The following is a 127,017-nucleotide window of genomic DNA, read 5'->3' as shown; positions in this document are numbered from 1 at the left end:
ATAGGCTCTCTTAAAGGGGATGTTTCCGGTTTGACACTGATGTATCAAGGCAACAAGCGAGGGAAAGGACTGATCTTTAGCTTTAGTAATTTATATAAAATGGGATAATATAACAAATCAGATGGATGATGGGTTGCACAGCTGATGAAAGTTTTTGCAAATGCAATACTATTCTATACATTCATAAGCCTTAGAAGCGCTGGATTTAGCTGTATTTTTCATATGGGGTTTTTCGTTATTTAAAACTACAAACTACAAGTTAAAGTTCCTAATTAGTGCCAGAGTCCATTTTGGACTTCCCTGTCGTTTGCATCTCGTTTGCATTCTGCTGTCTTAATTGCTTTAAGAGGGCAGTTCGCCAATCACACATTTTTTAAATATAGGCCTATTTGTATATCAGAGATGTCTTTTCTTGACAGCAGTGGCGACGATAATATAAATGACTAACCTGGTTTAATTTTCACAGCAGTTTAAAGTTTCCCCCCCTATTGAACAGCACTTTCACCATTATGTTAGGGTAAGAAAACGTAGAAATATTCCGCTTACATGGTAAACAGTCTAGGCTGACTAAATTTGGTACAAAGCAGTAAAATATTATGGAAAGCGTTCATTTGTTTCTGTTTATTGCTGTTGGCTCATTATTTGTCTATTTCGTGTTTGCGTCTTCGATGACAGTTCCATCTCTTTATGGCGAGACTTTTATTTTGAAGTATTTTGACGAACAAGAAGCTTCTACATGTTTTAAACATGTGCCACTGCACAGTGGACACGAGGAGTTCATACAGTAGCCCTCCTCAGAGGCAGACATCCTAAATGCGATTCAATTTTGATCCCGTTTTCGCCGCAGTAACAGAGAGAAATATTACAACGTTGAAAGCTGAAGTACGTGTGAAAATTAAACGCCCTGTCGAAGATGGAGTAGGCATGCGCTTCATAAAGAAGTAAACAGAAATATTAGAGAGAAAACGAAGGCTAATCTGCTTGACAAGCCGACCTGGAGCCATGTTTGGACTTTGGACAAAGCTCGGAGTCAAAGGTCACAGAGATATCTGCAGCAGCGTGTGTGGCCGCGCGCGAGACTGCAGCACCCCTCGTGTCTACGTAATGAACGTCAGCGTGATGATCTCATCGAAGGGAAATGATGGAGTCTAAAATTAAGTTCGTCATTTATTAAAGCGGCGCATGCTGCAGCGACATGCAACATTAGAAATACCTTCCTCCGACAATTTAACTGCTGCAGGTCATTTAAAGGTTTAAATACTGCGCCTGTGTTTAAAGACATATTAAGGAGAGGAAGATATTAATAAAAGAGGTAGGTGTGTGTTGAAACGTGCCTTTCAGGGCTGCCCTCTGCTTCACTTAAATAAAGTTAAGTAATAGAGAAACAATATAACCATGCACGAATTTAAGGCATTTCTCTGACAAGTTGGGAGCATTTTTGCCGAAATTAAAGAGCATTTACATCCAATAAGCACCTTTAACTGTGCGCCTATTTTTTGAACGCACTTCTTTCTCGATTCAAATCGGTGTTTTATCTGCTTTATCTCTAGTTTTTCTTGCCTACTGAGGTCTAAGTCTATCCTGCAGTATGCATTGATTACACATCAGCTGACATAATGGAAATGTAAATGTGACCTACTTGGCTTACCAGCAGGTTACCTGACGACTGCCTCGAGACCCTTTAAAGGGGAAGTTCCCCTCATGGAACAACAACAACATATGCAGATGAATTAAGCGGAGAATGACAACAACGAAACGACTGTGTTTAGATAAAGCAGGGTCACCGCGGTGGCTATAAAGAAAACAAAAGTGAAGTTGCACAGAATGCGGTTTCACCTGTTTAGGAGATATTAAAAACATTAAATGGTCTAAAAATGAAATAACATAATAACTGCAGCTGCTTTAACTGCAGTACAGAGGAGCCAGTTGGGTACTTTCTAAGTTGAAGAGTAAACTGCATAGCCTCTCCTGATTTTTATCCTCTGCGGTTCCGGTGGTGGATTACTAAACTCTATTCAATCTGCGGAGTCCAAAGATAATGGCCCTGCTCCTTAAAGAACATGTACCCTACAGTCTTGATTATATTTACGCGATGATGACGATGTCGATGATGATCAAGAGAATTTTGTTGATATTGATATAAGATTTCATTTATGATAACTTTAGGAGACACATGTTGATGATTTAAAAAATCCACCTGTATCCACCATCTCTTTGCACTGCCTCTCAGCCCCCGTGTCCAACCGGACTTGAGACACTTACTGATGTTGTTCGCTCCTCTATCCTTGCTTCTGTTGTACTTTCTCCTAGACATACGTCATTTTGGACAAAAGCGTCTATAGATGAAATTTGAACATTGAAAGTAAAAGTTACACCCTGTTTTTACACAATTCTGGCTCTCACTCTGAAGAGAATAATTATACTTTCCTCTCTTGGCGTTCTTAACTGAGAAAAAGAAGTTCTGTTCTTTGATGTCAAAGATCCATAAACATTAATGCATTAAAGAAGTATGGGAGCCCCAAGAGGACATGCAACCATACCTTTATTTTTCTCAGTTAACCCATGACATTGAGTATGTGCTGCTGTTTTCTAGACTGTATTGAATTATCAGCTCACTATAAAATTGCTGGGTTTTCTGACTACATTCCTTTAGATCTTAAAAGAAAAGGAAAATAAATTATTTATTTTATATTTAATTTTTATAGATCTCTACAAAATGACTAGAAATTAACTTTTTAATCTACTCAGATGTTAACAAAGGGATCTGAAAAAGAAGAACACATATATGGAAGTCCAAAGAGGAAATGCATCAATACTTTTACATTTTCTCTGTTATTCCACGATAACAGAATGTCCTCACTTAACATACTTTACTTTAACAAAGGGGTTCTATTCTTTGATGTCATGGGTACATAACTGATAAACTGTAAATGACACTATATCAGTTTATTTAATCCAACAGAAGAACTCAGCCTACTTGTAAAAGTTGCTTTGTTTTATGAAGATCCATAAACATTTATATGTTAAAGAAGTACAAGTGCCCTAAGAGGACATGCATCCATCCATACATCAGCTATCCCATGACAGTGAGTATGTGCCACTGTTTTCTATAGCTCTCTAGACTGTATTGAATTATGAGCTCAATATGAAATTGCTGGGTTTTCTGACTACATTCCTCCTGATTAAAAAAATGACTAAATAAATTATTTAGATCTCTACAAAATGACTAGAAATTAACAGTAATTTATTCAGATCTTGACAAAGGGATCTAAAAAAGAAGAACATATATGGAAGCCCAAAGAGGACATGCATCCATACCTTTTATTTATTTTTTTCTGTCTTACCGTTATAATGAGTATTTGTTTATGTTTTTTTATAGATCTCCAACCCAGTGGTCTTCAACTGGTCTAGCCTTGGGGCCCCCCTCAGGTTCTATGGTGACACATCATAACCCACATTTTTTATATATATATTTGTGAATAAATCTGATTTATTTAACAAAAGATGATGCTGTTTAGACCTAAGACTGAAGAAAATGAGACATATAATCAATAAAGTATAACATTTAGGGGGAGTATCATAGAAGATTTGTGGGAAAGAAAATGCCAGGCAAAGTCCAAAAAACTGTGAGAAAATTCCCTGATGTTTCATTGAAAATTCCTGAAATATTACCAGAGAAGATTGCTAAAAGTTTCTGGGAAAAGTCCTGAAAATCCCTTGTTCCTTGTGAAATTTTGTTAGATTTAGAGGGAAAAAATCCCAGAAGAGTAGAACCAGAACTTCCAAGGGAAATGCCCGAAGAAAACTTCTGAACTCTAAGAAAACTCCTAAACCTTTCTGGGAAAATTACCTTAAGTTTCCTTTAGAAGTCATAGAAAAAATATGCTATGAGTTTGGGTAGATTAACAATGAAAATTCTTGAATATTTCAGAGGGAAAAAATCTGCAAAGCAATTTTTATTTTGTCTCTGTCTTCAGAAACTCAAATGGGGAGCACTTAAAAGACTCTTAGAAAAATTCACAGCCAACTGGAAACATTCTGCGACCCACTTTTGGGTCCCGACTCACCAGTTGAAAAATACTGCTCTGGACTGTGTCAAATTATGACCTCAAGATAAGATCGCTGGTTTTCCTGACTTAATTTCTCCAGATCTTCAAAGAAAGGTACAGTAAATTAATGATTAATGTCTCTGCAAAATGACTAAAAAATAACATCAATTTATTCAGATCCTGACAAAGGTGTCTATAAAAAGAAGTACATGGAAACCCAAAGAGGTAATGCATCCATGCTTTTAAAATTATTTCTCAGTTATCCCATGATTAGAGAGAAAAATATAGAGGAAAAGAAAAACTTTTCTTAAGTCATGTTTAAAGATAACATGGATTGTTTCCTATCTTAATTTCTCCAGATCTGAAAAAAAGTAGTAAAACTGACTCCTTGATTTCTTAAGATCTTGGCAGAATGACCAAAAATGAACTCATGAATTGATTCAGATCTTGACAGAGTTTTGAAAGAAAAAGTACACAAATATGGAAGCCCAAAGATGACATGTCTCCATACTTTTTCATTTTTCTCTCTTATCCCATGATAGCAGAGAAAAATAGAGAGAAAGATCTTTACAAAATAGCTAAAAACTATCTAGTTTTTGTTTGCTGTTATTGTTATCTAGTTTATTTCTCGTTTCCATCAAAATGGCTGAACTCAATTTCTCCAAATCTCAAAAATATTCAAATAACTACATTTTTCCACAGCTTGACAATATGACGAACTTAAACCGTATTTTTTTAAGATCTAGATAAAAAACACTAAATTTGTGCATTTGTGTTATTGCAACAAAATAGCTAAATTGTTCAATTGACCAGATCTATAAAAAATACTAAAATAAATGTGTTAATTTTCCAGATTCTACAAAGTAGTGAAAACAAACTGATTAATTACTCAACAGAACTTATGATCCCTGCAAAACAACAACAAAAATAAGCTAAATGAATTATTCTAAGACAAAATAACTTTATTTTAGGGATGCATGATGTTAGATTATTGGCCAATGTCCAATATACTGATTTTTACATATTATTTCAGTTGATATGGCTATCAATATACATATATATATATAGATAGATAGATAGATAGATAGATAGATAGATAGATAGATAGATAGATAGACAGATAGATAGATAGATAGATGTAGTTCAGTCCGTTAACTTTAGTCCTTTAAACACACTTTTAAGTTTAAGAAATGAAGATAAACAACAGGGGCGTCACTAGGATTGAAAGACAGGGGGCTTAGCTCCAAGGGTTGCAGATAATGCTTGTACATAGTGCATAGCGGTTGAATTTTTTTAAAATCACACCTTAAAAGTTGTCATTAATTTAAGCATTATTAGCTGGAGAGCATTCATCTTGACCTATGACTCACTCTCTTTCATATGTTGGAAAACATATCTGTTAATGCATTAAGTAAAATATGAATTCTTTTATATATCTAGAAATATATACAGTGCTTAACAAATTTATTAGACCACCCTAACTCTAACCAAAGTAAGGTTTATGCCACAGCTGCCCTAAATTAACAGCATTGGTAATTACCAAAATCATTTTTGATGTTTCTGCAATGGTTAATACACCAATATGTAGAAGCTCTTTAACCCAAATGATATTTTTAATGCTAAAATATAATTATTATTGTTACTGATTTACAAAAAAACTGAAAAAATAGTAAAGTACATTATTATTTATTGAATAATATGTCAAATTATAGTTATTTACTTGCATTCCTGAAGAGAAAAATTAGTTTTAGTGGTTGAATGTTATGCTTGATTAATTTTTGACTTCACAGAGAAGCCCAGTGAGCCGGCTCAAATTTGGGTGAATTCAGGTTGAAATCCCTCATTCCTGCTCAAAATGATAAAACGTAGAGAGCTCACTGAAAATGAAGGAGTCCGCATTAAAGCACTTCATGATGCTGGATGGTCTCTGAGACAAATATGACAGATGGTCTAATAAATTTGTTAAGCACTGTAGTTTTGTAATTCCTCTCTTTCTTCTCTCAGGCTGTCCATTCCTTCCAAATAAAACTAGTTCATTTCTGCCTGCCACTGATATTTTTCTCTCTGTTTGAAGACATTGAACAAGAAGTAACATAATGATGTGGAGCATTCATCAATCACTGTTTTTACTGTTATTATTGCTGGGAGGGGGGCATAGGAACATTTAAGTCCCCCCTCCTTGTCCTGCCTAAACACAATGTACATAGTACTGATATTTGCAGCTGATAGGTTAAAATTATGGATGAGATATTGTTTGTAAATAGAAGAAGTGTTTAAATCTGCCAATACAATAATTAACCTTTGAACCGGTATTCCTGTCGATACCCATATGCTGCGAATCCCTACTTCCTTTGTTATCGCTAGAAAACCAGTGTTGTTATGACGAGAGGATGAGTTTATAAAACCTTCACTTGAGAAAACAATTAAATATGTTATCGTGGAAAGAAACTAATTTAAACAAAATCTTGAATGCACGCCAAAGTAGGGCTTCCATACTTCAGATATCCAAACTAAGCAGATATCATGTGTTCTATTCTGGCCGGTTAAATAAGAATGCATCCTAAGTGTTCACTAAAGTATACAGATGTGCTTTATATGTTTTTGATTTATTTTGATATTCTGCATGTTGACATTAACGTGTCCTTGGTGACACTGACGCACGAGCAATCCCTCTCAAGCATCTTGATGTCCAACCCCCCCCAGACTCGTCCACATTTTCAGCTCAGCCTCGCCTCGGCTTCCCTGCTGCTCCACGCGCTGCATCAGCTGATCCGTCACGTGGCCTGGCGTCGTGGCTTTGCAAAATGGAGTTGTCTGAGTCCGTGCAGAGGGGCTTACAATCTCTCGCCGACCCTTCCTCCTTCGACCAGAGCAGCTTCCAGGCTTTGGTGGAGGTGTCTTTCCGGAGTCTGCTCTCCTCTCACGCGGACCCGGGAGTCCTCGGTGAGCTGCTGCCTCTCCTCCTCCTCCTTAGCGCTGCTGCTGCTTTTGTCTCCGCTAATGCTTCCGGGTTCTCTCCGTGTGGATGTGTAGAAGACCTGCGTCGTTGTTTATGGATTTGTACGGAGCAGATGCGTGCTACGGTTCGCCTTAAACCGGTTCCCCCGTGTTTATAATAAGATCTTTAATGAGGCGAGGAGGCTGAGCCGGGCTGAGGCGAGCATAGCTTCCTGTGCTGCAGCCTGATTTGCATGCAGCGGCAGTCACACAATCTCACGGACTCCTTTTGTCATTTAAACTGCCATCAAGTCTGTTTTGCCCATTAGAAAGACTTTGTTAGACCGTTTCAGTCACTATTCGTCCGATCTAAATATGGATAGTCCTACACATCAGATTACTCGCTTGTCTTTGAATGCAGTGCAGTCTCTTGCATTAGTAGCTTACTGTGACTAACCTCCAGCTTTAAGGAGTTAGAATAAATGATGCAGAATGACAGCAGAGCTCATGCACTAACGTCTTACTCTCTGATGTGGTCGTTCAGCGTGTTTCACACTTACTCACACCATGTGTTGACTAACTTCTGCACCAGTCCAGCTCTCCTCCCTTTTTAAATTGTCGAATTATTTCCAAAGTGAAATGTTCACAATGCAAACAAACAAAGGACCCCCGGCTGATGCAGCTGAGGGCTCCATTCACATGCAAATCATGATTGATTTCCATTCTGCACGTCAATCTGGAGAGCAACAGTATGGATCGCCAGGTCTGCAGCAGTCTGTTCCCTCCATGCATGCTCATCCTCACCGTTCTACATGTTTCTGTGCTTCTAGATCTCCCCGAGCTGAAGCAGATCGACCAGATCCTGCTCAAACAGACTCATGCTGCGGGGACCACCTTCATACTTGAGGCGGTCAAACAAAACGCAGACAAGTCCACGATGAGGTAGGAGACGTCAGGCCTGAGGAGAGTTTAGTGTTTGCAGCGGATTTCTAACAAAAGACACATGAACAGGGTTTGTGGTGCAAACTGCCTTCATATCACACTGTGTGACAGGAAATAGGTTAAGCTGAAACGTGAGAAAACTCATGTGCCCCTTTGAATTCACATCCCAGGAAGCTTTCCAATAAAAGAATAGCTCAGAAAAGATGTAAAATGCGTTTTTTATTATTATTTATCATAAAATTGTTCACAGGCTTAACTTGAATATAGTGCATGGTGATGTTTTTATCCGTATAGTTGAATTGATTGTTTCATAGACCATGGGAGTGATCTAAGTTGATCAAATAGGCTGTTTTGTCTTGAATGTGTACAAATTTAAATAACCTAGATGGATCTTTGGCATCTGAACTAGTTCACATTAATATTCGATTTCATTATAATTTGTTTTAAAATAATTTTGTTCATTTTTTAAATATTTTTTTGCTTTTGAACACAAATTAAACAGCACCAATAAAATAAGGCATCTAATATAATCAAGTGAATTATTGTAAGTAATCAATATTAGTGTGAGGAAGAGACTCTTATATCATCTATGCATGCACAAGGAACACTTAATATGATTACAGCTGACAGTGATGAAGCTCTTAAACTTGTAAAAAATCAGACATGAAGTTCAAAAAGAAAGCCTTAAAACAAAATTCTCCTTAAAAAAGGAAATAAATTTAGCCAGTTATTTGGACTGTTTTTGTACCTGTGTATCTAAAGAAGGGTGGCAAAAAATAAAATAAATTAAAAAAAATCACCTTTGTCACATTTGAATTTCAATGTTAGATAATCCACTGATATGAGGCCAAAGATCACTTCCTTATGATTATAATTGCTGTATTATTTGTACAGGGACCATGTACAATAATAAACATAAATGTTGCCATGTGGTGCATTGAACCAGAGTTAGCTTAAATCTAATTTACCTCTGCAGTCCCTTGGCAGGTCACAATTAAAACATCAGTTATAAAACATTACAAAGAAAGCAATGAAACAGTACCTCAGAGCTGCAAAGCTGCACATCACCCACACCGGCACACTCGCATTAGATGGATTTATAAATCTATCTATGTGATAAAGTCTATTTTTCTTCACATCAAATGTGTGGTTACTAAATGGCCTCCTTTTAATGATAGCTCTTTAACTGGTGAGTGGATTAAACAGGGACAGAGCCTGACGGTTTCATGGGTTTTAAGTAGTTTTTGATTCCTGCAAAGTGTTGCACATCATTTTAAATGGGGATGCATGATATGGATATGTTTTTTCATCCAGTCTGCCTGTACCGATATATGAATGTAGTTCATAGCCTAAAACACTCTAAAGTTTAAGGTTGAACAAAGAAACAAACTTCATTAAAGAAAATATGAACAAATAAAAAGATGACAGCTGATGTAAGTGTAAGATAAGATAATACTTTATTGATCCCCAGAGGGGAAATTCTTGCATTGCAGCAACACAACAAAGGAGAAAGGTGGTAAAATGCAATAGACCTGAACAACATAACTAATTAAAGCTAAACAAAGAATTAAGTAAGTGGCAGTAGGTATATACAATTATATAATGTGTATTATATAATCCTGCCTAAAACTCCACAAACATACTTGTACATTAGGCAGATATTAACAGCCCATATATTGATTGTAAATATCAGCAGATATTTTTCTGTCTGCTGATGCTGGTATCCTGCAGATAATACTGTGTAAAAGTGATTTTGAATATGTTGCATCTAACATGTTCGTATAATTCTGTTTTTATAAACTTATGCTTTCTAACAGTTGTCCTTCTCTTTTACCTTCAATGGTTTTGATGTGCCGTTGTCTTTTGGTTTTTATAATTGAGCAGTTTCAATTAACCAGAAGAGGAACACACTGTCTGTTATTTCTATAAAGTCTAAAGCCATCATTATATTTGTTGCTTTAGTAACCTTTTTGTAATTCATCATAACTTTATTTCTGGAATGAACCTGGTCTTGTTTTCAAGTATGCAACCATGATCCTTGGCAGAATTCTACTGTAATGTTATTTTGTTAACTAAAACTATGACTAAAAATGTTAGTTAACATCCTTTTTTTCCCACGAGTAAGACAAGGCTAAAAAATGATTTTTGATGACTTAAACTCTGTCAGAAAGTAAGTTAAGTGTTTGTGAAGAAGACTAAAACAAGACTAAAATGTAATGTGGTTTTCTTCTGACATTCTAACCCCGTGATATTTCTCTGCTGTGGATAAATCCCTCAAAACAAGATCTCTGCAGCTCTTCTGCCTCTCAGGGATGCATGTTTATGCAGAGTGCATAGAGAACACTAGTATGATCTGGTAACAGATTCAGAATAAATGTTCTGACTAAAAGTAAAGACTAAAATGTGGTGTCTTATTTTACTAAACTTTAAAGCAATATATGGGGGCAATCCCCCAAAAGCTTTCCATCTGGCCCCAAAAGGATGATCAAGTTCAGAAAATGTAAAGAGGATAAAAGATGTTCTAGTTTTCAGGCTTTGTCTTTGAATCTCTATCAAGAACAATCTAACAGTTTGTGTTTTTACAGAAATCCATCTGTCAGCCAGTATTGCTTAATATGATGCAGGATAAACACATATTTACCAGTCCAGTCCTGATCAATCCTGTAATTTTTTGCATCAACTTTCTTGTTCATTTTTCTTTTTTTTTCCTGCCTAGAATTTAAACAAAAGACCGTTTTACTGCACGTGTTTTTTAACCAATCATGACATGATGGAAAACATGTCAGCCCCAAAAATTAGTAAAGTAATGCCAAAAAATGACATAAAATTTGAGAGAAAATAGAAGTATTAATACTAAAATATGTTAACAGGCAGACCAAAATGTTTTTTTTTTCATTGTGGTTTATTTTAATGCCTGGCCCCCACAGTGTCTGTCAAGACAAAAGTTGACCCTTGTTAAATGATGACCACTGCTATAAAAGTCTGAAATGACTTAAATGTGACTAAAACCTATGAACATTGATCTTAACTCCAAGACTGAAAATTAAAAAGCTGCCAAAACTAACACTGTGCCAGTGCAGTGGAATGATTTCTGATGATTTAATCTGATTATAAAAACTCAGGCTGAGAGTGATCTCCACTGAAGTCACTCAGGAATATTAGAAAGTTCAGGATCAGATTCATGGGAAAGAAATAAAAGATTGCTGAAATTTGAATTTGAACTCTGGGAAGTCCTGATATGATAAAAGAAACTGTTCAACTTTAACTTTATTGTCCTCCAAGGGAAAAAAATGCTGAGAAACATGAGAAACACAATCACACAAATTCAGACCCAACACTGAAATACATTAATACAAAAATACGTTAAAGGACAACTAATGGCAGAGCCATGAGTTAAAGAAATATTCAGATATCTGCAGTGAAAAAAAAGCATAATATTTATTCATTTTTTAAATGTAGTTGTGTAATGGCTCAAGTTATGAACGAATTTTTCATCCTGTTGGACTTAGCCTTTAGCTATCTGATTTCCTGACAGAGGGTAGGAGCTCAAACTCAGCATGAAGAGGAAGATCAGAACTCTGTATGAAGTCCTGAGCCTTAGATTTGACCCTATTGTGAAAAGTCTGAGGTAATTTAATACCAATAATTTTACTGGCAACCTTAACAACATGCTCTAACCTCTTTTTATCTCCTAATGAGAGGCTCTGAGACCGGGAGGTAAACGCAAAAGTAAGGACAGATTTAACCATGGAGTGACAAAATGCTGCATGCCCCGTACCGGTTGAGCTTCCAAAGGAAGTGCAGTCCCTGCTGTAATTTTTTTTTTTAACACACAAAAAGAGAAATCTTGGGACATTGTCTCTGAAAGAGCTTGAGATGTGCTAAGTTAAAAGGGAAGTCACTCAGTGCTGACTTTAGCTGACTTTTTTCCCAACACTTTACACTTGTGTAGATTTGTATATAATGAAAAAGTCATTGAATAATTAAACTCTGCTAAGGCTAGTGATGACCTAAGACTTACACAGTAGTGGATGTGTCCAAAATAGAGACAGAAATGTCAGCATTGCAGATGTACATCATCCAAAAAACAAGTAGAAGTTCACGTTTCCATTAAATCCATACTGGCTCCCTGAGAGATAAGCCTTTCCTTGAGGGTTTTTTTTCATCATTTTAGGAGATAGAATTTAAACTCTAATGGACAGTGTGGACTTCAAATTAAGCCCTAGTAGTGCCGAAATATAGGGGTGACACTGTTCTTGGAAGATCTGCCCATGTGAGAAAAGCCCACCATGTTAAATAAATACAGGTGCTGATTAAAGATGTTTCTGTTTGCAGCTCGTGCCTGGAAGAACTGACATTCAGTGCAGAAAGAATAGAAATATTCTACAGCACATATCAGGTGACTGATGACACACAATGTTAAATTAATGTTCATTACATTAAACCGTCTGTATAAATGAAGTAATGGCTGATTGCTGTGTTTTACAGAAACACAAAAAAGAGCTGGAGCATCTGTTAACAAGGCAAGTCTGAGATATTTAGAGGATATTTGAAGTCTAAATGCCAATTTTTGTATTTAGCCTAACGGGTTCAGTTTGTGACCATAATATAGAAAGTATTCTTTGCTGTCTAATGACATTTAAGTGAGTAGTGGGATGTTTACGCACGGGATATGAGTGTTTTTCCCATTATCTCTGTATGTCACTGTTAAAAGCATCAGATGAGGGGGAAAAGCACGGATCAGCAGAAGTGAATATCCAACGGGTCGGATAGATTTAACAGTTTTAATCAAAAAGGGATGGGTAAAAAGATCAAAGCAAACATGTTACTTTTCTTAACAGCGAGGAGGTCAGAGTGACTTTGGGTGCTAAAAGGGTCGCGGCACATAAGACAGCAAAAATCTCTGCAAACAAGTTTACGTTTGATATTACACTCAAACAGAAAGATCAAACTGTTTCATGAGCCTCCAGGTGCATATTGATATTTCTGCACGCAGCAGCCTCCTTAAATAAACACCGTCTTTTCTTCCATCTTCCTTCAGCATTGGAAGGTGTCCACCTCACATTACCGATGTCTCGTGGCGTCTGCAATACCACATGAAGGTAAAAACTTTAGCGCATATTTGTCTTTTTTTGTGGCACTATTCCTTTCAAGCTAAAGCGTGTTTCCCTCCGCGACAGAACGCACAGGTCGATAAGGTCAACGAGCCTTTCTACTCGATTTCACTCAACACTGAGGTAAGACAAGAGCACATCCTGATACCTCCACTTTCATGCCTTTTCCTGCATGTTTATCTTTCTGTCTTTGTGTTCTTTTTTGGGTCAGAATAACGGATCCTCGGAAGATATCAACTTCACCTGCACTATGGAGCAGCTCCAGGTAGCCTTAAAGGAGGGCTAAGCTCTTCTGCCTCTTTTCCACCGTCATGCATCATCTAATCAACAAATTTTAGTCTCCACGTCAGTGAATTATGAAAATGAAGGAAGGAATTTGCTGCGGGGAGGTTTTACTGTTAAACAAGGAAGATTCTGTTTCCTAAAGTGGCTCATAAATGTGTATCTCGTAACTACCTACATTTGTAGAATAAAATAAAGAAAAGAAAAGCTTGCAAGAAGGATGATGCATTTATGCATTATCCATGAAGGCTTTGCAGAGGTGACTATGACCTTTTTATGCTTTCTAACCTGTATTTTAACCATATAGGATTCAATATTCACGAGGCAAACAACATGCGTAATTTATTCCATGCGTAAAGTTTTGTTTAACTCGTCAACCTGTAAGGCTCAATCAAAAACTGAACTGATCATTGAAGGTGAAACGTTTATTATTATGAGAGTCGTTTTTGTTTTAAATTGAAATTTTAGTTTAATTTGACGTCACTTTAACGTATGCTGTTGCGTTTTATCCCTTTTGACAATGATCAATTGTTTGCAGGATCTGGTGGGGAAGCTCAAAGACGCTGCCAAGAGTGTGGAGAAAGCCAGTCAGATGTGATGCCGGTGTTCTGTTGTGTCGCCTTTTTTCTGCACTTCGCCTTGCAGCTTCCAGCCTCATTGTGCATCTCTTTAGAGCCACTTTTGTACCTCACATTGACGTGCCATGTTTGCATATGACGGATCATTCCAAGTTGTGTTTTAATAAAAGAGAGAACCAAAATCCACCTTGTCCTTTTATTAAAGTGAATGTTTGCTCTCACTGATGCACATTTATTTTTAAGGAATATTTTTGGATGAATCAAACTCAGTTTGTGACATTGTTAACCTACTTGTATAGATTTTTTAGGGGGGCAATTATGAAGACATGCGTCTGGAAACAATAGCCAGAGTAAGATTTAGCCATAGTTGCATGACAAGTGTGCATTTTGTTTCCTGCATTGCAAGAAGAGGCGCAGCTCGGCTATTTGATGAGAACTATTAATAGACTTTTTCTATCTGCAAGAGTTGTTCCCCCCTTTAGATTGTTCTCCATCTCATCTGAGAGTTCAAAGCTGCTGAGCTGAAGCACCACAGCGGCTCAGATTCCACAAACATCCGAGGTTGCCTGCGTTTTTTTTTCTGCCGCGCTGGCTGCACACGAGGATAAAGGCTCCAATTCATCAAGTGGAAGTTGCGGCGCATTTTCTCGCAGATGTCAGGACAGCCTGTGACAAAGGTTTGACACCAGAGCCATTTGTCACATGGACGGATTTTAACCAAGTGCGTGGGTCTTTTTGAAACCAGAGATTAATAAGGTAGACCCGCCTGCATGGTGTTAATGCGTGTTCTGCTGAGTGGATTGAAGCTTTTTGACGGCATGGACGTGTTTGAGTGCGTGTGCTGCAGTTATTTTTATCAGCACAGAGACGAGGGCACACCATCAGTAGCCTACTTTCAAGACGACACTAATCATCTTGTGCCATTTACGCGAGAGAATATTACATTAGTGTGCGTTTTTGCGGTAAAAAGTGTCTCAAACGGTATGATTATTGTGTTATGTTATTTAATTAATGCGTCATGCATTACAGAGACCGGAATGTACCGACAGTAATTTTTGTGCGCCCTTAAGAAGCCACCTGGTGTCATTTCAGCTCCATGCAAGCTCAAACTGCTTAAACGTGAGGGAAATTTGGCGCATAAAAGTCAATTCACGCGTACATGTGTGGGTTTCGTATGTTATTTTCACATCATGCGTTTAGCCCACTAGACGAGAACTAACAGCGTACACCGACAGTAATTCCAAAGCACCCTTAAGCAACGAGACCACGTGACCAAAGCGGGGCGGTCGAACTACAAGCCATTTTGGGGACGGTGTCAGTTTCCACGGAGCACACACACACTGCTGCATTTTACTGCTGCTGAAGCGGATATTTTGGAGGCAAAGTTATCGGTGCCGAAGCGGGAGATTCCCGGAGCTCAAGCCGGAGGGTTCGGCAGCGTTCAAGCCGCGGATCGGTTACGCAAGGAGCGCATACGCGGCAAGGAAAACGCGGAGTTTTATTCTCCACATCTGAAATGCGCTCCGGTCCGCCGTGCGCTCTCCGCCACTGACAGCGTCTGCAGCCTGCTTCAAGATGGCGGCTCGGCTTCTATTCATTTTCTGCTGATCAGCCTCCCAACTTTCATTGTCTAATCGCCGCAAGAGCCTCCGATTCCCCGTCGAGCCTCCAGGTAAGCCTTCATCGATATCGCCTCTAACTAACGCGGGCAGAAGGAGAGGTTTGGGCTCGGTGCTTTTGTGTTTTTCTCGCCACCGATCCAGCGGTGGATGAGGAGCTTTCAACGGTGGCTGCAGCGATCACCGACGTGGAGCTCCGTCTGTCTCTGCGCACCACTTTTTTGTAAAAGATGTTCCCAGCTCTCACGCAAACGCGAATTCCAATCCAGATCAACCGACTATTGCTTTGTCTAATGTTTGGGGATCTGTGTGTATAAGTATATCCCGGTTTGATTTCGCCTTGAATGCTTTGGATTTATGTAAAGTGGGAGATCTCGGCTGAACCAGGCTGTGTTGGCTGAGATGTTTAGAGCAGCAAGTGCTCCAAACGCCCCTTCTGTGCCCAGATTTCATTTGAGCCCCTTTATTTTATAAAGATAGGTTCTTTGGGGTGTTGGTTATCGGGTGTTATATTGATTTTGCGTGTTTGTAACCAAATGTTGGATTTATTAACTTAACTTGGATGGCTCCCATGAACGTCACAAGGAGGCAAACCACTTGAAGTGTGCATAAATGTTTGATGACGGCTGCTTGGTAAACACTGGCTCATCGGTAATCACGCGCTCTGGGTGTTTATCTCTTGGTGTGTGATTATATGAAATAAGGAGGATGATTGAGATTGGGGAATTTAAAAATAAATGCTGGCCAGGGTAGAAGTGGTTGGTTGTGCCCCACAGTCAGCCAAAGCATTGACGACTGCGCTTAATTTTGCCAACAGACGGACTATTTGTTTGTTCTCGTTTAAGTGTAGTATGGATTTCTATATTTTCGCCTTCATTTGGCTGAATTTCGGTCACTTCAGCTCTGAAGCTCTCGATTAGGGAGAGTCTAACAATATGATCCAGGCTTTCAGCCTCCTGGGGGAGAAAAATTATCATTTCACTCATGAATGCTGTTGGGGACCCTGTGTGCGCCTAATGGGCTCAAATGGATGTATTTTCCCAGACTGACAGCTCTCAGGATTGTGGACTGGATGCAAATCTAGGCTTCCAACTTTGCGCACAGTGATGCACACTTTTAACACCCAAGGTGCCGTCTGCTCTGCTCTGATTTGATACATAAGTTGATGTCTTACTGCATTATATCAATATTTAGTGAATATGAGTTTTCCCATAGCCTGGCTTAATTGGCTCACTCTCAGCTGCTGTTCATTTAAAGGAACCTTTACAAGAGGAGCTGCTCTGGTTTGGGAATAAATGGGGTTAGGACGTCTTGGGTCAGTGAGAGAATGACGAGAACCCCTCTGTATGTGTGCTGCTTTGGTGCCAGAATCAAAGATTAGTTCGTTTATGACTAAAAAATAAATCGGACCATGTAAAGAATATATGATAAAGCATATATGCTCAGCGTTAGCTGATAATGGGAGCAGACTTTGGTTTCACTGTGGGTTGGTAAAGCTCGTCAGCACCAGATACAAATACCCATTTGGACTTCTGTAGTGACCAAGTAGAATTTTTGTAGAGATAAAGCTCTGATAGGGCGGAGGGAGACAAGTGGTCCAAACTCCACTCGTCCATGACGCAGAGGTCTCCATGTGTGTAGCATATGTCATTAAAATCCATGTGAGTTGTCATTTATGCTAGGTTGCTTCAAATTGAAGCATTTAATCGGTCTGTGAGTGGGTTATGGCTCCACGAGGTAATAGTCTGTGCCCAGCATTCTTAAATCCATCCTGTTGACGTATTGTAGACTTTTTATGACACTTTTATTCGTTTAAAAGTCGACAAACGTCACATTACGCCATGGCGTTATCAAAATTACGCACGGTCACAAATGAGTGCTCCGTTTTAGATATAAACTAGCACACATTATGGCGGGGTATTATGGGAAATAAAAACACTTTGGCACTAGCTGTGTTTCTTCTTCCAGGCTTTAGTTTTATAGCTAAGGATGTCCAGCATCCTTTTATCCACCCTAATGACTTAATTTAGACTTTGAATGCGGCTTTCATCTGTTTTTGTCGCCAAAGGGCGCGTTTCGTCAAAGCTTTATCAAAACTATGCACGCTCACAAAATAGTGCTCCGTTTTACATTTAAGCTAGCACATTTTATGGCGGGATATAGAGGGAAATAATCAAACTTTGGCACTTGAGGAATGAGTTAGCTGAGTGTTTCTTCTTTCAGGCTCTAGTTTGGACCAGGTTCGTTGCCCCAAAGCTCTAAGTGCTTTGTTTCACAAAGAACCGTCGTGTCTCTTCAGCTGATAATGACGCAGAATAAATAAGACTGTTGGAGTGTGCTGTAACTTCAGCGCAGTCGCTGCTGTCTGGCCATGTTGCTGCTGCACACAGCTCATTACCGCGCACACGCCATGAAAAACACGGCGCAAAGCGAGGAGGATAAAGCGGATAATAATCTTCGAAAAGGACCCAAATTCCGCCCCTCTCCGTGGTCTGTGACTGCGGGAGCTCCTGTAAACGCGTTTCACATGGGTTTTTATTCGCACCCTGGTCGAAGGAACCCCGGCAGCCCGTTGAACCGACAGGGGCTTTTTTTCCTCCACAAAATGGCAGCCGTGCTGTCGGCAGCCTGGCAGTCCAGCGGCTCCCTCGCTCTCTGTGAGGCTCCGGTCCCTCCTCGTTCCCGCTCTCACACCGGCAGCTCGCCGTGTTGTTGTTTTGGTTGGAGAGACCCTGCCTTGTTCTGGTGACTGGCGACCAGCCATGTGGGCTAAAAACGCAAAGGGAGTTGCCATAGAAACGCTCAGGTTTCCCCCATTGCCTGTGTGGCACACCTGACGCAGTGAATAGGTGTCTCCATTCGCCCCCCGTTCACTGACACTGACCCTAGGGCGCCACAGACCCCGCGTGCATTCTTAGTTATCAGAAATAATACCTAAGTGTGCCATAACATCTATGAATAAGGTGTGGCGGCCATAAATGTAACCTTTCCTCTTACAAGTCAGATAAACACATAAAATTAAGACTAAGATGATGCGCGCAGTCGCTTATTCCGCCAGTGGGACCGAATTTCATGATTCTGTTTTGCAGAAAATTTCCAAACCCGGATACATGATCCCCCATGCCCTCTTTTTTGACATTTTAAACCCGTGCTTTTAAATAAGGAGGAAGCATGCTCTGTTTTCTTTCTGGTGTCGCCATGTGTTAAACCATGTTGAAAGCGCAGCAGAAGAGCGCGTGAGTCCATCGATCTCTCAGTGGAAGTGATTGATTTATGATCATTTACTTCACTGCTGCTGCATATCAATCTGCCACCGCGCTCCTTTCTCCCGTTGCTTATGATGTGATTAGCATAAACGATGATGTTGCTTTAACACAGTCAAACAAACAGTAGCATCTTTACCAAATGGTCTCTGATGCATCCTCTCGCGTTCTTTATTCTCCGCAGGATTGTTGTTCCTCTCTCTCCCAACATGCATCGGACAACCAGGATAAAGATCACGGAGCTCAACCCTCACCTCATGTGCGTCCTGTGCGGAGGATACTTCATAGACGCAACCACCATCATCGAATGTCTACACTCATGTGAGCAAAGCGGCGAAAATAAGAGCTAATCTGGTTATAGATGAGGGAATTTGGGCTGTATTTTAGCACAGGCTGGCAGCAGACAAAGCTCCTATCAGTTCACATGCAGGATATCCTTTTAGATCACATCTAATGATTTTTCTCTTATGGTTTGCAGTTTGCAAAATGTGCATTGTTCGCTACCTGGAAACCAGCAAATACTGTCCCATCTGTGATGTACAAGTGCATAAAACCAAGCCTCTGCTCAACATTAGGTGAGAACCGTTCCCTGCCTCCCTGTTCCCTGTTTCTGCCTCATTTAGCATTTACTGTTTATATATCTTAGTTAAAGGCATGATCTGTAAAGAAAGCAGAAAGTCTTGTTTGCTTTTATATATTTAAGATTTATTTTTAATGCAAATGTAAGTAAAGCAGCTTCAGCAGTCATTTAAACTCTTTGTTTCCTGTTTCTTCTTCTGTGGTTTCACCCTTTGTTTCTGCTCTGAGCAGCTGGATCAGTCTGTGTTTGTTTCAAACACTCCACACATAAGGGATAATAATACTATGGGATGGTTATGTGTGACATTTAGAAATATAACTTCAGTCTCTGTAAATGTAGTCAAACAGGAGTAGATAGCCATCTGTATCAATAGTTTGAATGCTTGTGTCTGAAGTTGGTTTCCCTTCCTCTCTCTTTCAGGTCTGACAAAACTCTGCAGGACATCGTGTACAAGCTGGTCCCTGGCCTCTTTAAAAGTAAGAGCAAAACCAACATGTTTGCTTTTACTTTGACTCTGCAGTTTTATTTTGTAGTTTTCTTTTGATGGTGTTGTTTCTCCTAAAGTGAACCACAGGACTGGGACAGCAACTGTCTCGACACTTAAAGGCGCAAGTAAATGTTCAGGTCAAATTACATCCCTCCAAAAAAGGAGAAATGTTGAAAGCCAGACACTTACATTTTTGTTTTTATTTTAATTGTTCATTATATGAAAATGGTACAAACTTGCTGCTTTAGCTGCTGAGCTAGGCTCATACTGTTGTCACACATGGTTGATTTTAGTCATTTTGTAGAGAGTTATCATACTATAAGGCAAGAATTCCATAGTTTTTAACCAATTCTCATCTTGCACTATTATTGGGTGAATAATCTAATAAAATGAAGCAGAATGTGGGCACATTTTGATGACTTGGTATTTCTGCTGTGATAAAACAAACCGTTATGCCATGTTCTACAATTAATTAAAAGAAAATGCTGTGTTATAATCATGTGGTGATTATCATAGGAATCCTGACAAGCAGAACACTCCTTAAAGTCAGTATTTTTGCTCTAGATTCAAACTTTTTATTTTGTCCTCAGATGAAATGAAGAGGAGAAGAGACTTCTATGCAGAGCATCCTGTAGATGGTTGGTATAAAACACTAAATTTTTGTTGTTGAGAAAGGCTTTTGCTCCGTGTCTTTAGTGTAAACTGTGAATTTCCCTTTGGGGATTAATAAAGTATGACTTGACTATAGTTTACTTTACTTTAATAATGACTTGTGTTTTTCTAGCTTCTAATGGATCTAATGAGGATCGTGGAGAGGTGGCAGATGAGGACAAGAGAATAATCACAGATGATGAGATCATCAGCCTCTCTATTGAGTTCTTCGATCAGAGCAGGTAGGCAGACTGGTTTGCTCTTGTTCCTCTTCTATTGTTGAGACATTATCAGTCATGCTTTATTAGATACTTCTGGTTACTGTGGTTGTAATTTGAGAGATGACCACACACTGTTAAATACAGATACAGCAGAAAGGAACACTTGTGATTTAAATCTGCAAACACTCCTTGGAAAACATTGAAGCTGGTTAAAGATGAGTGCTTAACTGTCTCAGTGACTAAACATTTCTCTGATCCTTGTGTTTGTGAACCGGTCAATAACTCCACTGATCTCTATCTAAAAAATGGACAAGGTCTCATCTCACTGTCCTGAGTTCCACCATAAACAAAGTGGTAAAATCCTGCCTTAGTTTTTTATTTCTAGAATAATTTTAAGATGAGGTCATTAGCTGTGCTTTCACATTTTTGGACATCTGTTATGAGTGATTGCTGTTAAAATAAACCACATAGAAATCAGAGATAACTTGCATTTCATTATTCCAGCCTTAATCCCATTAAGGCAGGAAACTGATTTATTATTTTACTTCACTGATGCTTTTTCTTTCAACACAATTTAGAAAGCTTTTTTTAAGATTCTCTGTAATATTGATCACATTTCAAATTGTAAATTACAATACAATGCCAAACAACATCTCTGTGTTAAAGAAGTGTCAATAAAGGTAAAAAGTTAAAAAGATAGATATCGTCTATGGGGGGGTGGACAATCATCCAATAAAAAATGTGCTTATCATTTAAAATGCCAATATTATTGTTCGCTGGATGCTAAATATATATTTTGATATACATTTTTTTAATAGCTCTAAAATCAGATTATCACCCAATTAAAATAATATAAATCACAGTCACTGATGTTTTTCTTTTTTATTCTGTGCAGACTTGGAGGTGGGGTGGAGGACAAGCAGTCCAAAGATCAGGTATGACAAATGGAATTCAAGCGTTTATATACAGTGCTTAACAAACTTATTAGACCACCTGTCATATTTGTCTCAGAGACCATCCAGCATCATGAAGTGCTTTAATGCGGACCCTTTCATTTTCAGTGAGCTCTTGCATTTTACCATTTTGAACAGGAATGAGGAATTTCAAACTGAATTCACCTTTTTATACCCAAATTTGAGCCGGCTCACTGGGCTTCTCTGAGCTTCTCTGAGAAGTCAGAAATGAATAAAGCATAACATTCAACCACTAAAACTAATATTTCTCTTCAGGAATGCAAGTAAATAACTATAATTTGACATATTAATCAAGAAATAATAATGTGCTTTACTAGTTTTTCAGATTTTTTTGTAAATCAGTAAATTTGAAAATTCATGAATAACAATAATAATTATATTTTAGCATTAAAAATATCATTTGGGTTAAAGAGCTTCTACATATTGGTGTATTAACCATTGTAGAAACATCAAAAATGATTTTGGTAATTACCAATGCTGTTAATTTAGGGCAGCTGTGGCATAAACCTTCCTTTGGGTGGTGGTCTAATAAATTTGTTAAGCACTGTATATATTAATAAAGGAAGCAGTTGTGAAATATTTAGTGTTACAGACATGTCCTCATTTTAAGATTTGTGATAATTAGCTCATATTAACAAGTGAATGTAAAGAAGAAAAAATAAAATGAAGGAAAAGGAGTACCATCAGAAATGCCATAACTACCCCTGTATCCCTCCCTGCTCCCTGGGACTTTCTAGTTATGTTATTTCAAATGGGGTGTCTAATGCCATTAGTTATCAGTCTAACTTTTGTTTCCAGCAGTTGAAAATATTTAGAACAAAATAAAGGCTAACTACCTCTAAGAGATGATTTATACTGGAATGTACGTCCCTTTGGACAAATGGGTCTCCTAATTGACGTTCTGTAATTCTAACTCTCTGTAGAAAAAGAGACATTGTTTGGTTGAAAATAATCCTTTGTCTGGTTTTAAGGTGGACTGCTATGTAATCTTTAAATGCTAGCATGTATACTAAAATTTTAAAAAATGAATATATATATTTAATTGGTAAATTCTTGTTTAATTTGCAGGTGGCTAATAAAAGGTACCTGCAGTGTCCAGCTGCCATGACAGTCATGCATCTGAGGAAGTTTCTGCGCAGCAAAATGGACATCCCAAGCGCTTACCAGGTTTAGTTTATCCAGCCTTTACAAATAGAAAAAGGACATTAAAACTCATTGAATGTGATTGCCAATATCTATATTTTTTATCAAAGTGTTCCATGAAAGCAGGTATTTATATTTAATTTCCTCCTGTATTATTTTTCACCCCCCAGGTTGAAGTCATGTATGAAGATGAACCTCTGAAAGATTACTACACATTAATGGATATTGCATATATCTACACATGGAGAAGAGTATGTTGATTTTTTAAATTTTTATTTTGCACAAGTATGACTTGGTGGTCGTTGGTTTCTATTTATTTCGTGGTTCACAAATGAATATCTTTTCCATTTTCCAATATATTTTGCTATTATCATGTTCTTTCCATCTACAGGAGTAAATATTTTCAAAAAGGGATATATAACAACTAAATAATGATCCATACCCAATAATGTTTAGCTCTCGTGATTAGCTAAGGGGTGTATTGTAGGCTACTAATGGATATATTAAAGATAAATGTATTTAGATTTTATTTCAGCTGATTTGGCTAGAATTTACATTACACATAACAAAAGATGTTTGTAAGGCCGCTGTTTTAACTCTTCGTCATAGTCGTCAAGCTGCTAATTAAGTTATTTTCTTTAAAAAAAAAAAAGTTCTTATTGTTATACTAAAACTACGGGATTCGGGTTGACAGAAAATATTCTACGGGGTAAATTAATGAAATAGGCATACTTTGGTTGGTTTGTTTTGTAAAGACGGTATATGCCTCTCTTGGTTTTAATTTATTTTGACATAATGATCTACACGCTCGTGCTGGTACAAAGTAATAAGCACTTCCTCTATACTGAAAAAAATATTTAATTAGCTTATACTCTTTTTATGTTAGAGGTCAAGCAGCATGAGGGTCATGTTAAGGCTATATCTGTTATTGGACGTTTTTAATTTGGTTTTAATTCATCTGCATACTAATAATAGCCCATTTTATTACCTTTTTTTTGATCAACCCTTCAAACAGAACGGCCCGTTGCCGCTGAAGTACAGAGTCCGACCCAACTGCAAGAAGATGAAAGTTAGCCACGCGCAACAGGAGGGCCAGAACAGCACGAGCAGATCCGGCCCGGAGAGCGACTCTGCCAGTGAAAAAGCCGGGAGTCCTGCTGGGGCTCCATCCACGTCCTCGTCGCTGCCGAGCCCCGGCACGCCTGCGCAGTCCCCGCACCCACAGCTGCCTCACGGCCCCAATAACGTCAACGGAACCCCGGTTCCCGCTCCTCCAACCCCCAGCAGGTCTTTCACTCAGTTCAGCAGCGGGAGCAGCGGCGTCAACAAGCCGCGGAAGGTCTCTCTGAACGGCTCGTCGACGTCCTCCGGATGACGCGGGGTTCCGTACCGAACCGGACCAGCCAACGCCAGACCCCCCGCTCAGCTAATACTGTTTCAATGCCAACGTAGTTCCACTGTGTAGACAATGTTCTCTCTCTTTCTCTCTCCATTTGTTGTTCTGAATATCATGACGTCATATGTAAGTCTAAACGTAGTGGAATCAGAGACATTTCAAAATAAAAGGAACGTGGAAGTTGGACGTGGGAATTTTCTATAACATGAAAGCAGATTTTGATGTTGAAAAAAGAAAGTTGGTAAGAAGGACAAGCATTTATCGCCTTTAAAAGAAGCTACGTCTTTATTTTACAGAAGTGACTGAAGATAGAATTTTATTTTTTCTTTGACTTTTTTGCAAATGAAACGTGTTTATCATGATTCTTTCATATGTGTTGGGATATTTTAAAACTGTCAGTTAAAGCATGCATGCTCATGATGATACTTTTTTTCCTTTAATGAAAGATGATTCTACGTGTTTGCCCCACAGGGTTTTATAATCGTTTCAGGCATTTTTTTCCCAACGAAAGGAAAACAAGAGTGTAGCGCTGCTGGCTCCATGAAAACGTAACTTTAAAATTGCCTTTTAATGGAAGAAAAAAAAAAACACTTTCCTGTAGCTGCAGTGGAGTCAGATCGCTTATGTTCCACGTCTTTAACACGTTATAAGCAGTTTTAGAAAATCCACATGTAAATAGAAACAAAATGCATATTTAATCAGCAATGATGATGATGTTATTCTCGTATTCTCCTTTGCTGTAAGGGAATGACTCGGGCTCCTGTTCGGCTCCATTTCATGCTAAATGACAGATGTTTTGATGTCTCCCGTGTTTTCCGTATTTGTATCGCTCGATTGTATGGACAACTTATTGTATTGTTACTGTTGCACAGTATAAAACATCTAAATAAAACATTTTACACTTATGGACGAGCGCGTTAATGGCCTTTCTTTTGGAGGAGTAGTCAGCTGGTGTTTTGCATTCAAAAACATCGTTGTGGAAGAATAGATCTGAGCAGACGGTGAATAATGTCACGTGCCCGTTTGAATGAGCAATGACGGAGATAATTCAGTTATGTAGCCAGGAGAGCTGGCCCGGGATCAAATCATGTCTCCCAATGGTCTAGATGAAGGCTAACTGAGATGAAGCCTTGATTGATTTATTTTTAAAAATGATTTATCACAAGACATTTTAAGCAATCTATGATTTTCTTAGACGCTAAAGGGGCGGGAGGGTCTTTATTTTTAAAGTTTTACGGTTTGTTTACAGTTTTTACTATCCTCCTGTTATTTCGTTTTTATTTTTAAAAACGTATTTTTTCTAAATGAAATTAGACCCACAAGATCGTCCAAAATGCTTGGAGTAGCCTCAAAATGTTTGATAAAAATCATTTCTGTGGCTCAAAAATCGCTTATTTGTAAAATATATCTCTGTTCTATAAACGATCAAAAAGAAGGCTCTACAGGCTATTAAAAATAAAATAAAGTTAGTAAAAAGTAAAAAAATATATCAGACAGTGTGAAGTTGAATAATGAACTATGAAACGCTACAAAATAAATATTTACATCTACAGGCTGACATTTGAACATGTCAGTAAATTAAATCGCAATTAATCGGAAAAATATTGAGATATAAATGTAACTTGTAGGCTACAACTCTGCTGTTTTTGGCATTGATTATGACTTACTTAGCTATGACAATTTTCGTCGTTATACAATTAAAAATAAATAAATAAATAAATCAAAAGGTCTATAACAGCTTATCGTTCTGGTGGACCGCGTCCTCTTTTTTCGAATGATTCACAATATGTATGGTCCTCCCTAAATCATAATAAAAAATAATGATAAATTAGATACCCGGTTTACAAGTAAAGCAAAACAAAACGTGGCTTAAAAATAGGCCAGAAATTCTAATATATAATGAGAGGAAAAAATCTTTTGCTGCTCTTAGCAGATGACTATGAGCATAGATTTAAAAAAAATCCCTCTGCTGCTCAAATCAGCAATGTCTTTCTGTCTGCAACAGAAATTTAGGAAAATTTAAGCAACCGCGAAAGCTTATGTATATAACCCTGTTTTACAACTGCTTTTTGGCAGCAATGCCGGCCCATTTACATGTTTTTTTTTTTTTTTTTGTTAGCTGTAAGATGTAGATTTATTTTTTGTTTGCAAGTTTAAGCGTGCAATAGGCCTACAACACCGACCAAGAAAATATCAGCCCCAAATAAATGTTATTAGACTATATAAACCCTACTAGCGTAGTTCATTTTGTCAATATCAATTTTCTTTGATGTGATTAAAGGAGTCTTTGAATGGGGTTTTCATTCCAGAGCGGGTAAAGAAAAATAAAAAATATAGCCACAATAAAAAAAAAAAATAGATAAAATAAAAAATAAAAATAAATAAATAAAACACTGAAGTAGCCTATTCAGTTTCTGGTGTCACACTTGCAGATTTTAATAGTATTAGCCACTGAGCTCTGGTCTGCGCCCCCCTCTTATCTTCCTCTCTCGTCTTTTCAACGGCGGGGAATAATGATGAAAAAAATGGGTGACATATTCGCGGTTTTATTTTAGCGGGAACTTTACACAGAGCGACCAGAGCTGAAGAAACCACACAGAGCTCTCACCCTGACTATATTTCTCGACAAAAGAAACGTGACACGTACCAGAGTGAGCCATCTTTATCGTAGACGATCTTCGGAGCTAGGCGCATTCTGCTTCCTGTCTGTTGCCACGGCAACACTTAACAACAACACTACCTTACCCAAACCTGGAGACGGACAGGAGCAACGCTCCTTTGAATCCCACGATAAATCATTTTTTAGGGAAAAATATAAACTTTTTTGTGAAGATAAACCTTAAAGAGGACATTCTTCTTCAGGGTAACAATGAGCCAAAGGCAGATCATTCAAGGTAAAACTCGTTAGCCAAGGCGAGCTAGAAAAAGGAAATTCAACGAAAAAGTCAAGTTTGTGTCTCTCTCTGTCTGTGTTTGTAGTGTTTGAGCAGTATCAGAAATCAAGGATGCAGTTTGTGCAAACTGTCGCTGAACTGGCATCCAGACCTCAGAACATAGAAATCCTCCAAACTGCTGGTAAGAAAAAAAAAAACGGAAAACATGAAATGTTAGCATTAGCTGCTACAGTATTTTCCAGTGTCCGCCCTTGTGCCGCAGGTGTGATGTCCCTGCTGCGCCCCCTGATGCTGGATGTGGTCCCCAGCGTGCAGCAGACAGCAGCTCTGGCTCTGGGCCGCCTGGCTGACCACAGTGATAACCTGGCTGAGGCCGTGGTGAAGGAAGACATCCTCCCTCAGCTGGTGCACTCTCTGGCCTCACAGAATGTCAGTAACCCACCCTCTAAATGCTACATTTCTGCAGACGGGATTTCCTTCCCTAGTCTTTAGAGACTGCTGTAGCCTTTATATGTCTGTGAGAGAGAGAGTCAGAAAAAGACAGAAGCCGTAACCCTGCAGAACCCCCCACCCCAAATGTGAGAGTGTGTTTTGGGCTAACTTGGCAGTTCGCCTGGGGGCTACTTGAAAACCTAAGAGCCCTTTACCATGAGAGCAGCAGGCCTTTGTCTTCTTTGCTTTTCTTTCTCTCAGCCCACTCACAGGCTGAGAACGGAAGGAGAGCAGGTTTACTTTTTGTTACTAATGAGAGGTCTCAGAATAAACTTCTAATTTGACCAGATTAAGTTTTAGACATTCATGTCAAATTTAAAAAATGAGGCAATGCTTGAAATTGGCATAGATTTAAGTATATTTTTAAAGTATATTATTTGGCACAGTGCTGATCTCAAGGCTTGTGAGATGATGTTTAAAGTTGATTGCTCCATCTAGAAATATATATATGAAATGCCCAGATTATCATTGTAACTACCATTGTTCTATTTTATAAGATAAAATAATTTTCTCTTTTATCATTGTTTGTTACCTTATGCACAAAATCCCTAAGCTAAATTTGCATTAATACATTTTATTTTACGCTGTTTTTTGTTGTAAGTTAATTTTAGTTGTTTTCTTGCAATCTCTGATTTTTTATCCCGTTACCTCTGGATTATTTGCCCTGATTTTGTTTTGAGAAATTATACCGAGATAACAGCATAACTTAGTTAAGATCTCAAGAAAACATCCAGGAATAATTTGTCTTCATGTTAAAAAAAAGTAAATTAAAACATATGGATGCATGTCCCCTTAGAGCTTCTGTACTAATATTTATTTTTTCATTAATAAAACCTTCTCATAACCATGTTAGCCTGTAACACACATAATTCTAACAGTGAATTTTGCTCTTAGCAACTGAAATATTTGTTTACATTGAAAGTTCTTTTTACTAGAAAAAAAGTCTGTTGTTCTCCTTTCAACAACACTTCACTGTCATTTTTATGTTTTGCCACTGTTTAAAAATGTAGAAACTTAAATATGTCTCTGTTAACTGGGTATGCTGGCCCTAAAGAAAAAACATGTAATAGGAACTGTTTAAAGTTTATCATTTACACAGATTACATTGGGCTGTAGCGCTAATATACAAAAAAAAAAAAAACTACATTTAAAAAGAGGCTTACAAAGTTCAGGGGTACTCTTGGATGCATGAGATGTTGAAATCATTCACTTGTTAAAAACAGTAAAAAAAAAAACAACAAAAAAAGCTTTTGCTACCAAATCACTGCATTTTCCCCTTTTCTACTTTCACAGTATAATTCCAAAGCCTGAGCGTTTATCCTCACTTTGGCATCGATATTATTTTATGTATCTGTGTGTTTTTGTCTGCAGAGGTTCTATAAAAAGTCAGCAGCGTTTGTGCTGCGTGCAGTTGCCAAACATTCCCCTGAGCTGGCCCAGGCTGTGGCAACCTGCGGGGGTGTGGACGCTCTAGTTCTCTGCCTGGAGGAGTTTGATCCTGGGGTGAAAGAGGCTGCTGCTTGGGCTTTGGGCTACATCGCACGACACAACGAATGTAAGGACCGCACTGACATATCTGTCTTTGCTTTGCCTTTTTTAGTAGCTTTATTATTTTTGTGGTTACATTTTTAAACATCCTTCTTTGTCTCCCACCTCCTCATCACTGTGCAGCTCTGTCTCAGTCAGTTGTGGATGCGGGTGCTGTCCCTCTGCTGGTGATGTGTCTGCTGGAGCCACAGTTGGCCCTCAAGCGCATCGCAGCCTCCACCCTCAGTGACATCTGCAAACATACGCCAGAGCTGGCTCAGACTGTGGTGGAGAGCGGGGCCATTGCACACCTTGCACAGATGATCCTCAACCCAGACTCCAAACTGAAGGTAGGGCTGGCCTCACTCACAAAAGCAGCTGATTGAACAGCATGACTGGAAAAAAGGAAGATGCAAAATCACAATGTTTTCCCATGTTCCCCCAGATTTTAATGATATATTTAGAAGCATACTAAAATCCCTAACCCATGTGCTCTTTATAGTTCATATTATTGAAGTTGATCCAATTTAAATAAAACCATAAATGCTTTTATTTGGCATTTAATCTTTCTGTCATTATGTTATATTTATAACATTTATAATATGATAATAATATGCAATAGTTAAAACCACCCATTTATTAATAAAGGAGATTTATGAAGTGATCCCAGTTTTTAAAAAAATCACAATCTGAGTTCTATTTTTCACTGGATTCATCTCATTTTTTTACCTCTCTATCTTATATTATTTTACCCTTTTAACTATTTTAATTTGATAATAATTTAAATAAGTTAGGCTCTGTATTTAACAAATTCTTCTGGAAAAAAAAGTGTTAATTTAAAGAAATGTTTGTTGTTGTAGATTTTCATGTTTAATATTTAGATTTTTTTTTTTGCTCTGAGTACAAATCATGATTGCAGATATCAACATTTTGGATCTTTATTTCAGTGTAATTTATAGGGCTGTCAAAAGAGAAACATTTTTAATTGTGATTCATCTCAGGAGTTCTGTAGTTAATCACAATTAATCGCACCCTTTTTATCCCCTTATAAAATTCCACTATTTTGCATTTAAACGTGTTGTTGTGTCATTTTAGATTTTTCTACTGTGTTAACCTTAAGGTAACTGTCTCCCAGTCACCCCACAGACCTGCTTTTACAGGTGAATAAAGATCTGAACCTGAACCTAACCACAGAAACAGGATTAGTTATGTAGTGACATGAAAATGTTTGACGAGGTTCAGGTGACTTTTGACTGTTCCACTGAGCTGTGCGAGTTTTCAAAACTGAAATAAGACATGAGTGTTGCTGGACTTATTTTACACCACTGTGGCTGCAAGGAGATGCTGCAGTCGAAGTTTGATGAAGGCAAAAATAAAGCGAGTGATTAATCATGATTAAAAAGTATTAGTGCACTAATTGTGGATTATAGTTAAATGTGATTAATGCGATTAATCTTGACAGCTCTTGTAGTTAATGAAAATGGTCAAGCTGGTTGAGTAAAGAACAGAGACCCCAGCTTTCATCTGTCATGCATATTGATATCTCTTACTTATTTAAGATTAGTAGGACCTGATACGTAACTAAACATTTTATCTAAACAAGTAGTTAAAAACAGGTGACTCATATGACAGTGGGTCTATTTTACTTTTTGACACCGTAAACACACCGTTGTGTGACACAGCAGGAACAATACTACCAAACTGGTGCAAACACAGAGTTGGAAAGTTGCTGAAAGAGAAAAAAAACCATTTATTCCCATTTTTAAACCTGCATACCGCTGACACTTAAGGATCACTTAAACTTTGCTTTGTATTCTCTCTGTTTCCTAATATTTTTCTCCTCGAAATTTGTCACGACTGGAACAAACAGTTTCATGAGAAAATAAATATGATCTTTAAAAGCTTTTAAGATTTTGGTGAAATCTACGTACGTAATGTATTCATGAAAAAAAACAAAAAAACAAAAAACAAACAGATGATGCCATATTTTCATTAAACATGTTTTTGAAGGTTGAAGTTTCTCTATTTGTTATCTTTTTTTTTTTTTTTGCTGTAAAAGGCATACATTTATTTGAAATAGTTTCAAAGTTAAGGATCCATCAGTTTGAATCCACATTTAACTTAACATAATAACACCACAATTTATGTCTGAATATTTGAGATTTTATGAGAAACTCTGCCATGTTAAGTTGATGGTAGCACTCATTTGGTGGTAATAACAGGGTTATGGAAAAAATGGTATTAGAAGAAGTATTTTATTTTGAAATGCAACAGAAAATTTAGCAAAAACTGTGACAGTATTAATCTCATGAAATGAAATTCAGAGGTTTAGGTTCAGGACTCCCACCTTGTAGTACAAAGTACCCTATAAATCGGTATTTCAGGTGAATGCAGCCTAAAAGTATCTGAAATATATTTTTGTGTTTCGTGAGATAATATTGCTAAATATTTAAGATTAATTTTTATACTTTTTGGTAGAATGGCCCATAGAATTTTATTTGAAGACCTGAATACGGCTGTGCCTCCTAATAAAAAGCATATAATACATCACTTCTCCTGAATTTCTTTTTTGCCATATAGGAACATGTTTTTGAACATGGCTGTGCAAAAATAAAATGTCAGCAACTAAACATAAAGAATCTCCTAAATGAGAGCCCCTTCCTGTTTGGCGTTGTTGTAGCTTGTTAATAATTATTTGTCAAATATCAAACTACAAATATTAGCAAGTGTAAATAAACAAGCTTCAGTCATTAAATCAGAAAATCCTTGAACAGTTTTGTGCTTAGACTGGCTGTAGAGCATTTTGGTTCGACTGGTGGCCATCTTGAATGGACACTGATAAATTTAATGAGCTTTTGTGACAACATAATCGCAGACAGAGAGCGTCCAGGAACGAGGCTAACAGGTTTGAGTTCAGCAAAAGCAAGATGCTGTGAAGGATGCTGTGACGTAGGAGGTTAAACCTCACAGCCAGTAGAAATATAGAGAAAGTTTCTATCTGTCTTGGAAATCCAATCAAGAGCAAAATGTGGGTATTTACTTTGTGATAAAACTTTAAAATGAAAGGCAGCTTTTTAATTATAGACGTCAGTTATAGTTAACTAAGAAATACAAAGTATGTAGTTCAGTCATTAAGTATGCCAGATACCATTAGTTTAACTGAAGAATGATAACATTTGATATCTTCTGGCTGTAAACATAATATCTGAATGATCCTCTGAGGTATCTTTATGTCTCTGTGCAGAGGCAGGTGTTTTCAGCTCTCAGTCAGATCAGTAAGCACTCGGTCAGTCTGGCAGAGATGGTGATTGAGGCTGAGATCTTCCCCGCCGCCATGGTCTGTCTCAGAGATCAGGACGAGTATGTGAGGAAGAATGTCAGCACGCTGATGAGGGAGGTGGTCAAACACACGCCGGAGGTACTGCTGCTGAAGCTCAGTAAAGAACACAGAAATGCACAGCTGGACACATAGTAACATGTGTGCTTCTTCAGCTTGCCCAGGTGATTGTGAACTATGGGGGCATGGCATCAGTGGTAGACCACCTGGGCAGTTGCCATGGAAACCTGCGCCTTCCAGGGATCATGATGCTGGGATATGTGGCAGCTCACAATGAGAACCTCGCGATGGCTGTCATTCTCTCCAAGGTGTGTATGTAGGTTCATCTAACCGCAGACGTCTTTCTGATCTAGCATGTAGGTCACAAACTGTTGTGCCATGTGTCCTCCTGTCCTGCAGGGTGTCCCACAGTTGTCCCTGTGTCTGTCTGAGGAGAATGAAGATCACATTAAGGCGGCCACAGTCTGGTCCATCGGTCAAATCGGTCATCACACCCCAGAGCATGCCAAAGCCGTGGCTACTGCTAACCTGCTGCCCAAACTGCTGCAGCTTTATATGAACACCAGCAGCACAGAGAACCTGCAGGCCAAAGTATGAACAACAAGTCCATACACCGAGTCAGTGCAGCACTAAGACTGTGATATAAGAGCAGCTTTATGTAACAACTCAACCTAGCTTCCTTAGAGACAGAGAGCTTCCAGTTTTGTTTCAGCTCATACCATTTTTGGTCAAATCATGATTATGATGTGTTTTTAAAATCAGACTCTTTTAGACCACTCTGAATCAAAAATAAACTCAGCTTTATTTACAAAGCACCTTTCAGACAAGAATTCAGGCTAAAATGCTACACAGAGAAGAGAGCTGACTGACAGAAGAACAAAAAACGACAAAAATCAAATATCATTTTACAGGAAAAAACTATAACCAAAAAGTGAAATGTCTGAAGTTATTAAAAGTTGAATAGAGTTTAATAAACCTACCATTATGTGCTAAGTTTAGATGTAAATAAATGTAGAAAATATTTGAGAAACTGTCTACAAAAGTGGTCAGGGTAATTTAGATTAATTTAATGAAACACAGTGCTGTTTGGACCTCAGACAGTACAGAACATGAAGAAAACAAAGATGTAAGAACATATCCCAAAGTTTCTGGAAGAGCATCATAGAAAATTCCTGAAAGTTTCAGAGACACCTTCCAGATAAAATTCCAAAAGTTTCCAGGAAGGTTGCCAAAATTCCGTTTGATTCCAGTAAAAGTTTGAAATACGCCTGGAAACCTCCAGGAAAAGAGTGGTGAAACGTTTTATGAAAAGTTTAAATATTTGCTATAAAAAAATTCCTCTCTGCAGTCAAAAGTGTAAAACATAGGAAAAAAATAAAGCACTTCATAGACTCTTTGGCAACTTTTCTTTTCCGGCTCAGTTGTGACCCGCTGGGAGCAGCTCCGTGACCCTTTTATGGGTTCCAACCCACCAGCTGAGAACCACTTATTTAGACTAAAGCCCATTTCAGACTAAGAATTTGGGATCATACAAGTTGAAACTCACAGCTGCTCTGCAACATGCTGAACACCTGTCAGTTCACATCGCTGCAGCTAGAGAGGACGATGCATCATTTGCATAGCAATTACCCACACAGCCACTCAGTTTAAAGGGATTTATTTCTTATTTACAATACAATAAAGCTGTGTCTACAAGAAGGACAGTTTGCCAGAGTAACTGTTTTTTCCCGTCTCTGCATCAGCCTGTAACATGAGGCTGTTTGATTCCTGCTTATCAGTAATTTGTCAGCGTGGCAGGAAAATTTCACAGCACACATAAATGCTGTTCTAACTCAGTTTATTTATAACTAAAATGTCTGCTAAAAAAAAAAAAACTTTTTCCACGGACTAACTTAGTTACTACAGCTGGAATTTCTGATGCATAAGCAAGAAGGCCATAGCATTGCATGTTATGCTTACATGAGGAGACAGGCGAGTGTATCAGGCTGAAGCTTCCATGTCAATAATAATAGTGTTTAAAAGTATTCACCCCCCTTGGATATTTAACCTTTTTTGATTTTATAAACAATCATGTCAATATAATTTGCCTTTTTTGAAAAAATGACAAAAAACGTATTTATTTACTTACTTACTTAATTATTATTATTATTATTATTATTATTATTATTATTATTATTATTATTTAATGTCAAATGAAAACAGATTTCTACAAAGTAATATCAGCTAAATAAAAACATGTAAGAAAAAGTAAGTGACATGAATATTCACCCCCTTCAAGTCAGTATTTAGTAGAGTCATCTAATCACAGCTCTGAGTCTGTGTGGATAGTTTTCTATCAGGCTTGCATGTCTGGATGCTGCAATTTTTCTCCATTCTTCTCTGCTAAACTGCTCAAGCTCTGTCAGGTTGCACAGAAATAAGGCATGAAAAGCCCTTTTCAAGTCCAGACACTAATCCCCTCTTGGATTGAGGTTTGGGCTTTGACTCGGCCACTCCAGAATATTCCCCCTGTTGTCTTTAAACCATTTTTGTGTAGCTTTCTCTGTAGGGGAGAGTGGGGTGCTTTGTGCCAGGGGGGAAGTAGTGCCACCCCTTATTTATAGAAAACCATAGAAGAAATTGGTCATGTGACCACATGTTCTTGAAGAGCCATCCTTTTTACTCATCCTGCACACATGGCATGAGAAGTAAGCACATTTTAGCTCAAAAAACTGTTTTTTTTTGCCTTTCAAAGTAAACTTTCTATGATCATGGTTTTTTGACTGTTGTGTCTGTACAATTATAGACAAGTTTGGAAACATTTCACACATGTTTTAGTGCTTTAGTAGGCTATACAATGAGTCTATACAGTTAGCATGATGTTAGCTCTAAACTGTTAGATCATGCTAGTTTTTCAAAATTCTGGGGCTGGGGTGATTTGTGCCAAAGGGCCTGGGTTAAGTTGTGCCAGTGGCACACTCACAAACCCAGACCCACAGACACACCCAAACCCTGACACCTACACAGCCAGACCCAAATACCCACATATCCAGACCCACACACCCAGAGACACAAATCACAAACCAACAGACCTAGACCCTAACCCACACACCTTCTCACCCAGACCCACACACCCAGACACACAACCACAACAAATCCACACCAGACACCGAGACCTACACACCTAGAACCCAGCAAAGAAGGGCCAAGAACAGCTGGAGAAGTGAGGAGATGGACATGCCTCATCAGTGTTTGATTAACCTGCCTTTGTTATTTGTTATTAAAGTGCAGTGTTATTCAGTTTTTAAGTGGCCTAAGTCACAATGGGATGTTCAGAAATTGGCCTAAATCACTTTCTTTGTATATGTACATAATTGACAGACAGCGTTCTATGTATGTCAACAGGCATCTATAGCCAAAGCCTTTTTGCCTGAAATGATGCACAAATAGGCTATCATATAATGTGTATTTAGTTTTTTTGTGTTTTCCCAAAAACTAGAAGATATGATTTATGCCATTAGTTTAATAGGGTGATGATATCTAAATACACCTTAAATGAGTAATTTTGTATTGAATTTGTCTTGCTTTTATATAGCACTACAATTTATGAGATTAAAATGTTCCGTTTTACTTCAATAATCTTCAATAATCACTGGCACAGTTTACCCCAACGTATTCTCCCCAAAGGCACAACTTACCCCGCATCAGGGGCAAGCTGCACCACGAGACCACTTTTTTTCTAAAAGCTATATTTCTTCAACAGTTTATTTCAGATCAAAAGCTATTGTTCCCAGGGATGCACCACATCCTTAAATAGATGTACATGCTTAAGTTGGAGGCATTACTGTCATGGCCTCACTTTAAAGTCACTTTGAGTAAAAACTGGCACAACTCACCCCACTCTCCCCTATGTTTCGGCTCATTGTCTTACTGGAAAACAAATTATCTCCCAAGCCATAGTTCTCTGTCCGACTGAATAAGATTGTCCTCCAAGATTTTCCTATATTTGCTGCATTCATTTTACCCCTCTACCTTTACAACAGTTGTTGCCAACAGCCAACAGTTGTTGTCTGCAGAGTCTCTCCCATCTCAGCTGCTGAAGCTTGAGACTGAACCAAAGTAATAGGTGTGTTGTCACATAGTTTGTGAGGGTTGCCTGATAGGCAAATTTACACTCCTTCACTGGAGCTTCAAAGGGCATTGTTGGTAGGTACTAGCAGAGGATAGAAGCTTATTTAAATCATCTATCAAGCAACTTTAGTAAAATTGTGAGGGATAAAGATTGCTTAGCAAAAGTTGAGGGAAAAGGACATTTTGTTAGCTGTGTTATTTGCAGTAAACTTAATTTTGTATTTGTTCTCCTCAGAGTAAGAAGGCTCTAAAGAACATCCTGCAGAAGTGCACCTACTTGCCAGGACTGGAACCTCTCCTCTACGATGCTCCGAGCAACATCCTCAAACATGTCGTCTGCCAGTTCAGCAAGGTGAAGGAGTGAGTCCTCAGCCTGAAACCCTGATCTGCATTTCATAATCCAAACTTAATTTATACCTACACCTTTCCCTCTTAGGTGCTGCCTCATGACAGTAAAGCTCGGCGTCTGTTTGTCACTAGCGGCGGGCTGAAGAAGGTGCAGGAGATTGAGGCTGAGCCCGGCTCTGATCTGCAGGAGCACATCAACGCCATCAACAGCTGTTTCCCTGAGGAGATCGTGAGGTGTGTTCATCACTCTCATACACACACATGCCTGCACACTAAAACCCATAATCCCATGTTTTGAAGAACAGCTGAGATGTAAACAGTAATCCAGGAGTGACAGCTCTGATCACATGACTATCCAGACAGTGGTCATTACAGAACTGTGTGCTGAGTAAAAGGAGGATCTTTGTACGGCTTTGCCTTCTTCGTTTTTCAAATCTGTCCAAATAATCAACTCAAATCTGTCCAAAATAAACTATGACGTCATAATCTTTAAAAATCTGACGCATTTTTCTAAGTGGCAAAATATTGTAGCTCTTTAAGACCTGCAGGAGAGTGGGTGCTCCAAATGCATTTCTATTTTTAACTGCGGGTCGAATTGTCACCAACTAATAGGTTATTTATTATTATTATAAACATGCTTTCTTTTTGCAAATTGAGCACACTTTCATTTTATCTTCATTTTTGCCTTCTATGGTAGGTCAGAAAGGGTTGAAGCTCCCATGAGGAACTTAATGCACTGTGTGGAAATTCTGTTCACAGAGCTCTCAGTCAAAACATTGTCAAAAGAGAGTACAGTGCAAGCTACCTGCAAAGCATTCTGGGATTGCTTGTGCAGTGCAAACCCTGAAAGCCACTTTTAATGTGCATTATATGAAATTCATCCATGAAACCAAAATAATGGTTACTGGACTAAAGGTTGAGGGGGGCAGAAAATAATCTCGGGCGATCACAATTAAGCAGCACAAATAATAAAATGAGATACAGCAGCAGAAGGCCATTTTACAGAACAAGTTCCCACCTCATTATGTAGCACTAGTCACAAAGGGTTAGTATTTCCTGTGGACCTCTGATCATTTCTAAATATCCCTGTGATGTCAGTGTTTGAGGCAGTGTATTCTCACAAGCTAGACAAAGTCTGTAAGAGACATTTCTGAATGACAACATGAAGGTGTGGCATGGCTGCAGCTATAAAAAAGTTTTTATTACCAAACATAAATTGTGCTTTGCATGAACTGTATGGCTAAATGATTCTAACATAAAATCAGGCACAGTAAAAGAGAAGCTGAGACAGAGCAGAAGTGCTGAATAAATAAGCTGAGTTAAACTAATGTATTTTTTGAAAATAAGGTAAAATAAACTGACAGAAAAGCACTATCAATTGCCTGTACTGTATGTGTCAAAACTTTAAAATCTCCCACACAGTCTCTTTTTTCTTTTTTTTATTTTATTAGAAAAGCCACACAGACCATAAATAATACATAATTACCACGATAATCTACAGAGATGCTGATTCACATGGGATTAGTTTTACCTGTGGACCTCTGTGTGTGCTGAAATATAGTTGGTAATCTGCCCTGGATTTTACTCTGTAGATTACAGACATGGTCCATTCACACAGGTTTAAAAACACAGACGATTATAAAAACGACCAGAGGTCCTTAGGTAATTCTAATCCCATGCGAATAGGGCATCTGACATAAAATCCAGCATTTCATTGTCACTGATAAACATTTGGTGTCTGTCTTTGTGGCTCTGTCACAAGTCAGGGACTGTTACAACTTAAAATGTGGGAATTTCTCCAGCTTTGAAAGTGGTTGGACATATTTAAGGTGATGTAAGTGCTTGACTAAGAATATATATTAACCATTTTTTAAATTAATGTAGACATTTCAGTGTGAAAATTCTCTATTGTTTAGCTTTAAAGTTTGTGTTGATTCTGGCGCCCCTCAGTGGACAGATAGCTACATCTCATCTCCTAGCTACCTTTGTCCTTTAATTTTGTAGGTAGTGATTAAAAAGTGTTTTTTTCCCTTATTTAAATGCTTCACTTCAGATTCAGATCTAGTGGAACTCATGTTTAGTTTGTCATGTTTTCTATTTCCTATTTGTACTGGTTTATAGAATTGTCTTATTTGTGGTTATGTATTTATTGTGGATTTATTCTGTAAACCACTGTGCTGGAAGTTATACATTTATGAACTATGATGCCCACATAAAGACATGTGTTGGAAAGTAGGAATTGCTTTAAACCCCTCATGCAGCACATCAGCTTCATGCTCTAATGAAAATATGTTAAACTGCATCTTCCCTTTAAAATAGAATTCAACAAATTCAATGCTTAACTTGGAAAACACTTTATAAAAAACATCAGTTTTGGTAGCATGCTGTTTACCGTTTCACCTCTGGCTGCAGTTTCAGGTGTTAGAATTAACAATTTAAAATGATAAATGTTATTTCCCATAGTGTTTAAATTTGTGGATCATATAAAAGGGTCAGTTTTAGTTTCAGACATTTTTATAAACATTTAAAACCTCTAACAGGAGCTTAACAATAAAAAAATAACCTTTTTACATAAAGATAAACAAAGAAAAAATCAGAAACTCAGATACACTGCATGGATGAAATTGAGTTGAAAGAGTAAAATTAAGAATTTGTCTCTGTTTTCAATGTTCAAGTGGAACAGAAATCTTTAAAAGAAGACTAAATGCCTCTTTTTTTGTGGTATTTCAGGTATTACTCTCCTGGATACTCAGAGACGTTGCTGCAGCGATTAGATAGCTACCAACCAGCCTGACATCTGCTCACACTACACTTCCTGTTTGAATGTTCACATTTACATGTACTGTGCATATGCCTTATATAATAAATATGCTGCTTCACATAAAGCGTTATGAAGTGTTCCTGTCAAGCTTTTTTAATATTTGAAATCCAGCTGGTGGTGACTCTGCTTGCAGCTTTAGAAAAAACACACATGAATGAAATACAGTCTAGAGGCCTTGAGCAGAGAAACAACCGTATTTTATTTTAGGCCATTTTACAGTGATAACATGTAAAAGTTGTTTCGTCAAGATCTAGACCAGTTTGTTTAAGTATCTGGAGACAAATTCAATCCAATTTAACAGGATTTACTAATCTGGAAAAAAACATTGGTTTCATTACTTAAGCAATGTACAAATATATTATAATATTAACAGAAATAACAATTATAGTTGGTTTAAAAAAATCTGGGTTTAACTTTAAGATTACAGTTAAAATGGTAGAAATTCTATATTTTTATAATGTGCTGACAGTCCAGTTCATAGTGCTGGGGAGGTGTTTGAAGCTCTGTTTTGGTCAGCAGCTCACATAATGTGCTGCAGCATTTGCAGATTTTAGCCAGCAGGCATGGAAACTTCTGTTCATTGTTCATACTGGTGATTTATTTTTGTTTGCTGCTGAAAAGTGGAAAAAAAACTGTCTCTGATGTATAGGTTGTTAGAAAGTCCACCTTCGGTTGGCTGCAGTGGGTGCAGTCGTGAGTATCTTGAGTGTCTGGTTTCCCCAATGATAAGTTCATTTTTTATGATCTAAAGAAACCTGGGACTAAGCTGTGATCGTGGGGAAACCAGCAAGCACTGTTATTCTAAGAAAAGATCTTGAGAAAACATTCAAAACTAACTTTTCATTACCAATAAAATCTTTGGTTGCATGCCCACTTGGGTTTCTAAATGCTGTGCTTAAGATCTTAAACACAAAATAAAGGTGGAGGTAAAGGTGATTTGCTGCTTGGAAACACTTCAGCATACTGGATGTTCAATGATATGAATAATATTAATCTTTACTTGCTTATCAAAGAGCATCTTTGATGGGTATTTTATTATTAAAACATGAGTAATAGATGTGTGCCATGCATTCCCTCCTTGCCTTCTGTGCTGAGGTTGAATGGTTTAGACTGCCGCCTGGCGGCCGCCAGTGTTCACTGCAGCTGGTTTGTGTTTGCATGTGCAGCAGCTGCGGCGCACATGGCGAGCCGCTCTTTGTTTATTGTCTGGTGTGTCTCTGCTTGTTCTCCACATTGTACTGACGCTGCAAACGAGCCTGAGCTCAACATGTTGTTCTACCCGCAGCTGCCATCACCGCCCCCTCCTCAATGTCCACATTCGATCTTCCATCCATACTGAGACTCATGCTGCAGCCTTTCTGCAGGGTTCACGTGTGCGCTCTTAAACCATTTTTAGGCTAAACAGAGTGGACTGTATTTCCTCTGCAGCTTCCAAGACTAATCCAAAAACCTACAGTCCTTTGCTTTACAGAAACGAAGAAACCGAAATAACCCCGCTTATTTACGCATTAATAAAACGAACGTTTGAATTATTTAAGACTGCGTAGACAGTCTCTCCTAATGGCCGCGTTTGACGTAAAATCCACTGGCAGAGCAGGAACACGCGAATTTATTAAATCTAGGGCAGGGTTCAGTAACCAAAAATATCGCCGTTATTTTCTTCTAGAATAATCGTGTAACAACAGACTGACTTTAACATGAAATATTCTTATTTTTATATGCTGAGACAAACGGGTAAACACGCCAGTCATCGCAAAACGTAAGATTTATGATTTTTTTTAGATATTAATTTAAAAACTGAGCCTGATTAACGATGGGATTGGATTGTTACTCACTGTACTCTGCCGTTAAGCGAAAAGGCTTGTGGGTAATATTGAAAAAAGGGGGTTTGTGTGTAGGCATATTTACCATAATCAAAATTAGTATGTGTGATAATAAAAGCCACTAATAAAAACTAAAAGAAGGGGGAGGAAAAATTCACGGATAAAATGAGACTAGATTTACCTTACCTAAATTAAATCGGGTCATGAATTTTTAGAAACAAAAATTGAGAAACCGTTTTCCCACCTTGTGGACTTTCTTCTAAATTAGCAAAAAAATATAGTGTAAATGCTAGATTCATACATGAACTAATAAAATATTCTTATTTTAAAACATTTAAATTCCCTCTATTTCATATTGTGCTATTCAAGTTTTACTGTGAAAGATGGGACGTATAAATCCACAGATCAGCGCACGCGCAAAGGCAGATTGCAATTAGTAACGCGCAAGACCATGGGAAGCGTTAGTTTATTTTTTCGATTGAAGCAGAACACGTGCGCTGATTCCAGTCTTTGAATAATGAAACTTTATATAAAACTATGAGGAAACACTTTTGCAGAATTATTTCTGGAGCTGGACTCCCTCTGCAAACAAAACATGTAGTTTATCAATATTATATCTGACACCGAAATATTATTTTAGGAAGCTACAGTCACAAAGGAAAAGGAGAATTTTTTTTTCTTGATTTGGAAAAAAGAAAAAATTTAAAACTCAAATGTTAGTCACTATTTATTTTAAGTATTATTAAGGTGTATGTGTGATGCTAAACTTCTGGTGGCGACCCAGACAGTTTTGTTTTTTTTCAATATAAGAAATAGAAGAAAACATATTTAGAAGAAATCTGTCAGAATACTGAGCTCTCATCCTGTTAATTTTGGCTTGTTGTGGTTTTTCCCTCCATTCTTGAAACCAGATTATATATGATGTACATTATTTCAAATTTAGAGCACATATGTTTAACATAGAAATAAGGGGAATAATGTGAATAAGAAATAGACAACAAAGACAGGATCATCACAAGCAGACTTGGAGTTAAGCAGAACAAGTGCTTTAATTGTTTCGAGTGACGCTTATGGAATGGAGTGTATTATTTTTATCATCATCATTAAATGTGAAGACCAATACACGTACATCAACATTTTGGCCTCTCTGCCACTGAAAGGAAATTCATCAACCATTGTCAGACAGCAATGCACAAACACACACACCCACTCTCTCTCTCACACACACACACACACTCTCACTGCTTCAACCAATGCATTAGTCTTTCAGATGTGATCTAAAAGTACTCTAGACTGATGTGAGGCCAAAGCTAAGTTGAAGGGGTCTATTGACTTTTGCAGAGGACAGAATTATTTTCCTATTTCTTTCTTTTTTTGCAACAAAAATTTCAGGGTTTTTTTTTGCCTGACCTCTGGTTATTTGCATTTATCACCAAACTTTCCCTTGAAAAAAAAAACCTTTTGACATGTTGCATACCTCACTCCATGTCCCATTACATGTTAAAAAAATCATTTCAAACAAAGTGACACATTTATACAATACATAATGTTCTTCAAGCTCATGTGGGGTAGTTCTGACTGCTGAAAGATGCTTTTGGCAAGATAATGGTGGCCACATGTTTAAGGAGCTCATTCATTTTGAAGGTACAGCTGCAGGGCATGTTATTATTATTGTTCATTTGCATCTGTTTCAGTCTGGCATTATCATTGCCCTCCTAACATGAAACCCAGAGTTAATATTCCCAAAACAAAAGAAGAAGAAGAAGAAAAACTAATCTCCCAGCATGCACTGCTTTGTTTTCTACTTGTGAGCCTTCAGGGCTGAACAGAGCAAAGAACACTGGGAGATGTTTTCTTTATGACACAATCTATGTACAGTTTTGAGCTACTTGACGACAGAAAGAAAACATCCGATTAATAGTGAAGAACACAGAAATATCAACCACTGACTCAGGATGATCTATCAGCTGGAAACCTCCCTGATAACACGCACAAAAAAAAGATGGAAGCAAGAGAACTAAACCCTGCTCCAGAAATGAAAAGGAGCTGTACATTGAAATTTTGGAAATGCGCCTTTGGGAGGTGGGATCAAAGATGCTGACAGAATCCTGAGGTGGGGGGAAGCACATCGAAACACAATCACGACACGCATACACACTTTCCACGATCCACTTCACGCACGCACGAACGGTTTGTTCTTTGTAAAGGCAGGACCAGCGTGACCAAACACAGGGTTAATATCAGCAGACAAAAACCGCACTCGGAGGAAAATACGAGGGGGAAAAGGACGCCTGCACACTGAATATTCAGATTTATGGATTAGAATTTACAAAATCAAAGCTGGTCCACTGTATTTAAATTTAGGAGAGCTGTTAAAACAATCACTTGAATGGCTTAGTTTAAATTTAAATAGAGTGGAAGCAGCAGGGCTGAACAAAGAATGCATGTCAAAGTAAACACCCTATTATTAAAATAACCTTTGTTTAAAAAAAGATTACAAAATATAAAATTAAATAATTTTGGAGTATAAAGGCACACATCTTGCACAGTGTATACAATGAAAAACAGTTATTTAAAGCATGGTAGCGACTAGTTTACGCCAAACAGCTAACAAATCTGGTTAAAGTGTGGGGACAGCTAACAACACAGACTAGAAAGGGAAAAGGAAACTTAGTCCTGTGACATGCAGTTTTTTTTATGCCTTTTTAAAGTTTTAGGTACATCTATAGTAAGCGTTGTATAAATTCAAGCAGTATCATTCTTCATTTACCACATCAGTCGTTCCAAAGGGTGGCTCCTTATTTTTAAATACAATTATTGTCATGACCGATGTAAAAATAGAAATGTGAATATAATCTATGATTTTTAAACAAATACATGGTGATGGAAGCTTTTTGCATGGGTTAGAATAGTCAACAAGGACAACTTTTTACTTGTTTTAGTTGGTTATCCAGAAGTGATACACAACATCACACGCACAACAACGTTTTCTCACTTACATACAAGTATATTGCATTTCCCTTGTTAAGACCACATCGACTAATTGGGATCGTATTCATAACATTTGGTTCCTTTCCTCTTGTGCAAAATATACAAAAAAAATGAAACAGAAAGAAAAAAAAAATCACATCAATGCATAAAACCGCCAAATTCAAACACAGATAAACCACCTTTAAAAAAATGTGAACAATAACAAACAGGAATAACAGACTCACAGCAGAGGTTAGAGAAGATGCTGATGGTGTTACTGGTTTAACACGTCACTTTACCTCCCAACCTCCCTCCCTCTCCCCTTTTTCTCTCTCCCCTTTATATGAACACTGACACACACGCTGCTCGCCGTTGCCGGGTGTGCGCTGGTACGATGCTGGAGGTAAACAGTCTCTGTCTAAAAGCGCACCATTGCCTGCTCTCAACTGGAGCACTTCTCAAAAAGGATTGTTCAGGATAGTTTACAAAAGCCCTGTGAACAGAACTCAACCACTCTCCGCTTAAATATTGCAGTAAATTATTCCTTTACAATCCATGCATTAAGAAGCATAGGTGACACAGCGGAGGAGACAGGCCTCTGAAGATGCACTTCTTTCCTCATGTAACTAAACAAGAGCTCCTAACCTCTAAGAACAAATAAAAGTGCAACTTTTTTGATTCACTCATAAGGTGCTGATGGCAACAGAAAGGTACGGGCTGCTGATGCTTCAATGTGACGCTCATTACAAAGATATAATCACTACAGCCACACATGAATTCTGGGTAATTCTCTCCCACGAGGAACAAAAACAAACGTACAATGCCCAGAGTCACCACAAGTACACTGACGACCACTGAGGTGCAACTAGTGCTGGAAACGAGCACAGTTGTGGCGAGAGGACAACCCAGAACTGTACAATTAGGACCAGGAAGGGAAGGGGTGGCGTCTAAAGAGGGAGTGATGGGAAGTTTTGTTTGGCTAGGTTCTTGTGGGTGAGGGGTCTGGCAGTTGGCCTGTTGGAAGACAGCTTCCCACTTCCTGAAATGAAGTGATTGCATCAGGCGAGGCTCAGCACCCACTTCCCTATGAGCCTTCTTTTTGCAAGAGGAACCTCAATCTCTGCCTTGACCTACACACGTCACACCCTCCCTCTTCCTCCCCCAAACATCAAACCTACAGACAAATACAACATAAAATAAAAAAGCAGGGTGCTGGATACTGTTTTAGAGGCAATTAAAAAAGCCGTATTCCCACATAAACAACGACACAGACAAAACAAATGATGTAGAAAAAAAAAAAAAAAAAACATAATGAGTTGGACACTTGCTTTAAACACCCTTATCATCCAAAGTAACACATGAACTCAACGAGGAGAGGTTAAATGTAAACGAATGATGGGTTTTTGTTTAGCTGCAGAGCGTGGCACCCCGCTGGAAGAGGGAGTGACAAACAGAGAGAGAGAGAGGAGGGAGGGTGACACAAAGCCATCACAGCATGTTATTCATCACACTCTGGATGGTTTCTCTCCTCCCCGCCCTCCTCCCTGCTTGCTTGATCCTTCCCTTTCCCACGTGCCCCTGTGCCCTCCTGTCGCTCCTTGAGGCTATGACAGGATAGTGGTGATGAAATCGTAAAACCTCTTGGAGTACTGCTCGGGGTTCACCGTGGAGATCTCCGCTCCGGCCTATGGAGGGACACAAAGACAGGTGTAATTCAAAGATGTGATAGAAGTCTTTTAATAAATGTTAAACTCATCAGGTAAAGATGTTGATATGCAGCTATGTACCCCATGTTTGACAGTCTTGGCGGCGTGGGCAGCTTTCTTCTTGGCATCGTAATGCTGCAGGATGTCTATGACAGCCATGAAGTACACCTCCTTCCTGGGAGCACCTGTGATCAAAACAAATGCACCCCAAATGAGACTCTACATATGAACTGAAAGAAGTAATCCTAGATAAATAATCAGTTGACCTTTAGAGAAAGGTTCTATGGGGAACTTTCAATGTGTATCAGTTTTGGTAGCCCCTGTAGACAAGGCGATACTTCCCAAGTCTGACATGTTTTTGGATGAAAAATCCCACTGCACTTTTTTTAAACAATAAAAAATTTGTTTTTGATCTTTGTTGTTGCAAAACATTAAAAAAAAGTGTGAGCTATGGCTATTGAATAAGGACACTGCGCTTAAGAGGATAAAACCATGTGGTTCATCACGAGCTATACATAAAAGAATGATAGCAGAAATGGTCTCCATTGATAAAGAGACAGCTCAGCAAATGCAAGAAAATTTGAACATGACCAAAGTATGCCAAAGTTCTGACTCCTGATCAAAAGGAAAAATGCAAGCAAATCTGTGGAGACATTTTGAATCAAATGAAGGAAACCCAAATCTTTTAGGAGTCATTACATGCAATGAAACTTGGATGAAATAACACTATTACAAACAGGTTCTAGAAAAATGTGAGAAAAAGTCTGAATAAAGAGACCACAGTTGGGGAAAAATGGTTTCATTCTTCATCAAGACAACACTCCAGTTCACTGCACTCTCTGTGAATCAGTTTCTGTCCCAAAAACAAATCATAGTGCTTGATCATCCTCCCTATTTACCTGATCTAGCACCGTGTGACTTTTTCCTAAGATCAAATCTGAGCTCAAAGAAACACGTTTAAAGTCTGAGACAACTGTCTGAAGAAGACCTACTACTACTACTACTACTACTACTACTACTACTACTACTACTACTACTACTACTACTTTGATAAGTGGAAGACATGAATGCAGTGGTGTGTTGATGCAGAAAGAAACTGAAAAATGTTTTTGTTCAATAAAATTGTATTACAGTAATCAATGTAATTTTTTTCATAGCCATTTCTTGTATTCCAGATTGTACAGCACTTGTACTTGGTCTAAGAAAAGTGGTATCATTGCATCTCTAGTATTTTCAAAATTTGCAAGACTGTTCCCACCTTATATGCACCACAGAAAAACACAGGAAATCACACCTGGCTGTGGTCATGAGACTATACAACTCCTCCCTTAGAGGGCTGACCTGGTAGATCTTAACGGTAAGCTCCTCCATCATTAGTACCCAGTGCTGAGACATCTTCACAGCAATACTGTGCTTCTACACATAATTATTTACATCTCTTCTTTTATCCATATTTATATTCATATTCCTAAATAAATATTCAAGACACTGATTGTAACCAAGAACTGGCCAAAAACAATGTTACTGTATTTTTACAGTTATCTTTTGTGCTTGTTATGGGTTTTACTTATTATGATTTTATTCCTAATTAAATTCACAACCCAGAACTTTGATAATTTTGCTGTTTTTAACATATTTAAAATAAAGAAAAAGGATGAGATTTAATAAAGAATGACCAGAAGAGCTGCATGGAGTAAATGCATTAGTAAATGGGGAAATCTGCTCCAGTGAAACAGTGCAACTCCAATAAAAGCATATATAAATAAATAAAACAGGGATGATGAAATCAGCTCTCAGGTGTAATAACATACAATAGATATTTTAAAACAAACTTTTACTATAATACCCAGTAGGGGGAGCTCTAACTATTTTAGTAATTATCAAGCTGATAATGCAACCCTCACATTGCAATGGTTGCAGTTCTGACAGTATTTAAAGCTAGAATAATGTGCTACTGACTTTCATTGCTTTTGATGGCATAGACGTCAATGCTGGGGTCGAACTCTCCAGGTGACAGAGGCTTGGTGCTGTCCAGGGTGTTACTGGGACTGTCAGGGGGCGTCCCAATGCCCCCTCCGTCACTTTCTCCCTCCTCCTCGACCTCGTTGTCTTCGCTCTCCACCTCTTCCTGCTCAGCGCGCTCTACGTCATGGATCCCCACCAGCAGGCTGTAGTCCATGAGTTTCAGTTGGGCCAGGAACTGAAGGGGGTGGAAGATGGAAGGACATTAGAGGAAATTAAAAACAAAAAACAACAACAAAAAAAAAAACATCAGACGTGTGTTTACTGAGGGACAGGTTACTTAAAACACATACCTCCACATCTTTCCTGAGCTTCTCAAGGAACATTTTCTTGTTCTCATCATCGATGTAGATCTTCTGCCCATCATTGATGAAGTCATTGTCCTTGTAGGTGGGCAGCTCCTTGGCCTGACCATTAGCATCAGAGATTAGCGACCATAAAAACATCAACAGAAACCACAACACTAGTCCGTTCAACCCTGAGAGGCTGAACACCTGGGCAAAAATCTGACACAATTCTGGTGCTAAAATCAAATATTAATTTAATTTTGACAGCAAATAAAGACAAATGCTTTTGAGAAATTGAAAACTGATTAAGAAATTTAGGAGACAAGGAGGAATGTTACTGGAAAGTTAGAATTGTGCCACCAACATTATTGTTTTTTGTACTTTTTCCCCAGAACACAGAAATAATCAAATACTTTGTAAATGTCATTACAAAGGACTAAAAGGTAGCATACAGCTAGCTGTCTTTCTCTAAGAATTGAAGGTATTTCAAAATGCATGACAAATCTGATCGTTCCAAGTGTGTTTGAATTTAACTGCCTGTTAAGACAATCCTGCATGTTGAAATACCAAAATGAGGCTCTGAGCCTGTGGTTTGTGAGATAAGCCTGTGTGATTCAGCCAAATTCAGCATATATGAGTAGGAAAATGACTTGGCTAACAAAGTACAGGCAGTCTGTCCAAACCAAGGCTGGCCTCTTTCCAAACTGAATGCTTTGACCGGTACAACAGGACATGCAGCATGCTCACAGCAGAGTACAGATCCATCTGATGCACTTTTCTACATATTTTCCACAACATTTACAGTCAAATATGTCTACTTCCAAGTACCATCAAACACATGAAAAATTTAATTTGAGTGACATATTGCACAGAGGTTTGGACAGCTATGACTGCATCTGATAGATCCATACGCTCTGTGTCAAGAAGAAAATATACTGTCAAACTCAAAGCCATGTTGGCGCTGAGTCGGTGTCCGAAAAGCATAATTTCCTCATCAGTTTGGTGACAAAGTGCAACCATGTGTGAGATAAACCATTAAATCTGTTCAAAGATGCTTCTCGGAAACCAGACAGCTTTTTGCATGTAATATAATCTGCTTTTCTTTAACTCTGTGAGGCCTTCAAACTCCATCTTTATGACCGATTCCCATTATTCACCCTAAAAACATAACCAAGGAGCTCCCTATGAAAGCGTCTCTCTACTGGGACTATTTTCCTTCTCAGCCTGTAGGGGGAAGACGTGTGTGTGAGGAGGAACTAGTTTTTGAGTCACTGAGGAAGAAGAGAGCAGGAAATGTGGTAACAGGGCAGCAGCAGCAGTTTAGCCACTACAGAGTTTCTATGGCAGCAGGAGAAGAGCGGCAACACAACAGCACTTTACAGCATTACAATGAGCTCAGACAACACCCACACATACATACATACATACATACGTACATCTCTACACGGATAAAGACAGGATACAGATCACAAAATCGGACTTTTATATCACACATATAAACAGACATAGACCTCAGATTTGAATAATTATGGGATGTACTTCGACTGGGTTCAGATGCAATAGAAAAATTAAACAAGGACAACATAAAACTGACTACAAGGAGTGAACAAAACCTGAAAACATTTAACAGGCCTGTCATCATAAATGACACCTCAACTCTTCCACTCATTCATCTTATAACACTTTCATTTTCAGCTGTCTCTGACTGCCATGCCACACACTGTCAGTCTTCTTACAGGTTCAATACGTGCCATGCTTTCCTCCATGTCATGCATTGTGTGCTATCAGTCGGCCAATTGTTGGGTTTCTCTATTAAAATGACTGAAATGAAATGTGTTTGACTCTTCAGTGGTGCAGCAGAAAAACAGAGAGATAATACTGACAGGGAGATAAGGTAGTTGGTTATAAAGCAGTGTGACGCTAAGATTTCTCCCCACGCTGATAAGACTCAACTCTCCTACCAAACAGCAGGAAAATGTGTCTTCTAAGATGAAGATGCCTGAGGATGTTGTCGGTCATGGATTATCTTCCACCAGGGGGTTTCACATCAGTGGTGCAAAATTTTTTAATTCTTAGCTCTGGGAGTTATTTGTGTTGGAAGTTTATCTTGACGTGTTTATTTAGTTTTGTTAGAAATTACCACAGTATAAGCTGTAAATACCCTCTAAGGTTATTGCCTATTTTGTAGTATGAAGTGCCTGCTTTTGAAAAAGCACTGGAGTATGTGCATAAGGCTTAAAGGTATAATATGCAACTTTCAGAGTAGATGTACAGCAGTTAAGCAACCAAAAGTCAATGCAACTCTGATTTTTTTAAAGTCTTTTGACCAAACAAGTTTCTTCTTCGGTTTGAAGAGTCCATTGATCCTTCTTGAATTTTACTCTTGTGAAATCTCTGCCTCTACTTACATTTTTCCACCAAGCCAGTTCCAGTGGCAGTTTGGAGCTAGATCCTGACCTTGATCCTTAGCTAAAGCACTGGCTCTGGGCCAGAAAACTGGCTGCAGTGTAGCACCAACTTCAATCTGGACCAGAGGAAAGCCTCAGTTTACATCGGGGCCTGTGTCCTTATGTAATGCACAACTACATGATACTTCCATCCGGGGGCCTGCGTACTTACATCTGCCACTGGGGGTGAAAGTGAAAGGTATATTAACGAGGAAGTGTGCCAGTTTTGAAAAGTTGAGATTTCTACAATTTTGCCTAAGAAGGAGACAGAGAGGATCATTGTTGACAAGAACTGTTACGTTCGGTTATTTACCTCTCTCCGTGATCGCCATCCAAAACAGTGAATATGAGCAGTACAGATGTGTCTGACCACTGTATTTTGGGCTCAAAGTAAAATCCCTAAAGCCAACGGCAACAGATGAAGCACAACACAATCTGCCATCTCTATGACTGTGCCGGAGTGGCGTGAGTGTTGCTGGGAAAAAGGGAGACGCACAGTGACATCTGCGAGGTTGTAATGATGTAGCTGTTGGGGTCAGCTCAAGCTTGTGGAGAAGCAAACGGTTCTTTGCCGGTTCTTAAATTGAACCAACTCAGACTCTAGCCAAGCACCAGCAATGAGGCTGGCTTGGTGGAAAAGGGGTAACAGAGTCCCTGAATGGGCTAGCTGTGTCTTTTCAACCATGTGGTGACATGGATAAGCGCTAGAAAAACCTCTGACCTCTGAGGTGACACATAAGCTGAAGAAAGTGCTGACCTCTAGGTGTGAAGACAGAGCTGAGAACAACAAACACAAAGAAAGCTTGATTTCCTTTGTGTCGTTCCTCTCTTTTTGGAACGACTTTACTCTATATCAGGGGTGTCAAACTCAAGGCCTGGGGGCCAAATCCAGCCCGTGGAATGATTGAATCCGTCCTGCAAGATTATCTTATACTTCTGTTATAACTGGCCCATCAGTATGAGGTCTGCAGATTTCCTCAAGTATAAAAATGTGAACTTATCCTTGATGATTTTGACTTTTTCCTTACATTTCAACTCATAATTTTGACTTTTTCTAATATTTTGAGCTTTATAATAATAACAATAATAACAATAATATATATATATATATATATATATATATAATTTTATAATTCTAAGTCATATTTTTACCTTTTTAACCAATTATTTTGTATTTTATCTCATATTTTTGCTCCAAACATTGACTCCATAATCCCATCGTTTGACCTTTTGGACTCACAATGTAAAATTTTGACTTTTAATTTCATGATTATAAATTTATTTTCATATTTTGACCTTTTAAACTCATGATTTTCACTTTCTTTCTGATATATTTGCCTTTAAAAACCATTATTTTTCCATTTCAATTTCATGTTCTGACGAGTTTGAACTAATAAATTTACTTTCTCAGATTGTGAGCCTTTCAACTTATCTTTTTAACTTTTTAAATGTCAAAATCATTTATCATCAGTGCAAAGCTTTTTTTCCATATTTTATTACTGGTGGAATGAGATTGACAGTTTCTGGTTAAAAAGGTGAGCCTGATCCTGAAATGACAGTCAGGTATCACGCTTCAGTACACGTAGTTATGTTTGAAATATGTCTGAATGGTGAAGAAACCCACAATCTCATATGGAGTATTGGGTGTAACTGTTCTCTAACCATTAATAAACAAAAGGAGGAAGAAGCAGGCAAAAGAAAACCCACGAAAAATGAATGCTAGCTTCAGTAGCAAGAGTGGCAGTGCCACGAGACCTGGCGGTTTCTTATCCCTCTCAACTTCTCAGGATTGTTTTTAAAAAGCCTCTGGATGTAAAATTTCTCCACTATCATTTTAACAGACCACAGGCTGCATCAACTATCACAGGTAGTTCTAAAAAACACTGGATGGTACAAACTATAAGCTTCACTACAGTCAGTTAAAAATAATAAATGACAGAAACCTAGAGATGTAAATCTGGGAATTTATGTTGCTTTATCCTGATGAACCAAACCCATAACAAACTGTGACGTCTGTGAACCATTACCCTCCTAAAATCTACCATGTTGATTAGTTTAAAAAGTCGAATATTATACCTTTAAACACTGAAGAAGTCTACTAATAGTGTGCATTGAAACAGTTCTGTCAAGTTTTCCCTGTAATGATCAAACTATTAGTGCATCACTACTAAAATTAGCACATCTGAAAACACTGTTGCTGTCATGTGAATGGCTTTGTGTGGGAAGAAACTAAAAACTAAGCATGATTAATTACCATAGTTCTACTAAGATGTCACAGATTCAGATTGTCCTTAAATGCCTCTCATCTCAGATGTTAAAAATAACTGTCGCTCTACCTTTGACAAAAGTACTGGCACATAACACAGCCTGTTTGAAAGGGATAACACATGAGAGAATCCCTCACAGCGTTGACTCATCTCTTTTCTAATAGTCTCTTCTTATCATCCTCAGCCAAATGCTTTTATTTCAGAAAACAAAGGCTGCAACCAAGTGCAGGACATAAAGCCAAGAAATCGAAACCTTTAAGGGACTTTACCATGGAATATTTTCTTTAATTTTTCTGAAACTTTCTTCTCTGATCTAAAAGATTTTTTGCCCCTTACATTGTTTCCTGATTTTTATCCACTAAGTGCAGAATTAAAATAGTTTCTAACTTGGAATAGAAACTAAAATTTAACACTGTGACAGATTGAGTTGAAGGTGACTGTAATGGATGAAAAGTGTGTAAAATATGGCCTTTAAATGTGGATCAGCTTGGAGAAGACGAGGGAACGAAAGAGGCTTGGCCAAACAAAAGAAATAAAAAAAGAAAAGAAAATAATTGTTTAATAGATCATGCCTGGTATATGAGCCCTGGTTCTCTTACATCTCTTACGTGTTTCATGGCGCAGTAAAAGCGCGTGGCAATCCGCAGTGTTTGCAGCCTTTGCTGAACGTTACCAGATTTGGGCCGCGGGGGCACATCCTCTGGCGGGGGCGGCTGCTAGAAAAGGGGGGAGCGAGGGGGGGAACGGTAGGGGGTTGAGGAGAGGAGAGAAGAAAGGAGAAAAGGAAGGGAGGAAGGAAGTTGAAAGTAAAGGCAAAGTGTTTAAAATGTTACAGAACACAATTGTTATTTTGAGTTGGAAGAGGGCTGGAAAGGGCATCAACGCGAAAGCTCTGTATGACCAGAGTAGATAAGTTTAACACTGCTGAGTCAAACATGTTATCAGTGGCCAACAGGTTCAGTCAGCATCTAGTGTTTTTAATATTCATGAGTTTTCAGATCCTATACTTTCAGGGATAGCAATGTCACAAATAAATAGGACTTTAATGTCTGTCCTGAATATTACTCATAACTGTTTCTAAGAGTTGTATTTGATGTATACTTGAAGCTAGTCTGTTTCACCTGATATAACCGTTTCCTGGAAGGAAATGCAAGCAGTTCAGCTAATCTAGATTTCATTTGGCCTAGAGGGAGCTAAGGAGAGCGAGGGGGCAAATGTGAACTAATTTGCTTTCTATGATTCTTTGGTTTGCCAAACATCCGTATAAGTTTGGTACCATCTACAAGGATGTACAGCTACTGCATGGGGATTAATACACAGTCATACCGACTCATCGCAGCCATGTGCCCCCACTGAAGAAATCAGCCAGTGCTGGCAAGTGAAAAAGAGGAGATTGAACAAAACAACAACATAACATCTATCGCAGATAAATGCTGAGCACAGATGCAGTGGAGACAGGTGGTATTCCACAAATCAGGAACCAGCCGCTAAAAACATACAACAAACGAAAGCCGGGTATTTTCCAGGTCACATAACAAACACTGCCAACACATTAATCATCCACACCAGTGTTTGCCAACACTGGGTCACCATCCTGAATGGGTCATTGTTTGTGATTAACCATGAATAAGGTTAAGACAAATAAATTAAAATGTATGCTCTGATGAAATAATTTAAGAAAAATGCGTGGAAATGCTCACTATTAGTCCTCTTGGTATAATGCTGGACATAAAACTTGTTGATGTGTGCTAAACCCTGAGAACGCAGCTACAAGAGCTGCCAGATGTATTTCGGAAAAAGAAAAATACATGTGAACAGAACATGTTGACAATGTGAAACAGAATAGGGCTGGTGTTCATACACACTGAAATGTGTGAAATAATTCAACTTCAAAAAAAGATGCAGAAATACATAGTTTACCATGCAGACGCATGCATGAAAGGGAGCGATCATGCAGTCAGGAGAGGACCTTGCCGTGCTTGATGTTTGTGTGTGTATGAAGCAGGGGATTTTTTTACACATACACACTGTACCTTTGAACGATTTACGGTTTCATTTGAGAAAATACACCACCTTTGATGTTTTCCATCCACTGCAGTGCGTTCATGTTGACACATTAGTTTAAATGTGGTGTTCACACTGTTGACTGTAGCAGCAGAAGGCTACTTTAAAGGAAAAACATGAGTTAACAGCCACAAAGCCCTTGAAGTGGGTAACTGCAGGTTCATTTAAGTGTAGGTGTGAGTGTTTGTAGGTACACACAAAGTTTCATGTCTCTTGTCCTCATCTTTGATATCACTGTTTCAGCTGTGTCTCTGAGACCTGCACTAAGTCGGGTGTGAAGTTCGTTGAACAGATGTGAACAGAACAGCTTCAGCTACCATAGCTGTTACTACACAGGGTTTATTGTATGAGTTAAATTCTAAGGAAATACACTGTGTTTCAAATTATTATGCATACAGCTTTTGTTCATTTCTTCCTAGTCTATATAATTGGCTGTTCATAGGATTTTTCGTTCCTCAACAATTATATTGTATTCTGGATTTTATTTGACAAAATTCCCAATGATGACAATGGCATTTTTTGTTTCCCAAAATAACTTGAACTGCAGTGCTCCAAATTTTTTTTATGCAAAACAGAGTTTTAAAACGCTTAACAGATTCTAAAGGATTGAAAACAGAAATCTGTTGCATTTTTTTGCATTAGGAGGTCATTTTTCTCAAATCAAAGCTATTTCAATCAAAAACATCTTTACAGATCCAGTTCCATATTAACATGGGAGCCCCTTAACAACTCTCTCATCCATTGAACTTGTACGTCCATGTTTAGTGTCTGCCGATGTTTCCTTTGAGGATGCCAGAATTGCCTCCCAGAGCTGCTGTTTTAAGGTAAACTGCCATCCACCCTCAAAGAGTTTTCTTTTAAGGATGCTCCACAGGTGCTCAAAAAGGTTGAGGTCAGGGGATGATGGTGGCCACACCAGGATTTTTTTTTCTCCCAATATGCCCATATCAGCCAAGGCCTCAGTGTTTTGTTTTTTTTTGCAGCATGGGATGGTGCATTGTCTTGCATGAAAATGATCTTACCCCTGAAGGCACGGTTCTTCTTTTTATACCATGGGAGGAAATGGGCAGCTAGAAATGCCACATATTTTGAGGTCACCTTAAAGGGGCCTACCAACTCACTCACCTCCAATGATTCTACCCCAAAATATCCCTCCATCACCTTATCGCTGATGTTGTTGGGACATGATGGCCACCCACTATCCAGAACTCCATTCATCTGGACCATCCAGTGTAGCACGGCATTCATCAGTGATAAAACTGTTTGAAAATTCATCTTCATATATTTCTGAGCCCACTGCAGCAGTTTCTTCTTGTGGGCATTTGTTAAGGATGGCTGAAATACAGCTTTACACACATCAGAAAGCCTCTGGAGGATCCTGCATCGAGAAATTATTGGGACTCCAGAGGCACCAGCAACTCCAAATACCTCTCTTACTACAATGTATTTGCCTTACAAACTTTCCTTAATACGTCTTTATCTTAACGAACCCATCTGCACTCTGAATGACACACACATCTTTTGATCTCTCTTAACTTTTCAAGATACAGCACTATTTCACGCTTTTCATCTGCAGAAAGATCTTTATTTTCCCCATGTTGCATGAAACCTGTGACTTAATAATGTGGAGCAACCTCCTTAAAAAGTTTCCCTTTAATTAGGCTCACCTTGGAACTAATGACCAAACCTGCCTGAGATTGATGTCAGCAGTGTAAACTGACAGGAGAAGCAGCACAAGTTGAAATCTAGTTGAAATCATATCTGCATAATGATTTGGAACACAGTGTAAACAACACTTGCAATTGTAGTTTAAAAGTTAGTGTAGGCCAGAGTTGAAAATAACATCTTCATTCTTCATTCATGTAAGCTTGACAAAAATGGATCCTGATCTTCTTAATCTCTATTGCTAGACTGAAAATGGTGTCTCTCACATACACACAGCTGAGCCATGGACAAAAAGAGGTCATACAGAAGCTCACGTGTGTGTTAAATCCTCCGCTGCTTCCCCCCCCACCCATCTGTTTTAACCCCAATAACGTTTTGTTTCTTCTTCCATTTACAGGAGGCTATATTTAGGTTGGGGATTCCCTGAAGTCTACCATGCCTCACTGCATGGTGCCCCGCCAGTAAGCTCCTGTAAAACCCAGTGGAAAGTTCAAACCCTTCAGGGTCAAAACTATGACACACTCTCCCTTTTTTCACAGTCAGACAACCCTCTGAGCAACATGAGGAGCCCTGGGATGAATAAAAAAAATCACTTTGGACAACCGTCCTCTTCCAATAGTGCTGAGCTGACAGGTCAAACCAACCGTGCTGTAAAGTCACAGCGTTCAAGGACACTGTCAGCAATTTCTGTCACTTAAAGGTCAAAGCCTGTTGTCTATAATAAGGCTGTCAAAATGTTTGATACTCTTCAATACCTTGTGCTTTAACATTAGACATTCTCCCTTTGGTTCAACAAATGATATTATCAAAAAGTACTTAAGCTTTAAAGGGGTATTTCAGTATTTTTGAAGCTGGACTATATGAGGTACCTAGAATTAGAAGTGGCATTGGCATCCAGTGATTTCAGTGAGCATCGCTCCTTTAGGGCAGACTTGATAGCTGTATTAGCCAGGATGCTAGGCTATACAGCATAACAGATGGGTACAGTTTCCCTGTAGAATTAAGCAAGTTTTTGGGAAAAACAGAGCTACAACGCAATGTTGGCTCAAATCTTACACTACTGAAAACTTTTGAAGCATTTTATTTTTTTACCCAGAATGCCTGTGTTTTTATCACTGTTTTGCAATGCAGGCTTTGGCTATCAGTTACGTGCTCTTGCATAAAAAGGTGACAAAAACACAGATGCTTCTTGGGTCAAAAATAAAACATTTCAAAATTTTTGATTGTGTGTATGTTTGAGCAAACAATGTTTTGTAGCCCATTTTCACCAAAAACTTGCTAAATTCAGCAGGGAAACTGTACCCATCTGTTATGCTTTATAGCCTAGCTTCCTGGCTTGTACAACCAGCAAGTCCTTCTTAAAGGAGCAGAGCTCATTGAAATCACTGGAGGCTAATGCTACTACTGCTGCTACATACCTCATATGACTGAACTTCAAAAATATTCAAATATCCACATAACAGTTTAGCTTCAATTAATTATTGAACATAAAGCAGCGCAAGAAAAAGAAAAAGCACTGTCATAATTGCACAAATATGTTGGCTATATGTTCTAGTAGCCAACATATTTTTACTATTTTAACAGTGAGCAGGAGTTTACCTGCATTTTTGGTGATTAAAAAAAGTAAAATTACCCAATAACAGATGTGCAAGACTTGTATATTTGCTGCTATGGCATCAAAAAGGTATCTCTATCAATATTTTCATTTAAATTGTTTTTAGATTTAACAATATGGTACTATGACAACCCTTGTATATAAGAATACATTGCTTAAATCTGGTGAACTATTGTTATCAATTGTTAGCTTATACAAGTAGAGCATGGAACTATCAGCCACTTTGCAACGTCAATGAGGAAACTCATTTATGACAGGTGACTCTGTCCAAGCAGCCAAGAGCCAAAATAGCCAGTCTGACAAAAGCAGCAACACTTCCAGCACTGTCAATCAAAACACACTGCTATAACACACAACAGCCTGTCAGACCCACAGCTGCACAGAAAAAACATCAAACAAAAGACTTCTCCAAATCATGAGACATCTGATCGAATAAAACTCAAAGCCCAACACATCCACGGACAACCACACGCCCATGCACAAAAACACATACACAACACTCAATCTTTCACACACAGACAGCAAGCAGGGGAACTGATGGAAGAGCAAAAAGCCAGGGTTAGAGGAGATGAAGCAAATTAAAAAAGACACAAAAGGCGTGCAGGGACTGGAGAGGGAATGAAAGGGTGATGGAGTAGGTGCTAACTGAAGGAGATGGATATGTGTTACTGTCATCCTCACCCAAGGAGAACATAAAGGAAGGTGTGTCTGTTGAGCCTTTGGGGAGATGACAGTAAGTCTAGAACTGTTTGAAGTTGTGTGAGTTATTGAAACCACAGGAAACACTGGTTGTTTTTTCTCTCTTTTTTAAAACTATTGTCCATTCAGCTTCCAAAGGATGACTTGTCCAATAAAAACAACTGAATTTCCAATGAAAGACATCAGTTCAAAAACATTTGGAACACTAAAACTTCAAAGTGTTTTTCTAACAGTATTTGCAGAAAAAGTTTTGAATACTTTCTAATGACCCTGATTTCTGGTGTGAAATTGACACCAGAATTGAGACCCGAGTGGTGCGCGAGAGCTAGACAAGTGTCCATCTGTTCAATCCACACCGACTCTGACCTTCACCGTCACACAACCAGCTGTCCTTTCAGCAACAGGGCTATAGATGTGCTGAGAGGATGGCAGCATGTTCAAAGGATAAAAATATATTTTTAAGAAGGCTTTATAAAAGAAAATACAGCAATAAAATATGCATTGATTACTTATTTCATCTTATCACATATATATAGAGAGAGGTATTGATTTATATTTCCTCATAAAGAAAACTGCCTTGTGTAATGAAAAATCTATTCATTAACACTGAACGATGGATTGCTCTGGTGGGATTGATACAGCTGTAGCAAAATAATATTTAAGACAGTCTGCAGATGAATGCCTAAGATATTTTATTGACCCTGGTCATGTTGATGCAAAATGCATTAGCATTATAACCCTCCAATTTTAGTATCTTATTATTATCAATTTTGTTATTGCTTTTTTGAAGCTTACAATAAACGTTAATAGGTCCTGCCTTTGCTGAACTTAAAAAACTTGTAATGGTATCAATAACAGCCGATCCTTGCTTGCAAAAGGTGACTGTACCTTCTCCTTGTCGCTGGCCTCTCTCGCCACAGTAGAACCCTACAGACAAAACAAAGAAAATCACTCTCCATAACCCGGCTGTTTCTAAGAAGTCTTTCTACATGCACTAATTCCAACAAATACTCATAACCCTCATGCATGCCTGAGCACTAGAGCTCACCCTATTAGGCAAGCAAGACGCAAGGCTTAAAACAGCTTATTGCCCAATGGATAATGCCTATTATGTCAAACATACAACACAACCTTATTCTAGCAACTTTGGATCTATTAAAACAAGTTTTTGTATTTTTACATGGCATTTATAAAATCAGTTTATATCAAAATAAGCCTGAGTTTGAAAAACTGATAAAGGATTAGGGAAAGTGCAGGTTAGGATAGATAGCCCCATTCCTGTTATACCCTCCTACCTTGAGATCATATTTTTTGTAGACAGAGAGGCGGTGAGAGAAGACATTTCGTGTAACAATCATGTAGGTCTCATCTCCGTCCACCGTGAGCCGGTACATCCCGAGAAACTGGGGCAGCAGTGTGTTCCCATGGCACTCCACAATGAACTAGAAGAGAGCAAGGTATATCAATTTAATGGCCCGTTTATAGACACAATGTATGCTATCTGACCGTCTTAGAGAGGGTTCACTAATAAAAGTAAATAACAGAGCATAACCATTGTCATTATCATTACTACTACTACTACTACTATCTCTACTACTACTACTACTACTATTATTATTATTATTATTATTATTATTATTATTATTATTATTATTATGGTCTAGACCTGCTCTCTTTGCAAAGTATCTTGAGATAACTTTGGTTATGATTTGGTGCTATATAAATTGAAAATGCCTATAATTGTAAGAAGTGGTTTTTTTTTTAAAGATTTATTTTTGGCCTTTTTGCCTTTATTTGATAGGACAGTGGATAGAGTCGGAAACAGGGGAGAGAGCGGGGAGAGACATGCAGGAAATAGTGCCATGGGCCGGATTTGAACCTGGGTCGCCTGCGTATATGGCATGCGCCTTAACCACTCAACTACCGGCACGCCAGAAGTGGGTTTTAAGGCTGGCCCCACACTACAGGATTTTAAGCTTGATTTGAGGCAAGATTTGCCTCTCCCAACGATCGTGGCATCAACACGATTATTTTGCTGCTCCAAATCGCGTTGTATCCTCCTAGACCCCGAATCTTATATATCAAACACGTTTGATATTTACGATTCTAGGTTATAGTGCCACTGGCGGAGTACCCACAGCAACCAATGAGAGCGAGCACAGGGGGCAGCATCACCAGCCGAATCATATGTACTTTCACCACTCACAACTGTAAACACAACTGTAGCTTCATTCCAGCCAGGATTTCATCCTAAGTCTTTTCCTTGTTTTTTTTTTTTGTTTTTTTTTTAAAGATTTATTTTGGGCATTTTTGTGCCTTTATTTGATAGAGGAGGACAGTGGATAGAGTCAGAAACAGGGATAAGAGTGGGGGAGAGACATGCGGGAAAGGGCCTCAGGCCTGATTCGAAACCGGGCCGTCCGCGTACATGGGGCGCGCCATAAAACCACTAGGCCACCTGCACCCCAGTCTTTTCCTTGTTTAATGATTTTTGCTGCACCTGTAAAACATGCCAGGGCAGCCTGTTGTGGAGGGACAGCAAGAGGGTATAGACAGACATACGTTTGTGTTTTTTCTGAAGTCATGTGATCGCATGAGGTCGTTGGCAGGTTGGCAGGTGTGTGGTCTCCAGTGATCTAACAGTCTAGCTGAGTCGTCTAGTGTGTGCGTTCAGAGGATTAAAAATGAAAAATCGTTTGAAATCGTCCTCATGTCTGTGGTCTCCCACATTTTAAAAATCATTTCAGATTAAAAAATGGTCTAGTGTGTGGCCGGCCTAACATAGTAAAATGCATGAATCTGATCCCTGACACATGTATTGAATCAAACATAAAAATACATGGCCTTGGCAGAAATAATGCAAGTGGACCAAAAAAAGTTCAGATTCATGTAAATAATTCCCCAGCATTTTAATAAGGGCTGTCAAACGATTATATTTTCTAATTGTAATTAATCTCAGAATTTCTGTGGTAAATCGTGATTAATAATCATTTCCTAATCATTGTAAAATTTCACTATTTTGCATTCAAAACTGTTTTTGTGCCATTTCAGAATTTTCTACTATCCTTAAAGGGGACAAATATGCAACTCCCCTCATGATGTCATGTGGGGAGTTGGCACTGCTCCTGATCCTCAGGATCAGGAGGGCCACATCCATTAAGCCACATCAATTTCCTGAGAAGGGTGGGGCCAGGGGCAGAGCCAGACAGCTCAGTAACATTTAAGGCCACAGACACAGAAATAGCTCGTTCTGGGCAGGGCTAAAACAGAGGGGTTTTTAGACATGCTAAAATCCAATACTGAAGTGTTTTTTCAGCAACAAACTTCACAGGCATGTTTTGGGGACCTCTGAGACCATTATAAACTTGTCTTAAAAGGGTAAAATATGTCCCCTTTAACTAAGAGTTTACCTCAGACCTGCTTTTATAGGTAAATTTAATATTTAAGCATGGATTTAACCATGGAAAAATGAACTTGTTGTGGACTGAAAAGGAAAATAGGGAAGAATAAAAAGGTAAATGTTCGATAACACAAGTTTCTGAACTGTCTGTGAGTTTTTAACAGTGAAATGAGACATTAAGGAGTAGCATTGTACTTAATTTACATCACAGTGGCTGCAGCAGGAGATGCTGCAGAGGCTTAACCAAAGTGTGTTGAAAGGCACAATGAAGCATGTAATTATTTGAGATTTTAAGAAAAAGTGCACTAAATGTTGACCTTAACTACTTTCCCTCAGAGTTAGGGTGTCATTTAGGGTGCATTTAGATGAAGAATGAAGAATGAAAGTTTGCATCAAGCTATCTCATAGTAAGACATGCTATTGACACCTGGTGATATTTCTTTAAAATGTTGTGCATCTCAGCCACGTCCTCACTGCTGATAGTCTTGATGACGTAGCGTTTGTCGCAGGAGGTATGGAAACGAGCCCCACTGCGCCCCTGGGCCTCACTGTTCAAGGGAGCACTGCGTGTAAGAGAGTTCTGCAAACACACAAAGAGACAGAGGAAAACACTGCTAAGCATGTTAATGAAGAAGACCTTGAAATATGATCACATTGCCATTTGTCTTTTTGAGAGACATGCTCTGTGAGATTCTTAGTTGTAAAAAGGCTCTACTGACTAAGTAAATTAACTCTGGTCCAGTTGGATGAAATCAACTTTCAAAGACTTTTTTTTAAATCAAGATGTTTGTCATTTTATTTCACACACAGACCTTCAGAACAACAGTGTGGAACCTAACGACAGCAGTTCTTAGTTTCTGAAGGTTTTGTCTTATCATATATGGAATCATTTAGCAGAAACATGTTTATTACAATAAGTCAGAATTCATACTGAAATTGTAATAAAAAATCTCTGCTGCTAAAAATAAAATTTCTTGTTTGGCTGAGTGTTTGATATGACTGCTTTGCATTGTGTTTGATTCTCAAATTCCTTTTTCTACCTTTGTGTGACCTGCCTCCCTTTCTCCAGTCTAAACATGTGGAGTTCTGACCCCTGCGCCTGCTGCCTGTCCAAACCTACACACAGACACAAACAGCTGCTGCCCAGACCTTGGAGCTCCAAAGTAACATGATCCAACAGTCCTGGCTCAATGCTTCATTCTCCAAAAATTCCTTGCCCTTCAACCTCAGTCCCCCTCCTCCTCATTAACACAGAGCATCAACTGTTGATACTGCAATCTAATGACCAACCTAGTGGCTGCTCAAAACAATGGTTGAGCATCACTTTACTCTTGTGTTGGTTTTAGTCTTAAAGTTTACTAAAGAGCATGGGCCCTCAGGGGCCTTCTTCACCACTGGTCCTGGTGTTACATTGAAGTGGTGTGTGTCAGAGGCTGAAAATGTTTAAGAGGCCCTTGCCTGAGGCTCTTTTAGATGAAAGCTTTCAAAGTAATATCTTTATGTTTTTGTTTTAGTTCGTCATTTTTTCCACAGGACATTCATAATAATGTGGGAAAAAGGTTAATCTATTTGCACTTCAGCTATCCGCCCTAAACTTAATTTAATATAGCCAGCATTGCTCATTAAAACTAATGGTTACTGCTGCATGTCATCAAAAGAGCAGGGCTGCAGCTGGTGGTACCCACTGGCTGTGATGAGGATTATTACCAATGTAATTAGAAATAATGCCAACAGCCTGTTTTCAAAGCAAGGGCGAAAAGCAAAGTTAAAGATCAGTTAACCCTTTTGACCACAGTGTGAATCATGCCTCATGTAGGAAAGTAGCTTAATGTGGAGAATGTCACAACATTCCTTTTCATTGACCGACATCTTAACAACCCTGTCTGCCCACTCACTGCAGCCAGCCGAACCCTAATGTAAACATGTGAGAAGGACAGCTGCAGTGAGCTGGGACACAATGACCTCCAAATACTGCCAACTCATGGCCTGCACTGGGATAAAGGATTTATGGAGAAAGAGTGGAAAATAAAGGAAGGACCAGAGTGGGCTGGAACAAAAGGAGGAAAAGAGAAGGAGCAGTAGAGCAACATTTACTTGTTAAAAATGGTTCATATGATTCACTGCTTATAGCACCATGTGGCTAGGTTAAATAAGTCCATAAGATTCAGCTGCATTTCAGGAAAATGTAATGGCTTTAAGTCAACTGTCAATTGTAGCTGATTTTTTTTCCTTACGTGGTAGCTCATACCTATTCAAAGCAAAAAGGGTGAAAAAATAAACTAGCTGAAGCAGATGTGATGTCGCTTTTCATACCAAAAAATCCAGGTCATCAATTCCAAACCTCTCTCTGAGGTTTCGAAACACCAGAGGGCAGTACTCCTTGAACTTGAAATGGCTTGGCATATTTTCCCTGTGTGAAGAGAAAAATCAGAAAATAACAGGTAAATCTGTTAATGAGATGCTACAGATCTAAAACATTGTGTCAAAAAGCATTAAAAAAATAGGTTTTTATTTTGAAATACCGTTTTCTGTTATTTACAATGATAATTATACTTAAACATATCTTACTTGTTGAAGAGGTGGTTATCCACTTTGATCTTTGAGTAGGCCTTGAAGTCGTCTGGCATGAGCATGATGGGAATCTGAACATGGCTTAACTCATTTATCTGTGCAGAAAAAAGCAGGAGAGAAGAGAAACTCAGTGATGAAAATAGGACCACTAAAAAGTCCAAAACAAGATAGCTAAACCAAATGTTAAAACAGAAATGCAAGAGGATGTGAATCTAAATGTTTTAAGAGGGTGAAAATAATTTTTTAGGGGGAAATACCATAGTCATTGTCAATAATAAAAATAAAGTGGAAGTGACAGAAAAAAAAACTCTTTAAAAGCAGCAGCAGAGCACAATTTGGAAAAACCACAGATCATATGCTTCATTGGGCAACACAAGCTTTTTTTTCAAATTCTCTTAATGCATAACAGCATTTCCAAAGAATGACTTTACATTTTGTGTCTTTTGACAGTCTTCCTCAACGATTTGTTGCATAAAGACACTCAAATAACATTATTCACCTTTTGAAACTTTGTGCTGCATTTGTTAAGGCTTATCGCTGATAATGAAGCATATAGCAACCATCACTCTAAAGTGCAGCAGTATGGGATGGTACTGGCTGCAAGAAGTTACTAGAAAATGTTGAAAAGACAGCTTATGAAACCTCACATTTAACATGAGATATATATGCACCTCAATTGATGCATTTATCAGAGGGCAGTATTAGTAGATGTTTCTCTTGTGCAAACAGACAGTGATAAAACACAGTTTGAAAAAGAGAGTGAAAAAAATGTTGGCAAATATACTGGGTGGCTTTAAATACACCTAGGTAACCCACTCTAGTTAAAGTCTATGTGTGGGGAACACTGTATTAATAGTATCTTAAGAATGCCTAAGACGAATTCTACAAATATTCAACCATGTACCAGCTGTAAACTTCAAATCTTAACCCCCCGACCTTTTCACAATGCATTGCCATCCAAGCCCATAAAGTACATCTGAACAGACTGGTGCAATCAAAGATCCACTTTCGCAGCACTTCTCATAGATGCTCACTAGACTATACACAGCCTCTATAAGCATACTTCACAAAAAGGAGATATCTGGACAAGTTTTATCAGCTCGCTTCACTAAAACAACTCTCATGATTGTTACCCTTGTTTCTGTTCCATAACTATTATGGCAGATAAAACAAACAAACAAACAAAAAAAACAATGACAGGCACAAGGATGTACTTGTGGATAAAATTATTAGGGCTAATGTATGATTCAGGTCAAGTCTTCAAGTCCAGGTTGTCAATCAAAACCGATCTTTGGCACGTAACATCTGGTAACATGAGCAGACTGCAAATTAGGTTATTAGGGTGATATATTCTGCAGGGCTAGAAGGATACCTGAAGGGTAAATGCGAAATGAAAAGCTGCCAGAATGGATGAAGGTGTTTTGCAGTTATGGAAAAATACAGGATGAGAACTTGAAAGAAAAAGTATCACAAAAACACAATTGTAGAGCTTATCAAGTGAAACAGAAAGAAGAAAATATGACAAACATGCATGAGTCAAAGCTAGACAGATCTGATGTTACCTTAAAAGTATTGTTCAAGTATGTTCATGATTCAAGAGCAGATCATCACTTTTCCTATTACATTGGATGACGTTTCTCTTTATGTACACAGTTTCTCATACGTAGATGACACAAGGGCAGGCTGCCCTTATGTAGGTTCTAAATGCTTGAGTATAATCACCAAACTTTTCTTAACCCTTGCATAATCCCCATTGTAAGTGTATGTGAGAGAAAGGAAGGTAGAGGAGAGAGAAAACTACTGTTGTGCCAGTCCAATAAATTTATTGATTGAAACTAAAACTACTTCTGTCTTTGTTTAAATGTTTAAATGCAGCTGCTTGCTGCAAATGCTGTCTTGTGCGTGTAGTTCAGGATAATTATTGGGGTATGTGTCATCATCAGTGAGCTACCATGTGAGAATATCGAGTGAAAAATATTAAAATGTGAATTTTACTGTAGTGTCATTAAATATTGACAAAAGAGCTGAAAAACATAAAAATCAAAGCTCTGTGAAGACACCGCGAGGAGACGTGGGAGTGGCGTCTTTCCTTGTCCGTGTTAATGCAAGCTTGCATGTGCGTAGACAGAAGAAGAGGATAATGAAAGGAAAAGTATGATGTGCAGATTAAAGTTGTAAAAACTAAAATATGAATACATGATTTCTGCATACTGGTTTTGACATATATTTGTTTAAAAAGTGATTTGTTACATTTGCAGATATAAAAAATTCTGCTGATATTTACAACCGATATTGTGGCAATAAAATCAGTCTATATCACCTGTAAATATTAGCCATTGACCAGCCAATAAGTCAGTGGAGTTTTAGGCTGGACCAACAGACATACATCTGTTGAAGTCTTTTTCTTTTTTCCTCATCTTTCCTTACACTTTAAAGCAGCTGTTCTCAACTGCTGGGTCGGGACCCAAAGGTGGGTTGCGGAGCAGTTTTTAGTGGGTTGAAACTGGGCAGTGTCAATTTTGGCAGCTATTTTTAATTTTAGTCTTAGTTTTAGTCTTTAAATAAAACGCATTATAGCTTTAGTCACATTTTAGTCATTTCCATCCTTTTAGTTTTAGTTTGGTGAAAAGTTTTAGTCCATAAAAAGTCCTCACATTTTAGTCTTTACTTTTAGTCCAAGCATTTATTTTCTTGCCTGAACCTGGTACTAAATCATGGTAGTGTGTTCTATGCACCTTGCCAAACCTGGGGTCCCTGCTCTCTACAGCTGAAAGGCAGAACAGCCATAGCTGCATTGTTTGTCGACAGATTTACCCACAGTGGAGAAATATCATGGATACTGAATGTCCGACGATAACTACATTATATTTTAGTTTAGTTTTAGTCAGCTTGATGAAAACAAAACTTAGACCTTCTTATTAAGTCACTATCACTCTGTGTTTGAGAGAACAGAGGGATTTCTTTACATTATAAACATCAGTTAGGATGTGATCATACATGTGGATGTGTCTTAAAATGTTGGAAATATCTGTTACACTGCTATGTCTGTATGTCCATTTCTGTGAATAAAGATGATGATGACACTGGTTATAATTATTTTATATCAGGGTTATCCAAACTGCGGCTCATTCAATAAATTTAAAGTTATTTATATTTAATCAGTGAACATTTACATGAACAGGAAACTCTTTTTTAATGGAAAAATTTGTGGAAAGATTAAAAAATGGAATTCCAAAAAATTTAAACGGAAAAAAAACAGAATTTCATAGGGCCCTACATCAGCTCATGACAGAACCTCAATCCTTCAGAGTCTGAAATATTGACATTTGACAGGTAAGGAATCCTCTATGCATTATGGGTGAGAGCAATGGATTCTTGATACTAACTGAAATGTTATATGACATGTCTGAGCCACAAGTATGTCTAAGAATAAAGAACCCTGTGGATATTAGATAAATTAACTCAATGTCAGTTTAATTTTGTGGAAACACCAACAAAGCAGATAGCATTAAATGAGCTATGATTAAAATAAGAAACCTCTGTGATGCAAGTTTTTAAATAAAAATAAATAATAATAATAATAATAATAATAATAATAATAAATAAAATAAAATTACATCAAGGAATATGATCATTAAAAGGGATGATACTTTTTGAGACTTTTTCAGATAAACATTAGTTTTTTGGAAAAAAAACAGTCAGTGGTAGTTTTTGGTATATTATCTTTGTTGATGCTTACTTGTAACTCATGTCAATGTCTGTAACCAATGTCAATGACAGTTTTTGAGGAAAGAAAATGTATTTCATCTTAAATCTTCATCAGGAGTTCAGACCAGGAAAAATCATTTGAAAATGGCCAGTCAAACTGGAATCAGCAACACTCTGGTTTAATTACTACAAGGGCACAAAACTGTTTAAGAAGAAAGGCATTTTATAGATTAAACCACAGAATTTTGTTCTGGAAGTACACAAGATTAATGTATTCAACTTCAAAATGTACACAATTTTGGTTATTTGTTTTAAAATTATACAAATATTTACAGCACAAACCAAGTTGGAGGTGGAATAACCGTTCATTAACTGAAATTGAGTAAAAAAAAAGGTTCAATTAATCATGATTATGATTTTTGCAATAATTGCCCAGCCCTAGTTTTGAGTATCAGTGGAAATGTTTGTATCTGCCAATACCGATAAATCACTTTTAAGCTTGTATGTGCTGAAGGACGCTATGATGAGTATGATCTACTTGGGGTGTAACGGTATTGTCCCTTACCGTCACGGTATGGCCATCACGGTTCAGTGCAAGCAGTTAACGACGAATACGTCTGAGTGAGTATTAAAAAAAATCCAGGTGACGGCAATGAGCCTAAAAGCTGCCAGCAACCGTCATTACAGAAGAAGGAGGAGTTACAAAAACAAACGAAGAAGAGTGATGGCGCGTGTGCAGTTAGAAGAGCCGCTGGCTTCATTTAAATCACCCGTATAGAAATGGTGCTCTGGCTCTGTGAATCATATTAACTTTACCTTCAGCAGTGAGAGAGGGACTCTGCAGCTGTGTCATAGGTAAAGTTATCCTCAGATTTCACACGGCTTTAACCTCTTTATCCTCCAAGATGAGCTGTGAAAAGTTCCTCCAAACTTTGTAGTAGGTCCCATTGGTTAAAAAAGTAGTCCAGTGCTGAAGTCTGTGTTGACATCGGCAAAAAAAAGATGCTAATTTCCATACTTAACAAGTTAACTTGCGGTTGTGTGATGATGCGTTCAAGTTAGCAGGGAAATTTTAGTGTTTAAAGAATGGGTATAAATATGTCAATGTATCAATGAAAATAACCTTGTTATTCAAAAATGTATTTATTTATTAATATTTTTAATCATTGAAGAACTTTTGGAGAGAGGTCACAGCATTATTTATAATTTAAATGTAATTTATTCAGCCTATTTATTTTAAGACAATCTAATTAAAGATTTAAAATTAAATTTTATTTATGCGCTTCAATCACTGTACCGAATGTGTACTGAACCGTGACTTCAAAACCGAGGTACGTACCAACCCGGAATTTTTCTGCACCGTTACACCCCTATGATCTACGCATGGTTGGAGACCCTTGTGGAAGGCTTTCTGCTTTACACCTATAAACCTTTGAACAACGTGTTGGACCAATGTTACTTATTTCCATCCTGTATGAAGAATGCAAAAGAGGAGGTGCTCTAAGAACTACGGTACCAGATCCACTCGGCCTGTTCGACGGCAACAACTGGCCCGTGTATTTCAAACACAAGAACATAGTAATAAATCAACATTATAGATAATATTGTACATCCCTGGTCTGTTTGCACTTAAAAGTGAAAGACACTGATTAAACATAAATGTCTGTATAATCCATCAAAGAAAATGAAAAAACACCACTCAATCCTCACACAGAATACACGGGGGATTTGAACACATACAGGATTTACAGGAATTTCTGATTGGAGCTGGCCATGCGTCGCATTGCTGTAATATGTCAAACTGACATTTGTTATGACTCAGGCACAGCTTGACACAAATATGATGTTTTTGTGTGTGTTGTTGGGAGTGTGTGTGAGCTTGCCTACTAGTTGTTGGCTGCAGGCAGGGGTGCTGGCGGATGGCTTGAATCTATTAATAACCTGTCATTCCAGCAGGCACATTTGTAATGTAGGTGCACTGACTAAACTCCAACACTCAAACTCTGATTGACTATTACATAAATCATATAGTTGTGTGTGTGTATGTATGAACACGGCAGTGCCAAATGTACTTAAAGCTTTAAACACTGCTCACAGCAAGGATTATGCATCCATACAAGAGGTGGCGTCTGATCACAATTCCAGCAGCTACCTTAGAGGAATATTTTTTACTACAGGGGATTGACTATGGCCCTGAGATGCTGCTAGAGTATTACAACAGATGGCGCAGATAAAGGCTTTAGCATGACTGACTTGCCCGTAAAAGCAACTGGCATACTTCAGGTGGCCATAAATAAATGTCCTCCTTCAGACCCTATGCCTTAAACATATTCATAGCATTCATTTTCATAGTTTTGTTGGTGGCAAAAGATCAATACACTTAAAGTTGACTACAGCCAGCTTAAGCTGACAGACTGGTGATGATTAGCTGGTTGACCAAAGAAGAGTATCTACTTGATCAAATTGCCTCAAAGATTCCTCTATTTTTGTGTTCAAATGACTGCATTTACACCTAAAGTATTAACAGTGAGGGCTGCCAGATAGCCTGTAAAACTGAAGGTTAGTTTTTACTTTATGGTAACATTTAAGATGTTCCAAAAAAGTGACTTCCAGGTTGGTGACTGCAAATTCAAATCCAGACTGATCTAATAGCCTGATGATAAGAAAACACTCAGAAAGATGGACTAACAACAAATTAAGAACCGATATAACCAAATCACTCAGGCTGTCTCTTTGGTTTTCTCATTCTCACTCATTCACTCACTATTACACACTGAAGGGAGAGGTTGCTTTGGAGAATTGGCCATCAGTGTTAGCTAATCGCATTCATAGACATCCATACCTATAACACACCACTGATGAAGCAATGTGAGCAATTTGGGGTTAAGCATCCTGCCCAATGACACATCAACATGTGACTGCAGGAGCTATGGATTGAATCCATAGCCTTTCAACTGTGAGACAACCAACTCCACCTACTGAGCCACAGCAGCCTCAAAGAGGATGAAAAGAACCACAAGTTTCCTAAATCACCTAGATTTTCTTCCCCACAGGTAAATACTGTTTCTCTTATATCCAAGCAACTCCAGTTACTTAGGAAAAAAGTCTCATAAATCAACACATTTTTTTTTGTTTTGGCTTTGCAGCAATGTCGAGAAATAAGTGAATATAGTGTTTCCCATTAAAACTTCATTTTCATTAGGCTGAAACTGTATGCAGACATGCAAGAGTTTTTATGCTGCACACACAACTAACAAACGTCTCCAGAGGGCAGAGCTTGGACAAGCACTGGGCTCTGAGTGAGCTAAAGACACTCACAAATAAGAGGAGACTTTAAGCATAAACATGGAACTTTCTTTGCACTTGTTCCTCTCCACTCAATGCTGCAGAACTGGTGTGCACAGGCAGGCTGCCGCTTCGCATGCGCTTCCACTGTCTCTGTCCGTCACGTTCGCATGGACTGTGAGCGTGCTACTTTTATTTGATAACTTTTTTGGTAATATCCTTTTCTTAAATGATAAAACCTCAGCGTGTGACCGTGTGATTAAAAAGACAGTGTCGATCACACCAATCACTTGATATGAAATATAGATCAATATTGATAATCAGTGGATTTAAAACATGATCAAAACTCCCTTAAACCAGTTTAATGAGGCAGAGAGGAGAGAGACGGTAAGGTAAATGGTGTGAAGCAACAGCTTAACGTATCAGTGGTAGTAGGAATTTGCTAAACATTTCATTTTCTTCCAGGCAGAAGCTGCAGCTCCAATTAGTTTCTATGATCATATTTATCAAAAAAAATTACATTAAACAAAAAGGGAAGAACAGAGTTAATCCTTGCAGAATGTGAACTCAACCCAGAAATTAAATCTCATATCATTCAAAAATAGAATATAATACAATAGGGGTGCACCGATCGATCAGCCAAAACTGCTATCGGTGCTGATTTCCTTAATTTTAAGTGATCAGCGATCGGCTGATCCTTGTAAATAAGATTGGTGGATAAGATCAGTTTCATATGCCTCTGCCTACTAAAATGTGAAAACTGAAAGGCTAAAGGAACTGATATAATTTAGTAGTTTGGACAGCAATGTTCTAAACTTTTCATTTATATTTGAGAGAACTACCTCATGTGCAGTTAAAACAACAAGTTTGTATTGTTTCACGGGTATTGTTCAATGTTTTTCAATAAAATAAGATTGGAACATTGAAGGTGTATGCTGTCAGTTATAGAAAAATCAATATTGGCCAAAATCAAAATACGCAGGTCAGGCTTTTTAAAGACTGGTGATTGGTAATCGGCCAGAAAATTGCAATCGGTGCACCCCTAAATACAATAGATAATTAATAGATAATTTAACAAACATGAAAAAATAATTCCAGCATAAATTAGGAAATAAAGTTCTAATGAAATAAAAGGTGTGACACACAAATTTCAGGGAGAAAATAATTATAGTCAAAAGCAGAGATGGTCTTGTAGGTCAAATGACCTACAAGACCCATTTTTAAGTTGTTTTTAAAAATGAAACCTTGACAACAGCCAGTGTTTTATTATGGACATAAAATTGAGCATCCGTGAAAGAAAGGAGGGAAAGCTCTTTGACATGACTAACAGTTCGAAGGCCAAAACCCAGTATCATGCTAAATCTTTATCAGGAGGTACGACCAGGAAACAGTTGGAAAATAGAATTGGCCAATAAAATTGGAATCTCTGAAGTACTAGAAGAGCACAAAATTTTTTGAAGAGAAAACCATTTTTTTCACAGATTTAACCTCTTAATTTTTCTTTTAAAGTGAGATTGATGTATCAACTTTAAAATATACATTTTTTTCCTTGGGGACCATGCCCTTGGACGTGCCTAGAAAGTTTGGAGTGCTCATGATCAGAATGGTACCACCTCTGCCTCAAGTTGAGCCAGGAAAAACCCTGATAACACACTACAAGGCATTATTAAAGCTTTAAGCAGAAAAGCCTATATTCAAAGAAATTAATCTCTTAGTTCTGAAGATCCATTATTACTATTACTCACTAAACTCATTACGATACTGTGTGTAAAAAAAGAACCCACTGGCCTAACTAGTCAAATACAAAACATCTCTGTAATGGACATAAGTGCTTATGTCCATTAATGAAGCAAGGTCAGTCTCTTAACATCGTTGCATCTTTACCTGCAACTGTCTCAGTAAAAATGCACAACTTGGACATGAAATAAGATATTAACTGTTCACTCCTGAAGTCTTTAGATACCACTTTGCAAAAGATATGAAATGTTATTCAACCTGAATACCCTTGTTCTATAAATATTCCCCAGGACACCTTATCTTTTGAGCTAAAGGAAAGTAAAGAAACGCAGGAGATACATTTTTACTGTGTGTATCATTAAAAGAGGGAAGGACATGATTTTAGGAAAGGAACCTTTCAAAAAGAGGGAAAAGCTTACTTGGAAAACAGGGAAGCTCATTTGGAAACAAAAGAAAGCATGAGAAAAAAATATGAAAAGGATAGCTTCAAAGACACAGAGAAGGCAGAGGATCCAAGTCCACAGATGCCATATCTGAATATGCTGCAGTGCCCTGGTGTGATAGGCACAGACGTCACAGTGATGCTGTAGCACAGATGCATTCTGGGACCTCAGAGGGGAGATGTCGCCAAATCAACAAGGCTGTGTTTCACTCAAGGACAAGAACAATGCCTGATTTTGCCAAGTACACATCCACAAGTATGCTGTATGCTAATGCAGTTTATGATGGGGCTAAAATCTGTATCAGAGTAGTATAATTTCAACTCCTACTCCTGCATGCATGTTTGGTTTTAGTGGAAAATACCCCAGATTTAGTGATCAAATTCATGCCTCCTATTTATCCTGTAAATAAAGTATGAGTAAAATTCTCAGTCACAATGACAAGATTTTGTCTTTTTTTTTTTTTTTTTTTTTTTTTTTTTTACAAATTATGATTTTGCCCCATCTTCCTTCTACCATTATGCGATCTGAAGCATTGATTTTTCATAACAGGGTAGTGTCATGGTGCCAGATGTTTTTGCATGTAACTTCACAGAGGAGTCACTTATAAAGCATATCGACCAGTGCCTAATCCATGTTCTAAAACATGCATGCTAATTCTGTTTTATCAGCTTGCTCGTGCCAAAATGTGCCTCTTAATCATAGTGTAGCATGTTTGTCTTATTTGATTGCCTCCAGTGAATCTATTTATCTTCATGAAGCTATCAAACTTGCAGACAATTTTACACCACCACTTCCTGTTTGTCTCTATGGTGACAAGAACTGGTTTTCCGGACCCGAGTGAAGCAAGCGTGTGCTGTTTCTCCATTGGACAGGAAGTTAGTGTTAAGAGCGTGCTCTGTCAGCAGCATGGCACAGCTTTATCTCTGTGCAAGTTAGATGACACACTCTTAGCAGATGACAGTTGTAGGAAAGTTACATCTTTAACTCAAGGGTATGTAGATAATAATACAAGATTTTTTAAGTGCCAGAAATAACAGGGTAAGGATTAACCCTTAGAGCTCACAGCTATTTTTTTCACCATCATGTCTTGTCTGGACTTTTTTCGTAAAAAGCTTGTAAAACATGAACCCTGTTGTGCACAGTCAAGCTCTAAAGATCTTTTTTTTCCAGGACAACCCGGGCTTTAAGTATATATCTACTACAGTAATTTCACTTGAATTTTAAAAAAAGTTATATGACTCTAAAGACAAAAGAAAAAACAAATCAGAATTTGAAACTCAAAGATTTGTGTTGATGACACACAGTACAATAGTGACAAAGCATTTTCTCTGTACAGACTTGTTCTCACATCTCTTGGAGACAAAACAGTGAAAAAATAAATATACTGTGACTAAAGGTTTTCAAAATATCTACATATATACAAAAAAGTCCATGTGCTTTTTTGCAGTTAGATTCATTTGTGACATTCCTTTAAGCAGTCTTTTCAGTTTAGCATCTTGCTATTGAAGGACAGCCCCTCCCACAATGCATTGCATGTAAACATTGCCCTCAACAAATATGGCACTACCCACTGAAGAAAGCCAAAGTAAATAATCGAAAATGGATTAAAAATGGACAAAAAGACGCTTATTATCAAATCTAACGCCGTGGATTTAACCTTTAAAGACTCCAAAAAGTCACCGAAGTTTCGGGCTCACTAGAATGGCGTCCTTAAGAGCTACAGAGACATCGTGGGTAGCAAACGAAAGAAAAGAAGGTCAGCTTTCAGAGAAAAAAAGAGCAATTGTCCTTGACTTATGGTACAAAAGTACTACTAATGTTTTCCTAGACTGTGTCATTTCTTGTTGCATACAACAACACCGTCCTTAGAGAGCCTGGGAAGTCAGCCAAGTTCTAGGCTCACTAGCAGATGTTCTGTGAGAGCTACGGATGCATGAAAGACATATTTAGAAAGGCAAAAACCAGAGCTCTCACAGGAAAAAACGAGTTAGAGTCTACGACTTACGGTTCAAAAGTTACCAAGCTAACCTGTTGTCATGTGACAAGGGAGAGAAGTAAAACTAAACTTAGCACAAAAAGTAAGGGAAATTGTGTTTGGTAGATTATTTCTTTTTAACAGTGCTTCTTGGCAATAAATCTTATACCGTTGGAAAGCCTGTTTATTACCCTTTTAAATGATGCCATATTTATAAGGAACATACATTTGTGGGATGAGCAGCAGAGCTGAGTACGTGGGTTGCACCCATAAAAAAATTGCCAAATCTTCTCTGCCAATGCCAAACAGCTTATTTTGCTGTTGCTATTGACTCTTGTTTTGAGTTTCTGGTACCCGCAGGTGCTGCCAATCAGATGCCTGATTGGCAGCACCTGTGAGTATGGGTCCTGCTACAGTGGTCAGTAGGTGTCTGCTCCAAGAATTGGCATGCCACATTTGACTGATCTGGATAGGGCCCATGCGATAGGGCAACTTCAGGCTGGTGTTCCACAAAACCAAGTAGGGGCATTGTTTGGAGTGAGCCCTAGTACCATCTCCAAACTGAAGGAGGCCAAGTTCCATATAACAGGGGATGCGAGAGACAGGCTGCTAAGTGGGCCTCCCAGGAAGATGAAACCCTAAGAAGACCGGCTCCTCACCCTGTCAGCACTTAGGTACCATAGACTGTCTTCTAAAGATTTGCAGATGGCTCTCTGCACAATCCAGAAAAGACTGCATGCAGCCAATCTCCGGTCTCATAGGGCTGCCAGGAGGCCTGCCATGACTGCCTTTCACTGTCAGGCTTGTTTGCGCTGGTTTCAGCAACACGTGCACTGGAACCTGAACATGTGGAGGAACGTTATGTTCAGCGATGAGTCCAGATTCTGCCAACGGCAAGTGGATCTGTGTCTTCTCCACACTTAGACCCTACAATCCAACTGCTGTAGGCAGGATCTGGACTCGTTGCTCTCTCTATCCCACACACACAAACAGCATCATCATCCGTGTCAGCTGCAGTTCTGGGGTTAGGAATATTTCCTGCCCATTTATTTCCTTTATCATAGCATTGCTGGGGAGGCATCAGAAAGTAATTCCAGCAGTGTTCATGGTAACTTAGAACGTTGTCTGAAAGTTTACAAAGGAAAAATACCCCAAAGTTGTTTATTCCACTCGCATCTCTGCTCTGAATTTGGGAGTGTCTGGAGTTGTAGAACCAAAATATCAAACGTGTCAGAAATCCATCCGACCAGTCGGGGGCTGCTCATGGGTCAACCGTCAACCCCCCATTCCCTTCCACCCTTTATTTCTCCACCTTTCAGAAATATGTGCTGAAACAAGCCGTTCTCAGATTTTCCCCTCATGACCTCATGTGGGGAGTAAGCATTGGCCCCAGGTGTGATTGGCCCTCCTAGCTTGGAAGAAAGTTCCACCCTGGTCTTCCCCTCAGCTGCCAGCTGAGATGCTGCACAGATCAGTGGGTTACCCTGCTGACTTTGGTCTGGAAGATTGATGGTTCAAATCACAGTTAGGTCCTTAACTTTGGATAAAAGTGTCTGTAACATCAGGAGTGCCACATCCATTTTCCTGAGAGGGGTGTGTTCAGGGGCGGAGCCAGACAGCTCATCAACATTTAAAGACACAGACAAAAAAAAGGCTCGCTCTGAGAAGGGCTGGAACAGAGGGGTTATCAGACATGCAAAAATCCAGTATTGGAGTGTTTTTTCAGCAACAAAGTGCTTTTTCAGGCATGTTTTGGGGACCTCTGAGACCAATATAAACTTGTCTACTAAGGGTGAAATATGTCCTCTTTAACAGCACCAGGGTGTCACTGTCATAAAAACATTTTTAAAAACGTCAAAGCCTGGATTAGTCCTCATTCAAACCACCATGATGAGATTTACTTTCTATTTATTTATATTTTACTAACTGTACAAAAAATGTAGTTCTCATTAATCAAGCCATAATGCTACACATTGGTTCAGCCACAAATATAAGGAAACAGTCTGTCAAGATTCAACAACATTGAAAAATCAACGAAAAAGTACTGTAAATAGTGTATTTTTAACCAGTCTCACATAAACTGCAACAACTGTCTTATTGACCCACATAGAGGATGATAAAAGGTGATCCTATATTAACTTCATGGCTCTTAAAAGTGAAATGGCATATCAACAATAAGATCTCCATGCTCCAATATGTTAGAAAGACTAAGGTTAGGTCCATTTCTTTTCTTTGGCCTTTTAATGAACATTAATATGAGTACTTCCCTGTCTATGTGATAGCATTTTTGAGAGAGAGAACAGCTACATATATTTCACGTTTTCATTGGAACTATTTGACAGCCAACCTAATATCAAGCTGCCAAATATGATGGGGAAATAGGACATTAGCTCTGATGAAGCAACTTCTTGACAGCATAGTGTTTGCATGCATCTTCCCTAATGCCTACTTACAAAACACTAAAGTCTAAGTGGCTCTAATTAAAGTGTAATCAGGACTAAATGCTTATTTGATTAACCACAATGTGGAGGTGTAAATAACACTAGGTGGGAATTTGTTAGAAGCACAGCTGATTTGATGCAGATGCACAATAAGTTTCTGTAGTATCACAAGCACACATGCCCAACAAAGCCCTTAACATCTTGCACTTTTTATGTAAATGTACAAAGAGACGACCAAACCAGCCGGCTCAATAAACATCAGAGATATATACTATACTATATATATACTATCATAGATAGTATACTGGCTGATTAAAGATGACAGATACTATCTATACAATCAATACAGTTAAGATAATAAAAAACAGTATGATACACCCAGCGAAAGAGACTCACCCAGTCAGATATTGTGTATGAAAGGTCATCTATACAGTACAGTAGCTGCAGTAGATTGTTCTACTGCAGAAGTGTGTGGCCTTAACCTTTCACTAGCAAGTTCAAAGGGAAATTGTAACATTAGCTGACATGTAATAAAGATAATAAACCATAAACTTAAAGTAGTAGCGAGTCAAAGAACTTCCTCACAAATAATTCTGCTCATCCTGGGCTCCAACTCAAGGCCCAAAACACTGTACAATGTTCTCAGAGCAGAGAAAGGTAAATTAACCATTATCAGGGCTTAGCCATTAACACATCTAAATTCTTCTGGATGCAGCTATAGTTGTAGTTTTATCTGAATTTTACATTTCTCTACAAAAAGAAGATTAAAGAATCATGTGGTTTCAGAATCTGATTTACCGATGTGCTCCATAGTGAGTGAACAGTGATTACAACTGTCCGTAGAGCTGTGGACAACTGTCCAGTCACCTTCCATATTATTTGAAAGGTTCAGCCCTGAAATATATCCCTTGCCATGGACATGTGAAATGGTCTATCTGGCATGTCAGGTTAGTAAAAAACGTACCTTGTAAAATTCTTTAAAATGTAACTATGGCAGACTGTATGTGCCCTATTTCCGCAAAGTAAAATTACATCTATATCTTGTGAGGTAGCCCTTATGTCCATTACTCCCTCTGCTCACAACCACAGCATAGACGAGGTCAGCCATAATGAGGACACACTGATGATAAAAATGGAGCAGTGGTAAGGTAAAAGGAGGACTGTCTGCTACTTATGTGTGTGCACGTGAAAGACAGAGTGCATACAAGGCCTTGGACAAATACCAACAACCACCTGAGCCGGACACCTGCAGAGCAATTAAAAGCTCACGGTATTGATCCGTTAAATTGTGGGACGTCCGCATTTACAGACACTAAAAGCTCATTTTAGTCTATTCCAGTCAGTGTCAGTCACGCATGCTGAACAGAAAGGAAACATGTTTCCAAATCCTAAATTAGATTTAGATAAACACTCCTACAGGTAAATTTGTTTTCACGAACAGCACAAATAAAAGTCAAAGAGATATGCACACAGAGGCAATATAAATGTTGTTCATAATTAGGCATATAGTTGTCATGTCATTTCCTGAGGGGCTAAGGTCTCATTTCAAAGGCATGCTCCTTTATTGAAAGACTAATGACTAATAACTTCAGTGTTAAAGAGTAACACAGAAACTGTTTTCATCAACAGGTACACACACCCACACACACACACAAAGACAGCTCAGCATGTCTGCTGTAAAGTCAGGGCTATGAAAGGCCAGCTATTAAAGGATGTAGTGGTTTAGACGGACTGAGCAACAAACAGGCTTATGGTATATGGCCTGTCCTGTTGGCTGAATCAAGCTGCTCAGCAACATGTCACATTGCATTTGGCAAGAAGTGTTCTGCAGCACAGTGACTATGTGACCCCATCACCACCACACACAGAGAGTCGTGAGCATAGAGCTTTTCATGTTTTCAGGGAAACAAAAAATAAAGTTTGTTTTAAAGGTTTTTGAAGAGACAAAGAAGCAAAACCACAAGGAACTTCCACAAGTTCCTTTATCTGTCATCGCCTCAGGGTGGCAGGATGTGAGACTCCAGCTTTTTGTTTTTCTCTTATCCACAACCACCACATATTAGCTGCAGGTCAATCCTGTAGATATTTGTAGAAATGTCTCAAATACAAACCACTGACACAGACACAGCTACTGTGAGTCAGACAGAGGGAAGACAGCAAAAGGGAGAGGAAGAGAGAGGGAGGAGGGGGGATGAAGGTGAGCCACACAGACAGGGTCACTCTCAAAGGAGTAGTGACAAAAATAGTGAATGAAACTGCAGGATGGGGAGAATTTAACAGAGGTATAGCAAGATAGGAATAATACCAAGTCAAAACAAAAAGTCAAATACACTAATTGAAGTATAAAACTGAGGGATGGAATTACTAAGATAAAGCAAGCTGAGGCTGTATAGTCCAGCACAATACATGTTAGAATACAGGCTGCAACACATAACAAAATAGTCAACTCATGGACTTCATTTGTACTTAAACCCACCCCTGCTAATGTTAACACATAGTCATCATGAGTATGAGAGAACTGTTGCTGCTCTCAAGTTCAGTAAGTGAGGTGTAAGGCTACTTTCACAGGCACAAAACAAACAGGGAAAGCTCTTTTACACACTTTGGAAGCTGCACAGTCCAAATCTGTTTCCTAGTTGCAGCAAAAATATATCTTAAAGCAAAAAAGCTATTTATGAGATTGATTTTGTACAGTTTCATTTAAAATTTTTAGTTTGGGCCCCAATCCATCCCTTTTCTTCATACTGTGAAGCACAGTGGTTGTTTAAAATGTGCTATATAAATAAAGTTGAATTGAATTGAATTGACAACAAAAGCCTGAGCAGTAAAACCAATCCAGGCTTTGGGGAATACAAGTAAAATTTCAAAAAATTAGGACTAAAAGAAGACAAGCTGTAAATGGCTGTTACTTTCAGCAAACTGTCACACCTTTTGGCAAACAAACACATTTTAAAATGCATGTTTTTTTTTCTGAGCTAAATTCCAAGTACTGATGACTTACACTAAATATCCAGTGCTTCATTAATGTCACTTTTATTTCAATGCAACTTGGCACTCCATTTTGCTCATGAAGCATGAATAGTTTTATTGCAGTGGTTCCCAGGCACTTTTCCATTTTCTTATAGTTTTATAAAACAAAAACTGGGATTTTATGATCTGAATCCAATTGAATGGAATCGTGCAATATTTGACAGTATCATCGCTGAATCAGATCATAGCCTGTGAATCAAAATCAGAATTGAATCGAAATCGACACCTTTACTTTGCAGGTTTGGTTGTTACACAGTGGGATCTCAGAGCCTTACCAGGGTTTTTCTTGGCTCAAAATAAGAATGTAATGGTAGCCCTCTTACCAGGTGCAGGTGCAGGTGCATGTGTTTTGTCGGTACTGGCTCAACCAAAGCCTTTACAAGCAACATTAGGAACTATAATAACTGGGTTATAGAAGACAGGACAGTTCTAAGGACTGTTTTTTCATATTAACTAATGTGCCTGTTCAAAATTAAATACAAAATTAAACAAAAGGTACCATTTTAAAAACTGGGACAACACCATAACTATGTCGTGACGTGAGGGTGCTGAATATTAAATATTCAAATTCAGACAAAGAGCATTTGCACTCAAAGAGAAGAGCTGACATGAAACGGAAACAGATGTTTAATGATGGATCATGTTTTTGCTCCGTATAACTCCAATGTTTCTCAGTGAAGTGAAAGAAAACCACAGCAGTCTTGAGTCTAACAGTTACAAATGGTGACAGCTGTCACAAATAACCAATCTCTCTTTAGGCTAAACATGCATTTGTAGCAAAAAACACAAACATTTTCCAATTAAAACAGAAAATGTCTTCTTTCCCATTCGCTTTCCTTGCTCATTGGTAGTTTGACAGTGTATTTCTTGACTGATAACAATGCAGCGCTGCCATCATTTCATCCGTATAATGCTGTAATTGCAGATGAAAATAACAAATTCTTAAAATTCTACATGGAGACAAGGCTTTATGAAACACACATCTGAGTCTGAGAAGAGCTGTGGGCAGTACAAATTAGGCAGAAGCAGGTGCCTCCAAGAAAAGCCCTGATTAACTCTCTATTAGGTATGCTTATTCCAAGCTTTTTGTTTTTGACTAACAGACACAGTGGATAAGAGGGGTGGCGGCCAAATTTTGTATATTTGGATGGTATAACAGTAATAGTCATAATAATACAACATAATAGTTGAAGTGTATGTACGATGCCTAAGCAGGCTGTTTCTATTTGTGGGCTTTCCTCCGCTCATTTTTTTGCTGTGTTCTGTTACAGGTTGAGCTTACCTTTGCAAACTGTAAAGCAGCTTCCTACCAACACTTGTCAAAGCTGCAGCCTCCACACCGTCTGGCTATAACTCAGTGGCTTGTCTGACTGACCTAACGTGGAATGTCATTTTTATGCTGCCAAAGGTATCAGAAACAGAAACCTTATCAAGTGATGAGAAGAACAGCAGGAGAGGTAGCCTAAGGCATAAGAGGGATACGTGCTGGCGGCAGTCCTGTTCTAAGTTATGCAATCCAAGAGAACAGCTTGAGCATGTTGACTCTTGTCTGGAAGTGATGCCTGGATTGCAGTTCATCTGCAGAGCCGGCAGGTTGGGCCATAAAATGAAACATTCAGATATAAAGCAGAACAAAATAAATTATGTTTAGCTTAATCTAATCTGTGCAGCAATCCAACCACATCAGAAATTGAAAGTGTCTCTCCATCGAGAGAAATGCTTCATACATTTACATTTAAGGGACAGCGCTGTAATGTGATTAATTATCTAAATCACTGGTCATGCTGACATAACTGGTAAGGGGCTAATTTCAGTTAGCATTCAGACATTTTTCCCTACAGGCTCTTAAAAGTCATACAACATGCAGAGTACTGGTACACATAATTGTAACATTTAGAGTAGAGCTGGGCAATTAATCGAAAAATAATCAAAACCAACATTTAGAGCCTCTAACTGACATAAACCTGCTGTGTCAATTATTTCATTTTTTTCCCCCTAATATTTGTTTTAAAATTATACAACTATTTTCAGAACAAACAGAACAGGGAGTTGGGGGTGGGATAATTGTTAATAAATCAATTGAAGTAAAAAGTTCAATGAATCGTGATTTTGATTTTTGCCATAATCACCCACCCCTAATTTAAAGTAAAGCTATAACCTACTGAGGATACTCAGGCTGATCAGAGTGGTCTTACAATATTAATTTCAGACACAAATTCTACTTCAAAGACCATTTTCAATGGCTTTTCAAGTTCAAAAAACAGGCATAAAAACACTGACTTTTACCAAAAGCAGACTCTCAGATCCTATAAGATGTTACAGTCATACATCAATACAATACAAAAGAAAGAAAAGGTGGGTAGATGATCAATTGTTCTTGTGAAATAACTTAATTTGGGCACATCACAATACTGTGGGTTTTTGTGATTGACAATCGTCCATTGGGCCATAGTTATGATATGCACACGTGAACACCTTTGTCTTATTTTTATGGTTAATTTGTATTAAAAAAGCAGTTCAGACACATTCCGCACTCGTCGAGGTATTACAGTATTTGTCTGCAGTATTAGTTGTGTATTTTGTGTACTGTCCAATATTAAAGTCTAGCTAATATGTTACTTTTTATATCCAACAACAAAATCAGCCAAGCTGTGTTTACAAGGCAGCAATGTCCCTTTTTAAAGTGCATTACCAGGCACATTTCAAAGGTGAAAGATTAATCCAAACTGAAAAGCTGCAAGGAGGTAAAACATGTGTAACCTACCTTGGCCCCCAGGCTTAAGGTGACTGTAATCTATCAACAGACTGCATCTTAGATACAGAATAACAGCTTTGGCTCTTCAGCTATCCTGGCCTCACTTACATCATGCTATCTAAAGGCTGCTTAATCCACTAAACTGTCATGCTTTACACTAGGCCAAAAACGAATGCTAGTGTCAGCGTCAAACGCTGCCATTCAAAGTAATAAAACCCTCATTAATGTGCCCGTTACTTCCTAATCCCCATATTTTCTTGAACCTAAACAGGAATATGAAGTTAGATTAACATACTTCTGTAGTTTCAAAAGGAAGTATGGTTATGTGGAGAAGTATAATTTTCAAATCATTATGAAACAACAACAGCTCAAAAGAAGAAAATAATCAGTTCAAAAATTACTGGAGGATTGCAACACCATGAAGTATGTCAAAGGAAGCTTCTCTTTTGTCCCAAGAGGGCATGAGAAACTGCACCAATACAGAAATGATAATTAAAATGTGAAAAATATCAGACAATTTCTTACAGTCCAGGAATTAATTAGCCTGAAACCCTAAGAAAATCATTTTGAGTGATGTTTGTAAAGTGGTCATTTAATTACAAAGTTTTACTAACAGTTTGCCCCTTTATTTACCTTTGTAGGGCTCTGCATGAAACTGTTTTGAATAGATAGTACTTTTCCTCTTTTCTAAACCATTTGCTACTCCATGAGAATGATTTCAGAACATATAGATATTTTCACATAGGAATAAATGCTGCTGCTCTACTTACTGCACAGCTCCTCTGTTTACATTTACAGAAGCTCTATCCAAAACATTGGATAATATGTTCAGTACAAAGGGCTGACTTAACTGTTAGAACCACATTATGATTATTACTGCCAAACTGAGTAAAGGATGAAAGACAGGCCACATATGATATAATAAGATGACAAGAGCAAAGGCAGTGGTAAAGGGTTAAATACTACAAGTTTAGCACCAGAAACACTTATATGTTCTCTGCTAAGTGAGTCTACTACCTTTTTTAAGTGCAATATCACTGCAAATTTTCAGCAAAGGAAGAGAAAGGGGGCAGAGAGCAAAGATAAGCTGTCTTGCATGGGAAGGTCTGTTCTCTCATGACACAGGGCCCGGGGAGCTTATCCTACATGTGCACAACAGGAAGCCGAAGAAGGGTTTGCTGCTCTAAAAAACACACACTTACTTTAAGAACATTAACCAAAATCATGCAGCATTAACATCACGCAAATAGTTACTGTGCGCCTTACTAGGGCTAACATAACTAAAATTGTGCTGAGTCCAGCACATTTTTACAAATACAATGACATGCATTGACAGCACTATAGCCCACCGCTGGCCAGCTGTCATCTCGTATTTGTCAATCAAACTGCAATACCACAAAGGCTGATGGATGACAGCAAGGAAGGCTTAATGTGTCAAAAGGGTCGAGGGAGATAACTGTGGCTCATCATTATGGACATTAGATGATGTGACTCACCGAATGGTTGACTCCCCACATAAGCACGCTGAGCAGAGGGTCGCTGGCACGGAAGAGCTTCACTTTCTGAGCCACGAAGTGTTTTTTCTTCGTCTTCGTTTTGCTCGCAATAGCTGCGGCAATGCTGCTCGCCGAAGCCATCTTTTAAGCAAACTGGCTGTTTATTGCAGTCTGTGCGATAATCTTGACAGTGTCTTCCCTTGACGCTGGCACAGCGTCCACCAGCTCACGACTTAGTAATACCAATACTATTCATCTAGCCAGCTCGCAAATCAAAGTGCCCCAATTCTTTTCTTCATCCAACGTCCCACACAGCTTAGCTGACGCTATGGCCCGACCCCGACAAGGACTTATAAAAAACAATTTGTTAAAGCTAATACTGCTGCTCTCCTTCGCCGAACAGTCCTCCGCTTCCCTCAGCCCACATCATAAGTCACCTCTCTTCCTTCCTTGACGAATCTGGAGCTCTCCGCACCCCTGTGATGTGAGGACTCACTGAGCTGGCGTTAGCATAGCAGTGTAGCTTCCTAGCTAGCAAGCATCAACGATAAATTCAGTTAAATTACTAAACGTATGAAACTGGACAAATGCGAAGACCCGTTACAGATTACATACAACATATAAAGCAGCTTCAAAACAATTTATTAAAATTAACAGCAAATGATGACGTTTAGCTAACAAAAAGCTATTAACCACCAGCCAGCGTTAGTCCCTCCGACCTTTGCTAGCGAGCCAGCTATGAAACGTTAGCCAACCGACGGCAAAAGCAGAACCGAACTCCGCTTAGCAGCTAGTTACCATTAGCCTCCGAGCTAACTATTATCATTAGCTAGCAGCCCTTTACTAGCAAGCAGCTCAGCCCTCCTACGCGTTTGAGGTCAGTCCGTAAAGATGACAGGAATGTCATATTATGTCCTTCCCCCGTTTGAATTAAAATGCCGAGGAGCAGTTTTACCGACGTGAAAACAACGGGTGGTCGACTCCGTCTGCAGCACAGGGGCTCATGTGTGCTGCTGTCAACTGACAGCTCGACGGAGGGGAGGTGACAGCCTGCGCTTTGCAGTGCCTGCTGCGCTGATTCGCTGCAACCCCCTCCCTCCACTGGGTCTATTGCTACTTAACCATGCTTTTTAATAGCTCTCATAATCCTTTTATTTCGGTTCAAATTTGAATGTAATTTTTAGATACAATATCAAACGTTGTAATGGGCTCGGAAATCCTCTTTGACGGTAATAATAGTATTCAAGTGAGGACAACTGCCATTTTCAGGTAGGAGTATATAAATATGAGTGCGTGCGTGGGCGCGCCTGTTTGTATCTCGTGTAATAATGCATTAGCAGAAAAAAAAAACCTGTACATCATCCCAGCCATCCCCCATCCTTGGCTTGCTTTATTTTAGATTAATCTGGGGCTCATTTCAGGCAGCAAAGCGATGATGTCCCACACCACCAGAGGTAATGTCTTTAGAGGTCATTTGGTTTTTCTGGTGCATACTGTGCTGTTTCCACCGGCACATTGCTGTGTCAGTGCCTCTCAGAGCAGGAGGCGTCAGAGTGCTGATGCTGTAGAGAGCTCATTTATTTTATGACTCAAACATCACAGCAGAGACACATTTATCCCAATACTATTCCTGATATGCACAGGATAGATTCTTCTCTAATACACATAACACTGCACACATCATTCTCACACATTCTTTTGATATGAATTTCCTATTTCCTAGTCTATTTCAGCCACGTAAAAAGAAAAAAATATAGAAATATCAGGCAATACTACAACAGACCAATTTAAAAAAGTGGGATAAAGAGTCGAAACTATGAGAAAGTGTAGCTCAAAATTGTGACTATTTATCTCAGAATTTCGACGTTTTATATCATAATAAAGACTTTTTATCTCATAATCATGATTTACTATCTCATAATTTCGACTTTTTAAATCTCATAATTTTGACTTGCTTCCTCATAATAATGAATTACTATCTCTACTATCTCTACTATCTCTGTCTCAATATCTCAAAAATTTGACTTTAATCTCATGATTATGACTTTCTATCTCAAAAATACATTACTGTAACATAATTTCGACCTTCTATCTCATAATTATGATATACTCTCATAATTGTGTCTTTTATCTCAAAATTTCTGTCATAATTTCAACTTTTAATGTCATGGTTATGACTTACTTTCTCTAAAAATGATTTACTGACATAATTTCGATATTGTTAATCTCAAAATTTTGACTTTAATCTCGAAATTTTGATTTCCTTTCCCATAATTTCGACTTTCATCTCATATGACTTAGACTATCTCATAATAATGACTGACAATCTTACAATTTCGATTTGTGACGATCTCTCAATTTCAACTTTTTATCTAATTTTTATGACTTGCTATCTCATAATAATCAACTACTGTCCCATAATTTCTGCTCTTTATCTTATAATTTTGACCTAGTACCTCATAATAAGGCATTATCTCAGAAATTATCTCAGAGTTTGACTTTTATCTCATCATTTCAATTTAGATATTTTGGTTGGAATTGCCCAATTTTCTTTTTTTTCTTAAAATGGGTTTCCCTAGATTTAGCTGTTTTGCGTTATTGATTTTTCTTTTAACTCTTCATTGTTTGAGAGTTTTAAGTCACTATGATGAAGTGATGCTTGAGCCAAGGATTCCTATTTTGATCTACAGCAAATAAACAATGGCTTTATGAACTCGTAAACTGAAGCTTTTTTTTATATAATCAAACTCCGACCTAGAATAAAACCATCCCGTTTTATTTAGCCAGCAGCTATGAAGGAAAAACCTGAATTATCCTCACGTGACACCGGTTGCCTGGCACCGAAGTGTCAACATTCTCCCTGAAACACCAAACACAGGCTACAGCTCTCATGTTAATTATGAATTTAGAGCATTGTTCTTTAGTTTAAGAAAAGGTAAGCCATGATGACTGTTTAAGTGAACGTTTTTTGAAAGCGAACATTAGCTGGCTGCTTCATGACGAGCTACTTTGTCCCGTTAGCGTTGTCGTTGAGCTAGCATAGCTCTCATCATCTCTGCAGTTCAGATAGTATGTTTAGCCTTAAGAAGCATTGTAACTGCTCTGTTAGTAAAATGCTGATTTCTTTCTAGGTCACATAATGAGCAAGAAGGCGAAGAAAGAGACGGGAACACCGCACAAGGACACGGTGAGAAATTAGTTTATTTGATCCTTTATATTGATCATGAAGATTCTAGGTAACGGAGTTTTGATGACCAACACTTTTCTAGTGGACGAGACATAAAATCACGAATGATTTATTTATATTTATTTTTTACCAGGAAAGCCTCACTGAGATTACAAATCTCATTTACAAGTGTGTCCTGGCCAAGACAAGCAGCAGCACATTCACAGAGTTACAAACATGACATATTTAAACATAAAAACACTACAAAACACAGATCAACCAATCTTGAATCAGCAGATCAGAAAGTCATCAGTCAAAACATCTACATCCTGATGCATCTTCCTCCAATGCCTTGAATCTACTTTTAAAACAATTTAAAGAGACCAGCTCCCAAGACAGACATTTTCCTGCAGAAGATCCCTGGCTACAGGAGCAGTGTACCTGAACTCTTTTACCCATCTCAAGACTGACCTTGGGTACAGAGAACAAAAGTAAATCCTGTGACTGAGTCACAGAGCGAAGACTGGAGCTACCAGAACTTTTTACATAAATAAGATTACACAAGTATGATGGAAGCAGATTTGGTAAAGCCTTATTAATAAGGATATGCCAATGATTTACCCTGTGAGTGGACAAAGAAGGCCAACCAAGTTGATCAAACAGAGTACAATTGTAACCTGGTGCATTTTGACCCTGTTACACAATGATGAGTTAAGGACTTAAGGTTCGTTATAAACCTCAGTGCCCTATGGTACACAGTATGTAAAGATTTAAGGCATGAATAATAAAGCATTTACATCCCCATTTTCTCTTCACATTCATAGTTTGACCCTGTTCTCGTTGAGGGTAAAACCCCAGAAACTGTGGTTCTTCTGCTGAGCTCCACAGAGGAAGACATCCTCATCAAAGCATGTGAAGCAGTCCATACATATGCAGAAAAAGGTACTGTATGGTAGTGATTTTCAAAGTTTTTTTTGCCTACGGCACTCCTAAGATCGAGTAAAAATCTCAAAGCACCATCTCCATATTAATGCAAAATCTCCTCTTTAAAATGTCTTATTTGAATCTTCATTTGATGTTTAGTTGTAGTAATAATGCATGGTTGTATAAATTCAGAACACAACTAGACATTCCTTCACTATTATGGAACAACTGAAGCACACTAATACACTCTTAAATTTATGTTTTTGCAGTGCACATTTCAGCTGTATTTGCATTATTCACTCTTGTTGATTAAAGCAATCTGTGGTAGCAAATCCAACACTTTTTGCACCTGTTATTAGGCATTTTCACACCAAATTATCCAAAGTGGCGGTAGAAAATACGAGCAGTACCACAGAAAAATATTAGCTTTCTAAGACTTTGTCCAATTTATTAATATTTTAATGATAATGTGAGTTTTAGGACAGTATTATCGTGACAATGGTTATCTTAATCAGTGATCAGATCAAACATGTCATCACCTGTTGTACAAATTCCCAAGGCACACCATCACCGCTGTATGGTATGCCTACTTTGATCTCTTATACCCTACTTGTTATTTTTTACTCCTTAAAAGGAATACATTTGATATTGCCTTCATTTTAACTCACTGTACTATTCCCTAATGTTTGCACAAAGTACTGAAAAAATGTAGCTCAGAATCATACTTGCTTATTGAAATCCTATTCATTCCCATGCCATGTTTATCTTACCTACTTGATACAGTACAAATGCCCAGAGGCATCAAAGTCTGTTGCACCATGCCTTATTTTCATGTTCACTGTCTCCCCCTGTTGTTAGGAGATGAGAACAAAGTCTCTCTACTAGGACTTGGGGCACTGAAGCCTCTCTGCCAGCTCATCACTCACAACAACAAACTGGTCAGATGTAACGCCTTCATGGCCTTGGGCGTGATGGCCTCTAACAGTAAGTCACATGAAAATCAATGCAGACTGGCATTCTCTGTGTCTAGAGTTGCTAATTGGCTACAAAATTTTGTTTTGTTGACTTGCAGACTGATTTATTGCTGTGGAGTTGGCTAACTAAACCTGAGTGATTGATTTTGTCTTTCTTTTTATCAAAAGATGATGTGAAGAATGTTCTGAAAAAGATGGATGCCATTCCATCAATTATTGACAAACTGTCACTTGAAGGTGAGTAATTTGGATGGAAAGTATGTATTTACTGTAAGCTGCAATGCAACAAACAAAGGATGCAATTTCTCTCCTTTTTTAGAAGATGTAGTCATCCATGAGTTTGCAACGTTGTGCCTGGCTTGTCTGTCAGTGGATTCAATCTGTAAGGTCCAGATCTCACACAATAAGGGGCTGCCTCCTCTGATCCAGCTCCTGTCCAGTCCAGACCCAGACGTCCAGAAGAACTCTCTTGAGATCATCTACAACTTGGTTCAGGTAATTCAAGTTTAGCCAAAGATGGTTGCAATGCAAACAGCTTATCAGTCAAGACAAATTTAGATCACATTTATCATTATCTCAACAGCCACCAAATGCAGCACTGTATATTGTAAGATAAATGATAGTCTTTGATTAGATAATATTAAAGTGATTCTATCACCTTATATACTGTGTTAAACTCTGTATTAGAAGGACTACGAAGACCGCCTTAAAGTACATGAGCTGGGTGGGATCGCTCCACTTCTTGAACTGTTGAAATCGGACTTTCCTGTCATTCAGCATCTGGTTTTAAAGATTCTGCATAATGTCACAACTGATAAAGACTCACGGAAAACCTTCAGGGAGGAGCAAGGATTTGAGAAGCTCATGGATATACTCAGTAACATGGTATTTGTGCAACTTTTACTTTTGCACCATTAACTTGAGATAGTTTCCCCTAAATTGCCTCTTGTTTAAGACGACTAATGCTATTCCTGTCCTTAGGTCTGAGCCCGCTACGTTCTTTATTTCACATATATTTTTATTTGTACAGGAATGGAATGATCTTCATACTGAGGCCTTACAAGCCGTTTCTAACTGTCTGAGTGACAGTGAGAGTTTACATTTGATTCATGAAGTTGGAGGACTGACCAGGCTGATGGAGTTCATTCAAACTCCCAACACACCTGAAATCCAGTCCAGTGCTGTTAAATGCATCACCGGGATTGCTCAGAGCTGTGAGAACAACAGTTTTATCCTCACTCTCCAAATTTAAGGATACAGTATATGCACTCCTGACTTTGTTTGTGTTTTTCTCTGTGCTCAGCTGAGAATTGCAAGCTGCTTCATGAACAGAACATAGAGAAGGTTCTGGTAGAGCTTCTGTCTGCGCCTGATTTCAGCGTGAGGATATCTACTTGCCAAGCTGTGTCTGTCATGAGCCGCCACCCTGCTAGCAAAGACAGTTTCAAAGACTTGGGTGCTGCAAATAAACACAACCATTGTTATCAGCAATGATCAAAATGAACTGTTGGTGATTTGCATTTCCTTGTGTTTCAGGTGGCATCCGTGCAGTTGTACAGTTGCTGAAGAATGAGAATTTGAGTCTAAGACAGGCTGCAACCCAGGCCCTCTCCAGCCTTACAGATAACAGCCAGGTCAATGCATTGTGAGTGACAGTGAGCAATATATTGCTAACATTAAGTTAGATATAAACAGCTACAAAAAGAGGTATTAAAGCCCTTTACACATGCAAAAATTGCTTAAAATTAGCCCCAAATCATGTTGTGAGCTGCAGCCTTGTCCTAGTCAGCCCCAGGGTACATTTTTGAAGAAGCAGGGTGGAGCTGATGTGTCAACAACAGTTCATACTCAAGAAATTCACCATGAGTAAGTGGGAAATGGGTGATGTTTATACAGTGCAACCAGAATGTATCCCATGCAATCATTGTGCATTTATTGAAGGTGATTCATGCTATTTTCTGCTCAGCAGTACGAGCTCTACTCTTCCACTGGCACTGTTAATAGATCTAGTTAAATATAGCCCTGATTTAAATGCTCAGTATGCATATTCCGGTGTCACAAGGCTCTCAATCAAAACAATAACAAAAAATGATGAGTAGAGACGAGCTGCTCAGCTCTGTCCATCTCCCCAGTTACGTTTTGTTTTAGAATAAAGAATCTGTTCAAGAAAAATTGTGCTCTATAAGGTGTGAAAATAAACCAAAGTTTTTCTTTTCTGAATTAATTTCACCTAATGAGATAGAAAAGCTGTAAAAGTGGCCTTCCTGGTTAATGCTGTGAAAAATTCCAGAATTTTTTTCAAGTAGGTCACAGTGAAGTGTGGGGGCTCCACTTTTTTCCAGTTGATTCTGGGGTGAGGCAGGGGTACGTCTTAACCCGCGCTCTTCAGTACCTGTATGGACTGGATAATGGGGTGGGCAAAAGGAGCAGCGGACTGTGGAGTGCCATTTGGTGCTGTCCAGAACCCTGATCTGGACTTTGCTGATGATGCAAAGCCCAGCTAGAGACGGGCATTGCAAATTAGCTCAAGCTACAAATGCTGTTGTGTGTGGCAACTGTTTACTTGCTGTTACTTTTACTTGCTGTTTACAGCTTTGAGTAGTTTTTTTTTTAAATCCCTTCTTTTACTTTTACACATTTTGAGTGAAGTATTGTACTTGATTACATTTTAAAATTATCGAGTATTGAGTGAAAAAAAAAAAAAACAACTAAAATCCACGACAAGGACGTCAAAGATTTCAACTTTCAGCAACACTAAAATGACCAGTTGTTTGGCTGTCACAACACATGGCGGTCAGTACATGCACATAGCAGAGAATGATTCCAGATTTCTTCCCACTGTTGGATTCTACTTTAGATTAGGGCTTACCTTATAATAAACAACCCAGTTTGAGGTGCTTATTTAGGGCCCGAGCGAGGGCCCTATTGTATCTGTTGGTGTTCTTCGATGTTATTTTTCCAACACCTTGTGGCTTGTTTTGAGGCTTTCACATGCTTAAAAAGTCTGAATATCTTTCCCAAGGGGAAATTTTTGTGTTTTGGTGGAATTGTGCAAGTCCACTGCATATGGGCCCCACAGGGGCCAAGTGTGACTGGGTAAGAGTAACGTGTGAAAACTGGTACACATATGTATCAGATCTAGAAAAAATGAAAAGTCACCTGGGAACATCTACCGGAAACACAATACTAGCAGTTAAAGGTCATATTTTGACTGTTATTGGCTGCTTCGGGCAGCATCACTGTTGTCTCATCTCCACCTATAGATTTCATCAGATTGTCTCAATTCTGTTTGTGCTTATTTTAGACAAGCTGGAGATTTAAAGTTGTGCAAACTCTGAGTTTTCACAATAGGGCAGGGCTGGGAACAGGGCCCTTCAGTGCTGCTTTCATCTCTAGTTTCTTGTTGTTGTTGCACATTAAGAACAGGCCATATTTCACTTTGAAAGCCCCTCAGGTATTAAAAGTGGCTACTCAGTACTTTGAATACATTCTAAATGACTTACTTTTTACTTTTACCTGATTAGATTTAAAGACCAGTACTTTTGCTTCTACTTAGGTCAATTTTAACCAGTGTAACTGTACTTTTACTTGAGTACAACACTCCGGTACTTTTCCACCTCTGGCTGCATGTATAAAACATTGAATAATAAGTTAGCATTCCTTCCTCTGCACTGGTTCAAATATTCTATTCTTCATCTGTCTTGTGGTTCTATACCTCTGACTATCTCATTACCTCGCCTCTCTCCCTTTTATGCAGCTTTAAGTCATATTTTGTTCCCCAGACAAATCCTTCCTTTATGATCATCTGTTACTGTCTGACTTAATATTTCAGAATTGCTGACACTATCAGTTTTCAGGATATTGCCCCATCTATCCTTACTCTTGATATTTTCCACTGTCTCTTTCATATCTGCACCAAATAGTTGCCACAGCCGTATTACATAAAAGTTGGGTTGTATTCTATGCAGTAATCTGTGTATGTTTACAGTTAATTTCCACTCTGCTTCTTTGCGCTTTTCCAGTGCAGTGTACGAGGCAGGGGGCCTTGAGCTCCTTGTCCAGCAGCTCTGTGGAAGCTGTCCCAGGATGGTGGCCAACTCTGCAGCCACACTTGGCAACATGGCAGAACAAGAGGTCATCCGTTGCAGCATTTTGTCACGGGGCACCATACAGGCACTGGTGGAGCCACTGAAGTCGACAAATACGCAGGTCCTGATTAGCACAGTGCACTGCCTGGCAAGGTTGGCTTCTGACACAGAGGCAAGAGCACAGGTCCGAGTATAATGACTATTCTGTCTGCCCCTCATCTGTATGTTATTAAATTCATCAGTATTTAATCTAAAAAGCATTCTCCACGTCAACGTGTTTTCTTACAAATAGTTGATGAACATTATATAAGCTTCCCCTGAAGACTCAAAAGTCTCTCTCTTTTGTGAATAGCTACAAAGTGCTGGAGGCCTTCAGCCACTCGTCAGTTTGCTGCGCTCCTATCACAAGGAAGTATTACATAAGACATGCATGGTCATCAATATGTGTGTCAGCGATAAGGCCACAGCTGTGGAGATGTGCAAACTGGGGTAAGACACTTGAATGACATTTAACAGTGACAGCAGGGCATGAATCTTGGCTTTCAAAAGGAGGAACTGGAGGAGCATTGTTCAGTTGTGTTAAGGCACAGTGCAGTGTGTTGTTGCTAACATAGCATCCTTTTAAACAGCCACTAGATGGTAGTGTAGGACAGTATGATGTGTAGCCTTATAGGCTATATTCGCCTGAGAGCATGCATGTACATATACATTGGGACATAACTACACCATAGTAAAAAAGTTCTGCCATTAGAATTTTTAACATACTGGTCCAAAATTTCCATAAAAGATTGTTATTTGCTTGGGATGTCCGGAGAATTCATTTTGATTTTTTCAAGAGGAATTTTTCTTAAAAGATTGAGGGGGTAAGTGTGCATTGAATTGAATTGCTTGGAAAAAAAATCCAGAATTTTCCAGAGTTTTCAGAAAATGCATTTTTTTTTTAAATCTGTGAATATCTGGAAAAATGATTAGAAATTTTGGGGGAAATTTGTTTTGTGATTTGGGGGAATTTTCCTGAAAAGTTTCAGGAATTTTTTGGGAAAATTTATTTGTAGTTTTTGGGAAATTGATTGGAAATTTTGGGTGTAATTTGCTTTGTAATCTGGGGAAATATGCTTGAAACCTTTCAGGAATTTTCCTGGAATTTTTGGTGAAAATGTATTTGTTAATTTTTGGGAAATTGATCAGACATTTTTGGTAGTATTTGGTTTGTAATTTTTTGACAATTTTCCTGAACATTTTTATGGAGCTTTGGGCAAACATGTATTCTTATTTTTTGGGGGGAAATTGATTAGAAATTTTGGATTTAATTTGCTTTGTAATTTGGGGTAATTTCCTAAAAATTTTCAGAAATTTTATGTTTATATTTAGGCTTTTTCAGAAAGCATACTCAAAGATTTGGGGAATATTTTAGGACGTTAAAGCTTTTTTTTTTTACAGGGATTTTTATGAATTTATTATAAATTTGTGTTAATTTATGGATATTTTGGGGTATTTTTTTCATGTTTTTGGAATTGTCTGATTATTTTATAGGGAATTTCCACAGACCTCAAGATGCATTTAAAATGTTTTGTGTTGTACAGTTAGAAAACCCTGCTTTCCTAATAAGCTGACATCTTTTTTGATGAAAACAACTTCCTGGGTTTAGGATTAAACATAGCAGGTCCTACTTTCCCTTGTGTTCATGTCTGTGTTTAATTTTCTCTGTTTACCATCATATATGAATATGTGTATTTGTTTCTAATCCTGCTCTGTTAATGTGTGTTTTAGAGCCTTGGAGAGGCTTCAGGAAATCAACCAATCAGTGAATCGAAGGTGCAATCTCAGCGAGTTAGCCATGATCAGCCTGCTGAACTCCAACTTGTCTGTTAAATACAGCCTGACAGGACATCTGGCATCCACTGACATTATTACTGATGGCTTTTATGATAATGGGAAGGTGTATATTCCTTAAATTAAATGTCATTTTATGACATTTTATATGAAAGACTTGTTGACAAGACACAAACACATAATTTGATTTTTGAGACCTGAACTTGTCGCACCACCATGATACTTACATTTTTTTCTACTTCAAGAGAAAAATAAATCCTAGGACATTTTGAAATTCTGAGTTGAGCAGTAATCATGCTTTTCTTTGTTTTATTCAGGCTTCTGCAGGTCAGAGGATTCTCACTTTAGAGGAGCTGTCCATGCAGCCTATCACCCAGCACCACCCATCTATTGCTGTCAACACAACAGAAACAGAGTATGTTTTATGCTATTTTATAGAATTAGAGAAATTTGACAAAACCTGGTGGGAAATCATGTTTTCTATTTAGTTAACTTCCCATTCAAACCTGTGCTTTTTACATTTTGAGTAGAGTGAGAAACTTAAAGGCAAATAGAGTAGGAGCCGGGGCGGAGACTTGGCAGATTTCCTACACTACCAGCCAGTTTATTGTGCCTGTTACTATCACCTCCCCATGTCTACGCCAATCCAGTTCTACTCTCCCCTTATCCCCAGTTGCCTTGAATGTGCCCTGTTAGTGTGGCCTCACAGGGTAAGCAATCCCTTTTTAAGACAGCAACACTCTGAGTAAAAGAGCCTTTGTGCTTGGACTGATGGAGTCACACAGTCAAAAGTGCACATGCACAGATACCACGAACCATCATCCTGCTCATCATATGCATGCATGTTGACTGAGATACATGAGGACAAATGCAACCTACAACCTTACACGAGATTTCAGCATTTTGATGAATTAACAGAGAAGTGCCCCCTCAGGGTACCCCAGGTCCAGCCCGCTACTCTGTCAGCCTGAACACACCACATCTCAGGCATTTTTATGTTGAGTGTTATATAATCAATCCATTCTCCCATCAATGGCTCAGAGTCACCTAAAGTGAACTTTTGTATAAAGCATCCACTGTTATAGAACTTTTGGCTCTCTTAACTTAAACTATAATTTTTTTTTACCCAAAGAAGTTCAGATTTTGCTCATGTTTGTCTGTTAGTTATCTTAAGAACAAAGGAAATGTGATAGACAGATGAAACATGATGGTGATGCTCCAGAGATGTTGTAGTTGCACAGTTAAAATCTTTTAAAAAATAAAAGATCGTTGATTTCAGATATGTTTCATCTGTTTGTCAGAGGAATCTCTTTATGTAGCCTACTAGCATATGCTCAATGATAAGTTTTCAGCAGAGGCCTTAAAGGGGTGATCTAGAAAGTATACTTTGTTGACAAAAGTATTTTGGCCACTTGATGGTTACACCAACAGAGACTCTGATGACATTGTATTTAAATGCATGTTTTTGAATACGAAGTTGCCACCCTTTTGCAGCTCTAACAGCCTCCACTTTTGTTGGAAGGCTTGCCACAAGATTCTGGAGTGTTTCTGTGGACATGTGTTTCTGTAGAGCATTTATGAAGTCAGGCACGGATGTTGGATCATCCCAAAGGTGCTCAGTGGGGTTGAGGTCAAGGATCTGTGCGGGTCAGTCAAGTTCTTTCACACCAAACTCATTAAACCATGTCTTCATAGTCCTTCTTTGTGCTCTGGGGCACAGTCATGCTGGAATAGAAAAGGGCCTTCCCCAAACTTTTGCCACAAACTTGGAAGCATAGCATGTGAAAAATGTCTTGGTGTGGTGATGCATTAAGATTGACCTTCATCATAGATAAGGGGCAAAACAGTCCAATACCATTATCCCTCCTCCACTTAACCTCACAATTGTCACAATGGAGTCAGTTAGGTTACATTCTCCCAGTATAGGTGGGATTTACATCACTACATTCGATGCTTGACATTGGATTTGGCAATGTGAGGCTTGCATGCAGCTGCTAGGCCATGAAAACCCATTCATGAAGCTCCTTCTGCATGTTTTTTTGTCTTTGGATTGATGCCAGTGGAAATTCTTCAGCTTTGAAATCAATAGCACATCGCTGACTTTTGCATACCATGGGCCTAAGTGTTGACCCTACTCTGTGATTTAACATGGTCTTCCTCTTCATGGCTCAGTTGCTGTTGTTCCTAAACGCTTCCACTTTCTAATAGTATCACTTATGGTTAACTGAAGAATATATAGCAGGGATGAAATTTGACAAACCGTCTTATTGCAAAGGTGTCATCATCACAGACCTGGGCTTAAAGGGATATTTCGGGATTTTTGAAGTTGGGTCGCATGAGGTGCTTGACTATAGTAGTAGCGTTAGCCTCCGTTGACTTCCGTCTAATTTGATCCTGTTGTTATTACGAGCTCAGAGAGAGCTGGCGCATAGCGGCTGTAGATGGGAACATTATGTCCGTGTAAATTAACGAGTTTTATGAAAAAATGGGCTAAGAAAATATGTTGGCTCGCCTGTGCGCCGTGTCGAAAAAAAACACAGCGCTTCGTTTCTCTCCAAAATCCCCTCTGTGTCAGGTACTAATTTACGATGCAGCTTTCGCCATTTTGTATCCTTCCGCCTCCACACACTGTTCTGTTTACATTCGCCGGTCAGCTGTGTTCTACAGAAGTAATAACACAACATCAAGCTAAAACAAGGATAGCATGAGCGATTTCGACATGAGCGATGATGATGTGCCGTTTACAGTGGATACGAGAGGATATTTTTATTATGAACGGGAGTACACTGTAGAAGAACTTATACAGATGGATACAGACCGGACTTATACAGCAGACTGAAAGAGCGACCAGAGAACCTTCATTTGAAAGTCTGGAGCAGGAGAGATCCCAAGTTACATGGTGGTGTAGGTGTGAAAAATGCAAACCCATGTCAACCCACTCGGAGAGCTACTGTTGTGTGAGTGGGACTTAGTTGTGACACTTCTTCAGGACATTACAGAATCAGAGGATAGCGGCTCACAGACGCCTGCAGTCTGCATCACACTCCGTCCAGAATTCCCTATCTTACTAAACGCTGATGTTTTGTGGACCTTCTTCAAATTTCTGAAGATAAATTGGAAAAACAGACCCCGACCAGAAGGGATGAATGGAAATTTGTCATCTGGGTAAGCTTATGACTGATCGCCTTTTTTCCTCTAATGGCTGGTACAAGCTACAGTCGGCACAAAAATGCGCTGAAATTATATGTCATACAAGCCCACCCATTTCTGTGAAATACCACATATTTGGAGTTGACTGTAGGGCATCAGGAAGTTGTGCTTCGTGGCTTAGGCTTTGCAATGGAACTGCCTGTAAATGTGCGAGTGTTTGGTTGTGTGTTTTAAATGTTTATATCGGTAAACAGTGCTTACCTGAATTGTAGGTACAGCTGGGCTCTTCAACCTATGCTTGTGTTTTGGTAGTCCTTTTAAATAGTCCTGCTTGGTAAAATTGGCTCTGCAATAAACTTTTCAGTGCAGAAGGTGGGGTGTTTATATCCATATTAAAGCCAAAGTTGGCGAAGACCGATGTCACGTAGCGGAATACGGTGAAATCTGTATGGTGTTCAGGAGGTGTGCTTTTTTAAAAAGCCTAGATAAATGCAAGTACGCGGCATCTTCTGAATCTGCAAAAAACTGAATAAAAAAAGCTCACAACGCGTTGTAGTAACTGATGCTTGACCCCGCTACACAGCAGACCCACACAGCTGACCAGCAGATGTAAACAGAACACAGTGTGTGTAGGCGGAAGGATACAAAATGTCGAAAGCTGCATCATAAATTAGTACTTGACACAGAGGGGGTTTTGGGGAGAAATGAAGCGCTGTGTTTTTTTTTCAACACAGCGCACAGGCGAGCCATCATATTTTCTTGGCCCATTTTTTCGCGAAACTCGTTAATTTACGCGGACAAAACGCTCCCATCTACAGCCACTATGCGCCAGCTCTCTCTGAGCTCATAATAACAACAGGATCAAATTAGACGGAAATCAACGGAGGCTAATGCTACTACTATAGTCAAGCACCTCATGCGACCCAACTTCAAAAATCCCGAAATATCCCTTTAAAGTCACTGAGCTCTCCAGAATGACCCATTTAGGATCACAAATGTTTGCAAATGGAGACTGCATAGCTAGGAGTTCATTTTATACACCTGTGGCAACAGGTCTGATCAAAACACCTGATTTCAGTATTAAACAGGTGTGTCCAAATATTTTTGTTCATGTGAGTTTACATGGACACAAATGATCAGAATATAAACCTGAGCAGGATAAAGAAGCTCCATGTAAATAGGGGCTAGAAAATTTTGATCATACACTTTTGCCACACTGCCTTTTTAGACAGTAAAAATGTATAACATAGAAGGCTAAAAACTGCCTTGATATAAAGAAAGGATTTTTGTGCTAAGTTTAGTTATATAAACTACAATTTATGTTTACCTGTGGCAGAGAGGATGTATCAGAAGAGAGGCAGAGTAATACGTCAGAAAGAGACACCAACAGCAAGACAGACTACAGGACACCTAGGTGAGGATTTATACACATGACAGAGATGCAATCTGAATTTGAAGTATATGGTGTTCAAATCTTTATCAATGGTATGAATTACTCCCTCTGTCTACAGGAAGAAGAAAGCAGATGACAGACAGAAAGAGGATGGTGGGCAGAAAGAGGAGACCCAGCCCCAGACTCCTGCAGAGAAACCATGGAAAATGATGGATGACGAATCGTTACAGATTCTAATTAAAAAGGCTAAAGAATCCATCCTCCCTTTAAATAATGAACGAGAGCAATATGCTGCTTTGGCCAGGTAACAGATTTATGCAGCTGACACACAACAAAAATGCAGTGGTATCGCTACAAAATGTGTAGAACTGTTCTCAAATCCTTAACATGAATGTCCTGAATCTGTATGTTGTCACATTCAAATAATGTGTCAAAAAAGGACTGACTTAGAGAGACAATGCTGCAAATACTGTTTTTTTCCTCATACTTTTTTTTGCTGCATGGATTTTTGTTTTCAGGTTAGTCAGCACAGCCATGGGAGGAGAAGTCAAAATGGAAAACTTGCATGAATTCTCATGGGTGCTGCACATCAGCAAGCTGAAGTTTAAACTCCAGTCTAATGTTGTCCCCATTGGTCTCATCAAAAAGGGATTCTATCGCCATAGAGCACTACTCTTCAAGGTACCACACAGTATCATCAGCTTACTTTGTTCCTGCGGTCTAAAAATGTCACCTTCATCTCCTGATAACAACATTCTCTTCCATCTAAAACTTTGCAGTGTCTTGCTGATTGCATTGGACTGAGCTGCACACTCGTTCGGGGTGAGTACAACCGGGCTTGGAACGAGGTCCTTCTCTTTGATGGGAGTCTGTCCAGCAACAGATGCTCTTCACAGCCCAGCCGCTACATCGTAGACCTCATCCACCAGCCTGGAAATCTGTTAAAGGCCAACAGCCCTGCTGCTGAGCAATACCAGACTATATAGACCAACAGTGCAGTGCAAAAATACTGTAGTCCATACTGCTAAGAGCAGGTATTTCACTGAGCTGTATTATAGATCATATACTAATGTGTATTTCCTTTATGGCAGATTAATAAAGCTCCTGTGAGGAATTGTTTTGGTCAATTTTAGCACCACTGTGGACAAAGCAGTAAATTGTATCTACCTGTTAATCTTAATATGTGTAGGTAGAGTTTATTCTTTTTCTCAGTCAACTATATCACTCATTTTGAAAATTTGCAGATTAAAATTTAAGATGCTTTTTCTTGAGCGTACTGTAAATAATCTTGTCTAACACCTACTCTTGGAATTACAGGTGTATAAAACTACCATATTAAACTCTTGTTTTGTAATTTTAGTCTGATCCATAACTGGCCAAAAACTCCTCAGATGAACTTTAAATAATCAGTTAATATTTCAGTGTATATCTTTGCCATATTGAAATACTCTTCATCAGTTCAGTCCTTTTCAGTGTCATCATGCTGAATTTGCTCCTTGTTTTTATTTTATTTTTCATAAATTTTGAGGATAAGAGGAACCATTTGGCTGTTGGATATACTTTAAATAATATTTGCAAATGAACCAGAAAAAATATGAAGCTTTATCATTTCCTAGTGCTAATTAATGTTTTTATGAAAAAAATTAACATGAAATATGTCAACTGCTTTTCCCAAGATGATTTTGGTGGGGGACAGAATATACTTTATTAAGTATACTAAATTATTTAATTGATCTTTAATAAAGCAACTTTTACATTGAAAATCCAGGAGTAAGTTACTTGAACGTATTTTTTTTTTGCCAAATAATATTAACACAGTCTAGATTATCTATCATTGTTTGAAAACCAATCAACCTTGACTAAAGAGAAAATATGCCAACATGTGTTTAAAGTGATTTCCTGCCAGTAAAATGTATTTATCAATTATTTAACCAATCCAGTATTTAGGTAACTAATTGTCAGATGTCAGATTTATCCTTATCTCTCTTCCCTAAAGAGGTTTCACAGTGTTGTAACTGTAGCCTGTTGGGGTCAATCAATAAAACTCCAGCAGCTGCTCTTTACTTCTTATTTCAGCTGAGAGCAAATCCTTATAAAGCTCATTTAATTTTTTCACAACATGATTTACCATGGAAAACACTGAATGACTTCTCATTCATTTGGCGGGAAAAATCCTTACATTTTATTAAACTTAGCACAAAAAGTAAGTACATTTGTGTTTGGTAGATTATTTCTTTGTTGTAATAATGCTTCTTAGTAATATACCTTATACCAGGGGTTCTCAAACTTTTCGGGGCTAGGGACCCCTTACAGCACAGAAAATTTTCCAAGGACACCCACATAACCCTTATGCTTATTAAACATATGTTAACTGCCATTTTCGTTGCCCTTTCGTCAGAAAAAGTATTTATGTTTTGTCATTAAACTCTGCATGCTTTGTTATCAGGTGACACTTTAGCTTGGCGAGCTTCGTGGCTTCATTTGAAAACACAGACACACAGTAAATTTTGGGTTTCCGTTGTTTGTTCCGTTCATTGTTCTCAATGAAACCAAACTTGAGGTAGCTGTCCTCATATTTTCTCAGTTTAGCAAGTTTGGGCCTAGCATGACTTGATGAAGTGGACGTGCTTAGATATTTATCCATTGTTGCTAGCTGGACCTGCACACTTGAGTAACATGGCTGAAAGGTGAGCAGTGATAGATTTACCTGATATGTCACAATCATATCTGAGTTTTTATTTGCCCAAAGCTGACTTATGTGGGCGTCACTGGTTTAGTATGGTTGTCTTATGGCAGTGTGATGTGTATTTATTTGCTTTTTAATGATATGGCATTACCTTAATGATTTATTTTGAATTATTTCACAGACCCCCAAGCTGTGACTTGCGGACCCCAGAGGTCCCCAGAGGTCCCCAGTTTGAGAACCGCTGCCTTATACCATTGGAAAGCCTGTTTATTTTACATTTGTGGGATGGGCAGCAGAGCAATATGTGGGTTGCACCCATGAAAAATGCTGCAAATGCTGTTCTCTGCCAACGCAAAACAGCAAACATTGACTCTTGTTTGGTGGATTGGATGGTTTTAGTTATTTTAACTGACTATATTAGCAATTTAACTATTTAAACAGGAACCTCAGTAGCGTGTGGAAGAACCATACACAGCCACAACAGTCTGGCACCTCCCCCTCATGCTGGTCACCAGCCTGGTCACACACTGCTGTGGAATGGCATCCCATTCTTCAACCAGCATTTATCACCAGTCAGCAAGTGTGGTTGTGTTGGTCACTCTGGCACCAACAGCACGCCCAAGCTGATCCCACAAGTGTTCAATGGGGTTGAGGTGAGGACTGCTGGCAGGACATTCCATCCTCTCCACTCCCAAATTCTTGGGGTAGTCTCTGATAAACCCCGGTCTGTGGAGTGAGCGTTGGCATCTTGGAGGATAGAGTTCAGTCCCGGACTGTGGAGATATGGGATTGCCACTGGTTGCAGAATCTCCTATTGGTATCGCTCTGCACTGAGATTCCCAATCACCTTGGGGTACCAGGAGAGTCAACAGCAACAGCAGAATAAGCTGTTTGGCATTGGCAGAAATGAGAATAGAGAAGATCCAACAAATTTTTCATAGGGGCAACCCACACACTCAGCTCTGATGCTCATCCCACAAATGCATGTTCCTTACAAATGTTGCTCCATGATTTCCAACGTTATTGCCATGAAGTACTGTTACAACAAAAATAATAATCTACAAAACACAAATGTTCTTACTTTATGTTCTAAGTTTATAAAGATATCCCTACTATGGGGCCTATTTTCTCGCATAAAAACAAGCTTTTACATAAAAGACCATTTTCCCTCCACTTGCGCCTATAAAGCTGCCCCACAGCATGGCGCTCTCATTATCTAATGATAAACCAGGGGCCGAGTCGACTTTGAACTACATATCTGGAGGAGGGATTTTTGACCGGGTCACCCAGCTAACAGCCTGCATCAGCCGGGGGAGGACCGGCGCGAACCCGCTGCGGCATGAACAGTCCGACGCTGTGAGGAGCACTTGACTTCCTGTGATGTGTGCACTTGACTTCAGACACTTTTGACTCTGCAGCAGTAAACATGTCTCGTTTCGCAGCTCGTCGTCTCTTCGTAGTTGCTTCCCAGAGCGCTACAGCAAGATCTGCGGTGCAACCGAGGAGGATGCCTGTATTCATCCGCCCTGTATGCACGTCTCAAGGTATTGAGGACCTATTTAATCTTGTAATTTTACTTTTCTTGTGCAGCTACAGAAGCTCATCTTTTAGCTATGGCTGCACAGTCTCAGGCACAGGTGCAGCATACGGTAGCTTTGTCAAGGATGATATCAAGACATTTAAACCTGTTGGAAAATGCTTAAAATTAGAGTTATTCAGCTAAACTCCTGTTTCCTCCTGTGTAGTTATAAAAATGAACTCCATGTTGGTTATCAGGGATTGCTATTTAATTAGTAGCGCTCAAAACTTTTCTAGGAGATAACAAAAGTAATTATTTGTGTTTATGAATGGTCATTCTACTGTTTATTTGTTGCTTATTTGTTTGTTTATTCATCACCAACATTGAAACTATTACCTGACATCTGCTCTGCAGGTCTTCAGTCTCTCACTCGTTACACTGAGACCACAGACTGGCAGAAGAAACTTACCCCAGAACAGTACGTAGTCACCAGGGAGAAGGGGACAGAGGAGGTGAGTAGCTACTGCATTATCAGTACAGTGAAGTGTGTCAGATCTACATTCTATCAGTCTGACCCTCATGTAGTTCCATAAACACAGCAGACGTGGACTCTGATCAGCACTGTCTATTGTTAACCTGAAGCAGGGTCATCCAGTCCAGATACAGTTACCGCTCTGAACTTACCCAATCATTAACATAATTAGTTTGATTTGTTTGGACTCTTCTTTACAGCATGTTTGTTTGTGTTCTCAGCCTTTTAGTGGGATTTATCTGAACCACTATGAGGTGGGGATGTACCATTGTGTCTGCTGCCAATCTCCACTCTTCAGGTACAAATTTAAGGGAAAAATGGAAGAAGAATACTTCCAAATATATAATGTGGAAAGATATGTTAACAAAGCAGGAAATGTAATTTTTAAAATAAAGAATATACCGTAGGAAAAAAGACATTATAGTTGCAATTTTTACTACAGTTATAGAAACTAGTGTTGTACTCGAGAACTCTTGGTCTTGAGACCGGTCTCAAGACCACATTTTCAATGTCTTGGTCTTGTCTCAGTCTTGGACTGGCTGGACTCAGGATTTTCCATCAATAACAGCTGAGACCAGCACTGATCTGCTATTCTTCAACTTCAATATTGTGGTAATAAGGAGAAACACGTGCTAAAACAACAAATAGCTACACCTGCAAAACTTGGACATCAGTCCATCTTATTTATAGTCAGAAATGCCTCTGAACACTTACTTTAGGCCTCACTAACCTGACAAATCTAGATAAACATCTCATTTACAGATATTTAAAATAATTCTAGACTTGTCAGTGGCTTTTAAATACAAACGAGGATTTATTTTTTAACAAGAAGTTAGTTGAACAAATTTGTTAAGATTTAAGATTTTTGCATGTTGTGCTTTGAAAGAGTTGCAGACACCTTGTTTTTATCTGTCAAATTTATTAAAAGAAAACTAAAATTAAGAGAGAATAAGAGAGAATGCTCTTTCACTGTTCAGCTTTGTCATGTTCTTTTTTAAAATTTTTATGGTCTTGGTCTTGTCTCGGTCTTGACCCCCAAAAGTCTTGTTCTTGTCTTGGTCTCGGTGTACTCTGGTCTTGGATAGTGTGGTCTTGACTACAACACTAGTAGAAACTCAAAGTAAGGAGCCTTTCCATTGAACAGACAGAAATATGATAGTTTGCTAGCACTTTATTTTAGTGGGGCCTAATTACCCAGTCATTTTACAGTAATTGCATAGTAATTCTACAGTGATAAGTATAATTATCTGGTAAATGCTCAAGAAAAAGGTGGCAATACCTAGTAATTACTTGGACTTCTACCAAATAATAACTCAGAAATATGGTAAGTCTAAGGAAGTATTTACCTAGTAATTATGCATTATCAAGTAAATCCTTGTTATATTGTGGCAATCCTCCAATAATTAGGTGTTATTTTACTAAGTAATTAGTTTCTTATTCATTTATTTATTATAAGCAACAATGCACATTAATGAACATGGACATGTAAATGTGCCAGATTGTAGCTTAAGGCTAATTTCCAGCTGTAGTCCCCAGCAGGTTGATGGTATATACAACAAAGATTACATTAAATATGAAAAAAAATCTACATAAACAACATAAACAGTACAATAAAATACAAAGACCCAAATATAAAAATACGGGAGGTGGCTGCATGACTTTGCTTAAGACTGACCAGGAATAAATTGACTGTTGTAGTTGAAGTGCGTAAGGCAGATGATAAAGTGCTGTAATGCTGAAGTGCAAGTGTGCTGATGTATTGCACTTGATCATGAGTGTGCTTAAGGAAATTGCACATTCACCCTTGGCCTGGTTATTTAAAGTGCTAATATTATTGCACATAGCACTATTGCGCATAATTTGCATATACAGACATGTTGATGCATGTATTATTGCACCAGAATAGAATACATAAGTGTATCTATGTATTTAATATTGCACAAAAGATGCTACATAGCTGTATGTAAGTACTGTATACATAGACATGTTGAAATCTTAATGCCCCCCTACAATATTTTAAGGTAATTTTTAGGTCATTTCTCAATACATTTCATCATAATTCACAAGTAATGTAATGTAAATAACCTCTGCATATCAGCTCCCTAAATAAAATGAGTCCTTCCACCATAATTCCTATTTATTTTTAAAGTAGTTCCTCCAGGCCCTCTTTCAATATTAACGGTTATTTTTGTAATACATTCCATCAAAATTCATAAGCAGTTTCTATGTAATAAAAAAACTGAATTGTGTTAAGTTACATTTAAAGCACAATTCTAGCCTGTTTTTAAAATTTTTATAGAAATTTCTTGGGATTTATGGAGGAAGGACTCACTTGATTTAGTGGGCAGAAAATAAAGAAATTACATGGTTTTTATCAAGCAACTTATACAGAAAATTATCATCTTATTTCTAAGAAATTACTTGCTGAAATACCATCTTATTATCAAATGATTAACACATTACGAGGGTAAGAGTAAAATGCCACCTAATTACCACAGAATTGTCACAATGTTATGAAATATAACTTGATAATCAGTACCCTATTATGAGTTAAATACTTCCCTATTATTCTGCATTTCTGAGTTATTGCTTGGTAAAATTCCATTCCAATCGTAGATAATCATCCCCGTATTCTTGAGAAATTACTAGATAATTATACATATTACTATAAAAATTACTATGTAATTACGCTTAAATTACTAGGTAATTTCTAGGTAATTAGGGTCCACTAAAAACAAAGCGCTACCATTTTTTGGGGGGTTATTTAAGTCTTTATTTATTTTGTATCGCCCAGTTTAAATACAATCAACTAAAAAATATGTTGTGTCAATTTTCTGCTTCAGACGCTCAAGATAATAACAACAACCCAAGTAAGGAGAGACAGAGCAATGACAAAAACAGAGCATTAAAGAGAAAATAACTCCCAACAGTTGACCCAGGCACCCCTACGTAACATGCTTAGCCCTTAAATAAAGGGATAAATATATTAAATGTCCCTTTCTATTTTTATTCAAGCCAATAGATTTTCAAAGGAGGGCTTTCATCATAACAATAACCTATTCAGTGACATATATGATAGCTTAATGTTAGATATTTATTTAGAAATACATTAGCTCATGCTAATGTAGGAAATGTTCCTTATTCCTGTAGTTCAGAGGCTAAGTATGACTCTGGGACTGGCTGGCCTGCATTCAAAGAGGCTCATGGGACATGGGAGAGGGATGAAAGCCACTCCTCCATCATTCGTCGCCCCGACAACAGCCTGGGAACTGCAAGTACAGAGGTCCTTTGTAAAAATGTGAGTCCTGTTCTGGGATTTTAGGTCAAAGTTCATGTTTGCTCAGGATAACTTTTCAAGTTAATATAGATACCTCTGCAGGAAAGTTAAAACAGTTTAACTTTCAATTAAGGTTTTCCTTTATAATCCTCTTTTTAAAAAAAGTTTTGATCTCCATGTTTTTGTTTTTTTGATGCAGTGTGATGCCCACCTGGGTCACGTGTTTGAAGATGGGCCAGAGCCTTCAGGTCAGCGGTTCTGCATCAACAGTGTGGCTCTAACATTTAAACCTCGAGAAAACCACAAGCCTGACATGCCAGAGGAAAACTGAAGATTTACATGGACTTTTCTAAAATACTCAATTTTACTGCAGGACAATCCTTTTTAGAGGGAAAAAAAGGACCCAGAGATGAATTGTTTGCTCCATGGTTTGGTCCTGTACAGGTGGAAGACAGTGAAAGGAATTGTGTGGAACATTTTTATTCAGATGGATGAAATTCCTGAGGTTTGTTGAACAGAAAAAGGTTCCGACTCAGAAACTTGAAGGGTCGACAAAAACAGCAAAGAATTTTGTCATAAAACTGTCTTAATTAATGAAGAGGAAGAACATTTTCCTTTTTTGCCAGGGGAATGAAATTTTGAAGGATACCTTTATAGTGATGACAGTTTAAAAAAAAAAGATGTAATTTTTCTCTTTACTTTGTTTGACCTACCCTGATATTGAAAAATGCCAAAATACACTGGTGTTCAATTGTTCTTCTGTAAAGCACAGATTTAAAAACTTAAGACTTTATGAAATTGCAAAACTGTATTTTCTGTCTGACCACATTTACAGATAAAATATTGCCATTAAATGTCCATTTTGTTTGCTCTCTAACTCTATGAGTTATTCTTTACTGATTGAAGGATATTTCTGTCAATACTTAATGACATTTTATAGCTTTATGCACACACAGCAGCAATGCAGTGGCCTCATTTCTGCTGGTAAACTAAGCTAATATTTAACCAAACAGACCATCCTCTCTTTCACAATGTTTGCCCCCTGCTCCTTTTTTTGTTTATTTCTTCTGTGTCTGTTTAAAGTTGAGTAAAGCAGATTGGATCAGTTGACTGCATGCAAGGATAGAGAGAAAATACAAGAAGGAGCAAAAGAAAGCCCCTGATTTACCAGCATTGTCCAACAGAGGAAGACTGACTCTTTAGGGTGTTTTTGTCAGTGCTAGCATGGCTGGACTTCGGTGTTGTGTGCTGGCAGTTGTGGCGTTATCAGCTATCTGTTTGTGGGATTCCTCTGAGGCTGTAGGGGGGGCTGTGAGTCGACCAAGGCCCCAAAGACGACCACCAAGGAAGCCAAAAGTCAATCCTATTGACTTGACACCATCTGCACAAAACACAGACATACAGCGGGTAAGACAATAAAGATTAGCTCATTGCTACATTACATGTGTTATCTTTGATGTATTAGAGTATCTCCTAAATTTGAGTATTGCTAAGTAAAACTACTAATTTAAGAGTCTTGTCTCTCACAACAACCAAAAATCCACTATCCAAAAATATTACAATATCACAAAATACCAGTCTATAAAAGGATTTATCCTACAGAAATGTTGACCTTCTGGAAAGATATGCTCATTTATGCATTCAGTAATTAGATGGAGCACCTTTTTGCATAAACTGCTGCATCTTTCCAACATGGCATGGAGCCAATCAGCCCGTGGCACTGCTGGGGTGTTACGAAGCCCAGTTTGCACTGATAGCAGCCTTCTGCTCATCTGTATTGTTGAGTCTGGTGTCTCTCATCTTCATCTTGACATTTCATCTTGAGATCCTCTATGGGGTTAAGGTCAGGCCAGTTTGCTGGCCAATCAAACACAGTAATAACATGGTCAGAAAAACTGTTTCTGGGAGTTTTGGCTTCACTGTGGGTGACTGAAAAGTCCTGCTGGAAAAGAAAATCAGCATCTCCATAAAGCTTCTCAGCAGATGAAGCATGAATGGCTGGAAAATCTCCTGGTAGATGGCTGAGCAGTCCAGCTGTTTTCTGTCCTTAGCCCAGGTAAGGTGCTTGTAATGTTTTCTGCTGTTCAGGAGCGGCTCCACACTAGAAACGTGACACTTGTAGACCATTTTCTGGACTAGAATGTAGAGAGTAAACCAGGTTACAACCCAAGACTAAAACAAAGAAATATTACAGGAAATATATTTTTACCAGAACCTGAATATAGAATAGTATGTATGCCTGGAAATAGATCAGTGTGGGGTTGAAAATGTGGTCATGCTTGCACAATTGTCACTGGGGTGTATTGAGCAATAGGGGGAATTTTTTAGTCAACAGAACTTTAACACAACAAGTGGTAACAGGACAGGACATTTGAATCACACGCATGAATCAGAAAGTATCATATTCTACCTCAAATATTTGGGTTCAGTCTAATTTGTGTTAGAGAGGGTTTACAGGCTCATTAAAAAGGACCAAAATATCAGTCACTGGTAAATACTGAAACTCCCTCTGATAGCTTGGAGAAACTGATGGATTTCTTAGACATTGTTTGTGCTTATATGTGCTACAGATGACAGGAAGATGGTACCTGCTAAACACTGCCTCCAAATGCTCGTACCTGATAAATCATGGTACCAGGGTGGAGCCCACAGTCATGACCCTCACACTGTCCTCTTCCTCTGACCCAACAATGTCTGTCAGCACCAAAACACGCCAGTAAGTATAACTATGGTGTGCATATGTGGTTCAATAATTCAAAGTCAGTCTGCAGTACTGGGATTCATCAGCAGAGGGGGCCATTACACTGAAACTTTCTATGCTCTGGCATCACCCATCAACCACATGGTTTTATTTGTGTTTCCTCAAAACAGGAAAGAGGAGAAAGGACAGTTAAATCCAGCTTCTTACAAAAAGTTCTAGGTCATCCTATCCTGGCTTTTGCAGACACAAACACAGGAAACGTGTGCGTGCATGTGGTTGTCTTTAGGACATTCCAAGAAATTTGTTTTGCCTAAACTTTGGACAAAAGTCTTTTTTTAAGCAACACAAGAAGGCCACTTCTATCCTAAGGCTTAGGTTGAGACACTGTAAACACTTACTTCAATTCATGAAGTAAAGCCAATTTTGCCCTCTTCCTGATCTTTTTTTTATTGCATTTGTCACACACATTTCAGATCATCTAACATATTTTAATATTAGACAAAGATAACCCGAAAAATAATGAATCAAGAAATCTGAACCTGTCCGACAAAAGGAAGTGGGTAGGTGAAGTAGCTATAAGATCTCCAAAAGCAACACATCATGGTGTCATCCAAAGAAATTCAAGAACAGATTAGAAACAAAGTAATCGACATCTATCAGTCTGGAAAAAGTTACTAAGCCATTTCTAAGGCTTTAGGTCTCCAGCGAACCACAGTAAGAGCCATTATCCACAAATGGTGAACATTTGGAACAGTGATGAACCTTCCCAGGAGAGGCCAGCCGACCAAAATTACTCCAAGAGTGTAACGATGACTCATCCAGGAAGTCGCTAAAGAACCCAGAACAACATCTCAAGACCTGCAGGCCTCACTGACTCAATTAAGGTCAGAGTTCATGGTTCAATGATAAGAAATAGCCTGGGCAAAAATGGCATCCATGGGAGAGTTCCGAGGCCAAAACCACTGCCGAACAAAAACAGCTCAAAGGCTCGTCTCACATTTGCTAAAAACATCTCGATGATCCCCAAGACTTTTGGAAAAATATTCTGTGGACTGACGAGACAAAAGTTGAACTTTCTGGCAGGTCTGCATTCTGTTTCATCTAACATGAACCTAACACAGCCTTTCATAAAAAGAACATCATACCGACAGCTAAACATGGTGGTGGCAGTGTGATAGTCTGGGGCTGCTTTGCTGCTTCTGAATTGACAGAACCATGGATTCTGCTATCTACCAGAAAATACTGAAGGAGAATGCCAAGCTATCAATTTGTAACTTCAAGCTCAAGTGCACTTGGGTTATGCAGCAGGACAATGATTCCAAACAGACCAGCAAGTCCACCTCTGAATGGCTTAAAAAAACAACATGAAGGTTTGGAATGGCCTTATCAAAGTTGGGACTAATGGAAATGCTGTCGCATGACTTTAAATAGGCTGTTCATGCTTGAAAACCCTCCAATGTGGCTGAATTGAAACATCTCCCTTATGTCGGACAGTTCAGGCCTCTACATCGTCCATTTATCCCTTATAACTGGACACCTTGTTGGGCATTAACCCTTAATTACAGTATATATCATTTATTATATCAAATCATATCATATATCGAATCTCACACTGTGAGATTTGATAATATACAATATGATTCAATATAATATGCTGCAGTAAGATAGGACACAATATGGTGTACTGTGTTAGTAAATGATACCATACAGTAAGATACAGTACTACTTATCAACACAGTATGATAAAATGTGAAAAATGATACTGAACACATTTAACGTTCCCAGTAGAAGCATCAGTAAATAAAAACAAGTGGCAAACACAAACCTCCCTGTTTTCACTTTATCAAATGCTTTTCTTTCTCCTCAGTAATCATCAGTGTTGGGAGATTTTACAAGTCTACCATCTGTCCACAACACCAGGCAAACTAACACTTAAAGGTCAGCATCTCTTTTGATCATATCTAATGAAGTATAAGCAGGTTCCCTTTATATAACAGCCCTCTTTGTTGTATCCGCATGCAGGAGCTCGTCCTCAGCTCAACACTGAGATAGTGATTGGGGAGACGGACTATGACAACTACGCCATCATGTACTACCAGAAACGGGGCAAGATCACCATGAAACTCTATGGTTGGTGCCTTGCGTAAATGCCATGCTGTGGGGATGATAATCTTACTTAAGTGTAGTAAATCTGGGCTGCAGTGAAAATACCTGCCTTTTCTGATAACTTTTATGTTTTTTTGTGCTCTGAGTGTAGGCAGGTCTGTGGATGATCTGTCAGAGCCAATGTTGACCAAGTTTGAACAGCTTGCTGAGAAACAAAATCTGGGTCTGGCTTATCTCTTTCCCTTCCCCACTTACAGTAAGTCCATACAAATCTGAAAAATAAAGTGAACAAAGATAAGATAAGATATACGTCAATGTCCCCGTAGTGAAACTTGTCTCGGACTCCGTCCCACAGCTACAAAATTAACAAAACCAGAGATCATACACAGCAGACAATGGTACATCCCATAACAACAGCAATCTCATCAAACATGTTGATAAACACCTTCTGGCTGCAGTGATATAGCCCACGGCACATCTTACATTACCTGTTTTTCAGAAATTTAATGGACATGGGCACAAGTGAATATTTGTATCTGTTCAGCCTGGTCTGATGAACCCTGAATCTTCCTCCTGAGGGTAAAAGTAGAAACTGATATAGGCTGATGTCCTATATCTAACAATGTTTTCAAGGACAGCAGAATAAAAAAATACCATTAACTTCTGCTAAACTCCACAGACTCTCAGTCTACATTAAAATACATCCATTGTTGTAATCTTGAACGTAAACTTTCAGTGTGGCTCTTCAAGCGGAGAGTGTTGTCAGTATGAACCCTGAGGTACCTGTAGGAGCAGACTTGTGTGATGGGTTTATTACCCTCTCCCAAATAAAGCTAAGGATAGCTCTATCATCTGAGAGGACAGCAACTTAGGATAGTTTTGTGATGGCCAAGATATTGGTTTTCTTTATGTAAAAGTATTTGTAATCATAAAGTTTGGTATCTGTCTCCTCATGTCTGTCAATTAATGTATGATATATTCACTGTCTTCTAGGTCACTGTGGTGAGGTGGACCAGGACCATGTCATAAGTAAGTTAAAACAAGAGTAACAGTATTCTGTCATAGATATTTTGATGAATTTGACTTTCATTTAAAGTAAGATACATATTTTCTGTTTAAGCCCCATGGCATGCAGCCATGTGTCAAACACTTTAAACAAGAACAAATCATGGGAAACATCACAAAGCATTAACTTCGGTTCTCTCAGAATCGGATCCATGCTGTGTGCAACACTGGAAAATCTCAGTCCTTGCTTTCAGAAAAAAGTTGAATTATTGGATCAGTTTGACTCTTTCTGGGCTTTTAAAATGCATGTAAACATGCTAATTCGATTGCAATTGTACTATGTTGAATTTCTCAAAGTTAGGCTGTTACAGATTATGTGATTGTAGACTGATTTTTTTTTATAAATGTATCCATCTTATTCCTAGATCCCATAATACTTTGTGCAAAATATGGGCGCAACTTCCAGTCTTTTCCATCTAAATGGGACTTTGCATAGAAACAAGATGCTAAATGTGATTATTAGAGCAATTTGGAGATTAAAATATTATTTCTCCACCCTCTACTAGAGAGGAAAAGGTGAAGAAATTACCTCTGACAACCTAGACAAGCATGTTTAGCTAACTTTATTTGCTTTGTATCAGTATAGTAACACACGATTACGTTTTGTTACAGAACTTTTGACACCACCTTCAGATAACATTTCTCTATTTAGTTTGCGGGGTTGCTGAAATTGTTCTTTCACTATAATTCCTCTTAAAATGTGGGGATTATATTAGAGCTGGGTAATTAATCGAAAAATAATCGAAACCTACATTTAGAGCCTTTAACCGACAGAAACCTGCCATGTCAATTATTTCATTTTTTCCCTTGTAATATCTCTCTCTACTAATGCACCACCCCCTTAGAAACAAACTACTAGCTGTGTAATCACGTGATAGGCAGCAAGGTAGTTTCATTTCAGCTGTGTCTCAATAAATAACCATAAATTGTTCATCTCTGCATGTTCCTCTCAGTTATTCGTTCATTAATTGCAATCAAGGTAAAAAGCCCGATTAATCTTTATTTTGATTTTTGCTATAATCACCCAGCCCTAGATTACATTGATAATACTATCCATAACTCAAGCTGTCAACTCTTCAGCTCGGTAAATCTCACATTGTGTATTAAGACTGAATGGTAAATGAATATTGAAAAAATCACACCCCCGATGCATTTAGACCGTGAACAGCATGTTTAAAACACAGTTGTAAAGACACATATTTAACTTTTTGACCTTATTAGTACCACGAATGGAGCAACAGGTACTGAAGGTTGCAGAAAATATAATTTATAACTTTCAGCTGATAATTTCTTTAGCGAGATGATTGAACAAAAATAAAGCAGTATTTCTTGCAGCAAATATTCACTTCTTTCAGAACAACTGATGATGATGCTAAATCCCTTTAGTAAGCCCTTGGAAGAATCACGTCTTTGCTGTTAGAGTTACTGTACGGGAAGCTCCACCCACATTCAAAGCCACAGTAGACCCCCGGGAATAAGGTGGTATCCACCTTCTTTACAGCTTATTAACAAACAGTGTGAACATGTGATTACAAAAATATACAAACATTTACAAAAATGTGGCAAATTCAGAACTACTGTCATTTGTGGTTAGCCTCTATCGTTAGCCGCTGCACTAGAACACACGTATTTGATGTACATCCGCTTTAGCACCGAAAGTTTTGTCTACATTCATTGCCACATTCAGTCTGGTGGGTGATACACGTGCAAGCCTTTATTGGTGCAGTGACCTGTACTGCATGGTATTTAAAGGAGGAGTTATCAGTCACTGGTTGAAAGTGGCTGAAGTTCCAGCTATCAGAGAGGATAATGCCTGAGAGAACACTGCATCAACTGACAGGGCAGTTGGTGTTACAGTGTTTTCAGGATGGGTGCAAGTTTCTGTCATTTTCAGCTTTCAAATAAGACTGCGGCATACTAAAGTTTGGGAAAGGCTGAGCTGGAAGGACAATTGTAACTGTACGTAAAGTAAGGATGCACAAAGCTTACAACCGGTTCGCTGCTTGTTCACTTGTTCTCTTTGGATCCTTTTTTCAACATTTTTAACTCAACTGCCCAGCCAGTGTGTTTCTGTTTTTAAGAGCTTGATTTCATGGAGGTATTCAAGTAAATCCTTACATGAACTTTTGCTGCAGAAAAAAAAAATACATTTCATGGTTTAACCAATCACAAGAGAGAGAAAAAAGAGGAAGTGAGAGATGGAGCAGTGCTTTACAGGAAAAAAATGACCTGCTGTGACCTTCCCACTGTTCACGTTTGCTCCTGCAGGCTGTGCATGTGTCAGATTCAGCTTGTGCAACACCAACTATTTAAACTTTGTTGACAACATGTTATCTAACTGGATGAAGAACAGCAGCCCTTGCAATTAAATCAATGATTTTTTATTTTGCAGATTGTGTTCCAACATGCTGAGAAGGCAGAGATGGATCCTGGCTTGTGTCATTTCAAAATATTCCAACAAACATGTGAATACTGTATAACTTTAAAATGTAAAAGGAGTTATGAGACTGTGACAGGGTCTAAGACTGTTACCTTTGAATGTTATCAGCTACATGAATAAAAACAAAATGCATCACAAGTAATTAAAAATGCTTTGTTTTTAAAAATCCATAACTGATGTACCGGCCTCAAGGGAGTTTGGTGGTAATATTCTCATGTTTGGGTTCTGATCATCAGCTCCAGTAGAATGTACATTTATACTTTATTTAGCATTTATAGTTTCTTCAGCTTAATGCTGAATGCAAAGTTTGAATAATGACTGAAATCTTGCACATCTATGTCAATATTTAAAGCATCTTTCAGCAAATATTCTAAAAATTACATATATGTCTGTATTTTGTGATTTAAGTATACTACTCCATACAGTTGGCAGTTCTTAAAACATTCTTATTCAAAGATTATTGTTTATGTTCTGTTAATTGAATACATCTTTTGATGGCCAGGATTTGCTCATTTAGAAATCTTAATCTTGACAAATGGATGAAGTTTTTGAGATGAATTACATCCGTTTAAGCTGAAAATATGAACTTTTCTGTTGAATTCACAGTAAAAGGTTGCAAAGGAAATTCTAAAGCATAGAGTCAAAGTGTTAGGCTCATAGCACGTCTTTGTGCATCTGGGGCCTGTGTGAGGACAAATAGTCGAGGGTTGGGGGCTGGAGTTAATGCAGATCAGATGTGTAGCCCTTGAGGGGTCGATAGAGTTCTGTTACAAAACTGGGTTACAAAATGTGCATCTTAAAGCCACTTGTAGCTCCGCCCAGCACCTCAGCTCTGTGTGTTACATAACCACCTAATAGCAAGTCAGCGCTGGTCTTGTCCCTTAACAAAGAGAGCTCTGATGGGTCCATCAATAACGTTTGCCAATGGGGAATTTGCAGCACTCAGCACATTTTTCACTATTCAATCATCACGTGATGATGATTTAAGATTTTTGAAATCAAAAACAGTCAAAGGAATCATTCAGTTTAACTAGATGCAGCACAATTTACCTGAAAAATGTATTTTCTTGTTATAAAACTGGAAGGAATGGAAGTTAATTGACTCCATTCTGTGGAGCTATCTAAAAGCCAAAATTAGGTGCAACAGGCATAGAATCACATTAAACATACTCCCCTTCATAGAACCTTAATAACACTGCAGATATACAACATTAAAAGTAAAATTAATTGGCACTACAATTTCTGCAGAAAGTTTTAATTTGTGGCTTATTCAAGTAGAGTTTAGTGGCTCTTAAACTGGTAGAGGAGGCCTGTTCCCAAGTCTGTAAAAGTATATTAAATGTTCCTCTTATCAGTGATCTGTTATTGAGTTTTTGGGGCTGAGCTTTTTTGTTTGTTTTTTGAGCTTCTTTGTGCCCATGTGTTGAAAAATGTGGCCCTCTTACCAAACAGCTGTTTTGATAGTCAGGGCATGCTCTGATGAAGCAGGCAGAAGGGGAGGGGTGCCAAAAGAACCCCTATTATGTACCACCGTCCCCCCTTCCTCCCCCATCCACACGTGCCAGTTGTGTAACAGCAGTGATTTGCATTGGGATGGGTGAAGGCTGAGGAGTTTTTGTAATGCAGAAAACAAACAAGAGAAGTGAGGAAAAAAGAGGAGGAGACATCAGGAGGAGGAGGAGAAGGGGAGTCAGACACTGCAGGATATAAAGAGCCTGAAGTAACCTTTGACTGCACAACTTTTCCTGAAATTTCCTACTCTGCTGGAGGACCCACACCACAAAGAGACACCATGAAGAGCACGCTGCTGAGGATGCTGGCCACACTGATGTGTGCATTAGCCGCTTGTGCGGAGGTCGTGCCTGTTGCAGATTTTGACCTGCAAAAGGTAAGAAAGGGGTAATCTTAAATTCTGCATGATAGGAACATTTGAACAGAAAAGAAGTAAGGAACAGTTAAATATGTCAATGGTTCGCCTATACACAGAAAGCAAGCCTTTACATCAAATTGGACTAATTCTTAAGATAATGTGTAGACTGATTGTGTGCAGAGAAAAGTTGAACTCACATATGATCAATCCTGTCTTTCAGATGTCAGGCAAGTGGTATATGGTTGGCTTCGCCACCAACGCTCCATGGTTTGTGAACCACAAAGCAAGCATGAAAATGGGGGTTGCCATCATAACACCAACTGCAGGAGGAGACATGGACCTGTCTTATACAAACCTGAAGTAAGTGATGCACTCAAGCTAAATATTTTTAGAGAAAATTTCCTCAATATTTAATGCTCTTTCCTGTTTCTCTAATAGTGCTGATGGAAGCTGCTGGAGAATGACTCACCTCGCAAAGAAAACAGACAATCCCGGACGCTTCACCTTCCACAGCCAGGGTAGGTACATCAGACAAACCCTAAATAATATGATGTTTTAAGTTCAGTAGTCTCATCCATCTCTTTCTGCGTTCTTAGTTTGGAACAACGACAATGACATGCGCATTGTTGATGTCGTGTACGATGACTACGCTCTGGTCCACACAGTCAAGACAAGGGAAGGAGTGTCTGAGGTCCTCAATAAGCTTTACAGTAAGTCTGGATCAGTCACACCACAGCAAACACAATCAAAGAAGCCTTGTGAGTGGAAATGGAGAAGTAATGCATTCCATGTCTGCAGGCCGCTCTACTGAGGCCAGTGATGTCCTGAAGCAGAGGTTCACACAGCTCTCTCTTAACACCGGCATCCTTGCTGACAACATTGCCTTCCTGCCTCAAAATGGTAAGAAATCATTACTTTAATAAAGCATTATCCTAAACAGTTTCATTATCCAGCTCTGCTCACTGATCTTCTCTTGTTACAGGTGAGTGTCCAAGTGTCTAAGAAGTCCCCTGCTGCTGCCAATTCTCCAATCTGTATCATCTGCCAAGGCTTTCCTCTCAGAAGAGTCCGATTTCTCCTCACAGCTACATCTGAGACAATATACCTTTTACTTCAATACCACCTGCATACCAAAGAGCTTTTCCAGACCTAACTCAGACCCAAATATCTTCAATTTACACCTCACACTGCTGCATCAGAGCGGACCAACTAAGGCCAAGTGGAAAACATAAGGAAAGAAAACACAGACTGTAAAAGCTGTTCATTTTTTTTTAAACAAGTGTGCCTTTTTTAGCTGCTGATTTCCTTTTTTAGTAGTGTTTTACGTTCTGTTGAAACGAGCTCAAAACCAATAAAATATAAAACACATGTTATGGAAAGATGAGTGATTTCTTTTGGCTAAAAGCAGTTCATAATAATAGAACAAAACTGAACGTTTGATGGTTAATACACTAAATAACATCCAATACTGCCCCTAGTGGCTGACTCACTTGCATACAAATGGTCCTCCAGAGTTAACCTCCCTCTTCCCCACCACCAGAAATAACTGGAAGTGTTCCATAAACAGAGCTGGGTATAATATGAGCTACTTTGTCTATACTCAGTAACTGATACTCATTAGCAAACATGGCAGAAGCTAGGCTACATGGGAAAACTTACTCAAAACAGGCCCTAACACGTTGGAGCTTATATTAGAGACGTAAAATCGCATTGCAAGGGCTAAAAGTCTCATCAGTCTGTAATTTACATACGGCATTTACTTTAGATGTTAAATTGAACTTCCGTTCTCTGGGTTACCTCTATAGCCCGTCGTTTCCGTTGTTTGCTACCTCGCCTGCTGTGGGCCTAAGCAATGCATTGTGGGTAATGAAAGCGCCGGTCATTGTGTTAACGTCAGCTAAAAGGTTTTATGACACCCAGTAGTAGGCTTAACTTCTTCGTAAGTGATTTATTTTACATGTTTCCGGTTTGAAAGCTTTTTTCTCGTTTTTTTTTCTCTATTGTTGAGTCAAATGCGGAGAAACGTGCATTTTTCTGTCGCCTTACTAATTTTTTCACTTAAAAAAAAAACAAAAAAAAAAACAAAAAACATTCTGAATACTTTTTTTTCCGTATCTCAACCACTTATCTAAACAATTATACATTTATTGATATTTAACTTCAACCAGTTCTATAGATACCAGACACAACAATAGTGACTGTGTGCTGAGGGCTGGATTTAAAAATCAAAATGATTTTTCTGCCATTAAAAATCTTTGCATGGCCATAGACATACATTGTTCAAGACATAAAACAACAAAATTTTAAATAAATATTAGAAATTCTATAATGAAAGTAGCTGTCCTTAAGAGTCATGACACTGGTGATTCTGTATAAAAAGGGTTTTATTTTGAAATCAAAATAATTCTGAAGATACCCATTAACTTCCTGCAGCTCTTTACTGATAATTTATAGAAAAATGCCCAGGATAAGTCAACTAACCCTTCATTTTTATATATGAAGCTTTTATTATATGTCACTGGTGTTACCTACTTTTTTGTCAGGATATTATAAAAAAATAGATTACAAATAGTCCGAATAACATTATTGACTAAGTATATCCTGGTTATCAACATGTGGTTTGATTGCATTTAGCAGAATGTCTGTAAAATGACTTTTTTCAGGAAAATATCACTTGTGTTACTTCTCTCATGTGTAACACCATAATGATTTGTAACACCAGTGACAACATCACATAGATGAATTTTATTCAAAGCTGTTTATCACATAATTTAGCAGAAAATGGCCCTTAGATTTCAGATTTTAGTTCTGACTTTCTCTCTTATTGTTAATGGTCAGGTATTGCTAGGAATGAATACAGCTGAGAAGCAGTGTCTGTACACACTGTATGGATGTTGATGGAATCAGCATGGTGGTTGTCTTTAATGCAACTGAAAATATGTTTTTTATCTGTTGAAATTCACCTTTAGTAGGTGCTCCCACTTCTTCAAATTTTTATGCTAATTGTTAAATTTAGAGTTATGTAGTGAAAACTATTAGATGATAAGGAATATTAGACTTATTTCACTGGTGTTACTTTAGAGGTGTTTTTCCTGTGTTGTTAAATAAAACATGCCATTTCTGGCATGAAAATAACAACATGTTAGTTCAACTGTACTACAAAGACAAGATTATTATTAAAATTATTACACTTCATGAAAATAGCAGCTAGTGTGTTGCTCTGTTGCCTTATTTTACTATAGAGGGTAGGTGGAGTTGAAGTCCCTAAAACTGTTTTGGTATCTTGTTTGAATGTTACTTTAGTGGTTTCTCTCTGTAAATTGGCAGACAAACTGTAAAACATTTGTATTTTGAGTGAGGAGCAGGTGAAATAAGATTGTTTCATCTCCCTACTTCTTTCTTGGAATGGAATGCAATGAAACTGTAAATGTATTTTTTTGTGAAAAATTGTAAACTTATCATCATCAGAACAAACAAAAATGAAATGGAATACTGGTATTTCCACCAAACAATGCATGAATGCACTATCTGTCCACAAGAGGGCAGTCTATTACCTCATACAGACCATTCTTATACTCCCTGATCTCTCATGGAACTCTTTTACCTCTATAATATGTGCTCAAAATGCTATGATATAAAATAAACCTCTGCAAATGCAGACCACACGGATGTCAAAGATCAAACACTCTTTATTGACCTCAAAACTCAAAGCAAAAATGTGGGTTTTGGTTTGTTGAGCTGATAAATGGTTATAATTAAATGACAAGTCAAGGGCAGGTGTGCAGAATTATATATCGTCTTGGTAAAGTAATCATTAAAAAAGGAGAGTCACAGGTTTTGCCTTCATGGATGTGAAGTTTGGACAGAGTCTTTGAGGCTGCAGCAGAAGGCAGGCTGAGATTTCAGACAAATATCTCTCATGTCAGCTTGCACTCATCCATAGCATGGCATTAATTTGACCAAACAGACATACAGAAATGAACTTCACAAAGCGATGTCAAAGTTGGCAGCTGGCTTTCAACTCAAACACCTTGTTCAGTAAATGCTATGGTACGTAAACGTCAGAAACAAAGACAAAAAAGATTAGACTGTATACTGTATAAGCTTAAATGCATGGTGAATGGCTGCAGCAAACCTGCAGCCTCCTCACTGGAATTGAAAGAACAACCTTGACTCATGCTTTATTGTGCATGTTTGTGCGTCACAGAGGGTGGCTATGCACTTGCTATGTATTGTGCATCTTACAGCTCTCCTCTTGGTCAGGGCTTTTGCTGCAGAAGCTGCACAGTTATGCTGCAAAAAGTGTCTGCCTTCTAAACTGATGAACAGGATTCTGAATTTATCCGTTAATTAAAAAAGCACCAGTTAAATCAGAGGAAATAATAAGACCTGAAAGCTTTGATTAAAGAGGATTTATGCAGCAAGTTTTTGTTGCATTTCTGTGTTGCCTGGGGCAAGGCGATCTGGCTCAACACCTTAAAAGGCACAATGCATCAGTAAGCCAATTGTCTCATCCTATCCTAAATATTTATTATATTTCATGAGGCTTTTATAAACTTTGCAACTTTAGTGTTCAAATGCATGGAGTTAAGTGCATAAATATTACTTGCGAAGTTGCTGCAACTTATTGTGACTGTCCAAAACGTCCTTTCTATATCTCTTTTATCCACTGTAACAATTTCTACTCATGTAACCTGAAAATAAATGCACGGTTGCATGCATGCACAGTAAATCCTCGGCTAAATAGTCTGAGATGTAAAAATATGGAGTCAAATCTTCAACTCAAAGTTAAATACAAGCTGATCTAACAGAGATGTTAGACTCAAGAGTTTGGCAAAAAAACAAACTGACTGCTTGAGTCTGAAGGCTCCTGGTTTCCCTTGTTTAGTATGAAAAGAAAAAAGCTGCCATGCTGAATTAAACAAACCATGAAGTGTTAAGATTTCCCATCATGCTCTGAGAAACCCTTCTCTGCCCATCCTCATGAAGGATTGTCCCATACAATCGCATGTCATAATATTTAAACATAAAAATTCATATTTCACACATATACAATGTAATGGACACACATACAGTTTGATAATAATCCAGGATAGATCTGTACTCTTAGTAGTGTTTATATATTAGATTCTGGATAAAAATTTAAAGAAAAGAAACAAATGTATTCAGAAAGTGAGGTTTGGCATCTGTATGCATCTCTGTATGACCACAGCAGAGGTGGCAGTCAGTCTGATTATTGACAGGCTGGTGCGACCACAGCCTAGTGAATTAAAAAACAAAACAAAAAAAGTTTGGCATGTTGATTTGATAATTTTTTTGATATTCCATTTTTGTCAAAAAATAAATTTAAAAACACAACAAATTAGTGCCATCATATGACCCGGTAAGTACAGTCATTATCAGTACCCAAATGACTCCTGAAATCTGCCAAGACAATACAGAGGAGGATATGCCGGTTAGTGTACAGTGCTTCACAGCTGTGCACCGCTGCATCACCGTCCCTCTTCTCACTCTAATACTCTGGATATATAAAAATACAAATCAAACAAACAAAACATTTCTGTACATGTCTTTCGCACATTCCCGCTCTCCCTGGGAGATTATTGTCCTTATTGAAAGACCTCTCCTTCACCTTTCCCTTGATTGGCCATTGCATTAAACCAACGGGTGGTCCAATCAGAGTTCTCTCATTGGCTGCTAGATGAACCACTCCTTCTTTGATTCGTCGATGGTTTCTGGGTTGTCTGTGCCAATGATGGCCGTGTCTGCTGACTCTCCTGCAGACTCCCTGCTGCTCTTGGATTCGTGGGTGTGGTAGGTGCCTTTGTGACGGAACATGTAGCGAATCAGGAACACCAGCGTGCATAAGATGGTGAAGATCACCACAGCAATGATACCTGCAGAGGACATAGACAGCCACTGGTGTTATTGAGTACTTTAAACCATTGGCTCAAACAGCTGGATGCTTTCTGACACTTAAAAGACTATCAAATAAAACACAACAGATTTTGGCGCATTTACAGTACCTATAAAAGTATTCACACTCTTGGATGTTTTACTTTTTTATTGATTTTATTAAACAATCATGGCCAATATAATTTGTCTTTTTATTGACAAAAATGTACAATAATACCTCTTTAATGTCAAGGGGAAAACAGACTTCTACAAAGTAATGGCAATTAAACAAAAATACATGTTGTGAAATAAGTGACTGCATAAATATTCACCCCCCTTTAACTATTAGGTATACTTTGGCACATTCTTTGCATTCTGTTTTGGAATTCTAGAATCAATTTGTGTTCTGTTGATGCGATTGGCATGAAACCGCACATAGATGTGCATTTTTCAAGCCAAATCATTACATTGACCTGTTTGGTGCATAGGAAAAATACTCAGGTATATATCCCTTGGGGAAAAGACTTTCCCATTTGAACCATTATAACTGCTTATTTTGATTGCAAATTTGCAAAACCATGTATCACTGTTACCACCATTATCTGTGATGCAATTTTGAATGGGAACCTTATACTTGCAGTTTTTACTACCAACCACTAGATGACGCCATTACCCATTTAGGGCCAAGCATGTATCCGTAGGGTACTTAAACACACTTACAGTGGGATTTTTTTTCATAGCTCTATAAAATAAGGCATAAAAAATAAAATAAAAATTGTCTTTGGGTGTTGATATGAATATAAACTTAGGTTTTGCATGTTAGATATGAGAAATTGCATGTCTGAAGCGCCACTCCAACATGCTTTGTTGGTGATATGCTGCAGATCTATGAAATCTCCAAACAGGAAGTCAAAAGTGAAGAGTATCAGGTATTTCAAACGATGTCATGAAGTGGAGATGATTACAAAAAATAAATAAATCAATTAAAAAAAAAACAAAAACAAATTATGAATATAACCATATAAAGTAGGGGTCAAAATATTTCTTAGGGGTCCATCTTTTGCAGAATTTCCACCAATTTCTGGACACTGCACAGAAAATGAAAATGCATTAAACTTGATGTTGGTGGTAATTGATGACTTGTGACCATCTTTGATAATAATTAAAAAAAAAAAAATCCACTCAGCATCTTTACATGGAAAATATCTCATTCTGCTGAATTAAAAA

The 127,017-nt window shown here is 38.4% G+C and overlaps 7 protein-coding genes and 1 pseudogene across 13 annotated transcripts in view; 6 read left to right on the top strand and 2 right to left on the bottom strand.

The window, feature by feature from the left end:
- Nucleotides 1-6,752: 6,752 nt before the first annotated feature.
- Nucleotides 6,753-25,141, top strand: LOC121527672 (annotated as a pseudogene).
- Nucleotides 25,142-26,978: 1,837 nt separating this feature from the next.
- spag6 (sperm associated antigen 6) lies at nt 26,979-39,835 on the top strand. The gene is made up of 11 exons (XM_041814434.1): nt 26,979-27,130; nt 27,216-27,311; nt 27,393-27,559; nt 28,994-29,177; nt 29,294-29,499; nt 32,394-32,567; nt 32,642-32,794; nt 32,886-33,077; nt 36,832-36,948; nt 37,033-37,178; nt 39,675-39,835. Exons 1-11 carry the CDS (start codon nt 27,106-27,108, stop codon nt 39,736-39,738), a joined length of 1,524 nt encoding a protein of 507 aa, XP_041670368.1. The 5' UTR covers nt 26,979-27,105; the 3' UTR covers nt 39,739-39,835.
- Nucleotides 39,836-42,618: 2,783 nt separating this feature from the next.
- On the bottom strand, nt 42,619-87,207 carry pip4k2aa (phosphatidylinositol-5-phosphate 4-kinase, type II, alpha a). 5 transcript variants are annotated; one of them, XM_041814712.1, is made up of 11 exons: nt 86,172-87,207; nt 65,299-65,396; nt 65,044-65,140; nt 63,158-63,310; nt 60,626-60,772; nt 60,219-60,257; nt 53,887-54,003; nt 48,580-48,693; nt 48,224-48,464; nt 46,346-46,449; nt 42,619-46,243 (listed from the first exon to the last, which is right to left on the bottom strand). In XM_041814712.1, the coding sequence occupies exons 1-11, from the start codon at nt 86,310-86,312 to the stop codon at nt 46,163-46,165; spliced, it is 1,332 nt and encodes a 443-aa protein (XP_041670646.1). In that variant the 5' UTR covers nt 86,313-87,207; the 3' UTR covers nt 42,619-46,162. The 5 variants fall into 5 exon arrangements, with proteins under 5 accessions (XP_041670646.1, XP_041670647.1, XP_041670648.1 ...); XM_041814713.1 differs by having other exon boundaries at nt 53,896-54,003; XM_041814714.1 differs by lacking the exon at nt 53,887-54,003.
- Nucleotides 87,208-87,330: 123 nt separating this feature from the next.
- On the top strand, nt 87,331-103,438 carry armc3 (armadillo repeat containing 3). 3 transcript variants are annotated; one of them, XM_041814284.1, is made up of 18 exons: nt 87,331-87,440; nt 89,303-89,358; nt 90,162-90,279; nt 91,120-91,245; nt 91,404-91,472; nt 91,558-91,730; nt 91,923-92,120; nt 92,266-92,449; nt 92,539-92,691; nt 92,772-92,880; nt 95,258-95,507; nt 95,676-95,812; nt 97,094-97,262; nt 97,474-97,571; nt 101,643-101,720; nt 101,818-102,003; nt 102,218-102,380; nt 102,479-103,438. In XM_041814284.1, the coding sequence occupies exons 2-18, from the start codon at nt 89,311-89,313 to the stop codon at nt 102,683-102,685; spliced, it is 2,466 nt and encodes an 821-aa protein (XP_041670218.1). In that variant the 5' UTR covers nt 87,331-87,440; nt 89,303-89,310; the 3' UTR covers nt 102,686-103,438. The 3 variants fall into 3 exon arrangements, with proteins under 3 accessions (XP_041670218.1, XP_041670215.1, XP_041670216.1); XM_041814281.1 differs by having other exon boundaries at nt 91,555-91,730; nt 102,479-103,437; XM_041814282.1 differs by lacking the exon at nt 87,331-87,440 and adding an exon at nt 89,005-89,106 and having other exon boundaries at nt 91,555-91,730; nt 102,479-103,437.
- A 2,240-nt stretch (nt 103,439-105,678) lies between these two features.
- Nucleotides 105,679-110,584, top strand: msrb2 (methionine sulfoxide reductase B2). Its single transcript, XM_041814399.1, has 5 exons — nt 105,679-105,929; nt 106,319-106,416; nt 106,658-106,734; nt 109,587-109,734; nt 109,913-110,584. The coding sequence occupies exons 1-5, from the start codon at nt 105,812-105,814 to the stop codon at nt 110,042-110,044; spliced, it is 573 nt and encodes a 190-aa protein (XP_041670333.1). The 5' UTR covers nt 105,679-105,811; the 3' UTR covers nt 110,045-110,584.
- A 206-nt stretch (nt 110,585-110,790) lies between these two features.
- c8g (complement component 8, gamma polypeptide) lies at nt 110,791-118,163 on the top strand. Its single transcript, XM_041814516.1, has 7 exons — nt 110,791-111,120; nt 112,284-112,429; nt 114,282-114,352; nt 114,437-114,544; nt 114,672-114,776; nt 115,514-115,549; nt 117,978-118,163. Exons 1-7 carry the CDS (start codon nt 110,938-110,940, stop codon nt 117,995-117,997), a joined length of 669 nt encoding a protein of 222 aa, XP_041670450.1. The 5' UTR covers nt 110,791-110,937; the 3' UTR covers nt 117,998-118,163.
- Nucleotides 118,164-119,752: 1,589 nt separating this feature from the next.
- ptgdsb.1 (prostaglandin D2 synthase b, tandem duplicate 1) lies at nt 119,753-121,263 on the top strand. Its single transcript, XM_041814517.1, has 6 exons — nt 119,753-119,913; nt 120,116-120,255; nt 120,334-120,413; nt 120,492-120,605; nt 120,694-120,795; nt 120,878-121,263. Exons 1-6 carry the CDS (start codon nt 119,818-119,820, stop codon nt 120,895-120,897), a joined length of 552 nt encoding a protein of 183 aa, XP_041670451.1. The 5' UTR covers nt 119,753-119,817; the 3' UTR covers nt 120,898-121,263.
- A 2,360-nt stretch (nt 121,264-123,623) lies between these two features.
- LOC121527281 (contactin-associated protein-like 2) overlaps nt 123,624-127,017 on the bottom strand; it is a 349,243-nt gene continuing 345,849 nt past the window's right edge. Inside the window, exon 26 of the mRNA XM_041814178.1 lies at nt 123,624-125,792. Within this exon, the coding sequence (XP_041670112.1) occupies nt 125,593-125,792 (200 nt within the window). The 3' untranslated portion in view covers nt 123,624-125,592. The remainder of the gene's footprint in view (nt 125,793-127,017) is intronic.

Source organism: Cheilinus undulatus, linkage group 19 (assembly GCF_018320785.1).
Source record: "Cheilinus undulatus linkage group 19, ASM1832078v1, whole genome shotgun sequence".
Taxonomy (NCBI): domain Eukaryota; kingdom Metazoa; phylum Chordata; class Actinopteri; order Labriformes; family Labridae; genus Cheilinus; species Cheilinus undulatus.
Note: the sequence above shows the minus strand (reverse complement) of the source record. Positions and strands in the feature narration are given on the sequence as shown.

Bases quoted from the DNA above. Each gene is read 5' to 3' on its own strand.
- spag6 (XM_041814434.1), top strand. From the start codon at position 27,106: ATGAGCCAAAGGCAGATCATTCAAG. The intron at 29,500-32,393 runs GTAGGGCTGGCC...GTCTCTGTGCAG, and splicing joins ACCCAGACTCCAAACTGAAG to AGGCAGGTGTTTTCAGCTCT. The intron at 37,179-39,674 runs GTGTGTTCATCA...GTGGTATTTCAG, and splicing joins TTCCCTGAGGAGATCGTGAG to GTATTACTCTCCTGGATACT.
- pip4k2aa (XM_041814712.1), bottom strand. From the start codon at position 86,312: ATGGCTTCGGCGAGCAGCATTGCCGCAGCTATTGCGAGCAAAACGAAG. The intron at 65,397-86,171 runs GTGAGTCACATC...TTTTCTGCACAG, and splicing joins TGTGGGGAGTCAACCATTCG to ATAAATGAGTTAAGCCATGT. The intron at 54,004-60,218 runs GTACAGTCACCT...CCCCTTTTCTAG, and splicing joins AGGCCAGCGACAAGGAGAAG to CAGCCGCCCCCGCCAGAGGA.
- armc3 (XM_041814281.1), top strand. From the start codon at position 89,311: ATGAGCAAGAAGGCGAAGAAAGAGACGGGAACACCGCACAAGGACACG. The intron at 95,508-95,675 runs GTCCGAGTATAA...TTTTGTGAATAG, and splicing joins ACACAGAGGCAAGAGCACAG to CTACAAAGTGCTGGAGGCCT. The intron at 97,572-101,642 runs GTATGTTTTATG...TACCTGTGGCAG, and splicing joins GTCAACACAACAGAAACAGA to AGAGGATGTATCAGAAGAGA.
- msrb2 (XM_041814399.1), top strand. From the start codon at position 105,812: ATGTCTCGTTTCGCAGCTCGTCGTCTCTTCGTAGTTGCTTCCCAGAGC. The intron at 105,930-106,318 runs GTATTGAGGACC...TCTGCTCTGCAG, and splicing joins CCCTGTATGCACGTCTCAAG to GTCTTCAGTCTCTCACTCGT. The intron at 106,417-106,657 runs GTGAGTAGCTAC...TTGTGTTCTCAG, and splicing joins GGGAGAAGGGGACAGAGGAG to CCTTTTAGTGGGATTTATCT.
- c8g (XM_041814516.1), top strand. From the start codon at position 110,938: ATGGCTGGACTTCGGTGTTGTGTGCTGGCAGTTGTGGCGTTATCAGCT. The intron at 114,777-115,513 runs GTAAGTCCATAC...ACTGTCTTCTAG, and splicing joins CTTTCCCTTCCCCACTTACA to GTCACTGTGGTGAGGTGGAC. The intron at 115,550-117,977 runs GTAAGTTAAAAC...TTTATTTTGCAG, and splicing joins GGACCAGGACCATGTCATAA to ATTGTGTTCCAACATGCTGA.
- ptgdsb.1 (XM_041814517.1), top strand. From the start codon at position 119,818: ATGAAGAGCACGCTGCTGAGGATGCTGGCCACACTGATGTGTGCATTA. The intron at 120,414-120,491 runs GTAGGTACATCA...CTGCGTTCTTAG, and splicing joins CTTCACCTTCCACAGCCAGG to TTTGGAACAACGACAATGAC. The intron at 120,796-120,877 runs GTAAGAAATCAT...CTCTTGTTACAG, and splicing joins TGCCTTCCTGCCTCAAAATG to GTGAGTGTCCAAGTGTCTAA.